The sequence below is a fragment of the Capra hircus genome (assembly GCF_001704415.2).
Source record: "Capra hircus breed San Clemente chromosome X unlocalized genomic scaffold, ASM170441v1, whole genome shotgun sequence".
NCBI lineage: Eukaryota > Metazoa > Chordata > Mammalia > Artiodactyla > Bovidae > Capra > Capra hircus.
In genome coordinates, this window is record NW_017189517.1 from 33,782,865 (window position 1) to 33,927,043 (window position 144,179).

General features: G+C 40.2%; 2 protein-coding genes across 2 annotated transcripts; both read left to right on the forward strand.

Moving 5' to 3' along the window:
- The first annotated feature begins 31,027 nt into the window (after positions 1–31,027).
- Positions 31,028–104,674, forward strand: ACSL4 (acyl-CoA synthetase long-chain family member 4). Its single transcript, XM_018044177.1, has 16 exons — positions 31,028–31,169; positions 59,497–59,549; positions 72,380–72,619; positions 72,867–73,044; positions 73,430–73,539; positions 73,657–73,795; positions 76,447–76,597; positions 76,734–76,857; positions 77,603–77,674; positions 86,101–86,240; positions 87,518–87,690; positions 89,391–89,465; positions 91,903–92,094; positions 93,519–93,633; positions 95,352–95,509; positions 101,676–104,674. Exons 3-16 carry the CDS (start codon positions 72,392–72,394, stop codon positions 101,831–101,833), a joined length of 2,013 nt encoding a protein of 670 aa, XP_017899666.1. The 5' UTR covers positions 31,028–31,169; positions 59,497–59,549; positions 72,380–72,391; the 3' UTR covers positions 101,834–104,674.
- A 19,690-nt stretch (positions 104,675–124,364) lies between these two features.
- On the forward strand, positions 124,365–125,841 carry KCNE5 (potassium voltage-gated channel subfamily E regulatory subunit 5). Its single transcript, XM_018044082.1, has one exon. The coding sequence runs from the start codon at positions 124,536–124,538 to the stop codon at positions 124,971–124,973; it is 438 nt and encodes a 145-aa protein (XP_017899571.1). The 5' UTR covers positions 124,365–124,535; the 3' UTR covers positions 124,974–125,841.
- Positions 125,842–144,179: the final 18,338 nt, after the last annotated feature.

Consider the following 144,179-nt stretch of genomic DNA (forward strand, 5'->3'; position numbering starts at 1 on the left):
AAATGACTGTATCATTTTGCATTCCCACCAGCAATAAATGAAAGTTCCTATTGCTCTGAATCCTCACCAGCATTTGTTGTTGTCAGCATTCTGATTTTTGGCCATTCTAATAGATGGGTACTGGTATCTTATTGTTGTTTTAACTTACAGTCACCTAGGCAATGGCATTCTATTCCAGTACTCTTGCCTGGAAAATCCCATGGGCAGAGGAACCCGGCAGGCTACAGTCCATGGGGTTGCTAAGAGTCGGACAACTGAGTGACTTCGCTTTCACATTTCACTTTCATGTATTGGAGAAGGAAATGGCAACCCACTCCAGTGTTCTTGCCTGGAGAATCCCAGGGATGGAGGAGCCTGGTAGGCTGCCATCTAAGGGATCACACAGAGTCAGACACTACTGAAGCGACTTAGAAGCAGCAATAATACATGATGGGGCTTCTGCAGTGGCTCAGTGGTAAGGAATCCACCTGCAAGGCAAGAGATGTGGGTTCGATCCCTGGCTCGGGAAGATCCCCTGGAGGAGGAAATGGAAACCCACTTCAATATTCTTGCCTGGGAAATCCCATAGACAGAGGAGCCTAGTGGGCCACAGTACATGGTGTCATGAAGAGTCGGACACGACTGAATGACTAAATAACAACAAATAATATACAATTTGGATAATTTTTTTCATATGCTTATTTGACATCTGTATATCTTTTTTTTTTTTTTTTTTTTTGGTGAGGTGTATGTTCAGGTCGGGTGTTAGAAAAGGCAGAGGAACCAGAGATCAGATAGCCAACATCTGCTGGATCATTGAAAGAGAAAGAGAGTTCCAAAAAAACATCTATTTCTGCTTTATTGACTATGCCAAAGCCTTTGACTGTGTGGATCACAATAAACTGTGGAAAGTTCTGAAAGAGATGGGAATACCAGACCACCTGACCTGCTTCTTGAGAAACCTGTATGCAGGTCAGGAAGCAACTGTTAGACATGACATGGAACAACAGACTGATTCCAAATAGGAAAAGGAGTACATCAAGGCTGTATATTGTCACCCTGCTTATTTAACTTATATGCAGAGTACATCATGAGAAACGCTGGGCTGGAAGAAGCACAAGCTGGAATCAAGATTGCCAGGAGAAATATCAATAACCTCAGATATGCAGATGACACCACCCTTATTGGCAGAGTGTGAAGAGGAACTAAAGAGCCTCTTGATGAAAGTGAAAGAGGAGAGTGAAAAAGTTGGCCTAAAGCTCAACATTCAAAAAACTAAGATCATGGCATCCGGTCCTATCACTTCATGGGAAATAGATGGGGAAACAGTGGAAACAGTGGCTGACTTTATTTTGGGGGGTTCCAAAATCACTGCAGATGGTGACTGCAGCCATGAAATTAAAAGACACTTACTCCTTGGAAAGTTATGACCAACCTAATTAGCATACTCAAAAGCAGAGACATTACTTTGCCAACAAAGGTCCATCTAGTCAAGGCTATGGTTTTTCCAGTAATCATGTATGGATGTGAGAGTTAGACTATAAGGAAAGCTGAGTGCTGAAGAGTTGATGCTTTGAACTCCACAAGGAGATCCATCCAGTCCATCCTAAAGGAGATCAGTCCTGGGAGTTCATTGGAAGGACTGATGCTGAAGCTGAAACTCCAGTACTTTGGCCACCTCATGAGAAGAGTTGACTCATTGAAAAACACTCTGATGCTGGGAGGGATTGGGGGCAGGAGGAGAAGGGGACCACAGAGGATGAGATGGTTGGATGGCATCACCAACTTACTGGACATGAGTTTGGGTGGACTCCAGAAATTGGTGATGAGCAGGGAGGCCTGGCATGCTGCAGTTCATGGGGTCACAAAGAGTCAGACATGATTGAGCCACTGTACTGAACTGAACTGATGTTCATGTCTTTTGTCCATTTTAAAAATTAAATTGTTCATTTTCATATTGTTGAATTTTAGACTTTGTACATTTTGAATGATAGTCCTTTATCGGATATGTTTTTTTCAAATATTTTTTCCCAATCTGTGGCTTGTGTTTACATTATCTTAATGTTGGGAGTTGTGGTGTTCTCCAACACCACAGTTCAAAAGCATCAATTCTTCAGTGCTCAGCTTTCCTTATAGTCTAACTCTCAACTCTCAATAATGCTTCAGAAATGAAGCATATATTTTTAATGAAGTCTAGCTTATCAATTATTTGTTTCCTGATTTTTGCTTTGGTGTTGTATCTAAGGGGCTTCCCAGTTGGCACTAGTGGTAAAGAACCCACTTGCCAGTGCAGGAGACATAAGAGACACAGGTTCAATCCTTGGGTTGGGAAGATATACTGGAGTAGGAAATGGCAACCCACTCCTGTATTCTTGCCTGGAGAATCCCATGGACAGAGAAGCCTGATGGGCTGTACTCCATAGGGTCACACAGAGTTGGACACAACTGAAGACACTTAGCATGCACACACACTGTAACTGAAAAATTCATTGCCATACTCAAGGCAATGATATTCTCATATGTTATTTTGTAGGAGGTTTATAGTTTTGCATTTTATATTTAGGTCTGTGATCCATTTTCAGTTAATTTTTGTGGCGAGTATACCTAGATTTTTTTCTTTTTTTACATATAGATGTCCAGTTGTTTGAGCACCATTTGTTGACAGGATTATCTTTGCTCCATTGTATTGCCTTTGCTCCTTTGTCAAAGAACAGTTGACTATATTTTTGTGGGTCTAATTCGAGGCTCTCTATTCTGTTCCTTTGACCTGTCCATTCTTTCACTAATCCCATTTGGTTATGGTATAGAATTCTTTTTATACATTGCTGGATTTGATTTGCTAATATTTTGTTGATGAATTTTGCTTAAATGTTTCTAAGAGATATTCGGTCTGCAGTTTCCTTTTCTTGTCATGTCTTTGTCCAGTTTTGGTATTAAGGTAATGCTGGCCTCATAGAATGAGTTAGAAAACATTCCCTCTCTTTCTATTTTCTGAAAGACATTGCAGAGACTTGACATAATTTCTTTCACAAATGTTTGATTGAACCCACCAGTGAATCTATCTGGCACTAGTGCTTTCTCCTTTAGAAGAGACTCAATCATTGACTCAATTTCTTTAATAGATATTGACATATTCAGATTGCCTATTTCCTTTTGAGTTTTGGCAGAGTGTGTTTTTGAGGAACTCCATTTCATTCAGGAGGACCATTTCATTCAGGTTAAGAAACATGTGGGTGTGGCAATATTCATAGTATTTCTTTATTATCCTTTTAATGTCTACAGGGTCTTCAGTGATGTTACCTATTTCATTTCTAATATTAACAATCTGTGTCATCTCTCTTTTTTCTTAATTGCCCTGGCAAGAGGTTTACTGATTTTATTCATCTTTTTAGAAAACAAATTCTTGGTTTCATTGATTTTCTGTATTGATTTCCTGTTTTCAATTTTATGGAATTCCTCTCAAATTTTTATTGTTTTCTTTCCTGTGATAGCTTTGGGTTTATTTTGCTTTTTAATTTTAGAGGTTTCTACTGACATATCCTCAAGCTCAGAGGTTCTTCTATCCTCAGTTGTGTCCTAGGACGGACTGCATAGAAGCGTGGATGAGAGGAGCTACCCCGCATCCGCAGTCAGCGGCGGCGGCCAGGAGGAGCTACCCCCTCCCGGAGGCCAGGGGCGTTGGCCGGGAGGAGTTACTCCACATTCAAGGTCAGGAGGGGTGGCCCTGAGGAGATACCCCTAGTCCAAGGTAAGGAGCAGTGGCTGCACTTTGCTGGAGCAGCCATGAAGAGATACCCCACGTCCAAGGTAACAGAGATCCAAGTAAGATGGTAGGTGCAGTGAGAGGGCATCAGAGGGCAGACACACTGAAACTACAATCACAGAAAACTAGCCAATCTGATCACATGGACTACAGCTTTGTCTAACTCAATGAAACTAAGCCATGCCCTGTGGGGCCACTCAAGACAAGCGGGTCATGGTGGAGAGGTCTGACAGAATGTGGTCCACTGGAGAAGGGGAAAGGCAAGCCACTTCAGTATTCTTGCCTTGAGAACCCCATAAACAGTATGAAAAGGCAAAATGATAGGATACTGAAAAAGGTATTCCCCAAGTCGGTAGGTGCCCAATATGCTACTGGAGACCAGTGGGAAAATAACTCCAGAAAGAATGAAGGGATGGAGTCAAAGCAAAAACAATACCCAGTTGTGGATGGGACTGGTGATAGAAGCAAGGTCCGATGCTGTAAAGAGCAATATTGCATAAGAACCTGGAATGTTACGTCCATGACTCAAGGCAAATTGGAAGTGGTCAAACAAGAGATGGCAAAAGTGAACATCGACATTCTAGGAATCAGCGAACTAAAATGGACTGGAATGGATGAATTTAACTCAGATGACCATTATATCTACTACTGTGGGCAGGAATCCCTTAGAAGAAATGGAGTAGCCATCATGGTCAATAAAAGAGTCCAAAATGCAGTACTTGGATGCAATCTCAAAAACGACAGAATGATCTCTGTTCGTTTCTAAGGCAAACCATTCAATATCACAGTAATCCAAGCCTATGCCCCAACCAGTAACACTGAAGAAGCTGAAGTTGAACGGTTGTATGAAGACCTACAAGATCTTTTAGAACTATCACCCAAAATAGATGTCCTTTTCATTATAGGGGACTGGAATGCAAAAGTAGGATGTCAAGAAACACCTGGAGTAACAGGCAAATTTGGCCTTGGAATACGGAATGAAGCAGGGCAAAGACCAATAGAGTTTTGCAAAGAGAATGCACTGGTCACAGCAAACACCCTCTTCCAACAACACAAGAGAAGACTCTACACATGGACATCACCAGATGGTCAATACCAAAATCAGACTGATTATATTCTTTGCAACTAAAGATGGAGAAACTCTATACAGTCAACAAAAACAAGACCAGGAGCTGACTGTGGCTTAGATCATGAACTCCTTATTGCCAAATTCAGACTTAAATTGAAGAAAGTAGGGAAAACCGCTAGACCATTCAGGTATGACCTAAATCAAATCCCTTACGATTATACAGTGGAAGTGAGAAATAGATTTAAGGGCCTAGGTCTGATAGATAGAGTGCCTGATGAACTATGGAATGAGGTTCGTGACATTGTACAGGAGACAGGGATCAAGACCATCCCCATGGAAAAGAAATGCAAGAAAGCAAAATGGCTGTCTGGGGAGGCCTTACAAATAGCTGTGAAAAAAAGAGAAGCAAAAAGCAAAGGAGAAAAGGAAAGATATAAACATCTGAATGCAGAGTTCCAAAGAATAGCAATAAGAGATAAGAAAGCCTTCTTCAGCAATCAATGCAAAGAAATAGAGGAAAAGAACAGAATGGGAAAGAGGAGATCTCTTCAAGAAAATCAGAGATACCAAGGGAACATTTCATGCAAACATGGGCTCAATAAAGGACAGAAATGGTATGGACCTAACAGAAGCAGAAGATATTAAGAAGAGGTGGCAAGAACACAGAGAACTGTACAAAAAAGATCTTCATGACCTGGATAATCACGATAGTGTGATCACTCATCTAGAGCCAGATATCCTGGAATGTGAAGTCAAGTGGGCCTTAGAAAGCATCACTACGAACAAAGCTAGTGGAGGTGATGGAATTCCAGTTAAGCTATTTCAAATCCTGAAAGATGATGCTGTGAAAGTGCTGCATTCAATATGTTAGCACATTTGGAAAACTCGGCATTGGCCACAGGGCTGGAAAAGGTCAGTTTTCATTCCAATCCGAAAGAAAGGCAATGCCAAAGAATGCTCAAACTACCACACAATTACACTCATCTCGCATACTAGTAAAGTAATGCTCAAAATTCTCCAAGCCAGGCTTCAGCAATACGTGAACCGTGAACTTCCTGATGTTCAAGCTGGTTTTAGAAAAGGCAGAGGAACCAGAGCTCAAATTGCCAACATCTGCTGGATCATGGAAAAAGCAAGAGAGTTCCAGAAAAACATCTATTTCTGCTTTATTGACTATGCCAAAGACTTTGACTGGGTGGATCACAATAAACTGTGGAAAATTCTGAAAGAGATGGGAATATCAGACCACCTGACCTGCCTCTTGAGAAACCTATATGCAGGTCAGGAAGCAACAGTTAGAACTTGATGAAAGTTCTGAAAGAGATGGTTCAGACTTTATTTTGGGGGGTTCCAAAATCACTGCAGATGGTGACTGCAGCCATGAAATTAAAAGATGCTTGCTCCTTGGAAGAAAATTTATGACCAACCTAGATAGCATATTCAAAAGCAGAGACATTACTTTGCCAACTAAGGTCTGTCTAGTCAAGGCTATGGTTTTTCCTATGGTCATGTATGGATGTGAGAGTTGGACTATAAAGAAAGCTGACCACCAAAGAACTGATGCTTTTGAACTGTGTTGTTGGAAAAGACTCTTGAGAGTCCCTTGGACTGCAAGGAGATCCAACCAGTCCATTCTAAGGGACATCAGTCCTTGGTGTTCATTGGAAGGACTGATGCTGAAGCTGAAACTCCAGTACTTTGGCCACCTCATGTGAAGAGTTGACTCATTGGAAAAGACTGATGCTGGGAGGGATTGGGGGCAGGAGGAGAAGCGGATGACAGAGGATGAGATGGCTACATGGCATCACCCACTCGATTGTCATGAGTTTGAGTAAACTCCAGGAGTTGGTGATATACAGGGAGACCTGGCGTGCTGCAATTCATGGGGTCACAAAGAGTTGGACTCGACTGAGTGACTGAACTGAACTGAGCTGAATGAGCCTACCGAAGGAATTCATTTAATATGAATGATGTTAGTATGTTTGATTTCTAGTGTTGCTGTTGTAATCTTTTCTAGAATTTCTCTCTGCTTATATTATGCATTTGTTCTTGCATATTGCTTGCTTTTTCTTTAGAATCCTTAGCATATCAGTGACAGTTGTTTTAAATTCATGGTCAGAATTCCATATGCCTGACATACCGAGTCTGGTTCTTTTTCTCTTCAAATTGTATTATTTTTACTATTTAGTATAATTAATTTTTTTTTTACTGAAAGAAGACATGATGTACTGAATGAAAAGATCGTCAATAGATAGGCATTTAGTGATATGCTGGTAATGTGTAGGAATAAGGGAAAGTTTTCTGTAGTCCTATGATTAGGTCTCAGTCTTCTATGAAACTGTACTTTTGGGATATAAAATTCACCAGTATTTCTCAGTCCTCCCTCCTCACCTTAAGTCAGACAGGATGGCCAGAGGGACTTGGAGTTGGGTATTTCCCTTCTTCCAAAATCGGGTATTTCTTTTTCATCAGGTGGAAGGGTAGAATATAAGCTGAAACTGAGTATTTCATTTCCTCCAAGTCAGGCTCCAATATAAACCCAAAAGTTTAGGCTCTAGTAAAATAGATTCCCTTGAGGGTAAGTCTTGTTAAGAAGAACAGCATGCTCTGGTCTACTTGAAAGTGGTCACTTTTCCCTTCTTCCTGCCAAAAGCCTGAGGGGATTTTCTTTTTCTCCTCCCTGTAAGAACCTGGTAGGAATTGAGCTGCATGAGTTGCTTGTATATTTTTGAGATTACTTGTTTGTCAGTTGCTTCTTTTGCTATTATTTTCTCCTATTCTGAAGGCTGCCTTTTTACCTTCCTTATAGTTTCCTTTGTTGTGCAGAAGCTTTTAATTTTAATTAGATCCCATTTGTTTCTTTTTGCTTTTATTTCCAGTATTCTGGGAGGTGGTCATAGAAGATCCTGCTGCGATTTGTGTCGGAGAGTGTTTTGCCTATGTTCTCCTCTAGGAGTTTTATAGTTTCTGGTCTTACATTTAGATCGTTAATCCATTTTGAGTTTATTTTTGTGTATGGTGTTAGAAAGTGTTCTAGTTTCATTCTTTTACAGGTGGTTGACCAGTTTTCCCAGCATCATTTGTTAAAGAGATTGTCTTTTCTCCATTGTATATTCTTGCCTCCTTTGTCGAAGATAAGATGTCCATAGGTGTGTGGATTTATCTCTGGGCTTTCTATTTTGTTCCATTGATCTGTATTTCTGTCTTTGTGCCAGTACCATACTGTCTTGATGACTGTGGCTTTGTAGTAGAGCCTGAAATCAGGCAGGTTGATTCCTCCAGTTCCATTCTTCTTTCTCAAGATTGCTTTGGCTATTCGAGGTTTTTTGTATTTCCATATACAAGCAACTCATGCAGCTCAATTCCAGAAAAATAAATGACCCAATCAAAAAATGGGCCAAAGAACTAAACAGACATTTCTCCAAAGAAGACATACAGATAGCTAACAAACACAAGAAAAGATGCTCAACATCACTCATTATGAGAGAAATGCAAATCAAAACCACAATGAGGTACCATTTCACACCAGTCAGAATGGCTGCGATCCAAACAACTACAAGCAATAAATGCTGGAGAGGGTGTGGAGAAAAGGGAAACCTCTTACACTGGTGGTGGGAATGCAAACTAGTACAGCCACTATGGAGAACAGTGTGGAGAGTCCTTCAAAAACTGGAAATAGAACTGCCTTATGACCCAGCAATCCCACTGCTGGGCATACACACCGAGGAAACCAGAATTGAAAGAGACACGTGGACCCCAATGTTCATTGCAGCACTGTTTATAATAGCCAGGACATGGAATCAACCTAGATGTCTATCAGCAGACGAATGGATAAGAAAGCAGTGGTACATATACACAATGGAGTATTACTCAGCCATTAAAAAGAATACATTTGAATCAGTTCTAATGAGGTGGATGAAACTGGAGCCTATTATACAGAGTGAAGTAAGCCAGAAAGAAAAACACCAATACAGTATACTAACTATATATGGAATTTAGAAAGATAGTAATCATGACCCTGTGTGTGAGACAGCAAAAGAGACACAGATGTGTAAAGCGAACTTTTGGACTCTGAGGGAGAGGGCGAGGGTGGGATGATTTGGGAGAATGGCATTGAAACATGTATAATATCGTATAAGAAATGAATCACTGGTCTAGGTTCAATGCAGGATACATGATGCTTGGGGCTGGTGCACTGGGATGACCCAGAGAGATGGTATGGGGAGGGAGGTGGGAGGAGGGTTCAGGATTGGGAACTCATGTGCACCTGTAGTGGATTCATGTGAATGTATGGCAAAACCAATACAGCATTATAAATTAAAATAAAGTAAAATAAAAAAATAATAAAATAAATAAATAAAACATATAAAGCAGTTTGAAAAAAAAAAAAAGAACCTGGTAGGGCTCCAGGAGATAAAACTCACAAGTGTTGGGTCTGCCCTGGAGTTTTTAACTCACGGAATTTTCCACACTAAGCCTCCAGCAGTTCATCATTTACATCTCAGATTTTCCCACCCCAGTACCCAGTACAGGTTCCACTGGAGGTTTCTGCTTTGATAAACTGTGATTCTCTACATCCGCCTGTCTGTTTCTGCAATTTTCAGAGCAACATTTTACCCTATGACCTCACTTCTTTTGTGGATCTAAGAAAAACTGTTGATTTTTCAGTTTGTTCAGCTTTTTACTTTTTGTCAGGATGGAATGCCGACTCCCAAGCTCTTTACATGTTAGACAGGAAACCAGAAGTTCCTGTTATGTTTTTAATGCCACCTATTAGTGTAGATGTTATCTCTGCAACCCTTAGATAAAAACTTTAAAAACAAAAAAGTAATTTGATCTGTGTTAAAGAGTGAATTACTTATTGAAATCTTGGTAGGCTAGAATAATATGCACTTTGTTGTACATTAACTGTACAACTGATCAAACAGCTATCATTGCCCCCAGGCAAGAGTTAAGTTTTTTGTAAGAAAAGGACTTCAACTATAGCCCTATGATTAGGTCTCATTCTTTTATGAACCTGTACCACTGGGATATATAAAATTCACTGATGGTTAACTCTCAGATGACAGGGACTACACCCTAAGCCACTCTTACCTATGATTACTTGACTCCATCTCTGCATTATCATTACCTTCTCTTGTATTATTTAAAGATGCCACTGTTGGCAGAGTCCCCCATGTGTGGAAAAGTAATTGAAGAGGCTCAAAAGTGAGGCAGTTTTCTCTACACTCGTGTGTGTAAGGAGACGGACTGCAAATGAGAATAGACCTTTAGAGCTGTCAAAGGCCACAGAAATAACTATTTTTAGTTGTCTATTTCCATGATAATCTCAGGATGTTATATAATGTTTCCATTGATATATCTAATATATGACCTCAGTAGTATTTCTATTTATTTCCTTGATCATTGGCATATCATCTTGTGAATATTTTCATGGCACACATTCGGACTACAGGAGCACTTGGATCTTGTATGAATTATATGCTTATTGAGAAGAAGAGTGAAAGTTTACCCCAAAGACAAGTTTCTAAACCCCTTGCTGGGTTATGTCTTGGCTTAGCTTCCCTGGTGGCTCAGAGAGTAAAGAATCTCCCTGCAATGCAGGAGACCCAGGTCCAATCCCTGGGTCAGGAACATCTCTTGGAGAAGGGAATGGCTACCCACTCCAGAATTCTTGCCTGGAGAATCCCATAGTCAGAGGAGCCTAGCAGGCTACAGTCCATGGGGTTGCAAAGTGTTGGACATGATTGAGCAAGTAATACTTTCACTTTGAAAGATAAAAATGGATTTATGACACAATCTTTTTTTTATAGCCTTAGTGACTGAGGGGAATGTTCAGGATTGTTGTTCATTGCTCAGTCACCTACTTGTGTCTGACTCTTCACCCCATGGACTGCAGCATGCCAGACCTTCCTGTCCCTCAGCATCTCCCGGAGTTTGCCCAAGTTCATGTTCATTGCATCAGTGATGCTATCTAGCCATCTCATCCTCTGACACTCTCTTCTCCTTCTGCCCTCAATATTTCCCAGCATCAGGGATTTTTCCAATGAGTTGTCTGTTCGCATTAGATGACCAAAATACTGGCGCTTCAGCTTCAGCTTCAGTCCTTCCAGTTAATACTCAGGGTTGATCTCCCTTAAGATTAACTGATTTGATCTCCTTGCTGTCCAAGGGACTTTCAGGAGTCTTCTCCAGCACCACAGTTTGAAGTCATCAATTCTTTGGCATTCTGCCTTCTTTATGGTCCAGCTCTCACAATTGTATGTGACCACTGGGAATACCATAGCCTTGACTATACAGACCTTTGTCGGCAGAGTAATGTCTCTGCTTTTTAACACACTGTCTAGGTTTGTCACTGCTTTCCTGCCAAGAAGCAATCATCTTCTGATTTCATGGCTGCAGTCACTGTCCACAGTGATTTTTGGAGCCCAAGAAGAGAAAATCTATCACTACTTCCACATTTTCCCCTTCTATTTGCCATGAAGTAATGGGGCTGGATGCGATGATCTTAGTTTTTTAATATTTAGTCTTAAGCCGGCTCTTTCACTCTCCTCCTTCACCCTCATCAAGAGGCTCTTTAGTTCCTCTCTGCTTTCTGTGATTAGAGTGGTATCATCTCATATCTGAGGTTGTTGATGCTTCTCCCTCCTATCTTAATTCTGGCTTATAACTCATCCCCTTCATGGATCACTGCCTTGCCATGGCAAAGGAGCCTGCCTAACTCAATGAAGCTATGAGCTATGCCATGCAGGGCCGCCCAAGATGGACAGGTCACAGCAGAGAGTTCTGACAAAATGTGATCCACTGGAAGAGGGAATGGTAAACTATCTCAGTATACTTGCCATGAGAACCTCATGAACCGTGATCATGGTGGTTTAGTTGCTAAGTCGTGTCTGACTCTCTGTGACCCCATGACTGTAGCCTGCCAGGCTCCTCTGCCCAAGGGATTTTCCAGGTAAGAATACTGGAGTGGGTTGGGTAGCCATTTCCTTTTCCAGGGTATCTTCCCCACACAGGGATCAAACCTGGGTCTCCTGCATTGCTGGTGAATTCTTTACCAACTGAGCTACCAGGAAAGCTAAAAAAGACATGTTCAGGATACCAATATCTATAATATAATTGACCATATTATTATGGGATATTAAATGGATATAATCTGAATCTTAGCTGTAAGACAAGGGACTAGGCTTCAAGAAATTTGTGCTAAATCTTTTGTCAGTGGATAATATGGTCTGGAAATCTTAGTGTTCATTGAAGTTTTTTTCTGTATCTGTCGCAATGCAAAGAAAGTGAATGCTTGTTATTCCACAGTAAGTAAACAGTTCAAAGAAAATGAGGAAAGGAACAAAATAATGTTATATTTATCCAAGAGTTGCAAAAGTCTGGGTTTTCAGCAAAGTAATGGTTTGAAGATGTCTGCTTTTGTGAAAAGAAATACTGGTCATTGAGAGAAGCAAGTGGCTCCCTGTGTGAAGTGTTTATAAAAGGATATGTTTAGAGCTTACCACAGGAGATAAAAAGAATCCTTGTTGACTTAAGAGACTATCTGAGGAAGAGTAACTCTTGGGAATTTACAGAGGATAAGAACTATAGCCCATTAATATGACATTAGATAAGATAGCTCAAAGGACTCTCAATGAAAACTGTAGTGGAATTCCTTTAACTGTGGGATGGGAATGATGGCTTAGGCCTGGAGAAGTAGCAGTCTTGTACAATGGAGATAAGCTTAAGAAGCGTGAGTTTTTATTAGAAGTGAGGGCTAGATAGCAAAAATTATGTAACACAAATATGCCAGATTTTTCCATTTGGTGAAATGAGATCACATGAATGCTACTATCCAAATTTCATCAGCTGCAAAGCCCCACCTGCTCTCAGAGGAATTTAATCTCCTTCCAAAGACTCTCCAGTTATTTCTAGCCATCCTCTGCAGAAAGCTTTACCACATGTGCTTGTAACAATATCATTCATATTCTTATAGTCCAGCCTACCAGACAAGGCACCTCATCACTATCTCTGTTGCTGATACCCTTTGGGTAAATAACATTGAGCTTTCAGTCCTTGAGGTATTGAGATTGGGACCCTCACCTAACTTTATATTATATCAATTTGGCCCTAAACAGCAACATTTGAGCTCAGAATCACAGAAGGTCCTTCATGAAAATGGTTTGTTTGTTTGTTTGTTTGTTTTCAGTTTTTGGCTCCATCTTCCATATTGAGCCTTGAATCCAAAGGGCTATCAGGAGCACCAACACTCCACCTTTCCCTCTGTTCATTGAAACTTTCTCTCCTCTTCTGTGTGCCCCAGCAAAAACCCAACAAACAAAAACCCAACTTATCACTCCTTTGGGCAAAACCAGAAAGCCTCAATGTGCACAGAATTATGCTATTAGATAAAGGAAGTAATAGGGGTAGGTGTCATCTGATTTGTTTCAGAAAAAGTTCTATCACTAGCACCAGCCTAGTCAAGATAATATGTAACACATACGATAAAAACACAGGCTATGTTTCTGTTGCATCCTGAGTGGGAATAGGAAGAGCATATCAAGGAAAACAGTGGTATAAAGGAACCACCACTTCAGAAAGAGAATTAAACCTTTAAAGAGTGATTGTCTTTGTCATTCTTTCTTACTGCTCTCTTTCATTTTCTCAGCTTTAATTTCAATATTGAGTCAAACTCTTTTGTTCCTTCGTCTCCTTCATCTTTAGATACAGGAGAGGACAGAGATTAATTAGTATTTATAACTGAACAACCAGGAGTTAAGATGAATTTTCATTATGAAAGCTATGGAAAATGATTGATGACATTAAGTTTGATAGACCTCTTTGCTTTAAGTTAATTCTACTTTATAGCCAAAGCAGAAGGCTTCTGTTCCATAATTCAGTGGAATATCTTTTTAGACAAAGCAGCCTTATAATGAGGACAAGATCACACTTGAACTATGATTATTGAAACAGTAAGGACATGCAAGTACTCCCCCATCCTGTTTTTTGGAGCAGAGGAAGGATTATTGCATGGCCATTCAAGGAGAACCAATGGCTCATATTCAAATGACCCAAACTCCAACAGTAGCCCTGTTAAATTAGTCATATCACTGAAGATTTTCATACCATAAAAAAGAACAAATAGTTGAATAATTATCTCATGTCTTGAAATGGAAGAATTTATAGACTTGATTTGTGAGATATTATTACCTATGAGGGAGATGACGATGAACCTCACTTCAATAGTTATGTTGTGGATTGCCAGACAAAAGTGGAGAGGAAGAAAGTTCTGGAAGCTGTAGGTGAAGACTCAGAAGATTTTAAAGTTTTAAGAAAAATTCTTGAACATCAAGAGTTGCTGACAACATAGAGAAGAATCTCGAACTTGGTAAAATACTATAAGATGCTGTTGTGCTGTTTAGACATTAAGTTGTGTCTGACTCTTTTGCGACCCCACGGGCTATAGCCCGCCAGGCTCCTCTGTCCTTGGGATTTCCCAGGCAAGAATACTGGAGTGAGTTGCCATTTCCTTCTCCAGGGGATCTTCCCTACCCAGGGATCGAACCCACTTTTCCTGCATTGGCAGGCAGATGCTTTACTGCTGAGCCACCAGGGAAGCCCAGTACAGAGGGTAGAAGTGCTATAATGAAAAAGCAAATGATTAGATTGAGTTAGAGCTGTGGTTCTCAACTGGGGAAGGTTTTGCCCGCTAGGGGACATTTGGCCATGTCTGTAGACATATAAAAAATAACCTTTCAAATATTAGTATATCTTTAGAGTTACAAAAAAGTTACAGAGGACAGAGACTTCCTGAATACCTCTAGTTTCTCCTATTAACCACCTGGTGGCTTGGATGGTAAAGAATTCACCTGCAATGCAGGAGACCTGGGTTCCATCCCTGGGTTGGGAAGATCCCCTGGAGAAGGGAATGGCTAGCCAAGTCTAATATTCTTGCCTGGAAAATTCCATGGGTAGAGGAGGCCAGCAGGCTACAGTCTATGAGGCAGCAGAGTCAGACACAACTAAGGGACTGTCACGTACTAGTATGATATATTGGTGCTAGATAGCATATTGAAAAGCAGAGACATTACTTTGCCAACAAAGGTCCGTCTAGTCAAGGCTATGGTTCTTCCAGTGGTCACGTATGGATGTGAGAGTTGGACTATAAAGAAAGCTGAGCATTGAAGAATTGATGCTTTTGAACTGTGGTGTTGGAGAAGACTCAGGGACTGAACTGAACTGATGATATATTATTACAACCAAAGAAACAATATTGTCATTAACTAAAGTGGATTCTTTATTCAGAAGTCCTTAGTTGTTATCTAACACTTCCTTTCTGTTTCAAGAAGCTACATTGTATTGATTGTCATGTCTCCTTAGCTTTCTCTAAGTGAAGGTTTCTCAGATTTTCCTCCCTTTTGATGATCTTGACAGTTTTGAGGGGTACAGGTCAGGTATTTTATAGAATGTTCCTTAACTGTGATTTGTCTGAAATTATTCTCAAGATTAGACTGGGGTTGTGGCTTTCTAAGGGGAAGAACAATAGAGGTGAAGTGCCATTCTTATCACATCATATCTAAGGTTATCAACATGACTTACCAGAAATGGTATAGACCTAACAGAAGCAGAAGATATTAAGAGGAGGTGGCAAAAATACACAGAAGAACTATACAAAAAAGATCTTCATGACCCAGATAACCATGATGGTGTGATCACTCACCTAGAGCCAGACATCCTGGAATGTGAAATCAAGAGGACCTTAGGGTATCACCAGGAACAAAGCTAGTGGAGGTGATGGAATTCCAGTTGAGCTATTTCAAATCCTAAAAGATGATGCTGTGAAAGTGCTGAACTCAATACGTTAGCAAATTTGGAAAACTCAGCAGTGGCCACAGGACTGGAAAAAGTCAGTTTTCATTCCATTCCCAAAGAAAGGCAATGCCAAAGAATGCTCAAACTACCACACAGTTGCATTCATCTCACACACTAGTAAAGTAATGCTCAAAATTCTCCAAGCCAGGCTTCAGCAATACGTGAACCGTGAACTTCCTGATGTTCAAGCTGGATTTAGAAAAGGCAGAGGAATCAGAGATCAAATTGCCAACATCTGCTGGATTATCGAAAAAGCAAGAGAGTTCCAGAAAAACATCTACTTCTGCTTTATTGACTATGCCAAAGCCTTTGACTGTGTGGATCATAACAAACTGTGGAAAATTCTGAAAGAGATGGGAACACCAGACCACCTGACCTGCTTGCTGAGAAACCTGTATGCAGGTCAAGAAGCAACAGTTAGAAGTGGACATGGAACAACAGACTGGTTCCAAATATGGAAAGGAGTAATGTCAAGGCTCTGTACTGTCACCCTGCTTATTTAACTTAAATATGCAGAGTACATCATGAGAAATGCTGGACTGGATGAAGCACAAGCTGAAATCAAGATTGCTTGGAGAAATATCAATGACCTCAGATATGCAGTTGACATCACCCTTATGGCAGAAAGTGAAGAAGAACTTGTGAGCCTCTTGATGAAAGTGAAAGAGGAGAGTTAAAAAGTTGGCTTAAATCTCAACTTTCAGAAAACTTGGATCATGGCATCTGGTCCCATCACTTCATGTCAAATAGATGGGGAAACAATAGAAACGTGACAGACTTAATTTTGGGGGCTCTGAAATCACTGCAGATGGTTACAGCAGCCATGAAATTAAAAGACGCTTACTCCTTGGAAGGAAACTTATGACCAACCTAGACAGCATATTAAAAAGCAGAGACAGTACTTTGCCAACAAAGGTCCGTCTAGTCAAGGCTATGGTTTTCCCATTAGTCATGTATGGATGTGAGAGTTGGACTATAAAGAAAGCTGAGCACCAAAGAACTGATGATTTTCAACTATGGTATTGGAGAAGACTCTTGAGAGTCCCTTGGACTGCAAGGAGATCCAACCAGTCCATCCTAAAGGAAATCAGTCCTGAATATTCATTGGCAGGACTGATGCTGAAGCTGAAACTCCAATACTTTGGCCACGTGATGTGAAGAACTGACTCATTGTAAAAGACTCTGATGCTGGGAAAGATTGAAGGTGGGAGGAGAAGGGGATGACAGAGGATGAGATGGTTGGATGGTATCACTGACTGTATGGACATGAGTTTGAGCAAGCTCTGGGAGTTGGTGATGGACAGGGAGACCTGGCATGCTGCAGTCCATGGGGTCGCAAAGAGTCAGACATGACTGAGCGACTGAACTGAACTGAACTGATCAACATGACTTATCGCTAGTGGTGTTAATCTTGACCACCTGTTCAAGACAGTATTTGTGAGGTTTCTCCACTGTAACATTATCCCCCCTCATCCCACCCATCTCATACTCTATCCTGTGGAAGCAAGACACTCCCTTTTTGTAGCCCTCACTTGCAAGGTGAGTAGTTACACTACATTGAATCAAAGGGGAAGTATCTATGTAAATGAGTTAGAATTTTGCACAGGAGATTTGTCTCTTCTCTCATATTGATTTATTCATTGTTCAGTTACATCAGTATGGACTCCTGTATATTTATTACAAACACTTAGATTTTTATAATAATCTGGGTAGAGTGCTTATGGCATCTAGTGGGCAGAGACCAGGGATGCTGGTCCTGTATTACACAAGACAGACCTCCACAACAAAGAGTTGTCTGACCCCAAATATCTATAGTGCCATGGTTAAGAAACCCCACTTTCGAGTCCTGGATGTTCTATCCTGCTAGAGATTGCATATGGAAATACAGGTTTAAAATCATAATTGAAGTCAATGAATAAAAGTTGTATTTTCAGAGAACTTCATTGGAATACATAAAATGAATGATTCTTTTGGTGTTATAAAGACGTAAATAAAAGGCTTAGTCTCTCTAGGTTGTGCTCAAAATGAGCTGGAAACTTAAAGCAGCTACCCAGACTATTTAAATCCAGAGGTATAGTGACTCAATAGTCCACATAGATAGTGTGCATTGAATGAATTTACCGAATATTTACTTAGCACTGATGTATGAGTTCTGGGAATCAAGAGATGCTTTGGAATGAGCCTGGAGATGGGAAGGTTAAACATGGTATAATGCACAGGAGAAGCTCCTCTGTCCATGGAATTTTCTAGACCAGAATACTGGAGTGGGTAGCCTTTCCCTTCTCCGGGGCTCTTCCCAACCCAGGGATCAAACCCAGGTCTCTCACATTGCAGGTGGATTCTTCACCATCTGAGCCACCAGAGAAGCCCAAATAAAGAATTATCCAGCTTCAAATGCCAATAGTGCCAAGGTTGAGAAACTCTGGACTAGAAGGGAAAACAACAATCTTTCAACTTGATCAAATTGATTTCTCACAGAGGGTGGTGTAATTATCTTGGATATCTCTTTTAAAATTGTGTGTGTATGTTTCACCAGCCTCTTTGTCCAGATGACCGCTGGTGCTGAAAGCCATTTCAGAGCATAGGTGCGTCTGAATAAAATCAAACTTCTTATGCTGGCCTATAAAACTGAAAAAATCAGGCCCTCCCCACCTTTCTGTCTTCTTTCCATGCTCTTATGCCCTTGGTTCTCTTGATCCATCCAACTGTAGAAGGTGCAAGCCCCATCTGACTTTAAAACCTTTGTACTTCATAATGCTTCTGCCTGGACCACTACTGTCTGAGACTTAAGCATGGCTTGCTTTCTTCATCATTCCCATCTCAACTCAAACATCACCTTCTCAGTAAAGTTTTCTTTTTCTTTCTTTCTTTTTTTTAATATGGACCATTTTTAAAGTTTGTATTGAATTTGTTACAATATTGCTTCTGTATTATGTTTTGGTATTTTGGCCATGAGGCATGTAGGATCTTAGTTAGCTCCCTGACCATAGATTGAACCCACACCCTCTGCATTGGAAGGCAAAGTCTTAAACCAGCGGACCACCAGGGAAGTCCTTAGGACTCAACACTTCCACTGCCATGGGCCAGGATTTGATTGCAGGTCAGGGAACTAAGATCCCACAACCCGAACAATGTGGCTGAAAAAAAATGAAATTATACATTATGTGACCTTTTGTGTCTGGCCTCTTTCACGTGGCATGCTATTTTTAAGGTTCCTCCATTATGTATCACATGTCAGTGTTTCACTCATTTTTATGACCAAATAATATTCCATTGTATGGTTATACCATATTTGTTTATCCATTCATAAGATGATGGATCTCTGGGGTGTTTCCACTTTTTGGACTATAATGAATAGTGTTACTTGAACGTAAGTTGTTCCTATATTGTTTGATTACCTGTTTCCAATTATTTGGGGTAAATGCCTAGTGGTGGGATTGCTGGATTACATGGTAATTCTATACTTATCTTTTTGAGGAACTGCTGAATTGTTTTCTACAGCTATACCATTTTGCATTCCCACTAACAGTATGGGAGGGTTTCAATTTCTCCTTTTTTGTTTTCCTTTTTTAAAAATAGCCTCCTTAGTGAATGTGAAGTGGTACCTCAGTGTAGTTTCAATTTACATTCCCTAATGACTAATGTGGCTGAGCATCTTGTCCTGTGTTTATTGCACGTTTTCCATGCAGATTATTTCTGACTGTGGAGTATTTCTGAACTTTTACAGTTTCTTTTATATAGTGTGACGGACTTCCCTGGTGGCTCAGACAGTAAAGCGTCTGTCTACAATGCGGGAGACCCGGGTTCGATCTCTGGGTTGGGAAGATCCCCTGGAGAAGGAAATGGCAATCCACTCCAGGACTATTGCCTGGAAAATCCCATGGACAGAGGAGCCTGGTAGGCTACAGTCCATGGCATTGCAAAGAGTCGGACATGACTGAGGGACTTCACTTATATAGTGTAGAAGACAGAAAGATCAGAAGCAAACAGGAACAAGAGAACTAGTGTTATAAAATTATATTTGGCAAATACCCCAAATGTCTTTCTTGCATCAACTCCCGAGAATTTCACATTTTCCATAACACTGGAAAGTTCCCTTCTGATATCAGGTATTACCAGCCTTGAATATTTGCTGATACAGTTAAATGACATTGCAGGAATGTCATAAAAATGACAGACAGGAAATACGGAAGGCATCTATAGATGGGGCAAGCCATCAACTCCATGCCTCCATTGGGTAAGGAAGAGGTTGCAATCTGAAGTGGACCTTTGTAAAGTATATTGACCACATTCAGATAAGCAGGAGAAGGCAATGGCACCCCACTCCAGTATTCTTGCCTGGAAAATCCCATGGACGGAGGAGCCTGGTGGGCAGCAGTCCATGGAGTCGCTAAGAGTTGGACATGACTGAGCGACTTCACTTTCAGTTTTCACTTTCATGCATTGGAGAAGGAAATAGCAAGCCACTCCAGTGTTCTTGCCTGGAGAATCCCAGGGATGGGGGAGCCTGATGGGCTGCCGTCTATGGGGTCGCACAGAGTCAGACACAACTGAAGCGACTTAACAGCAGCAGCAGATAATCAACAAACACATTGGAAGAGTTTGTTTCTTTCCCTTAACGAATTAGATTAGGGAGCAGAAATGATCTTTTCCCTCAAAATTTCCACTTGCTTTCTCAGACACATTCCACGTAAATTGAATAGACCACATTTTCTTGCTATTTTAAAAAAATGTATTCCTGATTTAAAAAAAGAAAACTGAGCAAATCAGGGCACTTTAATAAATGTGGTTATGGAAACATAACCTTTCCAATTTGCTTCAAATATCAAATGACCACAGAATGGTCAAATATATATATATATATATATATATATATATATATATATATATATAGAGAGAGAGAGAGAGAGAGAGAGAGAGAGAGAGAATGAGAGAGCAAGCGAGTGAGCTTATTGTTAGATCATCAAACCTCTGGCAAATTGATATGAGGTAGGCAATGTAGCAAAACAGGAAGGGCTTTGAGCCCAGTCAGGAGATCCATGTTCTGGTCTCTAGTTCTGAAACAGCTAGTTTTATAACCTTGGATAAGTTAAACTCGTGAAGCCCCAGCTTCCTCATTTGTAAAGAAACAAGTGATTGTACTCTAGATTAGCCTTCAAGTCCATTAGAGCTCTAAAATCCTGCTTGAAAAGTTCATGTGGTATGCTAAATTTCAGAAGCAATACATACTCTTTTTATGTTTGCATGTGTAAAAATTAAAACTGTTGCCTCAGTTCAAACCTGTATCAACAGAAAAAGTTAAAAAGGAAAATAAATAAGGCCTAGGGACACAGGCTTTGAGGTTCCAGAGCCACACTCTTCTTTGTGTACTGGCTAAATGCCTGGATACTTTCTACGTGTGATGATCTGTCCTCTACCCTGAGGTTTCTTAATCTGCGTTTTGCAATGTGTGTCATAGATGTTTGTTTATCAAACATAACTGACTCACACAGGACATAGTACTCTTTCCTAATCAGTGGCTCAAATATTTCTCATCTCCTGAACTTTTCCAGTCTTAAATTCTGGTCTGAAATGAGGATACTATGACTTTCACTTAATCTGATGATGCATTTTATTGTTGCAGGAAGATACTGGGTTTCAAAATGTTTTCCCCCACCCCCTTCATTTGTAGGACACATTACATGAAATGGTAAGGTGATTCTGTTCTGTCACCCATAGAGTCTCTTTCCAGGCACAAAAACTGGGGAGCTCTGGGCCATTTCATTGCCATTGCCCGGAGAGTACAACTAGCAACTTTAGTCCCTGATGAAGAATCCAGAGCTTATGATCTCTCTGGGAAGGGTTGTGTTACATTTAGGTACAGTATAGTATGAAGTTGTTTGTAATCTTGGGATTAACATAAAGCCAGTGGAAGGGAAAGGGTGAAGCTAGTCATCTCAGATGAGAGAAGCTGACGTGGTCTTTGCATTAGCATTTATTTCCAATTCGGAAGATGTTCTCACATGAAAAACTGTCCTAGATAAGATAAAGGCTCTATCAAAATTTATGATCAGAGAACTCTATCAGAAAACTGATCTGTTCTGCACTATCTTAAGACTCATTTTTCATATATTTATTACCTCTTGGCTATTTCTTTTATGTTCATTTACAGGTGTACATTGCATCAGTGCTTTTCTTGGTTTTCTGTATTTGGTCTTTTAGCCCTAGGTCAGCTTGTGTATTTCCCAAAAAGCAGCAGCTTCTGCAAAATGCTGGCAAACAGGGTGGAGTATGGGGTGTGAAGGAGGGAAATGTGATTGAAGCTGAAAGGAACTTTTACAGTTAGTGTGTTCTGTTCAACTAAGCTATCTCTCCCTCGACCTTTTTTCTCCAGTAGAATGTTAAAATATTGTACTCCTGCCAAAAAATTTCCTAAACTCAATTCCTACACAAAAGAAACGATCTCTCTATCCTGAACTAAGCTGTATTTATTTTGTTTGTGTCTTATTTCAAGAATCATTATATCTTATTTAATTTAAAATTACCTTTGCGATTTTACAGCAGAAAAGTACATATATTTGTTTTCCTATTGGGGTCTATTGATAAATGGGACTATCATTACAAATCATTGTTTTCAATTTCTTTTTAAAATCAGAGGAGAATTGTTATGGTGATGTGAGTCAATTACCTTGAAATGCATCATTTGATTCAATAAGTCTATATCTAGGAGTTATTCTAACAAAATAATTAGGAAGACAAATGTATGTCCAAGAATGTTCACAACAACATCATTTATAGTACTGGGAAAATTTAAAAACCAACATAAATGTCTGGCAAAGAATAGGTTATTAGTTAAATAAATTATGACTCTCATATGCTAGAACAGTATGCAATCCTAAACATTATTTTTAAATAATTTTAGCAAATGGGGGAGAGCTCGTGTCATATGTCAAGTGAAAAAAGCACACAGTATCCAATTTTGGAAGAAACATGCATAAGACAAAACTGATAAATATATATCAAAATATTAACAGTGGTTCTCCCAGGGCAGTAGAATTGTGGAATTAAACAGCATTCTTCATACATTTTTGGTGTTTTCCTTTATTTTCTATGATGAATAGTCATTACATTCATAGAAAAATACAAATAGTTACCAAACATTTTAATGAAAGCCAATTAAACAACAATGAGATGGCATTACCTATCAGATTGGCAAGATTTTTAAAGATTGATACTATTCAATGTTTTCAAGAATATAAGAAAAATGTTACTCTTATACACTCTAAATAGGAGTATTAATTCATCTGGCCCTTTTGAAAGACAATTTGACAGTATCTTTTAAAATTTAGAATGCACATACTCTTTGACCCAGAATCATTTCCACTTATAGGGATCTACTGTAGAGATACTTAGACAAATACACACAGCTATATGCATTGGGATATTAATCGGCATATTGTGAAAATTAGAGAAAAATCCTGACTGTACATCAGTAGCCCTTTGGCTAAACCATTATGGTATATCCATACTATGGAATACTGTGTAACAGTGAAAAAAGGATGAGGTGTAATTCTTTAGATATCTATCTACACACAAATATAAAGACATGGGATAATGTTTATGATGTATGATTAAATGCATAAAGGCAATCTGTAGAGCAATATGCATAATCTCATTTTGAAAAAATAAGTATATGAATGTACCTGTGCCCAACAAACATTCGGAATGATATATACCAGATTATTCATAGTTATCTCAGAGATTCTGTTACTTCATACACTTGAACCAAAGAAGTGAACAATCACTTCGTTTGTAAAAATAATAATAATAATAATAAAGAGACAATCAGTGGAAAATGAGGCTTGCTGTGTGAAAATCTGATTTATTAATAGCCTTTCAGGAATGTATTACAGTGGTATACAGCTACTAAGAGTTTGGCCACCTTAATCTAGGGCCTAATCTGTACCATGGCTCAATAAAGAGACAGAATAGTCTTAGGGAAAGAATTGATTCATAAACTGATCTAGACTTCCATACCTGAATTTTTCCCAGTGGCTACAAAGTCAGATTTGTTGAATTCTTTCATAAATACCATTGAAGTGAGCTTGCAGAGAGTTGAGGTTAGCCAGTGATGTTGAAATTTGCCTTCATAGGTGGATTAGATACATATCATAGCTAAAAATGACTCTTCTAACCTATGAGTTAAATATTTAAAAAAAAATTCTATGTGTTCACCTTCAAGGTATTTGCTTTAAATTTCCTTTCATAAGAGGGATTTTCCCTGGGTCTGATATAGAAGTAGGATGTTCCCAAATGAGACTTTGTTTCTCTTCTAGATAGGTTTATGTGATAATGAGATGGACATTGGAAGTTTTACTTATTCAATCATATGTATATTTCCTCTGGAATAAAAATAGTATCCACCTCATAGGCTCATTGGGAAGGTAAAATGAAATAACACATGCAGTGTTTGTGGCAGCACCTGGTACATACTAGGTACATACTAGGTACTCAATAGCTGGTGGCCATCATTATCCAACCACTTTTCTATTTGAATAATAATAACTTGGCCTGAACCAGGTGCTATATATAGTCCGAGTGAAGGAGACAGTTTTCTTATAGTATTTTAGTTTGAAGAAGAATTGCTTTGAATGGAAGTTTGCCAGTTTAAGCAGAGTGAATATCCAGGTATAAAGATGGGGCTTGTCCATTTCATAGAAAGCATTAGCAAAGGCACATTTAAAGGACTGAAAAGAATGGAAGCTGGCTTGTAGGTCAGAGAGTGATTTAGTGAATGAAAGTGAAGATGGTGGTTGTAGATCACCTCAAAAGGGATTTAGCCCTTGGCTTTAAAGAAAGTCACTCAATAAGTAGGATAATCTGGAGAAAGACTGGTGGGGTATAATGGAAGGATATGAGTTTTGGTACTAGCTTTTTTTTCAAATCTGTAAAATGAGGTCTAAGTTGGTAATGAATAGCCCCATTTTCTATATGCTTGTCATCAGTTCAGTTCAGTAGCTCAGTCCTGTCCAACTCTGCAACCCCATGGACTGCAGCACACCAGGTCTCCCTGTCCATCACCAACTCCCGGAGTTTACTCAAACTCCTCTCCATTGAGTTGGTGATGCCATCCAACCATCTCATCCTCTGTCATCCCCTTCTCCTCCTACCTTCAATCTTTTCCAGCATCAGGGTCTTTTACAATGAGTCAGTTCTTCACATCACGTGGCCAAAGTACTGGAGTTTCAGCTTCAGCATCAGTCCTGCCAGTGAATATTCAGGACTGATTTCCTTCAGGATGGACTGGTTGGATCTCCTTGCAGTCCAAGGGGCTCTCAAGAGTCTTCTCCAACACCACAGTTGAAAAGCATCAGTTTTCTGGTACTCAGCTTTCTTTATAGTCCAACTCTCACATCCATACATGACTAATGGGAAAACCATAGCTTTGACTAGATGGACTTTTGTTGGCAAAGTAATGTCTCTGCTTTTTAAACTGCTGTCTAGGTTGGTCATAGCTTTTCTTCCAAGGAGCAAGCATCTTTTAATTTCATGGCTGCAGTCACCATCTGCAGTGATTTTGGAACCCCCCAAAATAAAGTCTGTCACTGTTTCCATTGTTTCCCCATCTATTTGACATGAAGTGATGGGACCAGATGCCATGATCCAAGTTTTCTGAAAGTTGAGTTTTAAACCAACTTTTTCACTCTCCTCTTTCACTTTCATCAAGAGGCTCTTTAGTTCTTCTTCACTTTCTGCCATAAAGGTGGTGTCATCTGCATATCTGAAGCTATTGATATTTCTCCTGGCAATCTTGATTCCAGTTTGTGCTTCATCCAGTCCAGCATTTCTCATGATGTACTCTGCATATAAATTAAATAAGCAGGGTGACAGTGTACAGCCTTGACATACTCCTTTCCCGACTTGGAATCAGTCTGTTGTTCCATGTCCAGTTTTAACTGTTGCTTCTTGACCTGCATACAGATTTCTCAGGAGGCAGGTCAGGTGGCCTGGTATTCCCATCTCTCTCAGAATTTTTCAGTTTGTTGTGATTCACACTGTCAAAGGCTTTGGCATAGTCAATAAAGCAGAAATAGATGTTTTTCTGGAACTCTCTTGCTTTTTCAATGATGCAGCAGATGTTGGCAATTTGATCTCTGGTTCCTCTGCCTTTTCTAAATCCAGCTTGAACATCTAGAAGTTCATGGTTCACATACTGTTGAAGCCTGGCTTGGAGAATTTTGAGCATTGCTTTACTAGCGTGTGAGATGAGTACAGTTGTGCAGTAGTTTGAATATTCTTTAGCATTGCCTTTCTTTGGGAATGGAATGAAAACTGACCTTTTCCAGTTCTGTGGCCACTGCTGAGTTTTCCAAATGTGCTGGCATATTGAGTGCAGCACTTTCACAGCATCATCTTTTAGGATTTGAAATAGCTCAACTGGAATTCCATCACCTGCACTAGCTTTGTTTGTAGTGATGCTTCCTAAGGTCCACTTGACTTCGCATTCCAGGATATCTGGCTCTAGGTGAGTGATCACACCATCATGATTATCTAGGTCATGAAGATCTTTTTTTGTATAGTTCTTCTGTGTATTCTTGTCACCTCTTCTTAATATCTTCTGCTTCTGTTAGGTCCATACCATTTCTGTCCTTTATCGAGCCCATCTTTGCATGAAATTTTCCCTTGGTATCTCTAATTTTCTTGCTTGCCGTGGTTTCTTGCTTCTTGGGTTATGCTTGCCATAAACCAGACATTTTATGATCATCCTTTCATTTAGCCCTCCCTCAGAAAAGCCTGTGGTACCATAATGAATGTGGTATCATTATTATCCTTGACTTACAGATGAGCAGGCTGTTGCTCAGAAGAGGTTATGCAACTTGTCTAGGGGGGGTCTAAGTCCAAAGCCCATAGTTTCTCTCCTGCTCCTCTATGTGACCTCCTGACTCCAGTAGTCAATGATTCCCAGTAAAGGACATTAAAGAAAAAACATTTGTTTAGTTATGTTTGCCCGTGCTGGCCTTCATTGCTGTATGGGTTTTTCTCTAGCTGCAGCGAGTTGGGACGGGGGGTGGCTATTCTTCTTTGTGGTGCACAGGCTTCCCATTGCAGTGGCTTCTCTTGTTGCAGAGCATGGGCTATAGGGCTTCAGTAGTTGTGGCTCCTGGGCTCTAGAGCACAGACTATAGTTGTGGTGCGTGGGGTTTAGCTGCTGTGTGGCATGTGAGATCCTGCAGGACCAGAGATCAAAACGGTGCCTCCTGCATTGGCAGACAGATTATTTACCACTGAGCCACCAGGGAAGCCCCAAGTAAAGGAAAACCTGGACTCGTGTTTTAAGAATGGGTAAAGAAATCAAATCTTCTTGCATGTGCAAAGGGAAGGAAAATAAAGATTTAAAGCGAGTTAAGATATTGATGACCTTTTGTACACACTGCTATATTCAAAATGGATAACCAACAAGGACCTACTGTATAGCACAGAGCTCTACTCAATGTTACGTGGCAACCCAGCTGGGAGGAGGGCTTAGGGGAGAATGGATATATGTATATGTATGGCTGAGTCCCTACACTGTTTACCTGAAATGACCACAATATTCTTAATTGGCTATACCCCAATACAAAATGAAAAGTTTAAACTTTGAAGAAGTAAATAAAATAAAAAGGAAAATTCTAAAAAAAGAAAAAAGATACTGATGACCTTTCCCTCTAACATTACTAGGCTAGAATCACTACTGAAAATGGGCAAACTATAAAAAAGGTACCTTTTTGCAGATTTGAGGACTACCACTGCACATTCAATTTGCCTCTGGACTTATGGATAAACATAAATATTTTGTTCCTTTTTTTCTTTCTTTTTGGGAAGGTTGCAAAAGCAATTTGCTAGGATACTGCAGAGGATTTTATCTAGAGGGGATAGAATTCATTTTTAAGAAGACAGAGTTAATGAGAGACATAGAAGTCAAATTTCATTAAAACCTTGCTGGGATTTGGTTTGGACTGGACGATCTATACAGATGAATTTGGGAAGGATTGGGTCTTTACTGAGTTTTCCCATCCAGATGAGTTCAATATCTTTCCATTTGTTTTGTCTTTTCAATTAGTTTAAAAGCCAGTGGAATGTACTAAAGTAACAAGAAATTGTGGTCTGATAGATAAAAGAGTTGTTTCTCAAAAAATGATATTAAATCTAGCTACGATGGCAATGGTCATTTTTGAAAGGATTAGCTTAGGTTATTATTTATGTTCACAGTTAGATCAGCTTCTGTCTAGGTTTCTGATTTCACCAGTTGTTTCAGACACGCCACTGAAGACAATATTTGGCTTGGTTATTGGGTCTAAAAAAAATAAGGTCTCATGAATGACAAAGCATAACATCACTTGGCTATGCAAATATTATTATAAAGTCCTGCTGCTTGTAGTGAGACCAAAAAGGAAATTATTATTTTACAAACATGTGAAGTATGTTTAACATGCAAAGGCTTGTTACACAGTCAACGAAGAACAGTTGTTTTCTGCCCTTCCATAAATAACTAATGCCAAGAGCAGCCTGGCTATCTGTTTCAGCTTCTTGTTACAGGAGAGTAAAATGGGCAAGGTCTAAATATCAGTACCTGCTAACAGAGCTATCCTGTAAGCTGTTTGCCTTCAGTTTAATTTCCATGCTTTCAGTGCTTTTTTATGTTGTATGTTGAATCTGTCAATTGCACTGTACATTTTCCTAACTTTTCTCCATGTTCTTATGTTTCTCTCTTCTGTTTCTAATTGGATTGGTTGTCCTGGGTAAAACTTATTACCTAGGAAGCCTGATGTAGTGCAAGCACCCTGGTCTAGGAATCGTAATTGTGATGGGAAATCCAGGCTCTGCTACTGGTTAGTTGTATGTCTAGACAAGTCGTTTAACCTGCATCTGTTTCTCTGTCTGTAAAATAGGGATAATAATCCCATGTCTTCCAAACTAGTAAACAGTGATGCAAATGTTCTTTCTAAAATGTCAGACAGGTGGCTTGGGGGATGTTTTGCTTCTGGGTAGTACACTTCTAGAGGGTTTCTGATGACAAGAAATTAAGCAAAGTTTATTTTGACCTTGAAAAAGTGAAAAAAGAGCAGCTAGAAACTGTGTGGATATACTTGGTTTCCTTTTTAGAGATCTTCTATCCTCTTCGTCCTGAGTGTGGTTAACTAGAAAGGAAAAGGTGAGAAAAGGCAGATGATAAAGGTAGCCAGAACTGTTAGCATGGATGACTAGCATGTGATAAAGATCTTGAAAACACAGCTAGTTTCTTGGTCTGATAAATATCTCTATATCTGTATTTACAGACATGCTTATACATAGGTATGTACATGCACAGATTCATACATACAAACAAAAATTGATAGCTTCAGGCTCTTTCCTTTACACCTTCTAAAGCTGGAGGAACATTAGCAACCTGTGCTGACTCAGTGTTCAGAAAAAATTACCCAATTGAAAAATTCTGGGCTAAATGCCTGCTAGAATCCCATGAACGGAGGAGCCTGGTAGGCTGCAGTCCATGGGGTCGGGAAGAGTCGGACACGACTGACCGACTTCACTTTCACTTTTCACTTTCATGCATTGGAGAAGGAAATGGCAACCCACTCTGGTGTTCTTGCCTGGAGAATCCCAGGGACAGGGAAGCCTGGTGGGCTGCCATCTCTGGGATCACACAGAGTTGGACACGACTGAAGCGACTTAGCAGCAGTAGCAGCAAAGGAAACTGACAAAAGTATATACTTTCATTACGAGTTTTGTTTGTTTGTTTGTTTGTTTCATTTTGGTCTGATTTATGTGGTCTACTGCGTCTGTTCTCTGTGTTTTCATTCCATCACTAGACCCTAAGTGTGTTGAAGGCAGGGATGATCATTTGTTTGATTTCGTTTGTGTTTACTATACTTGACAGTCCTCTGTACGCTGTTGGTGCCCAGTGAATTTTATAGATGACAAATGATTACTTATTTCTGGTATTACAACAAGATCTCATAAATAAACATGACAATTAAACTTGTTGTTTGAAGTCCTGAACTTTCTAGGTCAGTCTTGAAAAAAGTTAGATGACTGCCATAGCAATATTCATAGGCATATTATATATAAGTGGGTGGGCCTGTTGAAAATTGGATGAGTAATCCCACTTCAAAGAAGTAACATATACAGGCTGCAGCTCTCAGCTCTCCAATTGCGGGCTTCCAACCACCTAGAGTGTCACCATCTGCTTATTAAAGATTCAAATTTCTCAGTCCCCCTCAGATCCAGGTATCCATACTTTAACAAGCACCCCGGATGATTCAGACGCACACTAAAGTCTAAGGACAACTCTAGCCTGTAATCTGAGTTGGCCACACACACACACACACGCAAACACACATGCGTTGTTACCTTCCATAATTATATGGGAAAATGACAAACAGTGAAATGACATGTCTATGCCTAGCAAGAAAAGGAAGCTAGTTCTCCATTAAAAATCAGGGAACTGGAAGAATACTGGCATTTTCTTTCTTTGGGTGATAAATTCTTGGCAGTTTGTTGTGGCTTATTTACAATTACGGTCTCTTTTGAAGCCCCGAGACAGTTCGCCAGCATTTTATTTTTAACAGCAATTTCTTGAATCTCTTGGGAAGATTATTTGTAGGACTGGCTCAGAAGCAACGATTAGGGCCAGTAAGATGTCACAGTGCTGCGGTGACATTTCCTTATCGGTTGTGAGCTCTTTTTGCCATGACACCATCGTAGAAACACAAGGCATAAAGTGAAAACCCTGTATTCTTGTGATATTTCATAAGTGGGGATGGCTGGCTGTATGGGGTCTTAATGCGGAGAGGCGCGATAGAGGCGTTAGGTGGGGCTTGGAGGGGCAGGATGTCTTAGGCAAAGAACGTTAAGATTCCTCTCTAAAGAGTACAGAAGTCCGAAGATGAGTATCTTGAAAGGGCAGCTGGAATATGACCCGAGGGCAACTTTCATTCTTGGGTGGAGTCCTGGGAAAGCGAGCCGCAGGTACGGGCGTGGGCCCATGGGGTAGCTCGCGGAAATCAGATAAGCTCCGGAACCTCTCCCAAACAAGCTCCATCACCAGGCGGCGGGTGCGGGAGCTGGACCCTAAGGCGAGCCCGCGAGGAGCCGTTAGCCAACTCGGTTCCCCCGCACCTCCCCCCGCCCCCCGCGTTCTAACGGCCCTCGCCGCCCCTCCTTTCGGCTGACGTCGGGGTGAGGGGAGGCGGGAGCGTGGGTGGGCTGAGCGGGCCGTCGCCCGCGATTCGGCCGGCTGTGCCACACCACCGCGCGCCCCCGCTCCGCCCGCCCCTCCGGGCGCGTCTTTTCCGGGCCCGCGCGGCGCTGCGCCTCGCCCCGCCTCCGTTGGCCCTCCGGGTGCGCGCGCGCTGCTGCGGCTTTTTCTCCGGCGTCCGCGGCGCGCCCCTCCTCGTCCCAGCGCTAGCGGGCACGCGGCTCCTTTCCGCCGGCTTCTGGAGTGCCGAGCCCCCGCCGGCTGCGAGCACGCCACAGGCAGCGCCTCGGGTAAGTAGCCGTAACCGGAGAGGCTCCGGCCCCGGCACCCGCACCCCGTTGCTGTGTCCCGGGCCCCCCGCTCTGGCCGCGCCACCATCCCACACCTGAGCCCAGAGGACGTGGGCGGGGGTGGGGGGGCGTTCCTGTTCCCGAAATCCGTTCGCTTTCTTCCAGAGCCTGGGCGATTTACCCGCCCGCCTCCTCCCGGGCTGGCAAGATTTCCCGAGATGCCGGCATCGTCTCCTTTGCTGAGGTGTGGGGTCTTCGAGACCCTGGTCTGCCTCTTCATGCCACTAACCGCCTCCTCGAGGGCCAGAAGCTCTTCCTGATCGGGGTGCTAGGCTTTGCCATGACCTTTCCCCAGTGAGCACACCAGGGACTCGCCAGACCTCCAAACGACCTTTAGGACGCCCCCGGACCTCAACTCCATTTTGTCCGTTTCGAGTCGCTCTGTGTCTGGGAGCTTGGGACTCTTTCTGGCTCTAGAAGCATCCGCCCTTCGAATTTGAAGGATGCCCTAGGTTCCGATATCCTCTTAGTTTCCTATCTTTAGGTGGGTTAGAAAACGACTGGTTTCTAGCAGAAGCGTGCTCTTATTTTTTCCTGTCCTACCTATCTACATCCCTGCCCTCCGTGGGTGCTGTATATTTAGCATCAGCTTTATTCACTTCCTCTTCCTCTCATTCGAGTGCCCTACAGAAAGAACTGTGGTCGATGTCTATAGCACAGAGAAAAATCGAGGAGAATATGATTCACTGCCTAACCCCCATTAAGGGGTTACATATTTTAAATAAGACGTCATTTCTCCTCTTCACTCCAGCATCTCCTCTTTCAAAGGCATTTTTTTCCCACTCTCTTGAAATGACTTTGCTCTAATCGCTCTTTTCACGTTAGAAGAATCAATCATCGCCCTAAGAAACAACGGCGAAATGGCATTTAAATGAGTCCCTCTGAAAAAGTAAGCAGTCTGCTCTATTGGTTAATGGTCTAATCAACGCCTCAGTTAGCTTATTTACAAAATTGAGGGTGTTGAACGAAGGTTCCTTCTAGTATTTTGATTTTAAGACCTGTGAATTCATGCTTAGTATTGTAACGTGTTGCAGCGTAAGGGAGATTTAACCTGATGAAATCCATGTTTCCCAGTAGTTGCTTGTCACATTAGGTTTTCTTTTATATTACTTATAACAAATCCTTTTAATTGCTCTTGATGCATACGTTTGTAGGCAGATATCCAAAGACTGTCAATGAGCCTATCAGTTAAGATTTGCATAGTGTGAGGCCTCTTCCTTGAATTCTAAAATAGCTCATCTTTTAGATTGAAAAGAAGTGTGAAACACCTAAAACTCCTGTAAGAATTAATACCCTCTCTGCCATTTTGGCAGAGGATGAAACACTGAACTGTAACTCTTCTCCCAACGTAGAATAAAATACCTTATTCTGATAGAAGTAATTTGACACCTAAAAATCCACAGAAGGTGTAATGCAACAATAAACATCTTGAATAAATTCAATTTTTTCCCCTAAGCACCGATTTTAAAATTAAGTGATTCAGAAGAACATTTTTGAGTGTTTTGGGTAGGGGCAGGATGGGTGGAGAAAGGAGAGGCTTGCCCAGTTCCGTGGGAAGAGAAATGAATTGGGACTCTGGAGAGGCTGATGTGCAGTTCCAGTGGTAGCTAAATGTATAACCTTGAACAAGTCACTTTACCTCACTTCATTTTTGCATCTGTAAAAGGGTCTTGATGTTGTCAGAATACTCTGCATAAGTCCCCTAATTTGACAATACATATCTATCACAGTTTGCGTTAAGGCTGTGCCGTAAATCATTAGTTAAGTCCTAAGTTATTTAGAACATTCTTCTCAAAGATCTGCTTATGCCAGTTCCAGTCTATATATGCATAATTCTTAATTCATCCATATCAAATGAATTACTCTGTGTGAAAGTCTATATATTGGGAAGCATTCTACAAAAGTCAGGTATTGTTCACTTCTGCTCGCAAGTGATGGGTGTGCATACCGCACTTTATTTTTCTTTAAAGGTTCAAGGCTTTTAAGAAATCTGTATGGGAATGTATACAGACTGCCTTGTAACTGTAATTGGCTAGGCAACTTGAAAAGAATGTGCAAGCACCTCATTCATTCATTTGTTTGTTCCTTCATTCAACTTATCTCATTCCTCCATCTGTCATTTATTCTGTGCCAGGCCTCTAGGGTATGATGGTTGAGAAGACAATCCTCTGCCTCTAAGGTTTACTTTTATAGTGCAGGATGCAGACGATGGTGGTGAGGGTTGTGGAGAGATAGTTTTGTGTGTCAGTTTATTTTTATTAACAACAGTCAAATCAGGGACATAAAATCCTGGGGAAGTTAAGGCTCCACAGGGGAGGAAGAGATAATTGTGTTAACTGTAGCCTGTAGACTCTCTTCTTGGTGTTCCTTTTCTTTTTTTCTTTCCGTTCCTTGACTTTCAATTACTGAGACTTTAGCAAAAATGAAAGATTTGTTTTTTTTTCACTCCTGCTGTTGACTGGTTTTATATATTCCTTTCATTTGTTTCTCTTTTAGCTGTTTAAGATAGTTGTACATTCTTATACAATTGTAAAAAACAATACCCTTTAATTTTCTTAGTGGTAACATCTGGCATAACTGTAGTGTAATATCACAAGGAGATTGAAGCAGGTACAATCCATCCACCTGATTCAGAGAGCTCCAGTTTTACATGCACTCACTTGCGTGTGTATACTTAGTTCTGTGGGCTTCTCTATAGGCAATATATATAAGCAATATATAGTGGTGAAGAATCTGCCTGCCAGTGAAGGAGACATGGGTTTGATCCCTGGGTCAGGAAGATCCTCTGGAGAAGAAGATAGCAACCCACTCCAGTATTCTTGCCTGGAAAATCCCATGGACAGAGGAGCCTGGCCAGCTACAGTCCATGGGGTTGCAAAAGAGTTGGGTACAACTTAGCTACTAAACAACAACAGTTTGTCTCTATGCAGTGTTAGCACATGTAACCACCACCACAGTCAAGATACAGAACAGTTCCATCACCCCAAAGGTCTCTGATGTCCTTTTATAGCCATCTCACTCCCTTCCTGACCCCCTGGCAAACCCTAATGTGTTTCCTTTGTCTGATTGGTGTTTTTTCACCCAGTGTGATTGTGTGGAGATTCTTGCAGGGAATATATCTTGTATCAATAGTTCTTTTCATTCTTGAGTCGTATTCCATGCTGTGGATGTATTATAGTTTAATCATTCACCCATTGAAGGATATCTGGTTCTTCCTTGTACTTTGTAACCCGTTATGAATAAAGCTCCTATGAACAGTTATGTACTGGTTTTTGTATGAACATAAATTTTCATTTCTCTAGGATAATTGCCCAAGAGTGCAATTGATGCTTGTATGGATGTTTGGTCTCATAAGGAACTGCCGAACTGCTTTCCAGAGTGACTGTGCTATTTTATATTCCCTCAGCAATGTATGAATGGTTCTCATCTTTGCTAGCACTTGGAGTTGTTACTATTTTTTATTTTTAGCCGTTCCAATAGATATATATACGGTGATATCTTGTCATAGTTTTAATTTGCATTTCCCTAATGGCTATGATGTTGGACATCTTTTCATGTGCTTATCTGCTATCTCTGTATTTTCATCAGTGAAATGTATGTTCATGTCTTTTCTCCATTCTCTAGTTGGATTTTTTTTTTTTTACTGTTCTGAGAGTTCTTTATATAATTCTCAATACTAGTGCTTTGTTGGCTACGTGGTTTGCAAATATCTTCTCCCAGCCTGCAGTTTGCATTTTTGTCCTCTTCATAGGCAAGTTTCACAGAATAAAAGTCTTTAATTTTGATGAGGTCCAGTTTGCCAATTTTCCCTCTTATGGATAGTGTGAAGGAATCTTATGTACCTTTGTTATTTAATTATATTCCTTGATGTTCTGTATAACATCCAGTATTTCTGTAAGCAGTGTGAACGTGTTTTTTGCTTTGAGCATTCCTGGAGCTCAGATGTATTCTTTAAACAAGTGACCTTGATGGCTTAGAGTGTGAATCCATACTTACACATGTTCTCACTGGATTAAAATGGCTGCCATCCTTTTGTGCCTTAAAAATATAAATTCTGTCTTACCAGGCAGTCACCGTAACATTAAAATTAACATTTTAAAATTAAGTATATGCGTCATATGCCAAGGAGATTTTTGGTTTCACTTTCTAATTTTAAATTATTTTGGCAAAACTGTGTAGTTTCTAATCAACATTTCTGGTAAGTACTCCAAAGAAAAAAATTTGAGTTCTCATTTAAATATACTTTGAAAGTCTGCTTCTGCATTTTGAGTAGTGAAGTTGCGAATATGATAGATTTAGTAGGCTTGTTCTGCTCAGAATAATGAATAGAATGTTGAATTTGTCTGTCTAGACTGTATATTTTTCTTTTATAGTAGCTACTTAATGTTCATTTTAATTATCTTTGAAAATAAGCATTAGTTTTAAGGTAGCTTACAAGTACCTTATTCTGAAGTACCTGTATTCTTACAAGGTAGCTTATTCTGAAAAATAAATGTGCTCATGTTTGAGAACTTACAGGAAAAGCTTAGTGATTGATTTTTAAGAGTATTCATTTCTGTAAGGGGGCACTGAAATTATTAATTGTCCCTTCAGTGTCACAATATTTGCTCAATAAATTTATAGCCAAGATAGTGGATTCCCAGTTGGAAGAGGTCAGTCATTGGTGTGAGACAGTGGTGGGTAAAGTACTACCTGTGACGAAATCCTGCCCACCACCTGTTTTTGTAAATACGTTTCTGTTGGAATACAGGCACATCCATTCATTTATGTGTTGTTTGGCTGCATTCAAAATGCAGTGTCAGAGTTGCAACAGAGAACTTAACGGCTCTGAAAGTCAATTTACTCTCTGGTCCTTTACACAAAAAGTTTGCCCAGAGATAAAGCAACCTTATAATAAATTATTGAGTCTTTATGCTTTAAAGAAAATTTAACAAATGTTACCTTGACTTTTAGTACCTTTTAGGTATATTTCCATGTGGAAATTGTGGTTTGGAAGAGTGTATTCATTTTCTTTATTGTGTCCAAAGGCACTGATCTAGGGGCAGCGTTAAGGAATGGATGGAGAGTTGGAAAAGTTGATTTTTGTCAAGTGTGGGCTATTTCAGTGTGAATGTCAGTTTGCAGGTTTGCTAACTGGTGAGATTCAGAAGGAGGCCTATCTAGTCGCCATATCCTCTGGAGATTCTGTTGTGTGCCAGAGTGGTAATGACAGAGCCAGGTATGGCAGTTCTGTTGCTCCTCCTCCCAAAGTTACTGTGCTTTTTAAATACATAGCAGTTTGAGCCTGGCAAGCTGAACTTAAGACTGTTGGTTTATTATTTTGTGTGCACAGCTTCCTTTTGTAAGTTAGAAGTTCATACTTTAGTTCTTTTAAATGCCCCACCTACAAGTAAGGTTGAAAATGGAAACTGAGTTTGCACTGTTTCACTGTATATTTGGAAAGAGATGGGTCCCTGCCTCACATCATACTCCAAAATAAGTTAAAAATGTATTTTTTTCAATCTATGTATATATTTTAAAAACTTCTGGAAAGCACAACACACCGTAACAAAGTTGAAAAGTCATATGACAGGCTGGAGGGAGGAAAATAATTTCTATATATGCCATGGAAGCTTTTATTGACTTCCACTTAACTGACCCACCATATTAAATGATATTCGTTTGTTTTGTAAAACACAGTATGAACTGAACACTTGCTATTAGTAGATTGGTATCTGGTACGCCAGGCTTGTGAACCCACCAGTACAACAGATGCTTTTGTTACTCAATTATTATGAATTAAAATAATTAAATTAGAAATATGAATTATTATTTTATTATAATTACTGTGCTTGTTCTTGTTTTTGTAAGTATAAAATTTATTTTCATATAACTTGATACAATCTGAGTAGTGAGGAATTGAAGTTCTTACTGAAAATTTACATATGAAATGATATGATGTCTGGGATTTTCTTCAAATTATACAGAAGTTGAGGTTCAGAGTGCATAGAGATGTGAAAGAAATAAAATTCAGCAAATACAGATGATAGTTGAAGTTGGGGGATAGGTTTATTGTAACAAAACAAATGGTGTATTTTGAAATGAGTTGATGAAAGCAAGTTGTAAGTTAGGTGTGTGTAAGACAATGATAAAAGATTTGTATAAAATATATATATAAATCTGAAGGGTGCTCCACTAATAGTTCCTTGCAAGTATCTTTTCAGTTCTTTGAAGTTCTGCATTATCTAAGATTTCAGTTTAAATTTCTTTACAGTCAGTGGGCCTGGAGTTAAAGAAAGGTTTTGGCCTTCTGGCCCTTTATCAAAAACTTGTTGAATGAGTGTACATTTACCACAGATAAAATGAAGATAAAATGAAATGTTTGTCATGAGCATATTTTTTTATGATTGTCCACCTTAGTTGACTTTGTTAATTAGATAAATCTGTTCCAAATAAAATTAGGTTAAAAGGTTTCTACTATGTAATATCTATGCTATGTAAAGAGCTCCTACAGATCAATAAATAAAAGGTACCTGTTAGAAAAAGTGGCAGAGGGTTGTGATTGGCCTTTTACAAAAAAAAGAAAAGAAATTGAAATAATGATTCAAAAAGAAAAGATGCTCAACTTCACTCTAGTAATTAGGGAAATGAAAACCATTTTTTTACCAAATACATTGGCAAAAACTGTAATATCCACTTTTAGAAAGGAATGGGCACTGTCATACACTTTAATGAGAGTGTGAATTGTGTAGCTTTTTGATAGAGTGCCAAAATCCTCTCATTTTTAAATGTGCATATATTTTTGACCCAGTAATTCTGTAGGAAGCTATTCTGGGTAAGTATCTGCACATTTGTATAAAAATAAATACAAGATTTGAAAGCAATGAAGCTTGGTAACAGTGAAAACTTGGCAGCAACCTAAATGTCCACAAGAAGGGGAATGACTTAAATAATAACATGCTGTTCTGTGGAATAATATGAAGCTATGAAAGGAAAGAAATCCCTTAGACCTATATAAATGGACATGGGAGTTCCAAAATATGTGAACAGGTGGAGAGAATTATATAACACTCCATATACCATGATTCCACCTATCTAAAAAGACAAAACCTTGCCATGCATATGGATAATACAGAGGTGTGACTGATTGATAGGCACCGTGCATGGTTATCTCTAGGGCAAAAGGGACTGGTGTTAGAGGAAGGCATTATAGAGATACTTATAGTTTTTACCCTATACAATTCTATAATGCATTTTAATATATGGTTACCCTTTTGATAGTAGTTGTATAGATTCCTCATATGCAACATTACACATTGAAGGATGTTTACAATGCAGTTTCTTCATTGTGCTTTATACAATAACATTGTGCTAGAAATGGGGTGAGTGCCTTGTATTTAGAGAGTACTTAGTACTTTAACCAGAGAAGGCAATGGCACCCCACTCCAGTACTCTTGCCTGGAAAATCCAATGGATGGAGGAGCCTGGTAGGCTGCAGTCCATGGGGTCACTAAGAGTCGGGCACGACTGAGCGACTTCACTTTCAGTTTTCAGTTTCATGCATTGGAGAAGGAAATGGCAACCCACTCCAGTGTTCTTGCCTGGAGAATCCCAGGGACAGAGGAGCCTGGTGGGCTGCCGTCTGTGGGGTCGCACAGAGTCGGACACGACTGAAGCAACTCAGCAGTAGCAGCAGTAGTACTTTAACAAAGGAAGAACATTATTTTTAAAACTATTTGTATTTTCTGAATGTTCTGCACTGAAAATATAAGTATAAAAAAAGAATAAAAACACTATAATCCCATACCCAGGGAGATCTATTGTCAGCTTTTGGGCACACGTGTGCAAACATATGTATCTTCTTTCTACAAAAGAAGGGTTCTTAGTGTACATACTGATTTGTAACTTGCTTCCTTTAACTGGACTCTGTACAGTGAGCATCTTTCATGATCGATAACTGTGAATAAGTGAAAAAGACATACTAGTGGAAAAAAGAACAACCATGTCCCAGGTAAATGCAGTGTTCCATTTAAAATAAGATTTCTGGGACAAACTATAATCTTCAAGCAAAGTCATGGCCACCAAAAGTAAATAACCAAGGAATGAAAAATTTTTCAATGTTAAACCAGTTCAGTTCTGTTTTGAATTTATGCATGTTAGTTAACTTGTAGTTACTAGTAATGATATATAAGTACAGTATATTAAAAGGTCATTAGGCATCTTTTGGGTGGGGTTTGGTTTTAATGAAGGTTTTAAAACTGAGCTTGAACAGTTATTTTGGTTCAAAGAAAAACCAACTGCTCTGACTAATTTTTGGTGAGTGTGTGGGCGTAGTTGTGCTCTTTCACAGCTTGTAAAAGTAAAGAAAATCTGGGTGTCTGTGGCAACATGAAACTTTGTCCATGGTATCTCAGTCTACAGTAAAATTGAACATTAGAAGTGTGTTGCAGGACCAAGTTTGATTGGTATAGTATGTATTCTGCTTATATGTCATCGAGAAGCATTTATTAAGCACATCTGCTATAGGCTCATTATAACCACTTCTGGGTTTATACTGTGGGATTTAGAGGTGAAAATACCTTACTTTATGATGAATTCAATAGAGTATTTAACAAAAGAATATTCTACCTTGTAGACAGTGGTGTTAATGTGACGGCCCAGTGTAGCTGCTTGTATTTTCATTACAGCAATTGAAATAGCATCCCCATTCTCCAAGGCCTTTCTGGAACTGATTTTGCAGCAAGAGGATTTTTTTTTTCATAGGCATTGTGAAGTTAGAAGATTTTATAGGGGAGTAAAAATCCCATGGCCAGAGGAGCCTGGCAGGCAACAGTCCATGAGGTCGCAGAGTCAGACATGACTGAGCCACTAAGCATGCACGCAGAATAGAGTGTTCCCATTTCTCACAGGTGCGTGTGTGAATATAATAGAATAGATGAGACTATTAACAGAGGTATTTGAAACATTTATGGTGGCTTCTAGTGATTGTTAGGAAGTTAAGGCAGTGGAAGGCATGGTGAAATACCTGTTTTCTCTTAGGTATTCTCTTTATTACCTTCAACATGTGCCTGAAGCATTCTAATACTGTTAAAAAAAGAAATGACAGGGTTTTGGAGGACCATTTCCCTGGGGGTACCCAGGTGATGTCATAAAAAAAAGGTCTGCAAAAATGGGCAGAGCTGCTCCCTCTGAAATGGTGATCATTCATTTTTCTCAGAATAGATTAGTCATTTCTGCTTTTCAAATGAACTGCAAGCTGAAAACTTCCCACAGACAGGAAACAGAAACTTGGTTGAATGAGCTTAAAGTTCAGTTATGGCTTTGGAAACAGAAGAGAAGACACAACTAGCTAGCACTAGTACCTCATGGGATGCATCCAAGTGAAAGGTGCTCTGTTCTTCATGACTGAGGAAGATGGTAACTCGAGAAGTAGCTTCAAAGAATAGTTGAAAAACCGTAACTTGACTCAGGGCTGGAACTGAGCAGAACTAGCCATAAATAACTGTCAGATGAATGTGTTTCAGACAAATAGAGTAGAAAAGAGAAAAGCAGGCCGGGATAATGGTTCTTATACTTGGAACCACAGAAACCTTCGAGATTTGGTCAATTGCAGGTTAGTCTAGAATGGTCTAAAGCATTTGATAAAATATGTGGGACTCCATCTGTGCATTTCCTTACAGAAGTAGGTTAGAATATCTGTGAAGAAAGTGATTTCCATACTCTGGAAACTAGAAAAGGCAGGGATCAGGCTCACTGTTTGGTGAATTATAGCGACCTGCAGATGGGAAAGTATGTAGTGTTTATTTCCCTCAGTAGAAAGAAATGTCAGTATTAGCATATTCATTCAAATATAGTTACATGTTATACATTTTTAAGCAAAATGACTGAACTTGGAAGGATATTATACAACTCAGATTTTCCACCAGAAATTTTGGGATCCCTTTCCTTCGATTTTGTTTTTTAGTGTCAAGTGTAAAGGCCAGGATTTTTCTGTAAAAGCAGGTTTTTAATTTATGCCCTTATGTACATTAGTTTTAATATTCTCTTGATCACCAGGAGATCGTTGAGAATTAAACTGTTAATAAGGGAGTAGCTTTCTTTAGGAAGTCTCCCCCCGAATAATTTACTTCTTACAAGTAATTTTAGAAAAGACAGCTGCAAGATGGAAACCTCCCTGGTGAATCTCCATTCTCTGTTTTTTATTCTTGTTTTGAAATGGAGTTCCCCAACCTCACTATTCCAGTCTTTCTTTTAGGACTGAGTAGAATTGAATCAGGGATGATGATTCTCAACCCCGGAAGTACAAATTGTTCACTGCAGTTGTAAAGACACGTGCACTAGTCCTGCTGGCTGACTTGAATCCTAGCTCAGTAGGGTCCTTTTGCAGTCACTGTAAGTATAAGGAGTCTTCAAAGGAAGACTGTTCTACCTGGCTCTTGGGAGAAGAATATTCCAGTGCTCAGATAGTTACCTAATCTCTGTCTTACGTCAGCGGTACCCTGCATTTGGGCCATTGTTCTTTGGTTATATGAAATGTTTGTGTGGAGTGATTGGCCTATAATTGCAATGATATACATGTGGTGAAATGGCGGAGTTGTTCCTAACTCAAACTTTCAGACCACTGATCTTTTTCTCATAAAGCCCCCAACCCTTAACGATTGTGGGGTGTTTTTTTTTTTTTTTTAACTTCTTAGGGAGAACGTGTGTTTCCCTGGTGGCCTAGTGATAAAGAATCTGCCTGCCAGCGCAAGAGACTCCGGTTCGATCGCTGGGTTGGGAAGATCCCCTCGAGGAGGGCATGGCAACTGACTCCAGTATTCTTGCCTGGGAAATCCCATGGATAGAGGAGCCTGGCAGGCTACAGTCCATGGGGTCACAAAAGTCGGACATGACTTAGCGGCTAAAAAACACAAGGAGGAAGTGCTTCCTATTAGTCTTGCTTCTAATTGTCCTCAACTGATGAAGACTGTTGTCCACCTCCCTCTCTGCCTTTGATTGAAGGGCCATGTTGCTTAGGGCATTGCCCACAGGAAAGAGGAGGTGGATGCTATACTAGGGCATGACCAAAGGAGTGGGAGGTGGCTGTGAGCATAGTCTCTAGCCAGAACGTCCCTTGAGTTTTGAAAACTAGGAATCGCAACTCCAGTTTAAAAGACATATTTTAGAAACCAGCTGTAGCCTATCGAATTCCTGAACTAAGAGAATATTGAGAAGACTTGCAGTGTTTAATCTGATGATATCACAGTCCTCAGTGGAAATCTGCAAAATTGAGTCAAAATTCTTTTTGTCTTCTTCAAATCTGGAATTGTTATGATACACTTATATGTTACTTTAATGACTTTGATGAGATGCACGCAACTCATTTTGATGCAGCTAATTCTGGTTGAAAGAATTATTTTTCAACCCAGACTAGATTTCTTCACTCTTGCATTGTTTCTAGCTGTTGTAACACTAAGGTCATTTTATTTGTCTGATCTCTTCTAGATGTCATAACATTTTGTCATGAGATCATGAGAAATGTTTCTTCTGCTTTGAGAGGAGTGATTAGGAATCTGTTTAGGATGGAAAATCTATTCTTCGATTTGTTGCCTCTACTGCTTACCTCTACCTGCTGCATGAAAGAAAATCAATAATGTCTCAAAGCCTCACAGTTACGTATTTGAGTTACATAAAATTGTTCTGTGGAAGAATTTGTTTTGAGTTTGGTACTTGGCTGGCTCTGAAGCCATGTTTTGCTATTGCTTGACCTTAAACATTTTTTTTTCTTTTTTTTACTGGCACTGCCCCATTGCTGATGAAAGATCAGGATGTTGTCTAGGTGGGCTTGGCACCAGGTGCCAAACCTCAGTACCTTTCTCTTCTATTTTCAGGCATAGCAGCCCTGGAAACCATCAAATTGAGGTGCTGGAAGCATTTTGATAATATCTTTTCTTATTCTTTAAAAATCTGGCCCGTCGCTGTCACACAACCATCAGACCTCAACATGTGTGCTTAACGGAGAACGTTTGTTTTCAGAACCACCTCTGTGTTGACCTTAGTTTTGCTTTTGAAGAAGAGTAAGCATTGTATTGCCCCATGCAGTACATGAGAAAGCGAACTGCTTTTACTGCTCCTCATATTGTTTGCAGATGTTTGTAGGAGGATTGACTTATAACTTAATTTAAAGATGATATACTTTCGCTTAACAATTCAAAAAATAACTGCAAAAGGATGTCTTAAAGGTGGATTACATTGCAGATACAGCAGAAATGAATTGCTTTAGAGATAAATGGGTGATTTCTACTAGTAGAAAGTATCAACACTGTTGAAACTGCAGCAAGTTTCTTGGCTGACCTTTTTATGGGGGCACATAATAGCCCTTCCTTAAGCACTGTTCCATTGAGATGGGAAAGACTTCTGCTCTGCTTGGGAGTTCTTAGTGCACTGGTGCTTCTTTTTAAATCTTTTTTTTGACATTCTTGTTTTGGGTCTCATCTGAAGAAATACCTTATTGATGCATTTTCAATACACAACTAATGAAACTTCCAGGTAATAAAACCTCAGTTGGGTGTGTTTTGCAATGGCACTAACCTACTCCAAATTTTACACTTGCCAGAGTAGTATTATAACCAGAAAGCTGTAACCTGTTTGTAAGAGCTGGGTAGCAGTCTGCAGATGAAATTGATCCAAACCTTTTAGTTTTCTGTTTGTGTACTTCAGCTCTGCATTTTCTTTTCCTTTATTTCTTTCAGAACCTCACTTTCATCCTTTGGCTTTGCATAATTCTTCTTGCTCCAATATTTAAAGATTTAAAAAAAATACATTTTGAGCAAGCCAGCTGGTCCCTAAGCAGTAACAGGTACAACTGGATAATTCTAGAGGGAAGCTATTAGTATTAGCTTTTTATTAATAAAAGGTAAGATGATCATCTGATTGGGCACATAGGGTTGAGGGTTGACTCCTGGGTGATCCTCCTTTCCTGTTACAGGTGTATGTCTGCTCTCTGTGTTAGTCTCATGGCCTCTTTTTAAAAAAAGTTTTTAAAGATTTCTCTGATGTGGATATTTTAAAAGTCTTTATTGGATTTATTACAATATTGCTTCTGTTTTATGTTGTGGTTTTTTGGCCACGAAACATGCAGCTCTTAGCTCCTGGATCAGAGATTGAACCTGCACCCCTTGCATTGAAAGGCAGATTCTTAATCACTGGACCACCAGGAAGTGCCTAGTCTTAGGTCCTCTTAAAATGTTATCTATTGAACACTAAGCTCCAGAAGGAGAGGAGGGCATAGTAAATGTTCACTGGATTTTTCATGAATGAATGCATGTTCATGTACCTGTAGCTGCCTGGAATTTGACAAGTAGAAATACTACAACTAAAAATATTACAAAAGAAAAGGGTTAGGACTTCCCTGGTGATCCAGTGATTGAGAATCTGCGTGCCAATGCAGGAGACATGGGTTTGATCTCTGGTCTGAGAAGATCCCACATGCCACGGGGTAACTAAGCTGGTGCGCAACAACTGCAGAGCCTGCGATCTAGAGCCTTTGAGCCACAACTACTGAAGCCTATGGGCCTAGAGGCTGTAGTCCATGCTCCGCAACAAGAGAAGCCACAGCAGTAAGTCTGTGCACCACAACTAAAGAGCAGTCCCCACTCACTGTAACTAGAGAAAGCCCGAGGGCAGCAATGAAGATCCAGTGCAGACAAAAAGTAAATACATTTTTTTTTTAATTAAAGGTTGTTACTGGCTGTACTTACTTGTAATTCCTTCCCTCAAATGTGCTTATGGTGATTGGTCTTCAGCAATGATGATTACAAAATCAAAGAAAATAGAGACTCAGCCATTTATTTCCAGCTTCAGTGAGTCTTTGCCTAATAGGGTAACTTCACTTTCATATTATGAAAGGCAATGCATATGTTGTTAAGTCTTTATAGCTTTTGGTTGTCATGCTAGAAGGCATACCTTCTTCAAAGCTTCTATCTATGAAAGAAGTTTGATTCCACAATATTATTCTTTAAATGTAGGAATCTTTTTAACCAAATGGATTTTTTCTTCTAGGTTTAAAAGGCGTGATCTTAATACATGGTTTATTTTTTAAAATAAGTATTTCATGTTGGAATAATGTTAGATTTACAATGAATTTGTGAAGCTAGTTCTGATGTTCTGGATATCTTTCCCCCAACTTCCCCTAAGGTTAACATTTTATATAACAGACAGTGGCACAGTACTTTACAGCACAGAATTTGTTTGGATTTCCCTAGTTTTTCTACCAAAGTCTTGATTTTTCTTCCTGTTCCAGGATCCAAAATTGTTATACATGTTTCTAAGAAACGTGTATGGATAAAAAGACAAAACAAAGTAAGAGTAACCCCCTACCCAGAGACATCTATTGAGATTTTTAGTATATATCCTTCCATATGCCCCCAAACTTTTTGAATGCCCCTAAAACACTGGGTCTTAGAAAAGACCCTGATGCTGGAAAAGATTGAGGGCAGGAGGAGAAGGGGATGGCAGAGGATGAGATGGTTGGATGGCTTCCCCGACTCCATGGCCATGAGTTTGAGCAAGCTTCAGGAGATAGTGAAGAACATGGAAGCCTGGCATGCTGCAGTCCATGGGGTCGCCAAGTCAGGCACGACTGAGTGACTGAGCAACGACAGAACACAGAATGTGCCTTATATACTGCTTTGTAATTGCTTTTTACACTTAGTGTAGCATTTACTTTTTTGGTGAACATGTTCCCATGTCTGCTATTTTTTAATATAGTTTAATCTATTCCCTATCCTGAGGGTTTTTTTTTTTTCATTCTATGTGGCTTGCAGAATCTTAATTCCCCAACCAGGGATTGAACACATATCCTCAGCAGTGAAAGCACCGAGTCCTAACCACTGGACTGCCAGCAAATTCCCTATCTTTAGTTATTTTGTTTCTATTTATTTGTTCCATTAGCTCTTCATGATTAAAGAGAAACCGTATGTATTCTCAACCTTTTTCCCCCAACAAACCTGAGAGATAGGACACTCTTATCAGTAACAGTGGCTCACTAAATCAGTGATTCTAAATAGGTGTGTATTTGGTTGAACTGTTTGAAATTGCTATTTGGGGGTTATGCAACAGTTTTTTGACTATCAGCAATTCTATATGGCTCAACTTAATAGTTTTTTTTTTAGTTAAAAAGAAAATCTTTATTTGTATTTTGAAAAATTTCCGATAAAAATTATGTTCATTTACTACGACAAAATATATTCTTTATTTCTACTAAAAGTGGTTTAAGAGGGACTAAAGAAAAACTGCCAAAATCAGTTCATGAAAGTTTATTTTAAAATGTGGGATAATACTACCTAATAGTTTTTTAAATAGCTTTCTAAGTCATTCTGATCCCTTTCCTTCCTTATCACTCCACTCAGAATCCCTGGCATCTAACTCTGAGATTCTCTGCATTTAGAATGATAAGCTGACCCTGAAAAATTTCACCAGGTAAAAATGTTGACAAACCACCTTCTAGGTGTCTCTGATAAAAAAAAAAAAATCCTTAAAACCTATGCCTGTGTTAATAATATATGCAGAGAACTTGAAATCTGGTGAATTGCATCTGTCCATCAGTATGCTGAAAATAAACTTCTGAGCATTTAACCTAGGCTCTGCAAGATGCAGGCTAATTGGTGGCTCTGCCTCCTGGTTCCATATCTGTATTGGAGAAAGCCAGGGGCACTGGCGCCACCCAGTGGTTCCTTGTAGACTAGCAGCTGATGTTGCTCTTAATGCTGCTGCTGCTGCTGCTGCTTAGTCGCTTCAGTCGTGTCCGACTCTGTGCGACCCCATAGACGGCAGCCCACCAGGCTCCTGTGGTCCCTGGGATTCTCCAGGCAAGAGTACTGGAGTGGCTTGCCATTGCCTTCTCCGCTCTTAATACTACTTTCAGTTTTTTTTCCTTTCCTGTTTTCCGTGTTCATGGTCTCACCTTCCTTTGCTTCTCTCCATCTGTGCCAGTTGCACTAACGGATTTCATTTAGCCCAGCTGATGAGAATCGGAGCAGTACCATAACCATATAATTTTGCTGCAATATCCTTATATCAGTAAAGGCTTTCGAATATGAGACATGAAATCATAGATGTAAACATCCTGAACAGACTGTTACTTGCTCTGCTTGTGAAATCATTATTCCTACCCAGAATGGCCATAAGCTTTGTATTCTACCAGAATGTGGCATGTCTCATGTTTAATTTCAGACTTCTCAATAGATAAGAGGAAGTATTCCTGTACATCTCAGATACGAAGAGGCGTACATTTCTGCCTAGAGTGAAAGATTTAAGTGGGAATTCATTCTTTAGTCTCCTTCCTCTTTAGCATGACTTGTTGTTTCAGTACAGAACTGTTTTGTAAGCACCTACTGTGTACCTGTACTGTGCTGGGTTCTCGGGATTATAGCAGTGATGGAGACAGACGTGACTTTTGTCTTTAAAGAGCTTATAGCCCAGCTGGGGAACAGAAACTTGAACATGTTTAGGTGTTGTGCGATATGAGCACTGGGAAGACAAACAGCAGAGGCACCTGACATAAAGTGGGGAGGTCAAGGAAGGCTTTTTAGAAGTGTCATTTAAACTAAGACCTAAAGGAAGCCAAGAAAAGGGAGAAGAGAATGTTCTTGGCAAAGAGAAAAGCATGTGCTAGATGCAGAGGTGAGAGATTAAGCTTGGTGCTTTTGAGAACCTAAAAGAAGTTCGTGATGGCTGGAGCTGTGAGATCAGCTCATTTCAGCTTCACAGCAGTCCCAGGAGGTAGGAGCATTATTCCCTCCATTTCAGGGTTGTGGCAAATGAGGCGCAGAGGGTACATAACTTGCCCGAGGTCACTCAACTCTAGTAAGTGGCACCACCAGTAACTGGACCCAGGCCGGCTGGCTCCAGCACTTTGGTTCACAATTGCCCTCATCAGGGCGGTGTGTTGTGTGTACTGGAGCTTCACTGTCGAAGCATAGCACCTTAGCCTTTTCATCTGTGGTCTTTTTTTTTTTTTTTCTGATGGGGCCAAATTAAATAAAATCTTTCTTAGTAAGCTGAATATTAGGCTGTCCTGGATACAGCCTCTTCCAAGAACTGAAGCTTATAAACAGGTGAAAAATTCCTTAAGCTTACAGCATCTGGGTTAGCCTGGAATGTCTCCTGTTGGCTTTAGTCTTTTATCACTGGGAATCAAATACCTCATTCGATATGCAGCTCTATGGTTGCTAACCTGTATTTTCCAGAAAATCTTCAATGGCAAGTTATAGTCGGTTGTATTTTTCAGAAATGAGTATCAGATTTGTATTGCCTGCAAAGTTAGAATTTTTGTTTGCTCAGTCCGTGGGGTCGCAAAGAGTTGGACATGACTGAGTGCCTAAGCACAAAGTTGGTTTGGCAATAGGTTAATTGCCAAATTAACCTATTTGATTTAGGTTAGTGAAAGGGTAAACACAACTTCTTAAATAGGATTATAGTCTTTAAAAGTCATAAGTTAAAAACCTATTTGTGGAGGTATTTTCTTACAATGGATCTGATTTATCCTTTATCTACTTAATATACAAGTGTATGCTTTGTAAGATGAGGAATTGACTTCAGTTAGAAATTACCAATTAAAATCTAAGTAGATTTTAGAAGTTGGATTATAAATATTTGGTTGTAGATAAAATATTTAAAGTTATCATAATTTGATATTGTTGAAACACTTGGAATAAAAAGTCATGTGTGTGTTTAATGGCACAAAGCTGGTTATTTCATTTACTTGCCCATTTGTATATGACTGTGGGTTCAGTCAGGACTTAGTACATGAGGTGTCTTTCCAGTTGTGAAGGTTGGCTTCTGCTGATGTAGCCATACATTCTTACCTTGTTCTCTGTGGGACCAGAGTTAGGGTTATTACTGGGTTATCACTAGGGTTGTCTCTCCAAAAAAGGAAAAAGGTTGGGGCGGGGGGGGAACGACTCTGATAAGAATTCTGGTAAGAATCTGGGACAACACATGACAAGCAGGGAACATACATGAGCAAGCTGAGAAATGTGATTGCCTTTTTTCACCAGTTCATGGGCATGTGAGCTTGGTCACTCAGTTGTGTCCAGCTCTTTGCAATCCCATGGAGCCCACCAGGTTCCAATGTCCATGGAATTTTCCAGGCAAGAATCCTGGAGTGGGTTGCCATTTCCTTCTCCAGGGGATCTCCTGACCCAGGGTTCACACCCTCATCTCTTGTATTGAAGGCAGATTCTTCACCAATTCACACAGGGCTCAAATTTGTGAGCTTAGCTTCAGAAGCACTGGCTCAGCTCAGTTGAGTTAACCAGCAGCCACAGATAGCTTTCCCTTTACTTTGGAGTAAAAACATTAATTTTCAAGTAAATTAAAAACATTAATTTTCAGGTAAATTGTATATTGCAGCGGGATGTTATGCATAGCCGCTGTGTGCCTTTTATCATTTTGAGCATTGTGAACTCAGTGCCACTAGGCCCTGTCGAGGTTATTGTAGGACACAGTTGGAGCTGTGTGGGCCTTTACAGGAAATGAGATTACTTAATGATACTTTCCTGTTGCCTGAAACATTTTGAAATGAAAACTTTGAGGGAAAGAAATGATTCAACCCTTTCTGCCTTCTACGGCTTTTTGAAGTCAGCTAGTACATATTAGTAATCTGATATCACAGTTGATTGGAATGTCTGAAGCAAGACAGTCTTAGGTAAGATGAGATCCTCTAATATTCTGAGCCACTGGTCCCAGAGTTCAGGTTGTAAACAAGTGGGTACTGATGGAGAGTTTACTTCTAAAATCCCCTGCCTGTATCATCCCTCCCATCACCGTGTGGAAAGCAAAGAAAGGATACTCATTTGCTGCCTTTTGCCTGTGATGCTTTCACCTGGGGGCAGGCAGGCCTCAATTCCTGTTAGGGGGCTGATTGATGTTAATATTATATTAATTAATAATATATTAGTATTAATATACTTGGGCTAGCTGAAAAATATTGTCTTTGTGGGGCAGAAGAATGCCAGTATGACTTTCTCATACCTCTTAAATCTTTTGCCAGTGTCACCTGGCATTGGAGTTCCTGTTTGTTTTAATAGGATAAGTGGGTAGAACTGTGGGCATTAAGGAAATTATTGATATTTCCATCTGTGCAGAACCCCTTGTGATTATCTGGCTTTTTGATATTGCCTATTCACTTGCCAATGGGCTTCCCTGGTGGCTCAGATGATAAAAATCTGTCTGTAGTGGGGGAGACCTGGGTTCAATCCCTGGGTCAGGAAGGTCGCCTGGAGGAGGGAATGGCTACCCCAACTCCAGTATTCTTGCCTGGGAAATCCTGTGGACAGAGGAGCCTGGTAGGCTACAGTGTAGTTACAGCAAGAAAAAAAACCCACTTATTTTGCTTCATAGATCATATTACATGAGCAAAAGAAGTTTCTTTTACTTAGAGTCTAGTTTAAAAACTGAAGTATCTAATCTTCTCTCTACAGTGCAGTTATGTCAGCAAAATAGCATCACTTCACCATGTCAATAGGGCCAAATGCCTTATGGGCCATGTTCATTGTCACTTATCAATAACCACATATAAACAGACACACACTAGAATTAATTGACACTGGTGCTCTATTTTTTACTTACGTATTGAATGATAAAAGTAATATGTTCACTGTAGCAGTTTTAGAAAATGTAGGAAAAAGTAGGACAAAACTAAAAATCACCTGTAATTCTACAATCCAGAGATGAATATTTCAGCTGGTAGTGTGCATATATTTGGTTAAGTTTTGTCTTAAACCAATTTCACTTATTAATATCTTGACTGTTTTTTCATATCCTTAAAAATCTTTGACAGTACTGTGTTTGATGACTGTAGTGTTAAATCATGAGGATACATCATTATTTTACCAGTCTCCTTTTGGATATGTGCTGTTATTTCTAGTTTTCTGTTATTTTTATCACAGCAGTGACTATTGTCTATGTTTTTTTGTGTGTGTGCATTTCTATTTCCTTAGGCTAGTCCTGGAGAAGGCAATGGCACCCCACTCCAGTACTCTTGCCTGGCAAATCCCATGGATGGAGGAGCCTGGAAGGCTGCAGTCCATGGGGTCACTAAGAGTCGGACATGACTGAGCGACTTCCCTTTCACTTTTCACTTTCATGCATTGGAGAGGGAAATGGCAACCCTCTCCAGTGTTCTTGCCTGGAGAATCCTAGGGATGGGTGAGCCTGGTGGGCTGCCGTCTATGGGGTCGCACAGAGTCAGACACGACTGAAGGGGCTTAGCAGCAGCCGCAGCAGCAGGCTAGTCCTAGAAGTAGAGAGTGAAATTACCCGGTCATGAGGTATGTATGACTTAAAGCTTCTGAATGCCTATTGCCGAATTACTTTCTATAAAACTTGTACCAATTTACATTTCTGTCAATGGGATATAAAGTGCCTTTCTGTATACATTTGGCAACACTGAACAATTTTTTTATTCTTAATTGGCACTACTTTCGACAGAACTCCAGTGCATTTTTTTTTAGCAAATAAAAATTATTTCTGGCAGAAACAAAAGTGGCGCTTGCAATATTATGAACAGTAGTACCGCCAGGAACTGGTGGCCCCAGATATTTTGAGAGTCATCAAAACAGGCCATATTTTAGCTCTGAGTCTGTATTTCTAAAAATAAATTTTCTTTTCTCAAGTGGTTTATCAATCTCATCTTTAATGTAGAAGAAAATGCTAATGTTTTTCTCCTAAAATGATTGCTTCATGAGTACTTATTGTTCATTACCTTAGTGCTCTGTGTGTGTTTATTTATTGAGTCATGTCTTTAAAAACAAAATGTAACCTCTGGCAAAAATTACCCAAGCTTTTGGAAAGTTTTGATTGTTACACAGCAGTACTTTCTGGTCAAGATCTCTTAAAGTAACAAATACTTCTTTCAAGTATTGTTCAGTTCTTCAGTATTTTAATAAAGGCCTTGTAAATTCAGAATTACCCATGTATCAACACCCTGCTTGAGTAAACTTGAAAGAAAGATGTGGTAAGTCCAATGTTTGATATTATGCAATTAATTTGTTCAAAACACTTTTAAATCAGTATTGGAAGATGGTTGTTCCTGAGTCGAGAAGGTAATGGCATCCCACTCCAGTACTCTTGCCTGGAAAATCCCATGGACGGAGGAGCCTGGTAGGCTGCAGTCCCTGGGATTGCTGCGAGTCGGACACCACTGAGTGACTTCACTTTCACTTTTCACTTTCATGCGTTGGAGAAGGAAATGGCAACCCACTCCAGTGTTCTTGCCTGGAGAATTCCAGGGACGGGGGAGCCTGGTGGGCTGCCGTCTATGGGGTCACACAGAGACGGACACGACTGAAGTGACTTAGCAGCAGCAATTTTCAGCTATTAAAACAGTTCTTCCCCAGTGATTGCCTCCTAATAGTCAAGCTATATCTTAGGTGGATCTTACAAATAGGATTCTTGATATTTGTGACTTTAAAATTTTCTTATTTAAATGCAGTTGTTCTATTGAGAGCATTTAAAGAGAATGTGCCTTTCTGTCTTGATACTGTTAATTTCATCCTAGGTAACCAAAAGGTTAGAAATAGTGTAATTTTTTGCTTTCTGATATTCTCACATTTCATCTTAAGAGTAAAACTAATCAACACTGAATAGAAAAATTCTTACATTAGCCATATAGGGAAGCATATAAGAGGCTTTCCTTATGTTCTAGAAAATAGATCCTCTCTTAGCTGCTGTGATCATTTGGAAGGGGAGGGAAGAGAGTTTCTTTTTAGAGACTAATTACTCTCATTTTAAGGAGAAGGAAATGGCAACCCACTCCAGTATTCTTGCCTGGAGAATCCTGTGGACAGAGGAGCCGAGAGAGCTGCTGTCCATAGGGTCGCACAGAGTCGGACATGACTGAAGCGACTTAGCATGAATGTATGCATTGGAGAAGGAAATGGCAACCCACTCCAGTGTTCTTGCCTGGAGCCCAGGGACAGAGGAGCCTGGTGGACTGCCGGCTATGGGTCGCACAGAGTCGGACACGACTGAAGCGACTTAGCAGCAGCAGACTCTCATTTTAAAGCCTATTTCAGCTTTGGAAGTCTGTAACTTTGTAGGTAAGGAATGGTATTTATATGCATATAGTTTATCTTCCTGTTCCAGGTGAGGTCTGGTACTTATGCTGTAGGTAGATACTTGTCATTTTTATACATACACATAATTTGCATATGTGTGTGATATGCAAATTGTATGTGCATGTATATATATATATATAAAGCCATGCTAATGATGAAAATGTCTGTGTATATAATTCATATAATTTACCATACTAATTATAAGGGGGAAAGTTATGTAAGAGAATGGGTGATAACAGATTCTTCACTAGAGTTGAAGTATTTCTCTTAATGTTCAAACTGGACTCTGTCTTTGAGCTTGGGTAAAGACAATGAGTAGAGTATAAATAAACATTGCTTCAAAACTGAGAAAACGAAACAAAGAATTTATTCCAGAATACTGCAGATCTAACTACGTAAAGAAATATTCATTGTTGTCATGGATATGCAATTTATATATTGTTCTAGCACTGAAAATAATAATTTCTGACTAACGAGTAAAACAAAGGATTTTCTCTTTGGTTAAAATTGATTATCATTGTATCGTTGTTCTAAAATATAATGGTAGTTTTTTGTTATAAGTACTTTTCCAAAATAGCTGCTGAAGTTGATAATGTAAAAAAAAAATCCTATCTTAAAAATAGTTACTAATGAAGTGAAAGCTGATATTAAATGTGAAGAAAAAAATGACTTAAACCAGCTGTATTCTCTGACAGCTGTTAGTTTCCTTTATCCATTCCAACAGATTTTTAATGCTCTTTCAAGCCAAAATAGATGCAGAGATAATAAGACACAATCCTTGCCCTATATGACCTTCTATTTATGTTTACTTAAGTGATTAAGATAAATTCATAAATGGTATAAGGTGCAGTTAACCTAGCAGTTTGACTTAATAATTCTTCTAGAAATGTATCCTATAGAAGGGCTGGCATAAATATATTGTTAAGGGTGTTTATTGCTATGTTTCTAATGATGAGAAATTAGAAAATCCCAAATTCCCATCAATAGGGAAGATTGGTGGAGAAGGCAATGGCACCCCACTCCAGTACTCTTGCCTGGAGAATCCCATGGATGGAGGAGCCTGGTAGGCTACAGTCCGTGGGGTCGCTAAGAGTCGGACACGACTGAGCAACTTCACTTTCACTTTTCACTTTCATGCATTGGAGAAAGAAATGGCAACCCACTTCAATATTCTTGCCTGGAAAATCCCAGGGATGGGGGAGCCTCTTGGGCTGCCGTCTATGGGGTCGCACAGAGTCAGACACGACTGACGTGACTTAGCAGCAGCAGCAGGGAAGATTGGTAAGACTTAATTTTGACATGGCCATACAGTGGAATACCATATAACTGTTAAAAATTTAAAAAGCAATAACAAAGTAGTATTATATTATATCTATGTACTCTGACATGGAAAGGCATGTAAGAGCCATTTTTTAAAAAGAAAGTTGCAAGCTTGTATAGATAGTATAATTCAGTTTTTAAAAATTGTGTGTGTGTATTAGAATATGCTTAGAAAAAAGTCCCCAAGGGTATTCACCAAACTGTTAAAGCTCTTGTTTCTAGAGGATCGAATGAAAAAGAGTTTCAGTTGTATTTGATAATTTGTAATATTTGTTTTTCAAGTAGATTTTTGAGATCATGAATATTTTATAAACACTTTTTGGTTTTAACTTTTCCATGAAGCAACATTATAGTCTATGACTAGTCTGTGACTAGTCTAGAGTCTGGAATTACATCCATACTCTTTTCATGATAGATTCTGGGTAGTTTTACTTAGATTATAACATTTCTTTAATAGTTTTAATGTTTACAAATCAAGTGACCCACAATCTTAGGAGCATTTAAAGCTCCTGGACCACTCATATTCAAGTATATTTTTAAAGGGAAAAGAAAAGATTCTATTCTAGCTTAGACTCTGAGCAGTACCTCTGGTGATTTGACTACCTTATGACTGTCATGTAGGCCTTTTAAATGAGTCATTTTCTTGTTCCTTTAGGATTTTGAAAAATTAAATTTTAAGTAAGCAACTTTTATTTCTGGAAACTTTGGAAGATACTAAATCAAAGAATACACAACATAAAGTTAGTAAAGCATGTAAAATTCCCTTTTAATTGTACTATGCAATTATAGCAGTAATATTTGGTGCATGTCTTGCTAATTTTTCTACAAGTATGTGCCTTCTCAAATATGTATGTATATATATAATGATAGACTCATACATACTGTTTGTACCTGTGTTATTTTTTATTTCAACATCTCTGACCTTTAAAATATATGCTAGCATGGCAGCTTTCATCCATTAGTATTTGCCGGTATATAAATTTTGTACACATAGATTTATAAAACACTGTTGCTTAGGGAATTGTTTTGTGAGGGACTTTCCAGGATTTACTTTTAGATTTGGACACAATGTGCGTAGGACTTTGTTAATGTTTCCCACTCTTTCCCGAAACATTCTCTTTTAAACTAAGATTGGTCCTTGAGTCATTAAGGAAAGAATGATTGATCATGCCTGAAACATTTCCATCTGATGCTATCACATTTTTAGTATATGGACTTTACTTTAGAAAAATGTTTCCAAAATATTCATTAGCAGACTAATTTATTTACAGAAAGGGCAAAAACTAAACACATTAACGGTTTGTTATGAAGTCTGTCTCAAAACATGAGGTTGAAAACACTGCTTTCTATTTGTATTACTTTTTCCCTTAGTCACTCTCTTGTTAGCTGCAAGGACACTGTTATGCTCCCTGATATTTAGTGGGTAAGGCTTTCTCAGAGCTGCCTCATTCCCTAATTGAAAGATGATCAACTCTAGATGCTGTACTACTCCTTTTGTTCATGCCACCAAGTGACTATAAAGTGGAAAGAAACCATGTTATATGCTTCAGTCTGTTTAAAAATTTGCTATGCTAAGGATTTCCAACTTCCTTATGTTGCAAAAGCTTGCATATCCGTGAAAGTGAAAAGTATGACTCAAATTTGCATTGTAATTTTAGCCAGATCATCCATATTTCTGATCATCTGTAAAGAGAACCTGCGTGTTGATAATCCGTTTAGTTCTTTTATATCAGATTATTTCTTCAGTTTTACAGGATGACTTAAAGAGGAGGATTCTGTTTTGTAGGGAGGAGGCTAGAGAGAGAGAGAGAGGCGAGTGCCAGTTTTTCTGTTGTGTAGAGAAACTTAATTAGGCTCGGTTAGGAAATGTGATTCGGAGAAGGCAATGGCACCCCACTCCAGGACTCTTGCCTGGAAAATCCCGTGGACGGAGGAGCCTGGTGGGCTGCAGTCCATGGGGTCGCTAAGAGTCGAACACGACTGAGCGACTTCTCTTTCACTTTTCACTTTCATGCATTAGAGAAGGAAATGGCAACCCACTCCAGTGTTCTTGCCTGGAGAATTCCAGGGACAGGGGAGCCTGGTGGGCTGCCGTCCATGGGGTCGCACAGAATTGGACACGACTAAAGCGACTTAGCAGCAGCAGCAGCAGCAGCAGGAAATGTGATTTGATTCCCTTTTATCATACTGGGCAGCTGTTGCTTACTTGCTTTTTGTGTGTGTGTGATGAAAGAAATGTCCTTTACTGAGAAAAATTATGTCTGTCTTTTGTATTAAAGAACATCTGAGAGTTACTTTGTCCTGCCCAATTGATTGAGGGCTCTCAGACTGGAAATTAGCCAGAGGTTGGTATGGGCCTCTCATCCAACTGAAAGAGTTCTCTTATACTTTTGAGTATCCTCTCCAGCCTCTCTCTCTGTAGGACCAATGACCAAGTGTCAAGTCTCCTTTGGAAACTTTCACTATGGAAATTATTTTTCAAATTACACAAACTATTGGATAGTTTTGTATCCCGTCCCCACTCTGCACCACCTATAGATGTTCACGTGGTTTTATGAAAGGTTGGTTTTTTGTTGTTTGTTAGTTATCTGAATTAAGCTCTGTGTGGGGGAGGAAATACATGCATTTGTGTAAGAAATATGGAGTTTTTCTTCCTCAATGTTCTCTTTTTGAGCTCTTGGGACTTTGTTTTAACAGGAACATGCAGAGATTTCTCCTCTTGGTGTTAATATCAAGTCCCTCAGGGAGGAAAGGAAGAAAATATTAAATAGTGTGTCTTTTGTTTATAAGTAATCTTAACCACTTGTATTCGCACAGGTACTGATACTATTGTCAGAGCCCCGTTTCCTAGAGTAGACTGTGGATATTAACTTGAAGTTGAAAAGTATTCTATTAAGCCAAACGAGAGACATACTCAGTTAGGATTGATCTGGGTATAAACCTTTGTTTTCTTCACCCTCCTGATGGTAGCAAAAGAGAAAACCAACTGTTTTGAGTTAATACCAGCTAGTTAGTATGTTGATTAGTTATATGGATGTTTGATTTGCAACTTCCATTGTGGTGTCTAGAGTAAAAATTTTGTTTGAATGTTATTCTTATAATCATATGGAAGTAGTACCGAGTACTACTGGATGGAAAGAAAACTGAAGCATAATATGATGCCCAGTTGTGTTGAAATGTAAGTAAACAGTATCAGTTACTGGAGAGCTTTATTTTACTGTTCCTAGTATTCAGATGGTAAGAAGTTTTCTCCTGCATTTTCCAAAATAGACTAACCCTCAATTATAAATGGATCCTAAACCTTCACAGTGTATATATCTTGAAGGATGTCATAAGACTATCTCTTGATTCATTGAAGGAAGATAAAAATTGTCTCTTATTTCTACTTAGACCAGTGCTGTATTTGAATTTGGAAAGAACCATGTATTGTTTAAAGAAAATAGTTTGTTTTTAATGAGAAAATAGCTGGGTGCCTGTGGGCATTGACGTTGGGGTTAACCAGTCAGATTGACCTACTAGTTTCCTATAGTCAGACTTTGTCTCTGAACTTGGCTTCTATCCTGACTATGGGAGAAGAGGTAGAAATAAAACCATTAACATCATGACTCCTGCTCCCTGTCATTAAAAAAAATTAATTGTGTATATATATATTATTGAGATATAATTAACATATAACATTGTATAAGTTTAAGATGTACAATGGGTTGATTTGATATATTTATATATTATACTGATTACTACCTTAGTATTGGCTAACAACTATCACATCATGTTAACTATCATTTCTTTTTTGTAACAAGAACATTTGAAATCTAATCTCTTAGAAATTTTGATGTATGTAATACACTATTATTGATCATAATTACTGTGCTGTGCATTATAGATCTCTAGAACTTATTCAACATTCTAGTTGCAAGTTTGTATCTTTTAACAGCATCTCCCCAATTCCTCCACCACCCAACTCAGCCCCTGATAACCAGCCTTCTAGTCTGTTTCTTTGAGTTTGACCTTTTCGGATTCCATATAAGTGATATAATACACTATTTGTCTTTCTTTGACTTAATCTAACTATAATGTCTCAGGGTCCATCCATGTTGTTGAAAATGGCAGAATTTCCTTCTTTTTCATGACTGAATAATACCTCCATTGTGTGTGTGTGTCTGTGTGTGTGTGTACGCATATCACATGTTCTTTATCCATTCATCCCTTAGCAGACACTTAGGTTTTTTCCATATCTTGGCTAGTGTGAATAATGCTTCACTAAACATGGGAAGGCATTGAAGAGATCTTCAGTATCCTGTTTTCATTTCCTTTGCGTATATAAGCAGAGATGGGAATGCTGGACCATGTGATAGTTGTAGTTTAAATTTTTGAGAAACCTCCATACTGTTTTCCGTAGTGCCTGCATCAGTTTGCATTCCCACCAACAGTGCGCAAGAGGTCCCTTTTTCTCTACACCCTCACCGACACTCATTATCTCTTGTCTTTTTGGTGACAGCCATTCTAACAGATGTGAGATGATAACTCAGTGTGGTTTTGATTTGCATTTCCCTGATGATTAGTGATATTGAGTACCTTTTTATGTACCTTATTGACCATTTTCTTTGCGAAAATGTCTATTCAGTCCTCTGCTTGTTTCTTAATCTGCCCTTTTCCCATAGGGTTTTGACTACTATTTCTTAGAGCCAGGCTCAGTTACTTTTGTAAGACCCCAATAGTACTAGTTCTAGTCATTTCTTGTTTTTCCTTTGGTACCTGGCTTATCATGAACTAAGGTGCACAGGTAATGTGAAAAAGCAGATGGGTTTCTGTTTAAAAAGGATCTTTTCTTATGTCACCACACACATAAATATTGTCTCTTATTGCAGATTCAAATCCAGAAAGATATACGGGTTCTTCTTAAGAAAAAAAGAAAAAATCTGTAAGTATTTGTCCTTTAAAAATTCTAAATTTGCAATCTTGTCAGCTTTTGGAGAAAGTTCAGTGACCAAACTAATAAACATTTTTCCTCTCTTTATAATGGAAAAGCCCTGCCAATATTTATGTATTAAAAAGGCATTATTTAGAAAAGTAAAATATGAGAACTTTTTACTCTGGAAAGCTTCTAAGATTTAAAACATCTGTCACTCATTTATGAATGGGGAAGTGATAATTAAAGTCTAAATATAATCTTTTTTTTTTTAACCAAAAAGTGGAGTCACGATTGGAGTTCCAGTTCTGACTCCTGAGGCAATGTGTCTCTGAAAAAGTTATTTAGTTTCCCTTTGCCTCAATTTCTTCATCTGTAAAATGAGCTTAATAGTAAGTGTCCAGTGAATGGTTCATTAATATTGATGAAGTTGAATCTGTAGTAGTGTATACTTTATCCAATAAATTGAAGCTTAATTTTAGTTATCATTTCTTAAAATGATTTAAATATATTTCTAATCTTCAAAAATCTAAGCATCAGTGCTATCCTTCATGTTACACCTACTCTAGACTATAATATAGAATGAAAGAAATAAAACAGAGCACCTAAAATTATAATTTTAGTGTTTGAGCCTTGGACCTTGAAAATTACCTAGTTCAGGAGTTCCCAAACATTTACTTTTAGACAGTACCCTGAACAGTGAAGACTTTTTACTGGTCCATGGTGAAGTGAGGGAAATAAGCCCCACAGGCCATGAGATTTTTAAAGCTGAACTTTTTCCATTTGAAAAATTGCTGCTTATTATAAGTTATATCCTTCTAATTTTGAGGAGTTAGACCCGTTCTGTATTTTATGAAATGATGGTGATAGTACATGATAGGTTTTTGTTTTTTATGATCATGCTTGGCCAAAAAAAAAAAATTGACAGTTGTGTCATTGCCCTCACCATCATTCTTTGTTTATAAAACTTTTACTTGTCTATGATATCTTAAAATCTGAATCCAACTTTCTCATGTAGATGAGGAAATAGACAAGAGGTAATTTAATTTGTTCCAGGTTGTGCAGCTCGTCAAGCTGCTGAGCCAGGAACAAAGCCCCGTATACAATGCTGTCTCTCTTGTATTTCTGGTCTTCTAAGAATTGCTCTCATTATAATAGATTATGAAACTGAAACAAAAGAAATAGTAGTTTTTATGTGCTCATAATTATTTTTGAATCCAAGTATAAAGAAATTCAAAAGACTTAATGTGCTTGTATAGCGAAGATTGCTACAGTTGACTGATTAGGCTGCATTAGAAAAATCTTGAACATGAACAAAGATTTTCATCAACAGACCAAAATTAGTTGTCTCCGAATTCAGCTACACAGGCAGCGTGCTATCCCATGATTGACAAAGGAGATAAGGTAACAGGTTTAGTGTTTCTTTTGGGAAATAGACCATAGTGCAATTGTATGGGCTGTAGGATTCAGGCTCCTATAGTTATTTATACACAGAGAATCTATTTCCTGTTTCTTTTTCCCTCTCCACCCCCACCTCACATGTCCCACACACATAAAAATTCATTGTAATTGGCCTGCAGCCCACTTAGATGTGTAAGAGAAAGAACTACCAAGGTGAAGAGCAGGAGTTTCCAGAAGCTTTAGCAAGAGTATCTGGCCAGTTCAGGAGTCAACAGACACTTTGGAGAGAGTTCTTCAATTGGCATAGTGCCTTGCCTCTCCCAAAGTACACTTCAAAATAGAAATAGCTAATTCCCTTATCTCACTCACGTTCGTGAAGCTTGCATGGGTCAGGTGAACAAATGAACGTGAAGAGAGAACAGAATGGAAAATATTCCTCATCCCTAACATGGAGACATTACCTCTCGGAGTACTTTTCCATGGCTTCTTGTATTTGACTTCGTGTGGCATCCTTCTTTAGTTAAGAATTCTTTAATTTCTCAAATGTCAGGTACACCCATAATTCAGTGTAAATAATTTAACTATCTATTGCATTAATAATAATGTTAATAATAAAATACATATTGAATTTTTTCATTGTCTTTGGAATATCCATGCCCTTTTCTTTACTAGTGCTAATATTTGAGTTAACTGAATGGCTATAAGATTTCAGTCTTCAACAGATTTATCAGTCACTGAACTCTTTTATTAATCTCAGTTATAAGATATATTTGCTACTGAAGAGCAAAGCGAGCTTTTGTTGTTTTATTTTGTTTGTTATTTGCCACAGTACAGTTTCACATTATGGTGGCCTGGTAGCTGAATCATAGTGACTTATTTAGCCATTTTGTAAGAAGTGGTTTAAGACTACCTTGCTGCGTAACTTTTTAACAGTGTGAGTACTGGGAAACAACATTATAGAGAACCAGTCTATTAAACTGGTCCTTCCTCTAGCAAAGGCCAGAGGATAGGGCATGTAGCCAAAAAAGATGTAAGTTGCAAAATTCTTCCTGTAACACAAAGGCTGTGGGAAATAGCACCACAGGTTAACAGATTTTTTTTTAACCTGTGCTCAGGGTTGGCAGCTCACAGCTGTATTGATTTATTATAATTAGTAGATAAGATGATAGGAGACAGATGTGTAACAAATAGCAAAGCTAATAGTCTGTATATTTCTCATTCAGATAACACATTTATAACTGTGAGTTAATTTGTCAGATATGTAATCCGATTGTTTTTAATTAACTTATGTTAAGCTCATAAAGAAAAAAATACCCAGTACACGGAAGACTTTACAGACAAAAAGTCTACACAATGCATGATGGACCGTTTAATGTAGTAGCAGGGTTTTGTCTAGAGGGACCTGTAGCAGATCCTCTTTAGCAGCAGCTGTAGGGATTGGGGTTGTCATTGTCGTTGTCTGCTTCCTTTCTACAGCACTGAACCCTTTATATTTCTCTCTGAACACATAACTCCTAGAACTTAGTTTCTCTCCCATTTTTCATGATGTCTGATAAAGTTGAAGCTGATGTCTGATAACATCATGTCTTGTTGGCAGGTGCCACTTCTAGCATGATATATCCTCAAAATTCCTTATATGTAAGCTTTGGATTAAATTATATCCAACCCACTGTCAACTTTGGAAAGCTTTAAAAAATCAAGTGTGTTTTTAAAAATAAAAATCAAGTGTGTTTCGATCACTTAAAATGAGGAAGATAAATGTACTTGTACTCAGTGTGAAGTGTGTAGGCACAGCATTGTATGAGGCTCCCACATTTCAACACACGACATCTCCTTATTTCAACATATGTAGATAGGATCCCAATTATATATCCTGTGACCTAGAAAAAACATTATCTGATGCATGCTGGGCATGTTCTTAACGCATTATGGGAGGGAGTGCATGCTCGAGCAAGAAAGGGCATTTTCAACATGGCAGCTGAGGTGCTTTCTTTGCTGGGGAAAGCTGGGAAGAGACTAGCAGGATGGCGACTTCAGAAGTTAATATCCATCCAGGTGATGAAACAAACAGGTTTGGTTCATCTTGTTAGAGATGTTACCAAAGATCAGTCATAGCTGTGAGACTCTTCTAGTCAAACTAGCTAGGCAGGCGTACAGTGTATAGAGCGTCTGTCTAGTCATCCTAGGTGTTTGCTTTTCTTTTGCTTTTTTTTTTCAGCTTTCAAATGTATTATAATTACTGTATACTTCAGAAGTTTGACGGTATAAGCTATTTCATATTGATTAGATTGACTTACCAACTTTGAGTCACATGAGACTTACATAGAGCAGACAGATTATATTTCACATGATTATTCAGTCCTACAAACTGTCTGAAAGCAAAAGATCGTACTAGCTACTCTTACTGCCTTTTATTTTCTTAAAATATTAACATTTAAAAAGTTTTAATATTGAAATATAAGGTTAATTATGTTGTAATGTAGTACCTATGAAGTTTGATTTCATTAACCAAAGCAACTGTTTTCTTCAGTGTGTATATAACCTTTCTCCTATATGTTTTAAAATCACTTGAAACTTTTTAATAGTGTGTGAAAGAAAATAGGAATTTTTAAAAAAGCACTCCACCCCTTTACAAAAGTCTCGTTGATGCAATATCTATGTCGAAGTATGATCTTTTAAAGTGCAACAGGTATGCATATCTGTTTTAATCTCTTGGAATTTTTATAATTGTTTTCTGATTTAATGTTTAGTGGATATAGGCTTATCCTTTTCAGAAGGCAAATTATCTCTTTATTTGGTATTTAAATTACTCTTAAATAATTGTGTGATTTGAGAATGTGATTTCTTAAAGTAGCACTGACAGTTAATCATTGATTATCACATTGCTGTCTCTTACATTTTCGTAAGGAAATATATCAAGGACAGATGAAGTATATTTGTCTCTACCACATGTCTCAACTTGGTAGATGCATGGATCCTTGCTTGGTTTAGACTGTTTTCTAAAACTTTCGGAAAAAAAATATCTTGGCATTGACTTTAGTTTATTATATTTTCTCTTTCTTAATGGGTGTTGTGTCACATGCTACTGGGAAAGATGATGATTTCTTTTAAATTCAGCCTTTAATCAGTATGTCGCATTTGTTTACGTTGTGTGCTGGAGCTTCATGTATTACTAATGCTTTTTGTGTTTAACCTAACTGTCTCAGAGTGTTTGAAGTAACTGGAATGAAATACTTCATTAAACTTGGCCTCAAAACAAGAAGCAAATTAAAATTACACCTGATTTTCACTTATACTTCTAGGACATACTGAGCAGCTTAAGGGCTCCCTGCCCCGCCCCCACTGCTATAAAAATGCCTTAGACTGTAGGACAGATCAGTGCTCAAAGTTGTCATCAGGATTTTTTCATACACAAAGTTTGTCACTCTTACCTATTTAAATTATACCAGTATGACCCAGGTCGCAGACAGTACAGCTAAAAGCATGGACTTTAAAATCCAGTAGACCTGGATCAGAATCCCTAGTTAGCTGTGTTATCTTGATCAAATGATCTGTCTGAGACTGTTAGATCATCAGTTATAAGTTATATCCCTAGGGTAATTAGTTCAAAGAGTGTTTCTGAAGGATTAAAGGAAATAGTGTATCTAAAGGACTGAGCACAGTCTTAGACCATAGTACAAGCTCAATAAGTGGTTATTAATCTGATTCTCGGGCTGCCCAGGTGGCTCATTGGTAAAGAATCCCCCTGCCAATGCAGGAGATGCAAGAGATGCAAGTTCGATCCCTGCGTCAGGAAGATCCCCTGGAGGAGGGCATGGCAACCCACTCCAGTATTCTTGCCTGGAGCATCCCATGGACAGAGAAGCCTAGCAGGCTGCAGTCCATGGGGTCACTGAAGAGCTGTACACAACTGAATGAGCATGCAATCCGATTCCCAAATGTAATGCTGAGTATCAACAGGAATGATTGGCTATCCCCTGACTGAAGCTGACACCCTGCCCTTTCCAGCTGCAATACAAGTGCATCATTTGATTTTAAGGAAGTGCAACTCAGAGTTCATGTCCTCCTGGTGAGACAGCAGTATCCCTCTTCATACATGGCAGGACAGCATTTGTGAAAGGCATCCATGAAAAGGCACATGATACAAATTCTATAATCCTCTTGCTTTTGTAACAACTTGTCTTTTTCCTCTGTGGAAAAGGCAGTTTGTCCAGTTTCATGTTTTCTATCAAGCAACTAAACACATGTTCAAGTTAATTACCAGGGATTTTTAAGAGTATACCATTTCCTGGAGTGTTGGCCTAGACAAGTGATTTTTTTAAAAGATGACTAAGATTGGTTGTCTTCTGGCTATTGCCCTTAACATCCATTTTTACTTTATAGTTTCAGAGCAATCCCATCTCCATTCTTATTTCAGTCAACAAGTTTATTGAACACTTCGTACACAGAGGTACAAGTGTAGGAAGATTCAGCAGCGAACAATAACCTCTGCCTCACAGAACCTTTATGTTCTAATGGAGGCCTTGAAAATGAACATGAAAGATAAAGCATATGAAGTAGTAGTATTAAGTACTAAGAGAAATCAAAATGGGCTGTGATTTTGGAGTGACTGGAGAAGGCCTTGGGCTTCCCAGGTGGCTCTGTGGTAAAGAATCTACCTGCAATGTAGGAGACACAAGAGACCTGAGTTTGATCCCTGGGTCAGGAAGATCCCCTGGAAGAGGGTATGGCAACCCATTCCAGTATTCTTGCCTGGGAAATCCCATGACTGGAGCCTGGCGAGCTATAGTCTATAGCATCACAGAGTCGGACATGGCTTAGCATCTGAGCATGGAGAAGGCCTTACTGAGGGGGTGATACTTGAATAAAGGCAAAAAGGAGATGAGAAAATAAGCTGGACAGGTATCTTGGAAGAACATTCCAGGCAGAGAGACTAGCGTGTACAAGAGCCCTGAGGCAGGGTCATGCTTCTTGTGTCCCAAAAACATCAAGAAACAAGTGGCATAGTAGCAGAAGGAAACGGACAGTGTCGCAGATGAAGGCAGAAACTTGAGGTGGGGGACAGGTCCCTTCTCATAGATCAGAGTAAGGACTACGTTTTTTTCTGAATGAGTCACATGGGGATTCTTTGAAAGGTTTTGAGCAGAGGAATGACATGATCTAGCTCACAGTTGAACTAGAGCACTCTGGCTGCTGAGTTTAGAATTTGTTATAAAGGTGGAAGCAGGAAGCTTACATGGGCTATTGCAGTTCTCCAGGTGAGAGGAGATAGTGGCTTGAGCCAGGTTGGTATGTGTGGAGATGGTGAGAAGTAGTCAAATTTGGTATCTGTTTTGTGAGTAGAGCTGGTAGGATTTGCTGATGAATTGGCTGTGAAATTGTGAGAAAGAGAGGGGAATGAAAGTGAACCTGATTGAAGGCTTTTGGTTAAAGCAACTGGAGCTACAGAGACGGGCAAGACTGAGTGGGCAATTTGTGGAAGGATGATCAGCAGCTCAATTTCCTATTAATACATATGTATTAAATGAATATGTAACTGATATCTAAATGGATCTGTTGAGGAAGCAGTTGGATATACAAACCTAGTGCCTAAGGGAGACTTCCAGGCTTAGCGGAGAAACTTTGGGATCATCACCATATATATGCTATTTAAAGCTATGAGCCTAAATGAGATCACCTTGGGAGTGAGCTTAGATAAAGAAGAGGTTCAAGGACTGAACACTATAGCATTGAGAAGTCTGGGAGATGAGGAAGAAGCAGCAATGAAGATGGAGAAGGAATGGTCAGGGAAGTTGGAAGAAAACCTGAAGAATGGGTTCTCCTGGAAGCCAAGTGAAGAAGTTTCCAGCAAGAAAAGAGGGGTCAACTGGGCTAAAGGCTGGTGGTGAGTCAAGGGCGGGTTGAGGCCTGAGCTTTAACTGACCTTGGGATCTGACAACATGGAAGTCATTGGTGACCTTGAGCAAAGCAATTTTGTGGAACAGTGGGGTCAAAAGAAAATGGGAGATAACTGGGTGACAGGGCACAGGGACAACTCTTTAAAGGAGTCTTACAGAGGAGGAGAGGGTTTCCTAGGTGGCGCTAGTGGTAAAGAACCCACCTGCCAATGCAGGAGACTTAGAGACACAGGTTCGATCCCTGGGTTGGGAAGATTCCCTGGAGAAGGGCCTGGCAACCCACTCCGGTATTCTTGCCTGGAGAATCCCATGGACAGAGGAGCCTGGTGGACTATAGTCCAAACAGTTAGACATGACTGAAGTGACTTAGCACACACACACACAGAAGGAGAAGGAATGGAACCATAGGCAGAGAATAAGGTACGAGAGAGGGAATGGTTTTTAAGATGAAAGAAATCATAGCCTGTTAGGATGTGGGTGGGACTAGTTCAGCAGAGCAGGAGAAATTAATGAGGCAGGAAAAGGAAGAATCAGTAGAGCAGCGGGATGCGGGAGCCTGGTAGGCTGCTGTCTATGGGGTCGCACAGAGTCGGACACGACTGAAGCGACTTAGCAGCAGCAGCAGTAAGGTCTTTCTAGTCTAGACAGGGGCTTCATGCATGAGTGAAGGGGTTGGCCTTGGCTGGGTGCATCACCAGCCCATCTCTAGTCACAGGAGAGAGGAGAGATGTGGCCACAGATGCGAGTAGTTGCAGACACACTGGTGGGAGTCTGTGGACGTTCTCTTCAGACGGTTTCAGTTTTCTCAGCCAAATGGTAAGCCGGGTCAGCAGCTGAGGTTGAGGACAGTGAAGGAGACTCAGTGGTCTGAAGAGAGAAAACAAAGCATGAACTCCAGGAGAGCGAGCCTGTGGATGGCCTAGGGCAGGGCAGCATGGCTTCTCTGCAGCTTCAAGGGTCCATTTGAGGGAGCAGCCATGGATCTAAAGGGGGATATTCGGCTCTGTTGGGTGTTTCTCTAGCCAAATTCAGCTGCATGGGGAAGGGTGCAGATGAGGTGGTGAAATGGATTTAACCAGGTCGTGGTTTAGCCGAGTGAGTACACCGAAGTGGGAGAGGGGCAAGAGGGTTGAGAGTGTATTCCAGGGACCAGTACCACACACCCATGGAAGGTGAAGCTGGATCAGACAGAGGACTTTCCCAACAGTGCCATGAAGTAGATAACAAACACAAGCAGTATTCCCGATTACACATGATGCTGCTGGTACAGAGCTTTTACGTGAGAGGTCATATGTCTTGTCCAGAGTCACATTTAAGAGCAGATACTGAGTTGAGAAGCCAGATCTCCTTTGATTAGGGTGTTTACCACCCAACCTATCATTAAGCTTTCTTCTAATATAATAGCAGGGTGTTTAATCTTGAGTTACCAAATCATTATACACATGTATCTCTTGTAGTGACATTCTAGTAGCATTGACTCTGAAATAATATGACTTAGATCACAAAAGGGAACCAGCGTCTGCTCTGCTGCTTGCTGTTTTCTGATACATCCTGCAGTTCTGCCGCCAGCCATTCCCTAGTCCATGAGGACCATCCTCATTTCCCAGTCTTTGTCCTCTCCTTTTGAAAACATCCCCATCCTTTACACCAACCCAAAATACTGTGCTTTTTTTGTGAAACCTTCCTAGACGGTTCTCCTTCCTCCTTCATCTCTCCCCTGCCCCTGCTCCCCAGACTGGGTGTAATCTGATCCCTTTTTTGACTACCTTTTGTTCTTGCTTCTCTGATGGGATCTATCATAGTCTACTGTATATGTTTGTGAACTCATCTCCCTGCCCCCTACCATACATATGGACATGCAGGTGTGCATGCAAAGGATTGAGAGCATGTTTTACTCATCTTTGTATTATGTGCTCAAAACATACATAGTAGGTGTTCAAATTTTTTAAAAAAATTAATTTATCAGCAGACTATGTGTAATGCTGGAAAATTTTTGATAAAGAAGGATTTTTAAATGATAGGCCAAAGTGGGCAGAGGCTGGCTGGGAGTGGGGGGTGCTTGAAAGAGCACCAAACTTGGGGACAGACCTTGGATACAATTTGCACTGTCACTCATTCACTTCCCTTGGAGATGAAAGATCAGACAGCATCAGTGGCTCAAATACTCAGCTGAAATGGAGGTTCCATGGAGTCCCCTCAGGTGCTTACACAGCTTCCCCAACTGAAGCAACTCTGCTTTTTTCTTTTATCTATACTTGTGTTTCCATGTCCATATAAGATTTTATTCAAATGAGTGACCCATACCCACATCATGCCCCCAGCCTCAGCACCACCAGAAAAAATTAGAAAACTTCTAGACTAAATGATCTCTCTTTACCTCAGTGTTCTTTGAGCCTTGTGGGGTGTGTGTGTTTGTGTATACTATGAGGATTAAGTAGATGTTTCCCTACCTCTAAGACTTAAGGGAAATCTGTGTAAAAAATTAAGTGTATATAACAATACAGTTGACGAAAAGCATACAGCGCAGTTTAAATCCAGCTAGTTTGTAATATTGTCAAAAGCTGTCTTCTGCTTCTTCAGCCCCATTTTTCAAATGAGAATGAAGTGATACTCCCCACTTAGGGGGATTCTATCAGTCCAAAGACTTTTGTCTGTCTTCTGGTATTGTCCTGAGAATTTATGTATTGAAATAAGTATTTATTTTGAATTACTTTCCTTTCAGTACTTCTTTATATTATCAGTAAGGAATTATTTTTAAAACTGTGTGTGTAAGTAGACTATCATCTCTGAGTACCCTTTAAGGTTTATAAAGGAGTATTATAAAATATTTGTTATAATAAAGAGGTGCTGGGTTTGATAGGGTTGAGAACTACTAGTCTGTGCTGCATACTTAGATGCTTAGATGTTTAAAAATGATGGCATAATCAAGGATCAGAAGAGTGGTAGACATTTCTAGTGATGTGGGAAATTAGGAAAAGGAGAGATTATCATGGATTTGGGTAGTCATGGGATGTTTGAGGAGGAGAGGATTGTTAGAGGGGATCTTGCATACTGAGGATCAGGCACTATGATAGACCCTTGGTGTGTTCTATCTTAAAAAAAAAAAAGGATGCCGAGACTTGTCAGAGAGATGGAGAAGGCAATTTCTAGGTATATTGTTGTTTAGTAACTCAATTGTGTCTGGCTCTTTGTGACCCCATGGACTGTAGCTCTCTAGGCTCCTCTGTCCATGGGATTTCCCAGGCAAGAATACTGGAGCAGGTAGTTGTTCCCTTCTCCAGGGGATCTTCCCAACCCAGGGATCAAACCCACATCTGCTGCATTGGCAGGCAGATTCTTTCCACTGAGCCACCAGGGAAGCCCTTTTCTAGGTAGAGTAAAGCATAAAGTTAAAGTTGCAAGGGCCCCAGGAAATTGTAAGGGTGGTGTCAACCTTTGGTGTTCATGGATGGATTCCAGGGAATTCAGGAATTCCCTGAATTTGAGTATACCATTTTGCATATCTCTCTGAGGAGAACTGGGTTTATAGTTCTCATTGAATTCTGAAAGTAGTCCATCACCCCTAGGAAATTAAGGCCTGCTGATCTAGCCAAATCTTATGCTCAGAGGCTTTGCCCAAGGTTACACAGCTAGTCAGTGACAGAGATGGGGCCTGAATCGTGGGTCGTTTCATCTGTAGTTTCTTGCTCATTTCACCACGCTCAGTTGAACAACATGAACAAAAGCAGAACAGGTTTAAGGATTATGTTACCATTTTATAGTAATTGGCGTAAAAAGGCACAACTGGCTTGGGGTCAGTAGTCGATTTTCATAGGAGTTGCAGAAGGATGCACTTTACTTTGGCTCCTCAAAGTGAGCTAATACTTACTTTACTTTTTTCTAGTTGAAATATACTGCTACTCACCAAAATAGCTTTCTCAACTGAAGGCAAGCTCCTGGAGAAAGATTATTCTCCACGAGGCTGTTTCTGCAGTTCCTTTCCAATTGGCACTGGTTTTCTGACCTGCAGTGGCCTCCAGTTTCCTGCCAAATCAAATGAAAACTACTTCGCCTGATCTGTCAGATCGTGTACTACTGTGGCCTGTACTGCTGTGGCGAGTGCGCTGTGCCCCAGTCAGGCGAGTGTCCTTACTGTTCGCACTCCTTCCTCTCCTAGAGTCTTTTCATCCCTCTCTTCATGCGGTTCCCCAGCCCAGAATGACCTCTGTCCTTTTCCTTTGTTTCCAGATCCCCAACATAAGGTCCAGCTTAAGTCTAATCTCCACAAAGCTTCCCTTTGTAACTGTGGACCATTTTGCACTTGCTCCGAACTGCTATCACATTAATTGCTTGCACTGCGCACCACAGGACTTAGGCATTTCTACAGACTCTTCATTGGAAAGAAGGTCGAGTGGTCACTTTGGGAATGGGGTTCTAGGAAGTCCAAGGTGGGACTCGGGGCACCCCCAATCCCTGCTTCAGCCAGAGCAATTCCACTTTAGTGTTTACTCCACTTTAGTGTTTACAGATGGGAAGTTTTCACTCGTGTTTATTTGATGAAATGGGTTAGCTGCCCCTTTCTCCTGCAAACAAAGTTTGAAAAACACTGGATCTATCTTGTGTGCTGATAACTGTTAACTCATAATGAGCAGGAGCCCGGAGACTTACACTACCTTGGACTTAATACTGCCACTCCCAGGCAACTGGTGCAATTTGAGCACAAAACAGACATGTAGGAAATGATTTTATGATTATATTAGTCCAATTTGGGGGATAGGCAATAATGAATAGCATTACTAAAAAATTATCTTAATAAAGAACTCTGGGTTGATCATTGAGAAATAAACCAAAATTGGTGGATTTATTTCCCCTCTTTTGAAAAAGTCAAATACTATTTAAAGCTGTTCAGTTTACATATGCATATTGAAGAGAAACCTCAGTATTGGCATTCTCTACTCTCCTAAAATTTAGCCAAACTTAAATATCACATGCATGTGCTTTAGTTGCTATAGTGTTATACAACTGACTTGTAGAGTCACGCACAGTATACCAGATAACCTACAAAAATTACATCTAAAATTTATGGCCATAATGATTAAAACTGGAAAATACCAGTCTTTCAGACCAGTTATTTCCACTTTCTCGTATCAAATCAATGATAGAAACTAATAAAAACCTGGGTATTTAAATCAATGGTGCTATCAACTTGTTAATACTCTCTTGTTTTTGTTTTGTTTTCCCTGCTCTCTGCCTGGTTCATTGTCTTCACCTGCAGGTGTACTTTGTTGTCGGCTTCCAAAGATTACTAACTCTTTCTGTATCATTAAAATTGAACTGCCTTGACTATTCTGCTACTCTTACTGCTGCTCCCATTATTGCCTTCTTCAGCAAAATCAGGCTTTCCGAAGCCAAAGAATAACAAGAAATAAACACCATTTTAGAAGCCTTGCCACCATGAAACTTAAGCAAAGTGTGCTCACCATTATTTTGCTGCCTATCCACCTGTTAATAACAATATACAGTGCCCTTATATTTATTCCATGGTATTTTCTTACCAATGCTAAGAAGAAAAACGCTATGGCAAAGAGAATAAAAGCTAAGCCCACCTCAGACAAACCTGGAAGTCCATATCGTTCTGTCACGCACTTCGACTCGCTAGCTGTCATAGACATCCCTGGAGCAGACACCCTGGATAAATTATTCGATCATGCTGTCTCCAAGTTTGGGAAGAAGGAGAGCCTGGGAACCAGGGAAGTCCTAAGTGAAGAAAATGAAATGCAGCCAAATGGAAAGGTTTTTAAGAAGGTAAAGCATTTTGGGGCTTTCTGTTTTTTTTTTTTTTTTTTTTAAGGGGAAGGTACACTTGACTATAAATCAAGTACATTTAAAACACGCCAACATTTCATTACAGTGCCTGTAACTAATTCTCCAAAGGTGTTGCTAGTGTCTGTATATTCACTTAAGGGCAATTTTGAGTTCTCCTCATTGAACAGTATTTTAATTACTTGTTTGAGTACATGTGCTAATATTACACCATCTCTCACTCTGACAGTTAATTCTTGGGAATTATAAATGGTTGAACTATCTCGAAGTGAACCGCAGAGTGAATAACTTCGGCAGTGGACTCACTGCACTGGGACTGAAGCCAAAGAGCACCATTGCTATTTTCTGCGAGACCAGGGCTGAATGGATGATTGCGGCACAGACCTGCTTTAAGTACAACTTTCCTCGTAAGTGCCTGGTGGTTTTGGAGGGAGAGTGGGCTGTGCTTACACATGAAACTGTCCTCAGATGCTCTTGTCTTCCAAGCAAGTGTTAAGCTAGAACCTGTTGACCTTGAGAATCTTAACTGATGAATTTGTGCCCAGTTTGTGGCACTTGCAGTATTTTCTGGTTTCTTTAGGTTTAGAGAGTTAGAATCCTGAGAATTTGTAAGACACATTTGTGACTGCCAGGAAGTTTGAGGCAGGTGGAAGGGTAAGAGCAGAGACTATGAAATCAAATTAGATTATAAAATATATTCATGTCTGTGAGTCTGCCATTAAAAGTTGGCTGAAATAATATAGCTAAGAAATGTTTATCATTTAATGTTTGTGTTTATTTTTTATTATGTAGTTGTGACTTTATATGCCACCCTTGGCAGAGAAGCTGTAGTTCATGGGTTAAATGAATCTGAGGCTACCTATCTGATTACTAGTGTTGAACTTCTGGAGAGTAAACTTAAGGTAAATATGACATTTTCTTTTAATTTATGGTAGCATTTGACAGCATAGGAAAATATTAAGTAATGAAGTTGATTGCGGGCCCATATTTAATAGCTGGATTTTCTTTCTGTTCAACAGACTGCATTGATAGATATCAACTGTGTTAAACATATCATTTATGTGGACAATAAGGCTATCAATAAAGCAGAATACCCTGAAGGATTTGAGATTCACAGCATGCAATCAGTAGAAGAGTTGGGATCCAAGCCAGAAAACTGTAAGTAAAGCAAGCAAATTTATTAATCGATTCAAGGCTTATTATTCCAGTAGATTAAAGAAATAATACAAGTGAAAACTGGTAAGTCCTCTGATTTAAAAAAAAGGTTTGTATAACTCAATAAAAAATAACTTTAAAAATGTTTAAAAACTATCAAGACCATATAATATTAAGATTTTCTCTCTCTCCTCAAAAAGGTAACCACTGTTTGAAAATTTACTAAAGTACTGAAAAGTATTCAATGGTTCAGGGCTTCCCTGGTGGCTCAGATGGTAAAGAATCCGGCTGCAATGCAGGAGACCTGGGTTCCATCCTTGGGTTCGGAAGATCCCTGGAGAAGGGAGTGGCTACCCATTCTAGTATTCTGGCCTGGAGAATTCCATGGACAGAGGAGCCTGGCAAACTGCAGTCCATGGGGTTGAAGAGAGTTGGACACAACTAAGCATGCTTGCATTCAGTGATTCAGATTTATGGCAGCTGCTGCCTAACTTTCTTTCCTTTTTTTTTTTTTGTTTTGTTTTGTTTTGTTAAAAACCTACTGTAACCTTCTAATCTGAACCTCATGTAAGGGACAGATCTCAGGCCTTCCATTCAGTAAAATTTTCCTTTATTTTTTTAGTGTTAATGCTACTGATTTTAATCATATCTCTGAGGATACAAACCATAAATAAAACCATACTTGGATTTATTCTGCCACTGATATAGTAGTTAGTATTCCATTTGAAATAAGTTAAGTGTGTCATATCAAAATGTCAGTTGGTCAACAGGTCAGAGAGGGTTGAACAGTTGAAATACTTCATTTAAATTATTTTCTTTCACATGTTTAATGAGAAGATCACAGTACTCTGCTAGATGACAAAGCCGAATCTTTTATACCAGGCAGTCAGCATGCCTGCCCTTTGCTCTGAGGAAAAGTATTTTCTTTATTGCACTGGACAGTCAGCATGCCTGTTCCTTGCTCAGCGGGAGATACTTTTTGTATCTTCCAAGGCTGTTCAAAAGATAGTCCAGAATAAAGTCTCACAAGATGTGCAGAAACTCAACAGACCCATGGAGAGTTGTGTCTCAACACCAGGTTGACACTGCAAGACTGGGATAAAGTTGACTGAGAAGTCCTGATTGGTTGGGATTTGTTGGCATAAAACTATGGGAGGTAGGGGTCCTCATAATTTTGTGTGAGCCATAACATGATATGCCACATATCCCACCTAGTCTACTCATCTCTACCTTCTTTTATTGTATTTTACAAATGCATGCATCCATAAATTATTAGGGGGAAAAAAAGTCCTCATAGCAGATAGTTTGAGAAGCACGACTCTAGCAGACAGCTTAGCAAGCTTCAACTTTTAAATGAAGTTGGATTGGAACACAGTCACATCCATTTGTTTAACAACTGCCTATGGTTTCCTTCACTCTCCAGTGACGAACCTGGGTAGCTTTGGCAGAGAGACCATACACCCCTCCAAGTTTAAAATATTTACTCTATGGTCCTTCGCAATGAAAGTTGGCCGATCCCTGCTCAAGACAGCTGACTGTAATCTGTTGGGAAGACCTCTCTATTTCTTTCCCCCAATCATTCAACAAGCAGAGATAGCACTGGGGCTCAGGACACAAGATGATTAAACGTTCCTACCTACAGGCAGATGGCAAGAAGAAACAAAGTTTAAAAACTGTTTAGATATTACCTTTGGTGGGAAATGAAGGGCATCTAAGCCCCTCTAAATTGTCTCTTTTTCTTGGTTTCCTAAAATTCCTGTCTGATTTTGATTAAAAAAAAAATTGAAGTATGATCTGACCCTGATAGGGAAAGAAGCATTAATTCTGGAAGACCCAAAAGAATCCCTAATCCAGACACATGCCAAATATTCTAACTACAGGCATGAGTGAGTGAGTGTGTGTGTGTGTAGCAGAGAGAGAAACAATTTCCTGTTACAGTTTTTATGTCACTGTACTTTCAATAGTTTCAAGAAATGATTTCCTATAGAGATTTCAAGAAGCAACCATCAAAACACAGACATCATTTTGGTTTGATGTCCTTTGGATTTTATTTGCTACTTGGAATCTAATTAAAAATATGTTAAATGTATAATGGTTATCTTATTGTTATCTTATGCAACATCCATGGTTCAATTATTTTTTAAAATAAAATTATTTTTCTAAAAACTTGAAAAAAATCAAGTCCAGTTGGTTTTCCAGTGTGTATGAGTGTCATCTATGAAGCCTGTGATCCATTCCAGACGTACAAAACCAGAATTTACTTAAGTTTCACAGGTGATTCTTATGCCCGCCACTGGTTAAGAACCAAAATTTAGTCCAACCATTTCATTTTAGACATGAGAAAACTGAGTCTTGAGGACCTCACACATAGTACTCTATCGTCCTAATTCTTCAGATCTTAGATATCTTTCCACAACAAAACCCTGTAAACAGCACTGTGGAGAGGGATTAGGCTAAACATTCAGAAAATGGGCCAAATTAAGTTTGAAGTTCTCATTGCAGGTAACCAGAATTGGATAACCATTTTCTTGTTGATGATCAATAGGGAGTATTTGTTTTAAATAGTTTATCATTACACCAGAATCTAAAAATCTTATCTTTGTTTAACAATTTAACTTTTAAACTAAAGGAAATGTGCTTTTTCATTCATTTAGTGAGCGTTTCTCCAAATAGACCAACTCCTTCAGACTTGGCTATTGTCATGTATACCAGTGGATCTACTGGCCGCCCTAAGGGAGTGATGATGCATCATAGCAATTTGATAGCTGGAATGACTGGCCAGTGTGAGAGAATTCCTGGGCTGGGGTAAGAGAAAATTATTAAGTGTTCTTAGAACTCATGTTTGACATTCTCTAAACTCAGGCTATAAACAATAATTGATGTTTCTAATTTACAGTGTCTTTTTCAGAATGGCTAAAATCTTTCTCTTACTTTGTTTTAGACCAAAGGATACGTATATTGGCTACCTGCCTTTGGCTCATGTGCTTGAGTTGACAGCAGAGATCTCTTGCTTTACCTATGGCTGTAGGATTGGATATTCTTCTCCACTTACACTCTCTGACCAGGTGACAAGCTTTTCAGTCTATTGACATGATCATATTAAGTTAGTGTTCAGCTGAGAACAGTTTACTAAAACATGAAATATTTTAATTCAGCTAAAACTTTTTCCTTGGCTTCAAAAATAGCTCCCATGAGCAGTATGTTGCTACAGAAAATAACCTTGAACATTTGTTAGCATTGCTTTATCTATATATTTTAAAATTATTTTGAGACTGATAGTTCCTTTCATTGTCTTCAGTGTTTTATCAACCAGAATGTTACCAAAATGTTATTTCTATATGATGCTAGTTGATGTTCATAGAGATGACTTTGAGATGTGGCTTTGCATTTTGGCTGATCAAAGAAAGTTAAAATTTTTTTCAGTTTTGTTTTAGTGTTTGATCTACCTTAGTTTAGGTTTTTCACCTTTTTTTGTTTTTGTTTGAAAGTGATAGTCTGTGCTATGTGTGATATGTTATTAGTAAAAATGCTCAGTTTACAAAAATACCCCATTTTCTTTTATCCTGGATCAGAGTTTCTCCTGTAAGAAAGACTGAAATGTGCTAGAAGAAATCATCTACAGGACAAAACACTAATGTCCTCATACCTCAGACTTGTAGGTTATGATAGTTGGAACAGATAACTCATAGAGCAGTAGAGAGAAAATTCCATGTGTAAATGTTTGTCTTTGCTCTTCCTAATACTTAAATTATAACCGTTTTTCTGCTAAGGTTTCTTTCCTTGATCCTATTTACTTTTTGTTTACTCTAGTCCAGCAAAATTAAAAAGGGAAGCAAAGGAGACTGTACTGTACTGAAGCCTACACTCATGGCTGCTGTCCCGGTGAGTATAGCATGTCAGTGTCATCCATGGCCTGCACTTGGACTTTAAAAAAAGTAACCCTCTTAAATATTTGTCAACATTTTAAAACAATTTTACTTTGTGGAAATTACAGTAAAATGTGTCCCTTAAAATCTTAGATAAGCATTGGGAAAAGATGAAATGGCAAACTTCTAAAGTAGATGCCTGTAAGGGTTTGCTGATTCTTGAAAATTAAGTGATGAAACTGACCTAGCTCAAATTACCTAGTCTGAGAATTGGTCATAATATTTTAAAGATAGACGACACTCCAAAGATCATTTAGTTTAGTCACTTCATTTAAAAATGAGGCAACCGAGGCCATCCTAGAGAGCTGGGGCAGTGTATCCAAGGTTACAGAGCTGGTTCATGGCAGAGCTGAATCTAGAATCCAAGCCTGCTGACCCTTATGGTGGCTAAAGATTAGGGAAACTGTCACATGAGAGAACTCCCAGAGAAAAAAAAGTTGAATTCTCAGTTCAGTTCAGTTACTCAGTCGTGTCTGAGACTTTGTGACCCCATTGACGGCAGCACGCCAGGCTTCCCTATCCCATCACCAACTCCCAGAGCTTGCTCAAACTCCTGTCCATAGAGTAGGTGCTGCCATCCAACCATCTTGTCCTCTGTCGTCCCCTTCTCTTCCTGCCTTCAGTCTTTCTCAGCATCAGGGTCTTTTCCAATGAGTCAGCTCATCACATCAGATTGAATTCTAGATATTCAAAATCTTTCTGTGAAATACTGCCTTTAATAAAAATAAGATGTTATATTTTATTGCCTTGTAATAATAAATTATTAAATATTTAACAGTGTTTCTAACTTGTATAGTCAAATATATTCTAGCACTTCAGGCTTTAGAAACTCCAGTGGGAGTATCACTACTGCTTGTATTATGATCAGACTTTACATCTTATCCTATTATCTTTCTAAGAATTATTTTTGCATACGGAAAGCCTGTGATTAGATAATATGTCCAGTCCAAGTTTTTCTAAGAATTACAGATGGAAGATAATTTTTTTTCCCTTCAAATTACCAAAATAACCAAAGTATTAGATCAGAGTAGCATTTGCTTTTTTATTTAGAGGTGCTGTAGAATTCAGCAAGTTTACAAACTGAAAGGAGAGTCTTCTGATTAAAAGCATAATAAAATGCTGATAATAGGCTTCACAGTACTTAACTATGTTCCAGACACTGTGCTAAGTGGTTTAGATGGATCATCTCGCTTAATCCTCCCTAAGACTCTGCTGTTGCTGCTGCTGCTAAGTCACTTCAGTCGTGTCCGACTCTGCTAGGTGGGTCCTTTTATAAAGAAAAAAAAAATACTTGCCAAAGGTCACAGAGCCCATAGGTGGTAATTAAAAATTGAACTGTGATGGCAGAGACTTCTTAACCACTGTGGCTGTCTATTTAGGATTGTCTTTGGGAAACAGTATGTTGGGTTTATTACACAAGATTGGGTTCTTAGGAAACAGTATCAGAGGACATAATTAGGGAGGGGGAAGGACTGAGGAGTCTAGGAAATAATGTCTGAATTTAGGCCTGAAAGATAAACAAGAGTTAGCTGATATGCTGTGTATCTTTTAATTACCTGTTTTTTATTCTTTATTTTATGTGTTGGGAGGCTAACTCCAGGAGAATTTGCATGTGTTCTGATTGTTGCTGGGGCTTAGCCACTTGTTGGTGCTCATGAGAGATCAGAGGACGGAGAAAGAGGTCTGCCTGTTTACTGACTTTGACTCTTCCCTGCTAAGCTGCCATTTTTGGTAGTTGTTGCCAGTGCTCATTGGACAGTCTCTTTCCTATTGGCTCTAACCAGGTCTTTCCCATGGCAATGGTCCTCCACCAGATTCCAGTAATACTTCTATCCTCTCACTTCTTCAGACCTAGAGATAGTAAACCATCTCCTATGTTACTAGTTCACTGCTGTTTCACCATACCTTATTGGTTCCCTTACCTCCTTCCACTCCTCTTTAAATAAGCCTTTAAAAAACCTTTTTATTGAGAATTGTTTCTGATAGACTCTATTTTCTCAGTTTCTTTCCTGAGTCAGAATAAAAGATACATTTAGTATTGTAATATTCACATACATGATGAGAATTCACAGTAAATCACTACTTATAAGTAATGACTATGGAATGTCATGTAATATTATTAGGTTGAGTTAAAGGACTGAATGTGCTAACAATAAACCCTACCAGTATGTTGCAACTCTGTTGAGTTCTTTACTCATTAAGGCCTTTCTGTATCTGTGATTGGTATCTAGTGTTGGAAGGAGTGGTGAAAGTAGTTCTCACACATCTGTCTTGCTCCTGTATGCTCTTTTCCACCCAACATATTTTTTTTTTTAATGACTTATGCATGATTTCACTGTTAGCCATCTGGTGATGGCCATGTGTAGAGTCTTCTCTTGTGTTATTGGAAGAGGGTGTTTACTGTGACCAGTGCGTTCTCTTGGCAAACTCTATTAGCCTTTGCCCTGCTTCATTCCATATTCCAAGGCCAAATTTGCCTGTTACCCCAGGTGTTTCTTGACTTCCTACTTTTGCATTCCAGTCCCCTATAATGAAAAGGACATCTTTTTGGGGTGTTAGTTCTAAAAGGTCTTGTAGGTCTTCATAGAACCATTCAACTTGAGCTTCTTGAGCATTGGGGCATAGGCTTCAGATTGGGGCATAGGCTTGGATTACTGTGATATTGAATGGTTTGCCTTGGAATCGAACAAAGATCATTCTGTCATTATTGAGATTGCATCCAAGTACTGCATTTCGGACTCTTTTGTTGACCATGATGGCTACTCCATTTCTTCTAAGGGATTCCTGCCCACAGTCCAGTTCAGTTCAGTCGCTTAGTCGTGTCCGACTCTTTGCGACCCCATGAATTGCAGCACGCCAGGCCTCCCTGTCCATCATCAACTCCTGGAGTTCACTCAGACTCATGTCCATTGAGTCAGTGATGCCATCCAACCATCTCATCCTCTGTTGTCCCCTTCTCAAGAGGCAGGTCAGGTGGTCTGGTATTCCCATCTTTCTCAGAATTTTCCACAGTTTATTGTGATCCACACAGTCAAAGGCTTTGGCATAGTCAATAAAGCAGAAATAGATGTTTTTCTGGAACTCTCTTGCTTTTTATAATGGTCATCTGAGTTAAATTCACCCATTTCAGTCCATTTTAGTTTGCTGATTCGTAGAATGTCGATGTTCACTCTTGCCATCTCTTGTTTGACCACTTCCAATTTGCCTTGTCTCATGGACCTGACATTCCAGGTTCCTATGCAATATTGCTCTTTACAGCATCAGACCTTGTTTCTATCACCAGTCACATCCACAACTGGGTATTGTTTTTGCTTTGGCTCCATCCCTTCATTCTTTCTGGACTTATTTCTCCACTGATCTCCAGTAGCATATTGGGCACCTTACCGACCTGGGGAGTTCCTCTTTCAGTATCCTATCATTTTGCCTTTTCATACTGTTCATGGGGTTCTCAAGGCAAGAATACTGAAGTCGTTTGCCATTTCTTTCTCCAGTGGACCACATTCAATCAGACCTCTCCACCATGACCCGTCTGTCTTGGTTGGCCCCACAGGGCATGGCTTAGTTTCATTGAGTTAGACAGGGCTGTGGTCCCTGTGATCAGATTGACTAGTTTTCTGTGATTATGGTTTCAGTGTGTTTGCCCTCTGATGCCCTCTCGCAGCATCTACCATCTTACTTGGGTTTCTCTTACCTTGGACGTGGGGTATCTCTTCACGGCTGCTCCAGCAAAGTGCAGCTGCTGCTCCTTACCTTGAACTATGGGTATCTCCTCATGGCCGCCCCTCCTGACCTTGAACGTCAAGTAGCTCCTCTTAGCCTTCCTGTGCCCGCTCAGCCGCTGCTCCTTGGACGTGGGGTAGCTCCTCCTTGCCACCGCCCCCGACCTCCGACACGGGGCAGCTCCGCTGGGCATGGGGTAGTTCCTCTCCACTGCCGCCCTGACCTCAGGCATGAGGTAGCTCCTCTTGGCCACTGCCCTGACCTTGGGTGTGCGGTAGCTCCTCCCAGCTGCTGCCCCTGACCTTGGACATGGGGTAGCTCCTCTCGGCTGCCACTCAGATTATGAACTCCTTATTGCCAAATTCAGACTTAAATTGAAGAAAGTAGGGAAAACCACTAGACCATTCAGGTATGACCTAAATCAAGTCCCTTATGGTTATACAGTGGAAGTGAGAAATAGATTTAAGGGACTAGATCTGATAGATAGAGTGCCTGATGAACTATGGAATGAGGTTCGTGACATTGTACAGGAGACAGGGATCAAGACCATCCCCATGGAAAAGAAATGCAAAAAAGCAAAATGGCTATCTGAGGAGGCCTTACAAATAGCTGTGAAAAGAAGAGAAGCGAAAAGCCAAGGAGAAAAGGAAAGATATAAGCATCTGAATGCAGAGTTCCAAAGAATAACAAGGAGCAATAAGAAAGCCTTCCTCAGCGATCAATGCAAAGAGATAGAGGAAAATAAACTAGGAAAGACTAGAGATCTCTTCAAGAATATTAGAGATACCAAGGGAACATCTCCTGCAAAGATGGGCTCGATAAAGGACAGAAATGGTCTGGACCTAACAGAAGCAGAAGATATTAAGAAGAGGTGGCAAGAATACAAGAAGAACTGTACAAAAAAGACCTTCACGACCCAGATAATCACGATGGTGTGATCACTCACCTAGAGCCAGACATCCTGGAATGTGAAGTCAAGTGGGCCTTAGAAACCATCACTGTGAACAAAGCTAGTGGAGGTGATGGAATTCCAGTTGAGCTGTTTCAAATCCTGAAAGATGATGCTGTGAAAGTGCTGCACTCAATATGCCAGCAAATTTGGAAAACTCAGCAATGGCCACAGGACTGGAAAAGGTCAGTTTTCATTCCAATCCCAAAGAAAGGCAATGCCAAAGAATGCTCAAACTACCGCACAATTGCACTCATTTCACATGCTAGTAAAGTAATGCTCAAAATTCTCCAAGCCAGGCTACAACAATACATGAACTGTGAACTTCCAGATGTTCAAGCTGGTTTTAGAAAAGGCAGAGGAACCAGAGATCAAATTGCCGACATCTGCTGGATTATCGAAAAAGCAAGAGAGTTCCAGAAAAACGTGTATGTCTGCTTTATTGACTATGCCAAAGCCTTTGACTGTGTGGATCACAATAAACTGTGGAAAATTCTGAAAGAGATGGGAATACAAGACCACCTGACCTGCCTCTTGAGAAACCAATATGCAGGTCAGGAAGCAACAGTTAGAACTGGACATGGAACAACAGACTGGTTCCAAATAGGAAAAGGAGTAGGTCAAGGCTGTATATTGTCACCCTGCTTATTTAACTTATATGCAGAGTACATCATGAGAAATGCAGGGCTGGAGGAAGCACAAGCTGGAACCAACATTGCTGGGAGAAATATCAATAACCTCAGATATGCAGATGATACCACCCTTATGGCAGAAAGTGAAGAGGAACTAAAAAGCCTCTTGATGAAAGTGAAAGAGGAGAGTGAAAAAGTTGGCTTAAAGCTCAACATTCAGAAAACGAAGATGATGGCATCTGGTTCCATCACTTCATGGGAAATAGATGGAGAAACAGTGGAAACAGTGTCAGACTTTATTTTTTTTTTGGCTCCAAAATCACTGCAGATGGTGATTGCAGCCATGAAATTAAAAGACACTTACTCCTTGGAAGGAAAGTTATGAGCAACCTAGATAGCATATTAAAAAGCAGAGGCATTACTTTGCCAACAAAGGTCCATCTAGTCAAGGCTATGGTTTTTCCAGTGGTCATGTATGGATGTGAGAGTTGGACTGTGAAGAAAGCTGAGCACTGAAGAATTGATGCTTTTGAACTGTGGTGTTGGAGAAGACTCTTGAGAGTCCCTTGGACTGAAAGGAGATCCAACCAGTACATTCTAAAGGAGCTCAGTTCTGGGTGTTCATTGGAAGGACTGACGCTAAAGCTGAAACTCCAATACTTTGGCCACCTCATGCGAAGAGTTGACTCATTGGAAAAGACTCTGATGCTGGGAGGGATTGGGGGCAGGAAGAGAAGGGGACAACCGAGGATGAGATGGCTGGATGGCATCACGACTCGATGGACCTGAGTCTCAGTGAACTCCGGGAGATGGTGATGAACAGGGAGGCCTGGCATGCTGCGATTCATGGGGTCGCAAAAAGTCGGACACGACTGAACGACTGAACTGAACTGATACATGATTTATTGGTAGGATACACATGATACAATTTATTTCCCTTGATGGGAGTTTAGATTGAAATATAGCTAAGGTATAATATTATATTAGTTTTAGGTGTACTTGTAGTACATGGCTTGTCATTTGCATACCATACACTTTCTTAAAATTAATAGTTATAGGTTGTTAAAACCCTTTTAGAGAGTCTTTGGGATTTCTCAATCACGGATATAAAGAAGGATTCTAGTTTATCCAGTAGTGATTCTTTTTGAAGAAATGGAGAGAAACAACATTGTACCATACTTGAGTTGCCATGCTACCATCCCTCTCCAGCTTTATTGAGATATAATTGACATATAGCATTGTGTCAGTTTTTGAGAAGGTAATGGCACCCCACTCCTGAACTCTTGCCTGGAAACTCCCATGAATGGAAGAGCCTGGTAGACTGCAGTCCATGGGGTCGCTAGGAGTCAGACACGACTGAAGAGACTTAGCAGCATTGTGTCAGTTTAAGGTCTACAATGTGATGATTGGATGTACATATGTTTTGCAAAATGATTACCACAATGTTAATTAAAACATTTATCACCTCACATAGTTACTATTTGTGTGTTTATGAAGAGAACATTTAAGTTTTTATTTTACCAACTTTCAAGTATACAATACAGTCTTATTGATCATAGTCACCATGGTGTACATTAGATCTCTAGACTTATTCATCTGGAAGTTTATACCCTTTGACCAACATTTTCCCATTTCCCTCACCCCCTAGACAGAGGCAACCACCAATTCTCTGTTGCTATGAGTTCATCTTTCTTATGTTTCACATATAAACGAGATCATGCGGTAGTTGGCTTTTTCTGTCTGACTCATTTCACTGAATATAGTGTAAGGGCTGATTCTGCTCTCATTTGAGAATGACTCTGTTCTAATACTGAAAGAGTCATCCATAGAGTTATTCATTGTAGCGCAGCTGAATTTATATTACTTGCTATTTTGAATATTTAAATTATGTATAAATATGTATGCTTTATGTAATAATTCTTATTGATTTGGTCTAAGGAATGCCAAAACAACATCACCTAGTGATATAGTGATAGTTGGGGCTTTTACTGGTTGGTTGGTTGGTTTGTTTTCTGTTTTCTACTTATTAGCTTGGGAGTTAGTATATCCCAAACCTTGAACTACTTCTAATTCTCCACAGAGCTGTGAGCAAGAATCCTTTTTGTTGTTGTTGTTGTTGTTAACTTAGCTTCTATTAAGATGGAATAGGAATGCCTCATGTATAGGGAAATAATTTTAAGAAACTGTAAAACTCTCTGCCAGGCTATAAGAGTTACAAGGTGGCAGTAACAACATTAGGATTGTTGGATGTTTTAGTGCTATTAGAGAACACGTCAATATATTTTAAAGAAAAGAAATATTTTAAAGTTATTTTTATGTGACATGTGGACGAATTATTTATACTTTCAGTTCAAGTCAGTTCAGTCACTCAGTCATGTCTGACTGTGACCCCATGGACTGCAGCACACCAGGCCTCCCTGTCCATCACCAACTCCTGGAGCTTGCTCAAACTCATGTCCGTTGAGTTGGTGATGCCATCCAACCATCTCATCCTCTGTCGTCCCCATCTCCTCCTGCTTTCAGTCTTTCCCAGCATCAGGGTTTTTTCCAGTGAGTCAGTTCTTCACATCATGTGGCCAAAGTATTGGAGCTTCAGTTTCAGCATCAGTCCCTCCAATGAATATTCAGGACTGATTCCCTTTAGGATGGACTGGTTTGATCTCCTTGCAGTCCAGGGGACTCTCAAGAGTCTTTTCCAACACCACAGTTCAAAAACATCAATTGAGTCAATAGATTTATTAATTGGCCACACCACATGGCTTCCAGGATCTTAGTTTCCCAACCAGGGATTGAACTCAGGGCCATGGCAGTGAAAGCACTGAGTCCTAACCCTTGGACCTCCAGGGAATTCTTGTAAGAAATTTTAGATAAAGTTAGTGTATAGAAGTGAAGAAACCCCTATACTTGCTCTTAGTGTTTTTGAAATGGTAAACAAGTTAGTGAAATTAATTCTTTAATAAAGTAAATATTTCCATTATGCTAAAGACTTAAGATTTTGTAAATAGAGTATTTTCAACTAAAGGCTATCTCAGTGTTCGTGTAGTTCTTTTCATATTATTTAATATGTTGCTTACCTTTCAGGAAATCATGGATAGAATTTATAAGAATGTTATGAGCAAAGTCCAAGAGATGAATTATATTCAGAAAACTCTGTTCAAGATAGGGTATGATTACAAATTGGAACAGATTAAAAAGGGATATGATGCACCACTTTGCAATCTGTAAGTATATTTCATAGACTCTGTAGTTTGAGCCTTTAAATCTTTTTGTGTTTTAATATCTGGAAGATGAATAAGTAAATGACAAGTTAATTTAGTTTGAGCATTGCCACCATGATCATAACATTGAATTTCTCTCTTACTTCTAAGCTTTGTTGCTTATATAGCAAGCAGAGGACCTTGAACTCTAATCTTGGCAGTTTAACAAATTTTAATAATTGGTGTACATATTTAAGATTTAATTATAAAATTTGGTCTCATGAACAAAAACTAGAGTAGACTTTTTCTCAAGATAGTTGAGGAAAAAGTGATCTAACTAAAAAAGTGATTTTCAATGTTTATTTTGTGTGAAGGTTTCTGATTTATTGTATTCATAAACTAGCATATTAAGCATAAGAATATAATGGTTACTGTAAATGTAGTACTGAGGAGTCAAGATGGGGAGGCATTTTTCATTGGAAGGGAAATAAGATAGATGACAAAATGTTCCAAAGATAACTTCACGTTTTTTCCTTTGACATCATCCTTTTCTTTCATTTGCTATGCTAAGTCACTTCAGTCGTGTCCAACTTTGTGCGACCCCATAGACGGCAGCCCAACAGGCTCCCCCCTCCCTGGGATTCTCCAGGCAAGAACACTGGAGTGGGTTGCCATTTCCTTCTCCAATGCATGAAAGTGAAAAGTGAAAGTGAAGTCGCTCAGTCGTATCCGTCTCTTAGTGACCCCATGGACTGCAGCCTACCAGGCTCCTCCGTCCATAGGATTTTCCAGGCAAGAGTCCTGGAGTAGGGTGCCATTGCCTTCTTTGTTTCTTTCATTTACTATGTGTCAAAGCAGTTTCCCAACACTGTACAGTTTTCTTTTTGCATTTTTCAGTTTTTCTAGCATTTTTTAAGGTGTTACTAGTTGTTGCTTTGATCACCTCTCATTATCGCAATGGTCCCAAAATTTAGATGTTCAACCAAAGTTGAGACATCTTTTCCAGAGGCTTTGAATTATGCTGCTTGTTGCATCACCAAGAATAATCTCTGCATACGTTAAAATATAGATAGCCAGTGGGAATTTGCTATGTGACATGGAGAGCTCAACCCAGTGCTCTGTGACAACCCAGAGGGGTAGGATGGGATGGGAGATGGGAGTGAGGCTCAAAAAGGGAGGGAACATATATATACCTGTGGCTGATTCCTGTTGATGTATGGCAGAAACCAGCACAATATTGTAAAGCAATTATCTTCCAATAAAAGATTTTTAAAAATTATTTTTCGCCCCCTTTTATCAAGGATACTGTTTAAAAAAGTGAAGGCTCTGCTGGGAGGGAATGTCCGTATGATGCTGTCTGGTGGAGCACCCCTGTCTCCGCAGACACAGCGATTCATGAATGTCTGCTTCTGCTGCCCAGTTGGTCAGGGTTATGGATTAACAGAAACGTGTGGTGCTGGGACAGTTACTGAAGGTAAGTATTTTTTTTTAATTAAAATTTATTGAAGTATAGTTGCTTTACAATGTTGTGTTTGAATGTAAGCATTTTTAACATGGCAAATAATTATATAATTATAATTGCTGTTGGGAACCGTGGTGACTTTATACCTCTTAAGTAATATTGGATTTAGTGCAAATCTACATATTTTAGTTTTAGAAACTTTTGGTTGAGTCATGTGTACCCTTTATTTGTAAGCCTCATAAATATTTATGACACATTGTCATTCCTCAAAGTTCTGTTACCCTGGTCTCGTAATCTGTCTCTAAAGTGATCACTTCCCTCAGAGCACTGCGCTCTTGGATTAGGTATCGGTATTTTTTTCCTCCCAGCTTTCTTTTTTTATTAATTGTTATTGGAGTAGAGTTGCTTTATGATGTTGTATTAGTTTCTGCTTTTCCACTTTTGTGCTCCTTCTTGAACCTGTGTTCCTATCCTGACTTCTTGTTTGCTTTCTTTTCTATGTTTTCAACAGCCTACAGCAGGGTTTCTCAACTTCAGCACTGTTGAGATTTTGAACCAGATAATTCTTTATTGTTGGGACTGCTCCTGCATGTTGTAGGATGTTTAGCTGCTACATAGCCGCCAGATGATGTGACAATGAATTATATCTTTAGTTGTTGCCAAGTATCCCTGGGTTGTGAAACAATGGAGTAGAGCAATTCTTTTTTGTTATCTCGCTTTCACTTTAAACTCCTGTCCAAAGTCTATGCCATTGTCCAAAACCATCTGTCCATTGCAAGATTGTGTATGACAGTGTTATTCAGTTCAGTTCAGTTGCTCAGTCATGTCCGATTCTTTGCGACCCCATGGACTGCAGCACACCAGGCTTCCCTGTCCATCACCAACTCCCGGAGCTTGCCCAAACTCATGTCTGTCGAGTCAGTGATAAAACCATTCAGGGCATTAGCTTGGAAGTCATTGGATTGTTAATTTTTAATATCTTTAAATTTCACTCGATCTCCCCATTTTTTTCATTGGATTGCTCCCTCCCCTGGCTGCCACCTTTGGCATCTCACCTTTTGTTACTTCACCATGTCCTGAAGTAACAGTCAACTGCTGTGTCTGCCTCTATTATGTCACTTCTGATTGATCCTGTATTCTTCTGTTAGGCATGTCCACCTCAAACACTGCTTCATATCTGGTGAACCTAGATTTCAAGCATCTCTAACCTGGCACCATTGTACCTATTCATCATTATTTCCCACCTGTGTATACACCTGGGTTCTTTTCTGCAGACAAGCCAATCTTCTTACTCTGTCTTGTGTTTTCTGTTCCCTTCTCTTGGAATGCCCCTTTTGCTGTCTGGTCCCAGCCTTCTTCTCACATGCAACTCTTCAATTAAATCTTTCCCAGCCATTTCATTGTATGTTGATCTTTCTAGCCTCCAAGGTGCTAGTATGCTCACCTTCAGAACCATGCAGTTTACTATTTAAATGTGCTCCAAATTATTTAATGTGCTTTTCTCTCCAGGTAGTTTGTTTGTAAGCTTGGTGAATGCAGGGTCTCCTTACCTTTAATGTGTTTTTCTCACAATGTTTAATGTAATGCTAAGGTACATAATAAGTTGTCCATAAATACTTGATTAATGCACGCAATAATCACATACTACAAAAGGACAATATCAGTGAAATGTCATGCACTAATTAATATCCTTGTTACTCTTTCCCTTATAGTTACTGACTATACCACTGGCAGAGTTGGGGCCCCTCTTATTTGCTGTGAAATTAAGCTAAAAGACTGGCAGGAAGGTAAGCATTTTATGACAAACTCTAGTGTTTCTAGATATGCTGAAAATCACCATGAGCCTCTAGACTTCCATTTTTCTTAAAGTGTTAGGTTGTCAGTGGTAGCAAGTGAGTCTTTGCTCTTGCTTGTTTTTTGTGCTTTTTCTTCAGTAACATCATTAGGTTCCCAATAGAAAAAGAAAATCTCTAGAATCTAGGCATGAAGATTCTGAACTTGGGAATACTTGATGGATGGTAAAGAGGAAAATGTTCTTAATGGGGCATTCCCTGGGTTCAGAGAAGGATATATTATCCTATCCTTTGAATCTAGAGATTGCTAGTGAGTAGATTTGGGCTGAGAAATGAAACCCCAGATTTTCAGGGGAGATAGTGACTAATCACACACACACTCCCCCAACTCTTAGCTCTTGACCCCAGCAAACATTTTTATAGTTGAGAATCCACTGTCTAGCTTTGTCTGGTTTAATTTTTATAAGTAACTATAGAAGGTGAACCACTTAGAGGAGACCTGTGCTTTACAGACATTAGTGATAATCCTTTTCTATAAATCAGCTGAAGGCAAAAGTAAGGCAGTCTTCCTGTGATGAAATTGTGAAAAAACATTAAGCATATTCATTAACTGCAAAATAATTAACAACCTAGCCGTGCCAGATGAAGAGTAATTAAAAAGTTTAAGATTTCCTTCTATTTTTAATTTACTGTATTTGGTATATAATATGCAAATTGAAGACATACAACATGTTATTTTGGTACCTTTATATATTGTAATATGATTGTTGCTGTACTGACATTCAGCATCTCTATTACATTACATAATTGCCTTTTCTTTTTAGTGGATGGGATAGTTAAGTTTTAGTCTCTAAGCAAGTTTGATGGATATAGTACAATATTATTGTCTGTTTAAAAAAAATCAAAGCTTAACATTTAAAAAGGGAGTATTCACCTTAGGATGGAGCCATAGACTGAAATTTTAAAGGACCAGTTATTTTGTTGTACATATCCCTTAGGTTGTTCAAACCCAAGAAAATGAATGTGCTTTGTCTGATGTAAATTTGAAGTTTCTAAAAGTGTTCCTTCTATGTGACTTTTTAATTATGTGCATTATTGTTGGTGCTCTATGAGCAAACAACCATTTCCTTTTAAATACCATGTTGAAAAGCCAGTTTCATTCCCAGGTGTTTTACATCTTGGAAATAAGACTTCATTCTCCCATGGTAGTGCCTTTCCAGCTTTAAAATGAAAATTTGAAAAAATAATAGGAGCTATGTGTTTATGTATATTGGGCATCAGCATCAAAATTGCTGTATTCAGTGGGTTATTTATTAAGCAGTGGAATCAGAGAAACAAGGTATATTATAAAACTTGGTAAGAATAATTTTGCCTTTAATTTTTATTTTCTGATTTTTCTGGTACTGGGCTTTAATGTCAGTTTTGTGGGGAGTGGGTCCATGTTTGGAGTTTTCCTTGCTATGAAAGAATCTGCTTTATATAATATGAATGATGTTCATGTTTTACATACAGTGAGTTTTGTCGTATTAAAATATTGAATTGTTTTAAATTAATAAGAGTAGCTAACAGTTGGAACTGCTTTTAATTCTTTTATGACCTAAAATCTAACCAGCATCTCAGTTGATCAATTCGAATTTTTGTGTATTTTCCTTACAGTAAGCTTTCTTCAGTAATAAACAAGTAATGAGTGTGATAAAATGTTTCATTACTCATTGTCAGTGATTTTGGTGTTTTCACTTTTAAAGCCATGACTGGCCAGAGGCAAAGTGAAGAAAATAACGTTTCCCTCTCACTTCATAGCTTCTCTGGTGGCTCAGGTGATAAAGAGGCTGCCTGCACTGCAGGAGACCCAGGTTCGATCCCTGGGTCAAGAAGATCCCCTGGAGAAGGGAATGGCTACCCACTCCAGTATTCTTGCCTGGAGAACTCCATGGACAGAGGAGTCTGGCGGGCTACAGTCCCTGGGGTTGCAAAGAGTTGGGCATGACTGAGCGACTAACACTTTCTTACTTCATGGTGTTGCCTTTGAGAGCACTTACTCTCAAACTGCTCTCTTTGATTAAAACAATATATTTGAAACACATTTGATATCAACATATTAATAATTTATTTATAACAGCTTCAAATACTATCCTACTTGGGGGTGATTTTATTTTTGTATATGTCTGTGAACCCTAATGCTGTCTGTGAGGCTTTAATGATGTTCTGAGTGTGAAATTTTATGGTCCTGGGAAGGTTTCAAATGGATTGGTACTTCTGCAGTCACAGTCACCCTCTATCCTCACACAAATCTCAGTAAATATTAACTACTGTGCTCCTGTAGAGTGAAGTAAAATTTGACCAGCAAAAAATATTAGCAAAGGCTCTTTAAGAATTAATGCAAGTAAATTTTGTTTTGGAACAGTAACTAAATAGCTTTTATAACCTCCAGGCGGTTATACAATTCATGACAAGCCAAACCCCAGAGGTGAAATCGTAATTGGTGGAAAGAATATCTCCATGGGATATTTTAAAAATGAGGAGAAAACAGCTGAGGATTATTCTGTGGATGAAAATGGCCAAAGGTGGTTTTGCACTGGTGATATTGGAGAATTCCATCCTGATGGGTGTTTACAGATTATCGGTCAGTGTGTTCTCTTTTTGTGCTTTTCTGTAGTTTTTGCAGCTTCAACAACTATGAAAGGTAATATTGGTCAAGTCATTAATAACATTGATGATGGTTGCATTGGTTTAAACTTCAGACACGTTATTTAATTAATGTCTGTGCTTCCCCATCTGTGAAATAGGGACAGCAACACTGACCTGGCAGGGGTTTTGTTAGGATGAAATGAGTTTGTATAAAATGCTTAGAGCAGGGCAGTGCCTTCACCTTAGTAAGTGGTAGTAGAAGCAACATTAGAGTGGGCAGACATAAATTTGAAGTTTCTAAAAGTGTTCCTCCTATGTGACTTTTTAATTATGTGCATTATTGTAGGTGCTCTATGAGCAAACCACCATTTCTTTTTAAATACCATGTTGAAAAGCAGGAAAATAGCAGTTGGTGATGAGAAAACAAAAATTGCTCAGAAGAGGGATTTTTGGTTGTTTCTTTGTGGGTTTTTTTCCTTTTTTTGGTCAACTACATTTGGTTACATATAACCATGTACTGCAATATACCCTATTCTAGGGCTTCCTCACCATTTACCTCCCCACCCAAGAGGCATTGTGGATACATTATTTTCCCTAGTGCCCACTTATATGACTCTAACTAGCCTAGACGCTTAGAACAAACTTTTTGGCCAACACATCTCAGTTCTCAGTGTTAATCTATTCTGAGATTGTCAGTTGGCTTGGCACTGCCTTTATTGAGCCTACTAGAATAGACTTTGAAGTTCAAAACTACTCCAAAATAGCCCTTACACTACTCACTTTAATCAGGCAAAAGTTAAAAATTTATCTAGCTAATACCGATCACAGTGTTGGGTCTCATTCAGGCCCTTTTCAAGCCATAAAATTTCCTCAGTCATATCTTCAATGGTCCATTTAAATCTGTCTCTGGACCCATATGTGACCTGAATAGAATTAGAGATTTCCTGAGAAAAGCTGGTTCTTCACCTAGAAGTTTGATCTGCCAGGGAAATTTCCTGGAAGCATGCCTTGATTTAGAACCAGTAACAACCTCATTGCCTTTTCCCCCTTGATCCTTAATTGTGCTAGAATCAAAGGTTGGCTCTGTTGGCATGTAGAGTGGGTTCCAAGCCTATGGGTAGGGATATGAGACAACCTGATGATTAGCCACGCTGTGCCATCCTGTGCCAGCATGTTATTAGAGCACAGTCATTTTAACAATAAAAAATTGAAAAACTTTTGGTATGGGATGTAACATTTTAGCCAGTACTTCTTTAAATAGGCATTTTCTTTTTTAACTGATGTGTGTGAGCGGGCATTCTATATAACAAGATTTTAGAAGTAGCTTTATAACTAAAGGTTAAGGCAATGGGATGGAAAGGAAATCAAAATTGTACATACCTGTACTGTGGGTAAGCTAACATGCTTCATGACTTACAGACCGTAAGAAAGATCTGGTGAAGTTACAAGCAGGAGAATATGTGTCTCTCGGGAAAGTAGAAGCTGCACTGAAGAACTGTCCACTTATTGATAACATCTGTGCTTTTGCCAAAAGGTAATTTTAAAGTCGCATTTGTTTCATATACTTACAGTTACAGGATAATTGGGAAAATATTGATACAATCATAAGGGAAACAAACTTTCAGAGTTGGGGAATGTTATACAGTTTATGAAAGTTCTTGAATTCAACAGCTTAAAGGTCATTTGAGATAATGCAGACATTTTAACCATTTATGGACCACCTACAATGTCTTGCTATGCCACAACAGTTATTTGGTTTAACATCCATAACAACTGAAACTTAGCATAAGTAATTTTCCTAAGAAGGTAACACAGCTAGTATAAGTTTTCTAAATAAAAAGCCTGAGAGACTGAACCGTTTTCTTTCTTTATATGTTAAGATGGTTTATTTTTCTGGACTTTATTACTCCCTTTAAAAAAATTTAATTGTAAAAAACAAAACCTAAATTTACCATCTTAACCATTCTTAATATAGTTCACTAGGGTTAAGTATACTTACATTGTTGTACAACCAATCTCCAGAACTTTTCATCGTGCAAAAGTGAAACTCAATGTCCATTAAACAACTCCACGTTTCCTCCTTACCCCTATCTTCCCCACCCCTGTCCACCAACATTCTCCTTTCTGTTTCTGTGAATTTGACTACTCTAGATGCCTTAAATAAATAGAATCATACAGTGCTTGTCTTTTTGTGACTGGCTAGAATATTATTCAGCCTTAATAAGGAAGGAAATTCTGATACATACTACAGTATAGATGAACCCTGAGGGAAATTCTAAGTGAAATAATCCAGTTACAAAAAGATAAGCACCATATGATTCTGTTTATTCGAGGTATCTAGAGCAGTCAAATGGCAGAATCTCTTTCTTTCTCATGTCTCAGTAATATTCCATTGTACATATACACCACATCTTTATCCGTTCATCCACTGATAGACACTTGTTTCTGTATCTTGGCTATTAGGGACTAATGCACGCAGTCCATTACAGATTTTTTTGCCTTTGCTTTTGGTGTCTAATTTAAAAAGTCATTACCACACCTATGTCAAAGAGCTTCCACCTTTGTTTTCCTCTAGGAGTTTTATGGTTTCAGGTCTTTGCCCATTTTTTAATAGAATTATTTTTTTGTTGTTATTGAGTTGTATGAATTCTTTATACATGCTAAATATTAACCCCTTATCAGATATATCATTTGCAAATAGTTTGTCCAGTTCCATAGATTGCCTTTTTATACTCTGTTGTAACCTTTGATGCACAAAAAGTTTTTTATTTTTCTTGTACTCTTCATCTATTTTTTCTTTTGTTGCCTGTGCTTTTGGTATCATATCTAAAAAAGCATTGCCAAATCCAGTGTCATAAATCTTTCCCCTTGTTTTCTTCTAGGTGTTTTATTATTTTAGCTCCTACATGTTTAGGTCTTTGATCTATTTTGAGTTAATTTTCCTATGTGCTATAAGATACAGATCCAGCTTCATTCCTTTATAGGTAGATATCCAATTCTTTCAACACTATTCCCCATTGAGTGGTCATGGTGCTCTTGTTGAAAATCATTTAACCGTATATGCAAGGATTTATTCTGGACTGTATTCTATTCTATTGGTCTATCTATATGTCTGTGTTTATGGCAGTACTATGGGTTTTATTACTTCTTAATGAACTTGTAACAAGAGAAATATATATTTGGACTTATGTGTATTATTTTCATTGAATCTATGTTTTAATTTATTATCTGCTTTATTATCTAAATTTTTAGTGACCAGTCCTATGTGATAAGTTTTGTGGTTCCTAATCAGCAAAAGTTGACACTTTTGGCACAACAGAAAGGGGTAGAAGGAACTTGGGTTGATATCTGCAATAACCCTGCCATGGAAGCTGAAATACTGAAAGAGATTAGAGAAGCTGCAAATACCAGTAAGTAAGAAATTGTTTGTCTGCTGAAGTCCTCAAAAGTTATTTAATGAAGTCCTATGCATTAGGCTTTTCAAGATGTCTATTTGTTTTGATAATAAAATACAAGTTAAAAAAAAAAACTCCAATATATAATGAATTTTCTTGTTGAAAGGATCTTTAAATGTTATATGGTGAAGTAACCTATCTAGTTCTTTATTGCATGTCACAGCATCCCTGCTAAGTGGTCATCTAGCCTGTGTTTGGAATGGTCTGTCTTTGTTCTCATTGGGCGTCCCTGATAGCTCAGTTGGTAAAGAATCTGCCTGCAATGCAGGAGACCCAGTTCGATTCCTGGGTTGGGAAGATCCCTTGAAGAAGAGAAAGGCTACCCACTCCAGTATTCTGGCCTGGAGAATTCCATGGACTATATAGTCCGTGGGGTCGCAAAGAGTCGGACATGACTGAGCAACTTTCACATGTGCCCTGGTGTGAATCTTTTATCATTTACTCTTATGTATACTTACTTGGTGTGGGCCCTTTTAATCTAGAGATCTCTGCTCTTTGTTTCTGGGAAATATCCATTTACCTTTTGTTGTGTGTTTGCTTTTCTTTCATTGTCTTTCCCCCCTTTAAGTTTCAGATTCATGTTTTTATCTGGGACTTTTATATGACTGTTGACCTTCTGCATTCATCCTCTTATTTTCTTATCTATTTTTTCTTTTGTATTCTGTCTGGTCCATTGTGTTTTATATTCTGGCAGATCGCTCAACTTTATCATTGCGTCAGTGTGTTGAATTTCCAGCTTCTAATATCAGGATTGAGATTTTCAAGAGCTCTTTCCTGCTTTCTCAGTGTCCTTTCAGTAGCATCCAGTTGCTCTTTCCTGGGTGCAGTCATCCTCTGAGGATAACTTCTGTGACGTTTTCTTCTTCTGTTAGTGTTCCTGTTTCCTCCAAGTTCCACTTTCTGCTTGCTTTGGTTAGCCTCACATACATCTGCTGACCTTTGTCCATTCATATTTGAGAACGAGGTACTAAAAAGCTGTTTGGAAAACTTACTGGGCTTCACTGAAAGGTTACTTAAATGTTAATGTCTTGGGTAATACTGTTGCTGCAAAGAAGACTTCTCCACTGTCTTCCCTGGAGTGATATTAACCCGAGTGTCAGTATTCTGGCAGCCACAAAAGGGACTTGGGGCTGGGGCTGGGGTACGTAGATCTTCTCCTCACTGAATTCTTAGGTTTTCAGCTTTATTCCCTCCCTCTACTGTACCTGGTTTCCTTGAGTCCAGAGTCTCTAGTTCAGTTGGGGCTTCCCAGGTGACACTAGTGATAAACAACCCATTTGCCAATGCAGGAGACTTAAGAAATGCAGGTTTGATCCATGGGTTGGGAAGATCCGATGGAGGAAGGCATGGCAACCCCCTCCTATATTCTTGCCTGGAGAATCCCATGGACAGAGGAGCCTGGCGGGCTACAATCCATAGGGTCACAAAGAATTGGACATGACTGAAGCAACTTAGCACAGATGCACACCTATCTCCAGCCTGGTTGGGGACGAGCAGAGTAAGAGAGAACTGTCCTCTGAGGAGGCGGGGGTCAGCCCTCCTGTTTTCAGTGTGCCTCTCATCTCTTTCTTTGGCCCCTGTAGCTTCTGTCTATGGGCTCGGGAAGTCGGTTTGCCTCTGTCAGTGTCCTTCAATGTCAGCAGTTAGCTTTTTAGCCCATTTGCTTTTGGTCTTCTAAGATTTTCTTGAGTCCTCTCACCCACTGTCCTCTTTCTCGTGATTCTGTTTTTTTTCCTGTGAGGTTAATACCTTTTTAATATAAAAATTATTTTCAAACTGTTTATCTTCCAGGGGAACCTGTATAAACTGTGTACTCTGCATGCTTAATTGGAAGCTGTTAACCTAGTTTAACCTGTTACCTTCCCTCCAAAAAATGAAAATATCATTTTTCTGAGGACAAGTTTCCTATATTCATTCTAAACTACTGGACAATACAGAAAATTTAAAGGAGGAAGCAAAAATCGCTTGATAGTAGTTACCTTTGGATGGTGACATTACATTCTGGTATATATACTTAATGTATCAATGTCATCTACTTTCTTCTAAGTCAGTAGATATAGAATTGCATTACCATTTTTTTTTAGCTAAATAGTATTCCAGGGTAGGAGTGTCTACTTGTTAGATTTTTTCCCTCTACTGTTAAACAAATAGACCCCCACCTGTTCTCGCCTCACAGTCAATTTATTTTCTTATGTAATTATTTTATTAGTATGAATCCTTAGCCATTGAATTTCTTTTTTAAAAATACTTTTATTTATTTCGTTTTGCCTGCGCTGGGTCTTTATTGCTGTGTGTGGGCTTTGTCTAGTTACAGCAAGTGGGGTCTTCTCCCTGCAGTGGCTTCTCTCGTTGCAGTGCACAGGCTCTCGGCAATGGGCTTCAGTAGCTGCAGTCCATGGTCTCTAGAGCACAGGCTCAATAGTTGTGGTGCGTGGGCTTAGTTGCTCTGAGGCATGTGGGATCTTTCCAGACCAGGGAGTGCACTTGTGTCTCCTGCATTGCCAGGTGGATTCTTTACCACTGAGCCACCAGGGAAGCCCCAGAAATGAAATTTCTGAGTTAGGGAAAATTATATTTTAAAGGCTTATGGTTTACCTTAGACTTCCCAGGTGCCGTTAGTGGTAAAGAGTCTGCCTGTCAGTGCAGGAGACATGAGACAAAGGTTCTGTGTCAGGAAGGTTCCCTGGAGCAGGGCATGACAATCCACTCCAGTATTCTTGCCTGGAGAATCCCATGGACAGAGGAGCCTGGCAGGCTGTACTCCATAGGATCGCACAGAGTCAGAAGCAACTTAGCACACATGCCTGGTTTACCTTATGTTGCGAAATAACTCCCTCTTCCCCCAGAAAAATTGGACTAGTTTATACTCCTGTTAGAGATACATGAGCACACCTATTTCCCTAGCTAGGGTACTCTTATTTTTTTAGATTACCTACTTGAGTTCCACTTTGGTTTAAATAAAGAGTTTGCAACATTTGTTAGCAAGTTGAAGTTAAAAAACTATTTCCCCCAAGAAGAACATTCTTCTAGTTAACTCTGGTCACTGTAAAGTTTTGGATAACAGTTACTAACATAATCTAAAAAGTATGTTACTTTATAAGCATAAAGACAGTGGCTTAATTTTTTCTTGAAGTTGGTTTTGTTGTAGTATTATTGACATATCACACTTTTTATGTTAATATCACCAGGCTTCCAGAATTTTCTTTGACACAAATCCTCATTTTTTTCTTTAAATGTGGTATTTTAAAAACAATTTCGGTCAATAGGAGAGGCTGTTAGTCACTCTCAAAGTACTAATGGACTAGAATGTGACTTGAATAATTCATCATTGAATATTTAACTGTGTGAAAGCAATAATGGGGGAAGTTTTTCAGGCTGAAAAATGGAATAAAATTCTAGGACCGAATACATCTACATAACTTTCCTATGTTTGGAATAGACATGAAACTGAACAGTTCATGATTTGGTTAATGAACAGTAATCATGAGTTAAGTCTGTATAATTCATGAGCTTGTCTGTGCCACAAAAGATTTATTTTACTAATCTTTTGCTTCAGATTATAATTTCAGGAAGTGAAAGTGTTACTCTCTCAATTGTGTCTGATTCTTTGTGGCCCCATGGACTGTAGCCCACCAGGCTCCTCTGTCCATGGGATTCTCCAGGCAAGAATACTGGAGTGGGTAACCATTCCCTTCTCCAGGGGATCTTTCCAACCCAGGGATAGAACCTGGGTCTCCCATTCTTTAACTTTTGAGTCACCAAAGAAGCCCTAATTTCAGAGACTAAAGCAAAAAAGTATGAAATAGTTTTGATTGGTCTCAGCTAAATCTGCCTGAAATCATGCATTGTTCATAGCAGGCCTCTTCATGTTTTAAATATAAGTGCAAGGTATTGATAAGAATGCAAAATAATTGTTTTGGGGTGATTTGACAATTAATCACTGGCTAAAAAACCTGACATTTGCTGCCACCTGCAGGTCACATTTCATAATGTCCTAGGTAATTCTAATAAAATGCCATGATTAAAATTGTTTTTTTCTCTTCCCCTAATCTTTTTCACTTGTTGGCAACTTTTCCTTTTTATAGGAAACTGTGTGATTGCCTATTGTTCTCTATAACTTGTGGTACTAGATAATATTTAGGCATTTCCAAAACTTGGAAACCTCTGATGCAGCATTTAAAATATATATATGCTTTATTTGCTTGTGTGCAATTGACATAATATGCCTGTTTTGTCTCATTGTTGTCAGTGTTTCTGGAATAGGACCTAGGTAAGTAGGGAAAGTAATACAAAAAAAAAAAGGTTCTGGTGCCTGATCAATACTTGAGTTATTCCCTTGAAATTCAAATTTGGCCTTATTTCAGGGACCTCTGTGTAACTGAGCTGTAATGTATCATCAGAGTAAATACAGTTAATTTGAACAAGTTTTGGTAGTGTTAGTTGCTCAGTCATGTCCGACTCTTTGTGACCCCATAGCCTGTAGCCTGCCAGGCTCCTCTGTCCATGGAATTCTCAAGGCAAGAATACTGGAGAGTGTTGCCATGCCCTCCTCCAGGGGATCTTCCTGACCCAGGGATCAAATCTGGATCTCCTGCATTGCAGGTGGATTCTTTACCATCTTAGCAACCAGGGAAGCCACCAGGGAAACAAGTTTCATATCCTTTTATTTACCTTTTTAGGCATCACTTTTAGGAAGTTGGTTTTAAGTAGTTCAAAAGATTACTTTTCATACTCAGCTTTATATTTTTCTCTTTTTTTAATGAGAAACTCACTAATTCAACCAAGCTTTCATAAAACTTAGACTAGCCTTATAACAAAAGCTTCATTGAATTTGAGTTCCTTGTGCCTATCACTAAAACCAAGTTATCCCTAAAGTCACCTAAGGCTGTTTAGTAGTAATTTTAAAGCATGTGGATGTTTGTGTCTTCAAAACTGCTGTTTTAAATAATAGCATATAAAATAAAGCTCATCTGTAGATTAACATTACTGTTAGTAGTGAGCCTTCAGAATCTTAAAGAAGACGTTGTATTAATAACAAGTAACTTGACTGACTATAACTTATTGAGATTTAAAATCATTGAGTACTATATTGATTGCTTCTCTTTATTTTCACCATTTTCTTATATTTCTTTCAACAAGTGTTGTCTAACTCAAACCCATTATGTGCTACATCAGTTCTTGTATCGTTTAAAAGTATGAAATTCACAACCCCCTTTTGATTATTTGAATTATAATAAAGTTTCTGAAGAACAGTTACCTAGAGGCTAATTTTCTGTGGAATGAGTGAATAAATATGTATGTGCTTCTTGAGGGCTCAATGTAGCCTGTGAATGGCAGTGAATAGAGCAAAGCCCCTGCTTTCATGAAGCTTACATTTTAATAAGTGAGACACCTATACAATGTATGGGGTGGTGATAAGTATTTTGAAGAAAAGATAGCATAAGAGGATACAGAGAGACAAAGGGACTTCTGTTTTGTTAGGAGTGGTCAGGGAAGTCCTCTCTGAGGAGGTGACATTTGAACAGACACTTGGATGAAGTAAGGAAGCGAGCTGTGCAGCTACAATAGGGAAGGCCATTCCAGGCAGAGGGGGCAGCAGATAGACTCTAAATAGGAGGGTGTCTATACCCTACGTGTGTGTGTGTGTGTGTGTGTGTGTGTGTGTACTCAGTCATGTCCGACTCTCTGCAACCCCGTGGACTGTAGCCCGCCAGGCTCCTCTGTCCATGCGATTCTCCAGGCAAGAATACTGGAGTGGGTCACCATGCCCTTGTCTGGGGAATCTTCCTGAGCCAGGGATAGAACCTGCATCGCCTGCATTGGCAGACAGATTCTTTACCAGTACATCGCCTGGGGACATATATATTAGGGAAAAAAACTGCATAGACCAAAGCCATACAACTGAAACAATTGATGTATACTTTGAGAAGTATAAAATGAAATTATAAGGTGGTGGTATTATTAATTAACTAACTATAACATACCATTAAGTAAGTTTATCTCATCACCTGCATCATCTAAATCCTGCAAAATTCATGTTTTATTAATTGTTTCTCTCTCGCACTCTTCCCCCTCTCCTTTCCTCCCTTTCCTTTCCCTGCCCCTACACTTCTCATTTCAGTGAAACTGGAGCGATTTGAAATTCCAATCAAGGTTCGCTTAAGCCCAGAGCCCTGGACCCCTGAAACTGGTTTGGTCACTGATGCTTTCAAACTGAAAAGGAAGGAACTGAAGAACCATTACCTCAAAGACATTGAGCGAATGTATGGGGGCAAATAAAATGCTGATCTTGTATTTACAGTTGTGCAGAAGGTGGCTTGGTGGTTTTTTTGGTTCTAGAGTTTTAAGCCTCGTATCATTGAACTGTCTGTTAGAATGTAAAGTGTATCGTTCTAAAGACATAGTAACAAAAGATCAAAACCAAAAGAGATTAAGTCCACTTTAATTAGTTTCCGTAGTTCTAGTGAAGCTGAAATTGAAAAGTTATTTCCCTGTAATTGTGTTATTAATTTTAGAACAAAACTTCTGTTTTTAAAAATTAGCCTAAGATTATACTCATGGGGTCGCAAAGAGTCGGACACGACTGAGCGACTGAACTGAACTGATACTTGTTTCATTAAAGAAAAAAATTTAATGTTGAACAAAATAAATTAGAGCTGGAGTAGAATGTAGTTTGAGGAAATTTGCAACTGCCAACGTCTACTGTCTTCCTAGTTCAGAAGATGCTTAAATATTAAGCATGACCAAAAAAATGTATTAACACTACTCAAAGCAGAAGTGCTGCAGGGCTTTAAAATTCTCTTCCAACCATTTGTCTTGATTTGTAATGTAATATACGGAATCAAATAAAAACATTGGAAACCATTTTAGGATTCATAATTGTTGTGTAGGTTTAGACGTAGAATCATTATAATATTGTGAATAATTACAGTGCCTGAAGTTAGAATAAAAACATATAAATGCACCAAAAAATATCTAGTAATACATTTAAAGGGAAATTGAACTGTTGTTTGAAACTTGGAGATTGAAAATCAGTAACTGTAATTATTTGAATGGCTTAAGTATAAAAGTACATCTTCAAAATGCTGAAAATTGCCTTTCTCTGTTCAAAATAAGACTGAAACCAAGAGTTAAAATGATAGACATTTAATCAAATTTTAGTGGGAGCATTTTCTCTGTTGTATTTTCCTGAGTATTTCTTATCCTGACCCTTGCATAGCATTGAACCTGGGAAAGGATTTAGACTCTGAATTTATCTTTAATAACAGGGATTGATTTTAAAGTATATTAAATCACACTCATAATTTAAGGTCTGTTTGCTGTTGCTGATTTGATTCTTGATCAGTTGGTATTTCTAAAAGCATTGCATTTTGCTTTAATTTTAGCAAAGCAGATTATGATAAATGAATTCTCTGCTGTCTTGTTTAAATCTATGAATGATTAATTAACTTGGATGAATTTGGGGAAGTTAAAGGGAAGAACACACTGTTACTACTTTTTTTCCTATTTGTAAGAAGAGTTTAGAAACTGGAAATGCTGGATTTGGGAGAAGGGAAGTTACTTAATAAGGGACTGATATTTGTGCAGTAACTTTGTGTGTGGGCTTCTTGTTGAATCTTTAATTGAAATCTGGGATTATATATCCCTGAAATATAGTCACACTTGAACCATAGTTACTGTAAAAAAAAAAAAAAACAAACCACAAAACTTCTTAATACTGTTATTCTTTGCACTTTTTTCTTAATCATTTTATATATATACATATATATATATGCCTATATATATATGTTGCTTATATTGCTTTGTACAGTTGTGGGCCACCACTGCAACAAAACACATTCTTTTTGCTCTAGAATATTTATAAAGAAAATATTTAAATGTTATGTATATGGTGGTAAAGAGGAAAAATCATCTGGTGTTATTATAAGCAAGAATGAAGGTTTTTGTAAAGAATGTTCAGTGTCTGCAATGTAAAATTTGAAGCAAGGCCCCCTGAAGTTATGTGTATGTGAGTATTCTCATTCTTCCCAAATTGCCTTTGAAGTGTGAAAAACCATTCTTACCAAGTAGACTACTATTCAGCTTCTGCTGTTCCTGGCCCACTGTTGACCCTCTAAGGATGATGTACTTAGACTTTTTCAGTATGTGACCCCCCCTTTTGGAATGGTGATTTTAAATGTGTGAGTGCATGCATACATACTCAGATATTTGCACCCCAACCCACTCCCATCTCCCAAAAGCTAGAACACTGCCAACTAATCTGTTGTATGGGTCCTTTAGAAACACGTAATTAACACTTAAGGATGGGTGCTGCTAATTCTTTGTGAAAATCCAAATATTGTTAAGGGACCAGGGAGATGCCACTACCCCCCGATTTTTCATCAAAAAATACACTTGTTTATGTAAACAGATCTTTCCATATTCATAGTGACTTTTCAAGTATTTGAGCCTAAAGATTTTGATCCTACATTTTTATACTGGTTTAAATCGTTCACTGTTATTATTACATGTCAGCCATCAAATAAAGTTGTACTTTAAAAATTTCCTACAAGTATGTACATTTCTAAGATGAACACCTGTGATTTTTGCTTTAATTACATGAAAGGATCTTGCCTCCAAAATTTCCTACAAGTATGTACATTTCTAAGTCAAACACCTGTGACTTTTGCTTTAATTATGTGAAAGTATCTTGCCTCCTTGATATATTTGTATTGATTCTTTTTTTTTCTGGAGTGGAGGTATAATTGTATCACTTTTTGGAACTGAGATACAGATGAGTGATTCAAAAAGTCAGAAGTTGAGAATGATGTTTCTGTGGTCACAAAGATTGATTAATAACCTTTGCCTATATTTTCCTGATGGCATGATACAGATGTTTCTGGAATAGCAAGATGAAAACAGATTAAAGATTGTGGGGTATTTGGGATTTGGAGAGAAATATTTTAATTTTCAAATATAGTTGCAAATTAGAATGTATTCATATTTGTATTTTCTGTTAAAATGCACGATTGCAGGATTGTTACTTAGATTTTCGTGTTTTCCTTGATGAAAAGCTTTGTTCTGGTTTTTAAGTTTGCACTCGAATCTTAAGAAATAAATCCACCCATGTTATCAAGCCAATTCGTGCTTAATTATGTGCCAGGATAAAATCTGCAAATTTGAGGAATGTTAACCAAACTTTTAAACACATATTTCAAAAGTATTCATCTCTAGGTTTATCGAATTGCATTAGCAGATAACCTGGTTTGTACACATCCATTAGTTTGGAGGATTGAACCCAAAGCTGTTACTTTCATACAGTTAATAGAGTAAAATTCCTTTGTAGCACTGATACTGTGGGACAAAACATAGTCATGTTGTGTGGATTGTTAGCATGTGCTAATAAATAATTGTTACCTTCAGGCTAATTAAAATTTAGGGAGAAATTAAGTTACCTGAGTTATACGAGGGTGTATATAAAATGGTATTAGAGACCGGGAACCATTGCCTGAGTCCATTTCCTGGCTTTGCCACTCACTAGGTGTGTGACTGGGCAAGTTCATTAACATCTCTCCACTGCATTTCTCCTTCCTGAAAAATGAGGTTGATTGATAATAGGATGGTTGTGAGGGTAAAATGAGTTAAATTGTTTAAAACATAGTAAGCATATGTTACCAGCACCAACAAAAACATATGTTAGCTGTTATCATCATTGTTGTATCCAGGTGACATTCATCAGTCAAGTTATTTAACATATTGGCTGGCACACTCAGGGACTCAAAGGACTGCTAGCCCCTGAAGACTTGGTAGAGAGAGTTCTGGATTTAGAGGTGAGGAGACCTGGGCTCACTCTGTCACTAGTTTTGTAGCCATGGACAAATCTCATAACACTCCCTTAGCTTTAGTTTCTTTTTCCTATATCAAAGAAAGAAAGGGGGAAGACTGGACTTAAAAAAAAAAGCCCTTTGTAAATAGAGAAAAATGAATGACAGAAGAAATAAGGAGTGTAATTGACCCTAAGTCCCATCACATCTAGCTTTCTTATTGTGATTTGGTATCCCAAGGTAATTTTTTGTTTTTTAAAGATGCCCTCAGTCCCAAGTTTCCTATATGGATATGAGGCTGTAGATGATGCCATGCTATTAGGTACCAAGAGTTTCTGTCACTCCTATGTTCTCTCCTTAAAAAGCAGTGCTGTGCACACACAATTCAACTGTGCTTTCAATTTTTTTAAACATGATCCACGATGCTGTGACCATACACTTCTGTGTATCCTGCTCGTGCTCAGTCCCTTGGTTGTGTCTGACTCTGTGATCCCATGGACTGTAGCCCACCAGGCTTCTCTATCCATAGGACTATTCAGGCAGGAATACTGGAGTGGGTTGCCATTTCCTTCTCCAGGGGATCTTCCCAACCCAGCGATCAAACTTGCATCTCCTGCCTTGGCAGACCGTTTCTTTATACTGAGCCACCTGGGAAGCCCCTGCTTCTGTGTATATGAAACAATATTTTATGACAATGTTTATGTGGAAAAAACAATGAGATGACGAGTGATGCTATTTCGTTTATTTAAATGCTGGTTGTCACCCTCTACACTGATTTCATGATCCCACAAGATAGTGCTGTCCGATCGGACTCTCGAGTTTGGAAATGTTTTGTATCTCTGCTATCCATTATAGTGTGGCCATCAAGCATTGGAGATGTGGTTAGTATGACTGAGGAACTGAGTTTTCCATTTCATCTCCATGCTGGGTAGCACAGCTCTAGAGAGTCTGCAAGCCACTCTTTGGAAAGCACAGGTTCAAAGTCAGCTATCATATGAAGTCCATGAAAGAAAGCTATCCCTTACCCTCATCCTCCCACCTCCTCTACCTCAGAGACAACCACACTGTTAGACCTCCCAGTCAGTGCTAGTATTTTCTTAGATGAGAAGGCAAGGATTACCTTTGAAAACTAGAGAAAAGAGCAAATTGGAGTAAATTGGTTCTGTAAGATAAAAAAATTTTCACAAAAAAACTTGAAAACTCCCATTAAAAAGAGCAGAGAGCTGCGGAAAAAGTAATGTATAGAAAACAAAGCCCAGCTCTTACTATAAATATGATGGCTAAAATGGAAAATTGAAAGAACTGGTAGAGGAACTTTCTCAGAAAGTAGAATTTTTGGAGGGGCCAAAATATTGTGGTAAAATAATATATAATGAAATGTTGCTTTAACCATTTTTGAGTATGCAATTAGGTGGTATTATATTCACAACAATGTTGTGCCACTATCACTACTACCTAATTCCAAACAGTTTTTTAAAGATGAAAAATAGGAACAAAAAGGTAAGGGTATTAAAGAGTCAGTCCAGGTGATTCATCATTTGAACAACAGAACTTCAAGAGAGAGAGAACCAAAAAAAGGGGGGATTTCAAGTATTCAAGAAAATTACCCAGAACAACATGGGCAGAGTTTGTTAAAAAAGCTTTGCTGTAAGGTGATGTTGGCTGAACCATTTGGGAAACCCCATGTCAGTACTATTCATGACCCACAAATTGGAAACAACTATAATGGCTATCAACAGGAGAATAGATAAATTGTGGTATATTCATACAAGGAAATGCTACATAGCAAGTAAAAAGAATAAACTGCTACATGCAAAGATACGGATGAATTATATTCGCAGATAATTATGCTATACGAAAGAAGCTATTCACAGTACATGATGATTCTATTTATATGAAGTTTATATGAAGAATGGCCACAACAGTGATAGAACCCAGAATAATGGTTTTCTCTGAAGAAAGTGGTGGTGTTGCCTAGAAAGGGGCATGAGGGAATCTTCTGGCATCCTGAAAATGCCCTATATCTTGTTTACACGAGCATCCTGAGTAGGATCAGACATGTCTGGCCTGAGGAGGCAAGATTGATAGGAGAAGTTGAAGGTTGGGTGTGTTGGAGAAGAGGATGAACCAATTAGGCTCATAATTCTGTCCAGCATATACTGGACAGAATATCAGACTGATCTCAAGCTGATCAATTTTGGGAACAAATGTGTTTAATTAAGGGTGTGGGAGAACCTGAAAGGCTCATCTGATGAGTAACATCTTTGTGAGCTTGAATAGGAGAAAGCAGACCTAGGCAGCTGTGAAATAGGGCACAGACAACTTGGGTGAACTTAAAATACCTGGAGTATGTCAGTATATTTCACTGTTTGCATCTGCTTTCAGTCTCAGTTGGGCTTAGTTTTGGGGAGACTTGACCTCATGTACCTGAAGTTCGTTTCCTACGCTCTTCCCACAATTATTACCATAGATCAGACCTTCACTACTTCTCACCTCGATCAGCTGTGCATGCCTGGGCACTTAGTCACCAAGTCTTCTCTGACTGTGTGGTACCCTCTGGACTGTAGCCCGCCAGGCTCCTCTGTCCATGGGATTCTCCGAGCAAGAATAACAGAGTGGGTAGTTATTCCCTTCTCCAGGGGATCTTCCCAACCCAGGGACTGAGCCTGATATTCCTACATTACAGGCAGATTCTTTACCGTCTGCGTCACCAAAACAGCTATACTAACCTCCCAACTAGTTTCTTCAGTTCAGTCGCTCAGTCGTGTCTGACTCTTTGCGACCCCATGAATCGCAGCACGCCAGGCCTCACTGTCCATCACCAACTCCTGGAGTTCACTCAGACACGTATCCATCGAGTCAGTGATGCCATCCAGCCATCTCATCCTCTGTCGTCCCATTCTTCTCCTGCCCCCAACCCCTCCCAGCATCAAAGTCTTTTCCAATGAGTCAACTCTTCGCATGAGGTGGCCAAAGTACTGGAGTTTCAGCTTTACCATCATTCCTTCCAAAGAAATCCCAGGGTTAATCTCCTTCAGAATGGACTGGTTGGATCTCCTTGCAGTCCAAAGGATTCTCAAGAGTCTTCTCCAACACCACAGTTCAAAAGCATCAATTCTTCAGCGCTCAGCTTTCTTCACAGTCCAGCTCTCACATCCATACATGACCACAGGAAAAACCATAGCCTTGACTAGACGGACCTTAGTCGGCAAAGTAATGTCTCTGCTTTTGAATATGCTATCTAGGTTGATCATAACTTCTCTTCCAAGGAGTAAGCGTCTTTTAATTTCATGGCTGCAATCACCATCTGCAGTGATTTTGGAGCCAAAAAAGAAAAAAAGTCTGACACTGTTTCCACTGTTTCTCCATCTATTTCCCATGAAGTGATGGGACCAGATGCCATGATCTTTGTTTTCTGAATGTTGAGCTTTCAGCCAACTTTTTCACTCTCCTCTTTTACTTTCATCAAGAGGCTTTTTAGTTCCTCTTCACTTTCGGCCATAAGGGTGGTACCATCTGCATATCTGAGGTTATTGATATTTCTCCCAGCAATCTTGATTCCAGCTTGTGTTTCTTCCAGTCCAGCCTTTCTCATGATGTACTCTGCATATAAGTTAAATAAGCAGGGTGACAATATACAGCCTTGATATACTCCTTTTCCTATTTGGAACCAGTCTGTTGATCCATGTCCAGTTCTAACTTGCTTCCTGGCCTGCATACAGATTTCTCAAGAGGCAGGTCAGGTGGTCTGGTATTCCCATCTCTTTCAGAATTTTCCACAGTTTATTGTGATCCACACAGTCAAAGGCTTTGGCATAGTCAATAAAGCAGACATACATGTTTTTCTGGAACTCTCTTGGTTTTTCCATGATCCAGGGGATGTTGGCAATTTAATCTCTGGTTCCTCTGCCTTTTCTAAAACCAGCTTGAACGTCAGGGAGTTCATGGTTCACGTATTGCTGAAGCCTGGCTTGGAGAATTTTGAGCATTACTTTACTAGCATGTGAGATGAGTGCAATTGTGTGGTACTTTGAGCATTCTTTGGCATTGCCTTTCTTTGGGATTGGAATAAGAACTGACCTTTTCCAGTCCTGTGGCCACTGCTGAGTTTTCCAAATTTGCTGGCATATTGAGTGCAGCACTTTCACAGCATCATGTTTCAGAATTTGAAATAGCTCAACTGGAATTCCATCACCTCCACTAGCTTTGTTCATATTGATGCTTTCTAAGGCCCACTTGACTTCACATTCCAAGATGTCTGGTTCTAGATGAGTGATCACACCATCGTGATTATCCAGGTCATGAAGATCCTTTTTGTACAGTTCTTCTATGTATTCTTGCCATCTCTTCTTAATATCTTCTGCTTCTGTTAGGTCAAGACCATTTCTGTCCTTTATCGAGCCCATCTTTGCATGAAATGTTCCCTTGGTATCTCTAATTTTCTTGAAGAGATCTCTAGTCTTTCCCATTCTGTTCTTTTCCTCTATTTCTTTGCATTGATCACTGAGGAAGGCTTTTCTCCTTTGCTTTTCGCTTATCTTCTTTTCACAGCTATTTGTAAGGCTTTCCCAGACAGCCATTTTGCTTTTTTGCATTTCTTTTCCATGGGGATGGTCTTGATCCCTGTCTCCTGTACAATGTCACGAACTTCATTCCATAGTTCATCAGGCACTCTATCTATCAGATCTAGGCCCTTAAATCTATTTCTCACTTCCACTGTATAATTGTAAGGGATTTGATTTAGGTCATACCTGAATGGTCTAGTGGTTTTCCCTACTTTCTTCAATTTGAGTCTGAATTTGGCAATAAGGAGTTCATGATCTGAGCCACAGTCAGCTCCTGGTCTTGTTTTTGTTGACTGTATAGAGCTTCTCCATCTTTGGCTGCAGAGAATATAATCAATCTGATTTCGGTGTTGACCATCTGGTGATGTCCATGTGTAGAGTCTTCTCTTGTGTTGTTGGAAGAGGGTGTTTGCTATGACCAGTGCATTCTCTTTGCAAAACTCTATTAGTCTTTGCCCTGCTTCATTCCGTATTCCAAGGCCAAATTTGCCTGTTACTCCAGGTGTTTCTTGACTTCCTACTTTTGCATTACAGTCCCCTATAATGAAAAGGACATCTTTTTTGGGTGTTAGTTCTAAAAGGTATAGGTCTTCATAGAACCATTCAACTTCAGCTTCTTCAGCGTTACTGGTTGGGGCATAGACTTGGATTACTGTGATATTGAATGGTTTGCCTTGGAAACGAACAGAGATCATTCTGCCATTTTTGAGACTGCATCCAAGTACTGCATTTCAGACTCTTTTGTTGACCATGATGGCTACTCCATTTCTTCTGAGGGATTCCTGCCCACAGTAGTAGATATAATGGTCATCTGAGTTAAATTCACCCATTCCAGTCCATTTTAGTTCCCTGATTCCTAGAATGTCGACGTTCACTCTTGCCATCTCTTGTTTGACCACTTCCAATTTGCCTTGATTCATGGACCTGACATTCCAGGTTCCTATGCAATATTGCTCTTTATAGCATTGGCCCTTGCTTCTATCACCAGTCACATCCACAGCTGGGTATTGTTTTTGCTTTGGCTCCATCCCTTCATTCTTTCTGGAGTTATTTCTCCACTGATCTCCAGTAGCATATTGGGCACCTACTGACCTGGGGAGTACCTCTTTCAGTATCCTATCATTTTGCCTTTTCAATATATCTTGGCAAGTCTTTTCTTTCCATCACAGCCAGTATACTCAGTATACTCCATCTTTTGCAGAGATCTGCCAGACTAACCTTCTTAAAATATTACCTTGTTGATGCTGTTTTTATTCAAATCACAATGTCTTGGTATTCAAGTCCCTGAATTAGACTCTCTCTTTACTTGTCTTACCATATCTCCACAACAGAAACCTTCCATTCTCTTTCATTTCTGTGTTTTCCAATCTGCCAAGCTCATCCCTCCAAGTTGTTCTTCATCCTGCCTTCACTTAGGAATCACATGGGAAGTTTAACAGCAATAACAACAACCAAAACCCAAACAAACAAAAAACAGTATCCGTGCCTCATCCTCTCTCATTGGTCAATAGTGACCTTTTCCCTAGATCTGTAAATTCCTTTAACACCTGTCCTTAGATGAAACTATTATACAAAACAATTCATAGAAGAGAGGGCAGTCTTCACAGCTTACCAAGATAGGAGGCTCCCGGTTAACTGTTGGCTCCCCTAACCCTCTACTGTTGATATGGGATTGATTTTTCTTTTGTATGACAGATTATCTATTTCTTTTGACACCTGAAAACGTGAGAGATTCTGAGAGAGTGAAATCTTGAATCAGTTTGTTTCTTGGAAGACACTCTAAGGGTATCAAGAATCAGAAATGGGTTTTAGTGGTGGGACCACTTGGAAGTGCTAACCATCAACTTTATCTAATTCATATTTTTGCCTTGGGGCTGTGAGAAATCAACAGCAACAACAATAATAATAAGAGTCAAGAGACTCCTAGGGACAAGGAAAACGAGAAAAGAAGAGATAATATGTTGACCTATCTGTGTGTCTCTCCAGAGAGACTTTTTGAAGCAGAATTATGAAAATGATTCTTTTGAAGTCAGGTATTTCTTCTTGTGGCCAGCTTTTTGCTAGCTCATGGAGTTATAAGAAGCTTAGAATCAGATATATGTATATGTATACATACATATCTATTACAGACACGTCCACACATATTTTCTTTATGGCCAACAGCTCTACCTTAGCCGTATCTTTGACATTCCTTAGGATGGGGCACTCCAATGCCCAATTTCAATTTGGGATGATGAACTGTACTCATCAACATAGGAAAATAGCAATGTAGCTCCCCGAGAATGGGGGGAGGACCTTCCCTAGTGCTCTAGTGGCTAAGTCTCTGTGCTACCAGTGTAGAGGGCCCAGGTTTGACCCCTGGTCAGAGAACTAGATCCCATATACCACAACTAACAGTTCCTGTGCTGCAACTAAAGATCCTGTGTGTGGCAACTAAGACCTGGCACAGTCAAATAAATAAAATAAATATTCTTTAAAAAATTGTTTAAAAGAATGGGGGAGAGATGGGGCCAGAAAGGGAAATCAGGAAGCCTCCTTGTCTAGTGACTGAATCATGAACTATTTGAGCAGGCAATGCAGAGATGAGTTAAAATGTGTCACATTTGAACCCCAGCCTTCCTCAAGATCACATCATTTCTCACCCAAATCTTCATTTCATTGGCCATTAGGATTCATGATGGTGAGAGAATTAACTTTTCTCAGGGAGTCCAAGAGAAGGAAAGGATGCAGACTCTTCTGTTTCATTTCAGCAGGAGTCTTTGTTTTCTCAGCAAGACACCCCTTGGGCTCTCTTTGCTTGTGAATTCTTCCCTTTTGCTTCTGATATAAACAATAGCTCCCTCGACCCTATCTCCTGGGGTTGTGGGATATCTTGGTTGACCTTTGATTGTGTTCTGAGAAGAAAAACTCCAAACTGGCCTGGAGCTGTGGGGCTTCAGCATCCTGTTTCCAGGAAGAAGGCCAATTACTTCATTCTCTTATAGCTTTGGGACTCTCTCAAGTTTTAAAAGATGGCTTCAGCACTGAATGTTTCTTAGATAACAAAGCTATTTGTATTTTAAGACCCTCTTAAGTTCCAATAAGATTTCTTTGGTCTTGAAACATGGTGCTGAGGAAGTATTTCAGAGCCCTCTCTTGTATAGCACTGCTTGATGCTATAGGGGAGACGATGTTCTTGTGCCGTCAGCACGCAATAGCAGACTATGCGGGTGAATTAGAAGTTGAACTGTGAACTGAAGACAGTATGGAGGAATTTGGAAGAAGCAGAGAATCCTTTTAGGCTTCAGTTGTCCAGGAAGCCTTCCTTGGAGGCTCCAGTCTAAAACCTAATGCTGAAGAGGCAAAAGTGACTCTTACCAACTTCTAGTTAATAACAAAGACTGCATATTCACCTGCAGCAGCATCCCTTCTGTGCCCATCAGCCTACAAGGACGAGGTGAGATGAGAGCAACAACAATGCCATGGGTTGTAACTTGAGATTCTCAACCAGAGATGCTAGGTATGCCTGAGATATTGGTGCCCTCTGCCCCTGGAGTGGCCAGAGCTCCCTGGCAGGCTACTTTCTTACCCATTTATCCTAGGGGTCATATATGTTATCTATGTGTGCTATGTGAAGAAAACAATTGGAAAGCACTGTTTTAGACAGATCCCTCCTCTGAGAAAACTCTGGTGACTCATGGTCACAATGCTTTGTTTTCATGTCATAGTTCCAGGCAGACTGTCGGCTCTGGGAAGGTAGACAGACTGTGTCTGTCTTGTTCACTGCTATATCTCTAGTGTCTGCCGCTGTGCCTGGCACATAGTACATTCTCAGAAAATATTTCAGGCAAGTCAAAATCGCAGTGAGCTACAACCTCACACCTGTTAGGATGGCTATTACCAGGAAGACAAGAAATAACAAGTGTTGGTGAGGATGTGGAGAAAAGGGAACCCTCATGGCACTGTTGGTAGGAATGTAAATTGGTGCAGCCACTATGGAAAATAGTATGGAGGTTCCTCAAACAATTAAAAATAGTATCGAGGTTCCTATCATATGATTGAGCAATTCCACTTCTGGGTGTTTATCTGGAGAAAATGAAAATACTAACTTGAAAAGATATATGCATCCCCATGTTCACTGCAGCATTATTTACACCCAAGATATGGAAACAAACTAAGTGTCCTCTGATGATGGATGAATGAAAAAAGAAAATGTGGTGTATATGTACAATGGAATAAATCAAGTAAGTCAGAGAAAAAGAAATACTGCATGATCTCATTTATGTGTGAAATCTAAAAAAAAAGAAAAACAAGTTCATAGATACAAAAAACATTGGTGGTTGTTGGGAGGTATGTGGGAGAAAGGGGTGAAGAGGGTCAAAGTTACAAATTTCCAGGTATAAAATAAATATGTCCTGGGGATGTAATGTACAGCCTGGTGACTATAGTTAATAATACTGTACTGCATATTCATAAGTTGCTAAGGAAGTAGATATTACTCTCATCACAAGAAAAAAATTTGTAACTGTGTGTGGTGACGGATGTTCATTCACCTTATTGTGGTGATCATGTTACGGTATATTCAAATATCGAAGCATTATGTTGTACACTTATAACTAATAAATTTTATATGTCAATTATACCTCAGTATAAAAAAGAAAATATTTCATGAACAAATGAGAAAGTCTAGACCATGAAGGATGAGTAAAATTGGGACAACATAGAAGGCTTAAGAGTTTGCAGGGAAAAGAATATGAATAGAATCAGATGTGGTCATGATGTGGGCCAGGCACAATTTGGAGAGCAACAGAGGGGCCCAGAAATGTTCATGTTTTGAGGCAGTGGGAACTTACCAGGCTCCAGCCTGCCTATGTTGGGTGAATAAAGAAGCAGTGAAGCACTATTTCCCCCAAAGTCAGAATTACAACAAACACCAGTTGACACAACTGGTCTTGATTTTTCTTTTAGTATCTAATTTCAAGTCAAGCTTTGCTTATCCATTGTGGGAACCAATTTCTCACTTGGTCTGGGTCCCAAACCCAATAATTCTTAAATGTTCCCACAGCATCTTCCAGCTCAGAGGCCCTCACTGAAGCCCCTGGCACTCCCGAGACAAGGATGCTGTGCCAGCCCTTCATGATGCAGGGGTGAGGGGAGGTGAATGCTGTTGTTTTCCTTACCCACATGTTGCAGACATTGTTTTCCATGTGGAGGAAGGGTCTGAATGACTTCCTATTCAAGACATCCCAAATGTCACATCCGCAGGGACGGCTGCTACGAGCTCTCTGAGGATGAGCTAAATGCCCCTCCTCTGGGCCCCACAGCACCATATGCTTATCTTTAATGATGAAGTAACCATGTCTGAGGGCTTCCCAGGTGGATCAGTGGTAAGGAATCTGCCTGTCAGTGCAGGAGACATGGGTTTGATCCCTGATCCGGGAAGATCCCCCCTGGAGGAGGACATGGCAACCAACTCCAGTATTCCTGCCTGGAGAATCCCATGGACAGAGGAGCTTGGCGGTCTACAGTCCATGGGGTTGCAAAGAGTCAGACACAACTGAGCATGCCTATAACCACGGCTGACATTCTTAAACATTTAATATGCTCAAAGCACTATTCTCAGTGCTTTCTCAGCATTATCTTATTCAATCCTGCCACAAAACCCTACAGTGAACACTTCTATTATTATCTCCATTTTACAAAAGACGAAACTGGGACACAGAGAAGTTAAGTGACTTTGCTCAAGGTAACAGAGCTGGTAGGTGGCCAACCCAGAACGAAAATGCAAGTTTGCCTTAGTTGTCTCTAATAGGACTTTTACCACACAGTGTTGTAAGGGTTTGGGTAACCCCCACACCGTAGAACGTTAGCTTCATTACGGGAGGAAGCGAGGCTCATCTGGATCCTCCACTCCTAACCCAGGAGCTGGCACAGAAACCGGCAATAAACCTTGAACAGAAAAACGAAGAAAAACAAAAACCCAAGCCTTCCACCAGATGGCGCTGTGGCAGTCCAAGAGAAAAGTGCCCTTGGCTTCTTCCTTTCCAACTCCTTTCCCACAGAATACCTCGTCTGCACATTTGTTTTCTTTCCTTTTCCAGAGAAGACTGAGTGGGCGGGAGAAACATTTTTCAAGATAATGTTTAGGCATGAATGACACAAATTTGACAATTTAATTTGTGACCTTATGTTTTGGCCCTAAAGGGAAAGTCGACCCTACTCCATTCTCTTATATTCACACACTTCTTTCAGAGATCTCAAAATGGTTTTCAGATTCTTGTCATCATTAAAAAGGTAGAAATAAAATCCGAATTGCCCCAAACATTGAAGGAGGCTGTGTACTGGAGTGTAAAGATTTCCTGACTAGGAGGTAGGATTCTGATGGCTCTGTGTGTGTGTGTGTGTGTGTGTGCGCGCTCCATCATGTCTGATTTTTTGTGACCCCACAGACTGTAGCCCACTAGGCTCCTCTGTCTATGGAATTCTCCAGGCAAGAATACTGGAGCAGGTTGCCATTTCCTTCTCCAGGGGATATTCCCAACCCAGAGCTCGAACCCTGGTCTCTTGTGTCTCCTGCACTAGCAGGTGGGTTCTTAACCACTGAGGCACCTGGGGACTTCAGTCAAGTCTTTCTCCTCTCTGGACTTCCATATTCTCAACTGAAAAATAAAAGGGTTGGGAGTGAACAGAGAAGTTCTTTTTTTTTCCTGTTAGCCTCTGGACAAAAGACATTAGACAGCAGCATTGTAGCACAGTGGTAGTACATTACGGGCGCCTTCCCCTGTGGCTCAGTGGTAAAAAGTTTGCCTGCAATACAGGAGCCTCAGGAGATGTAGTTTCAATCCCTGGGTTGGGGAGATCCCCCGGAGGAGGAAATGGCAACCCACTCCAGTATTCTTGCCTGGAGAATCCTATGGGCAGAGGAGTCTGACAGGCTACAGTCCATGAGGTGGAAAAGAGTTGGACACAACTGAAGTGACATGGCATGCATGCAGCACATTACAGACTGAGGTTCAAGTCGTGGCCACCTACAAGCTTGTGACTCTGAGCAAGTTAACCTGTCTGGGCCTCAGTTTCCTCAACTGTATAATGGGAATGATATTGTACCTACCTCACAGGGTTCCTGTAAGGATTAAGTCAGATAATGCATATAAAGTGTTTAACACAGTGCTGGGCACATGTAAACTTTCAGTAAAAGCTATTATCGCACAGAGTTGACTCACATTCTAGCAACTCCATCTAGAGACTGGATATACATTTAGTAGTCAGCAAAATGGGTGACGGGGGGGAGACTTTAAGTAATAAACCACAAACAGGCCTGGCCCTATTCTAAGAGTAAATGCATGTCATGGGTACAAGACAAAGCTAAGTATGGGATTGAAGCAAAGAGATGGAAAAGTAACCACAAACAATTGGAATCCTCATACATTATTGGTGGGAGTGTAAAAAAATACAACCACCTTGGGAAAAGGTCTGGCCGTTTCTTATAAAACTAAATCACATCTTCCCTGTGACCCAGCATTTTTCTCCCTCTGTACTTACCCAAGAAAAAGGAAAATATATGTTTACAAAAAGACTTGTATGAGAATATTCATAGCCACCTTACTCTTAATAGACAGAAACTGAAAACAATTCAAGTGTCCATCAGTAGGAGAAAGGATAAATGGATAACTGATACACAAACTGTGGTATTGTCACACAATGGGGTGCTATTCAGCAATAAAAAGGAACAAATGACAGGTACATGGTTGGATGATTCTCAGAAACCTCAAGCTGAGTCAAAGAAGTCTTTTCTTAGCATGTATCTTTTCAAAGAAGTCTTACACAAAAGAGTTCATGCTATATGATTCCATTCATATGAAGTTCTGTAATAGGTAAAACTAATCAATGATGGGAAAAAAATCAAAGCAGTGGTTACCTCTAAGAGTGAAGGGAGAGGACTGCTAGGGAAGGGGCAAGAGGAAGCTTAATCTTGAGTGAAAATAATCTTCTACATCTTAGTAGGGAGCTAAGTTACACAGTTACATTTGTCAAAACTCAGCAAATGTACAATTAATGTAGATATATTTTACCTCAAAAGTAAAACAAAAGAATAACAAGCAAATATTGAACCCTATCCCCTGGAGTAGGAAATGGCTACCCACTCCATTGCATGGGAAATCTGATGGACAAAGGAGCCTGGCAGGCTACAGTCCAGGGTGTCTCAAAGAGTCAGACATGACTGAGCACATGCGTGCACGCGCGCACACACACACACACACACATCTGGAAAGTGTTTAGGAGTAAAATGTACTGATACCTGCAACTTAAGAAAGAAAGGGCACTGGATAGACAGACAGATGGATAGATAAGGGATGGATAAAGCCAGTATCAGAAAACTTTATGGTAGGATCTGGTTAATAAGTTACAAGATGCTGCTGGCAAATTCTTTCAACTTGGCTGTATGTTTGAAATTTGCATAATATTCTCATTTTTGGGGGAAAAAATGCATCCACAAAGTTCCATATCCTGAATGGAGCCAATTTCTTTCAAACTTATAAGGCTTCACTGGAAGAAGGCAGACCTCAGACCCAGGTAAATATTTCCTGATCACCTACTGTATGCCAGACACTGTTCCAGGCTAGACGAAGAATACGAAGAGAAAGAACACAGCCCTTGCCCTCAAAAGGATTGTTGGGAGCATCTGACAAGCACACATATTACTGGTATCCTATGCTGTGGAATCGCTAAGGACGGAGAGATGTTATCTAGTTGAAAACATGTCTTAAAAGCTCTCCCCACCGAAAAGAAATGATCATTATGTCAGGTGATAGAGGAAGATTTAGCTCATGTTACAGTAGTAATCATTTTGCAATACAAATGTACCAGATAAACATATTTGACACCTCAGACTTACACAGTGTTATATACTAATTACATCTCAATAAAAATAAGTTATTAAAAAAGAGAAGAGATTTCTGGTATTGGAGACATGTTGGGTAGTTATTCCTACAAATATGACTGGAAGGCATCTTCAAGCCAGAGCACAGAGAGTTTTGATGGCCACACTAAGGTGATAATTTGTCAAGCCAATGCGGCCCATTGAAGAATTTTGAGCCAACAAGTGGCATCCTTAGAAAACTGCTGGGAGAGAGGGGCAGCTGCAGTAGATATCATTGCTTTAGAGGAGTCAGTAGGCGAGGGATATTTCACGTACTTGCTGTGAACACAGGGAGCAGTGGAGGCACCAGCAGGGAGGAAAGAGATTCAAAATGACTCAGGACAGCTGTGAACTCCAAGGAGATGAGATCTTCGTTTCGTCTTCTGGGAACTAGGAAGCTCTGTAGTCTGTGCCTCTCTTCTACTTCTTTGCCCCATGATGTGGCTCTGTGAGGCTATGTTGGTTGTTTATAGTCAGCATCTAAAACCTACTCCAGTATTCTTGCCTGGAGAATCCCAAGGACAGAGGAGCCTGGCAGGCTATAGTCCATGGGGTCACAAGAGTCAGACACAACTTAGCGATGAAACCATTCTGATTGTTTACTTATCCATCAGTACCCAAGACATAGTGCTGTTAAATATTTTTAATAACAACCCTACCCTCCTCATAGGGTTGTTGTGAGGTTAATTAATAGCACATGCTAGGCATTTGAGGCTTGAGAGTCCCTTGGACTGCAAGGAGATCAAACCAGTCAATCCTAAAATAAGTCAACCCTGAATATTCATTGGCAGGATTGACGCTGAAGTTGAAGCTCCAATACTTTGGCCTCCTGATGCAAAGAGCCGACTCATTGAAAAAGACCCTGATGCTTGGAAAGATTGAGGGCAGGAGAAGGGGGCGACAGAGGATGAGATGGTTAAATGGCATCACTGACTTAATGGACATGAATTTGAGCAAACTCTGGAAGATGGTGAAGGACAGGGAAGCATGGCGTGCTGTAGTCCATGGGGTCTCAAAGAGTCAAACACAACTGAGTGACTGAACAACATCAACAGGCATTTGATAAATGAGATCAGGGGCTCCCTGATCATGCTCCCATATGTGGCCTGGATATAGGGTGACCTCAGCACAAGCCCATCTCCAAGAAATGTCCAAAGTAGGCACATGAAGCCCCTGGGGTTCATTTGATCCCATAAATATTGATTTTATCAAACCACAATCCCTCTACCCCCAATACTGCACACAATCCCATGAAGCAACTGAGAAGTCCCAGTGGGATCTAGGAACTGTCTCATTTATTCTCCTCCCTCTTTTGAATTAAGGGGAATCTTCCTTTTTTTAAACAAGTCTTTGGACTCTAATGCTTAGGTCCAGACTCAAAATTCTCTCCCAATCAGAATTCTGGCTATCCTTCATGCCCACCTCTCATCCCATTCCAGATCCTGGCACTCCCTGATTTGGCCCAGTTCACAAAGAAGTGTCTGTGAACCGTCAAAGCCACAGCCAGCTCACGGGTGTGACTTGTTTGCTGAGGTGTCTCTAGGATCCAGCACAGTGCCTTGCACAGTGTAACATGCAACAAGTATTCATTGAAGAAATGAATGAATGAATGATTCTTTCTCGGTCTGTAGTTGGTGCTTCATGAAGCCTTCTTTCCTCCCCTCCCTTGGAGCCCATTGTAGCTTTGCCAGCCTCCTGGACTCCAACAGTGCTTACCATCTGTGCCCGTCCTTTGGCAACTAGCCAAACTCAACTCAGTTCAATTCAACCAACTTCCATGGAGCTGCGCTATTGGCAGGAAACATTCACAGTTTCAAGGAATGGTGAAAGCGTTTCCTAGCCCATGGCGCCTCAATTGTACTTTTAAAACAACCCTGGCATGGAACAGAACCTTTTCCAAGACATTTTTGAAAGTCTAAACACATGATTATAAATTCCTTCCCTTTGTCAACACACTTGATTACCAGTCAGGAAATAAGTGAATTCTGGACAATGGATAAACAGATGATTATGTGACAGGTATGGGACAGGTGTAGAGGGGATGGAAAGCTGGGGAGGAATGAGATTCAATCCTTGTCTGCTGGATTCACAATTTCATTAAATGTAGGGGGTTGGAGGGGGTTGGCATCTCAGCCATTCAGGGCTGGGGTTGTAGGGCTGTCCAGCAGCCAGCCCCTTGAGTGAAAAGAAAGCCAGAGTCTCCCCCACACACACCTGTTGTTTTTTTCGGAGGGTTGGGCCTTTTTAAATTTTATGACTAGTCTCCATTCCTGTTTCCACCCCCTTCTATACATCTCTCGCTCCCTATGCCAGTCTTCTGTAAATGTGTAACTTGCTTTCTCTCTGGTAATTATTTCCTTTAAAGGAATTCGAATTAGCCTTGTATGTATTCATGAAAACATTATCTTTAATAGCAAGAACCTGGAAATTAACCAGAAATCTTACAATAAGAGCTCATTTAAATACATCATAGAAGGTCCATAGTCCAGAATACTGTGTAGATAATAATATGTTATGAAAATTAGTTATTGACATGAGGAAAAATCCCCAGTATCTTGTTAAGTGAAAAAGGCTACAAAATAATGATGTATGTATGGTGTGTGCCTGTATGTGTGTATGTTCATGTGCAACATTTGTGTGCTCTTGGGGATTCTTTTTCTTGGTGTTTTTCTGTGTTTTCCAAAATTGTGCATTGAATACTGTAGTCTGAGTTGGGGCACTTTCAGGCAGGGTGTGTTGTAAGGACTCTGAGAGCACAAATAGGGGTATCAAGCAAGACTTCCTTTTGTCAGTGTATTTTGAGGAAGATGAAAGACCCAGAGTATTGGAGAGGAACACCAGGAATATGCTATTTTGCAAGTGCAAAGGTGGTGTCTATTGGTGATGAGGACTTCAGACCCATCAAAGAAGATTGGACTCCATTAAAGAAGCAGTGGGGAACAATTTTGGGTTTCTGAACACAGGGGTGAATGGATGGAAGTGGTGTTGGCGGAGAATTATTTCAGTCATAGCAAGGTGGACTGGGTTGTAGGCAGGGTGATCTGACATAAGACTCTCAGTTTGCATATTTGACCTGAGGTAATGAGAGCTTGGATTAAGCTTGTGGTGATAAAACCAGAAAGGAAGGAGCGGATGGATCTAAAAAATGTTACCAAGAAAGAATCAGAGCTAGAGATTCAGATTTGGCTAAATAAACACCATGTGGTCGGTGAGACCATGTAAGGAGACACTTTCCAAGGAAATAGACGTTAAGAGAATGGCTGAGGGCTGAGTCTTTGGGAATTCCAACAGCTAATGGGAGGAGGAAAGAACAGGAGCCAGCAAAAGAAACAGAGAATGATGCATCAGAGAGATAAGAAGAGAAACTTGAGAACACAATACCACCAGAGCCAAGGGTAGGACAGGAAGAAGTGGGCGGTTGATGGTATCAAATTCACCCTTGAGGTCAAAGATGCAAACTGAGCAGAGACCCTTAAATTCGGCCCTGAGGGTGTTGGTGAACTTACTTACAGAGAGTAGTTTTGGCCAAAAGTGCTGGACTCTAGAAGGTTCCAGGAATGGAAAGGAAAGGGAGGGGTGAGAAAATGGAGGCAGCTCATGGATACCGCCCATGTGACAAGAGGCGTGTGTTATGACATAGAACAAGGTCAAACTTTATTATTCTAGTCCTGCTGCTGAACCATTTGAATCTACTGGCTTATAAGGCTGTTGAAAGTAAAAGTTTCAATGATCATATACATGCTACAGTGAAGAGGCTTCTTCCTCCCACTCCCCCCCCCAAAAAAAAAACCCTAGATATTATGGTCATGTTTTAACAGATCAGAGAGGTTTTTTAGCTTAACAGTTCTGCCATTAGGTTGGTAGTGCTTGAGAATTTCCTAGCTGTGTCCTCTAGCATTAGTCATACCAATTCACTTGAACAGTTCTTCCCTGAGTCCCTCTGGAGTGAGGACATTGAGGCAAGGTGATTAGGAGGGATGCAGTGGTCAGGGTCACGTGGAATGTCTCTAAGAGGTATGTAGAGGCTGCCAAGCAAGGTTCTGTTTGAGACCCTGGATATGGTTTGGTACCACCTTGACTCCAACATACAGAAGGCTACAACCTTGCAGTGGCTGGCCCACTAGTTGAAGGGTGGCTGAAGCAGAGACATCAGAAAAGCATCTCTTTTTAAACCCATGGTCCTTGAAGATCAAATGGCCCCTGGACTGAATGGTCTTAAACAGGCAGCTTGATTTTCATGGGGTGCATACAGGCATATAGCTTTTTAAAAAATTCCTTTTACTCTTACCTAGCAATCATATACAAGATCTGACCAACAATACTTCATTTTTTTTCCTGCTTGCTGTTTAGAAATCAATCCTTTGAGCAGTTCCTCTTTGTGAATCCCAGTCTGTTTCCAGTTGGACATACTATGAACTTATCTCTGTCTTAGTGCCTTGATTCCCCCTAAAAGAAGACTGTTGTTGTTGTTTAGTTGCTAAGTCACGTCCAACTCTTTGTGACCCCATAGACTGTAGCCTGCCAGGCTTCTCTGTCCATGGGATTTTCCAGGCAAGAATACTGGAGTGAGTTGCCATTTCCTTCTCTAGGGGAACTTCCAGACTCAGGGATTGAACCCACATTGGGAGGCAGATTCTTTACCACTGAGCCACCAGGGAATACTCTATGAGGGAAAAAAAAAAAAAAAAGACTGCTGCATGACCCAGCAGGGCCAAGACTTGTTACCAAGCCCCACAGAGGCACAGAGCTGGATATCAGGCTAATTGGGTGTGGAGGTCAGCATATTCTCTAGAATTGGCACTTTTCAGATCCTGAGATGTCTAGAGTGTAGCCTTTTAAATGTCCCTGCTCCTTTTAATGGAAGAACTTGGTTGCATTTCTGGAAAGATGACTTGCTGCCCAGGGGAAAACAGGGTCACATAATCGATGCTACACTCACATGCTAAGATGTGGAGGCCCCTCTAAAAATGTGATAGCAGATCAGAGCAGGGGTACTTCCCAGGAGGCTAGTATATTATCAGAAGCCTGGGGCATCCTACTCCACTTCAGTCACCTAATTTGTCCTGAGCATCTTCTGAATAAGATGCTCACCTCCTCCGTCCAGGGGAAGCAATGATGGCTGGGAAGCTAGGCCAGGGTCCTTGGCTACATCAGTAATCACCAGCTCTGAGAGGCGGACCAGCGGTCTCTGCTGCCACGTTCTGTGAGAGCTGATGGAACCCCCGCACAGGGCCGGCCTTGCAGGGGGTGGGCAGATGCTGTAACTGGGCCAAAACTCAGGGCAGGTGGCCAGAACTTAGAAGGAATTCTCTTCCGCCGCAGCCTGGGGTCCAGGCTTGACCCCAGTGAGCCGCCCGGCCAGCCTTGGCCACCCGGGGGCCCCGCGCATTCCACGCCCCCGCCCCCTCCGCCCCTCTCTTGGCCTCGTCCCCTCCCTCGTCCCCTTCTCCTCCCCACACCAGCTGTCCCCTGTCCCCCGGGCGGCGAGACAGCCTAGGAAGAGGCGGCCTCGGGCCGAGGGGGCGTGGTGGGGAAGGGGAGGAGGTGCGGGGCTGAGGGAATAAGGAGGCCCGGGCGGCGGGGCCCCCCAGCCACTCCGCCGCCCGCCCGGAGGAGCCGGGTACCGCCGCCGCTCGCCCACCCGCATCCCCTCGGCCTGGCCCGGGGGCAAGGTCAACAGCGATCTGGAGCCGCCGTGTCACTCCCCGACAGCCATGAACTGCAGCGAGAGTCAGCGTCTGCGGACCCTGCTGAGCCGCCTGCTGCTGGAGCTGCGTCACCGGGGCAACGCCAGTGGCTTGGGCGCCGGCCCCGGCCCGAGCATGGGCATGGGGGTCGTGCCCGACCCCTTCGTGGGCCGCGAGGTGACCAGCGCCAAGGGCGACGATGCCTATCTCTACATCCTGCTCATCATGGTCTTCTACGCCTGCCTGGCCGGCGGCCTCATCTTGGCCTACACCCGCTCCCGCAAGCTCGTCGAGGCCAAGGACGAGCAGTCCCAGGCCTGTGCTCAGCACGAGTGGCTCCCGGGAGGGGCCCCCGCCACCGCCGACGCCGAGACAGTGGCCGGCTCGCCCGCCGAGGGCCGCCGCCAGCTCGCCCCCTGCGGGCTGTCCGCTCCGGCCCTGGCCCGGGGCACCGAGGGGGTCTAGAACCGCCAACCAGCTCGCTGGCTCGCCCGGTCCCTCCTCAGCTCGCTCGTCTCGCCGTGTCCTCTCCTCCCCTTTCAGGACTTGCCTCACCTGAGGCTCAGAAGACGTTGAGGCCAGGAGACCTCGTCTGGAAGGCCGGGAAAGAAGCATTACCCTCCAGGCCGGCCTCTCGCTCCTCTCCCACCACCCCAGACCCCCACCCCCACCCCGCACATCCCACCACCCTAAACTGCCTCTGCTCGCGTGTCTTCAGACAGCCCCGACACCAAGCTCCAGCCCCCTGGGAACTGAATCCAACACGTCCAACACTTGGCATTGAACTGAAGCAGTGAAGTCTACCTGAACTCTGGGCCGTCTAACTGGCAGCTGCTCCAGGGGCTCAGACTCTGCAGAGCCAATGCGCTTGCCACCACTGCCAGGCCGGCCACTGCGGCTCCAGCTTCCTGTTGCCTTAGGGACAGAGACAAAGGAAATGAAGAGACCTCAAGATGTCTTTTCCCTCCCTCCTCCTTCAGCAGGGAGCTAAGCAAGACACTAGGACCAGTCTGTGGTGTAGAACGGACTTGATGGGGACTGGTAGCGGAGGGGGCTTAGGGGTGGGGAAGACGTCCGAGTCCCAACTGTATGGTTTTCTTGCTTCCACTTGTCATCCCGAAGGTAACTTGTCTACTTTTGAGCAGCTTTGCCATCTTCTGCTGTGGATAAACATTGCTAGGTGTATTACTCCAGTACTTCCCCATGCCTCTCTTATCTTGATTCAGTTATTAGGGGAGCTATCTGCTTCCTCCATGGAACACGGGCTCAGTCGCCTCCTGTTCTGTAACCTGGGGAATGTCAGAGGCAGGTAATAAAGGTCGTTTAAAAATGGCTTAAGACTCTTTTCTCAAAGATCCCAGCGTTGAGACGCAGCACTATATACAGAATGAATTATTTTTGCTTTTTGGAAATAATGTTTAGATTTGGGAGTTGGGTTGTTGTGATATCCAGTTCCAATGCCATAGATGTCACTGTGGGTGAAGAAAAAGCTTATATATGGCTAAATGGGTTGTGGTTTTTTTTTTTTTTAATGTTTCCAAGTTATAATGGCTTTATTCTCCTTTTCCCTTAATTCTGAAACACTTTCAAATATCACAGTGCTAAATAAGGATTTTTCACTTGCCTTTTGCAGTTTTTTGGCATAGACTTTTTTTTTTGCATAGACTTTAAATGAAAGCAACATCTCATACCCATCTCTATTAGCTATTATCAAAGTTAATTTTTAGAAGCCACATTTGTAACTCTCTCAAAGAAGTGGCTTATTTAAAAGAGAAAAAGCCACCAAAGAGTGTAAATCTTAAGTCAGAGAGGAGATGCTTAAACTATCTTAACCAATGATGGGTAAAGTTAGAGGTGTATGTTTATTGATTTATTCTCCTCTGAAGGTCATCAGAAACTTGCTTGCTTAGGGCTTAAATGCTTATACCTGATGATGACTGTTTGAGCCTCATCAAACAAACATGAAGTCACCTGAGCATTAAGTCAACTTGCTTCAGACAGCTGGTTTCTCAGTAGTAGCAGGACAAAGATATTATGGATTACTTAAATGCACTGAAAATACACAAGCCTCATTCAAGGCATTGGTTTTGACCTTGTAGCCCATATGGTATTTTACTGGAGCTATTAATAAGTTAGATGAACTTACTTTCATTCCCAGGATACACTCCTTGAAGATATACTGGCCTTGCCCCACTGGCTCCTCTCCAGTCCTAGTTCCAGCCCTAGAAACTTGCAGGTGGGGGCCAGGGATTGGGCAGTGATCCAAGACAATGAGAGGAGAAGAGATGATGCTGTGAGAGTCATCTCAGGGCCAGGCAGGGGGGCCTGAATGGGATATGGAGGGAGGACACAGATATCCATCCATGCCAGGGGCATGGCAGGGGAGGGGGAGCAGTGGCAGCCCTCAGCCTTGTATTAGTTGGCCAGAAAGTTCCTTCAGATTTTTCTGTAACATCTTATGGAAAAATCAGAATGAACTTTTTGGCCAACCCAGTATTTGGGGTACAAAAACGTCCCTCACTAATCTGGCATAACTGGGGACATGAGGTTGTTTGATAATGAAGCATCAACACTGCTCTAAGTGTTGAAATTTTGTAAACATCTGTACTATTTTTTCAAAGACATTAAAAATATAAGGGAGCAGTTAGGATAATGCCCATAAAAAGCATGAATGTGCCAGCTGTGGGAAACAAACCCCATTGCCAAACTATTCTTGCTTTTAAACACATTTTAACCTTTTGTTTTTCAATTTCATTTTCTTATAATTTTTTAAAAATTAATTTATTTTTATTGAAGGATAATTGCTTTACAGTATTGTGTTGGTTTCTGCCAAATAGCAACATGAATCAGCCTTAGGTATACCTATGTTCCCTCCCTCTTGAACCTCCCTGCCGTCTCCCTCCCCATCCCACCCTCCTAGATTGTTACAGAGCCCCTGTTTGAGCTCCCTGAGTCATACAGCAAATTCCCATTGACTATCTGTTTTACATATGGTAAAATATGTTTCCATGTTACTCTCTCCATACCTTCCACCCTCTCCTCACCACCCCCAAGTCCATAAGTCTTCTGTTCTCTGTCTGTGTCTCCATTGCTGCCCTGCAATTAACATTTTAACCTTTTCAGGATGATGAGGGTCCTCATTAAGTTCATGTGAGATTAGCCAAAGAGCTTTCCCAGTGAGAAAAATGAGCTGGATGGGGGAGAGTGATCTGCTTGACTGGCCAGCCACTTTTCCCAAGCACTTTCAGGAGTGCAACTGTGTCCCAGATAATGAAGTTTCCCACATGTCTGGACACTCGACTCTCTACCACTTGTGGGGGTGTTAACAGCATAGAAGTGCTCACACTGTGGTCAACAAGAGCTAGAAGAAAGAAGGCCTTAAGGGACCTGGCCAACCTGTAGTTCTAATAATGTATTCCTGAATAGCACTAGCTGACTGTATAAACTGGGAAATTTTTTCACCTTCTCCTTAATGTGATTCTAATCAATTAGAGTGATTTTTTTTTCAATCTACCCCCCAACAGCAGGCTCTTTCTTCTGTGTGAGTAGGTCCCATTTCAGTTCAGGTTCAGATCTTTGCTCTATAATAATAATGAAGAATGCTTCCTTACTTGTAACTTGAGGCTTTCAACCAAGTGGGGCTAGGAGATGTTTTGAGTTCCAGTGTCTGGAAGTGCTCATTGACAGTGCAAAAATAAACAGAAGCTTTCCTCCCGTTACAGACATAATCCTGTGTTGTCAGTTCACTTTTCTAGAGAGATATAAACGGGCTCTTTCATTTGTCTGCAGTCACCATCTTCTTTACAATTTGCCATCTCCTTTAGAAACCAAAGATCCGCACACAATTTGTATCAATAAGAGGAAAGGGACTGGGCTGCTTTCCAAACAATCTTGCCTGACAGCTAAAGCAAGGACAAGAATCTGGGAGAACTGGGGTCCAGCCCCAGATTTGCCACTTAACAGGCTTTGTTTCTCAGGGTTAGCTACTTAACCTCTCTGGGCCTGTCTCCCGCAGCTGCAGGGAAACTGAGGATCAAGTGAAATAGCATACGGGAAAGAAGTACAGCAACTAGAGAATAAGATGTTACGTTAGTATTTTCCTTTTCCTTCTTCGGGGGCGTGCTCTTGGGAAGGTGTGTGGGGAAAGTGAGGAAGAGAAAATTCTCTGCTGCGTTATTGTTTAGTCACTCAGTCGTGTCCGACTCTTCTGTGACCCCATGGACTGTAGCCCGCCAGGCTCCTCTGTCCATGGGATTTCCCAGGCAAGAACGCTGGAGTGGAGTGCCATTTCCTTCTCCAGGGATCTTCCTGACCCAGAGATTGAACCAGAGATTGAGCCTGAGTCTCCTGATTTGGCAGATGGATTCTCTACCACTGAGCCGCCAGGGAAGCTCCCTCTACTGTGTGGTTCACTTTTATTGTTCAAAGAAGAGAATTGCAGTTACTTGGCCACTAGCTCCCAGATTTTTCAGCCTTTCCCCCCAATCTTGGGATCTTGGATAACTAGGAATCTGTGCAAAACGGTCTCACATTCCTGCTCCTATTTATCAGTAGGCCTACAAGTGCCCTTAAAAAAAAATAATAAAGACTGTATTTTCAGGGATTCACCAGGACTGATGTCTAGACTTTGAAGACACAGGTCAGGGATTAAGAGAGGACATAAGAGAAGAGAATGAAGGGACATAATCACAGGCTGTGGGCTTCATGAGGGACTTAGGAGGAAGAGCAATCTAGAATGTTGTGTGAAGGCAAGGGAGCATGAATGAAGACCACCAAGCATGCATAGATTAGACTGGTTAATAGCCAAGCCTTGTTGAAGAACCATCAGAATGGCTTTGGGAGAAGAAGTTGGATGGAAAGTCACTTTTTAGCTCTTTTTGTCACTTAACCTACCCTGCAGCCTATCTAGGAAGACAAATAATGTGATTAAGGCAAGTCTTCTTTGCTAGATCTCAGCATGGGACCAGGTGACCAGTCCCTCATCAGCTGTTTTTTTTTTTAATTGAGTAAAAGATTCTTTATATTCTATAGTGCTTCATAGTTTTCAAAAGTTGCAAACATAATTTCATATAATCCCACAAATACCCGCATTTCCCCCTATCTTGCCCCCTCCCCCTTCCCTCTCCCCTCTGATAACCGCTAGTTTTTTCTCTATGAGTCTCATCAGCTGTGTTTTGAGGCCGGGAGGGTCTTGGTACAGCTGTGGCCTGGGCCTCTTCCTCTGAAGAGAGTGTAGTCAGAGCAATGGGGGAATAGTTCAGATACATTTTTTTAGGAAAATTGTGGTAAGTTACCTACAGCATAAAATTCAACATCTTAGCCACTTTCAAAAGTATATAGTTCTGTAGTGTTAAGTACATTCATATTGTTTCCATCACAGTACCCTTGAAGTCAGAGAAGAAGGCAAGCAGATAAATTATGTAGAAGAAGCAGGGCTTAATCATTGCTTCATATGATTCACCCTTTAGGGTATTCACACTTTATAATAGACCGCTCAGGGTGATGTAAAGGTGAAATCTGAGGAAAGAATCTCGAGTTGTGAATTTCAGTGGACTCTGAAAGGAGAGCTATCCAGAAATGTCCACGCAGGATGGGGAAGGTGTTTGGGGGAGAGGTAAACAAAGGAGAAGCCCCAGTAAGATGGTAGGAGGGGCAAAATCACATTTAGAATCGAACCCCATATCGGCCATCAATGCTCAGAGGGCTCAAACAAACCTTGGACCGGGACCCAGAGACCCCACACAGACTGAGACAGGACTGTGTTAACTGTCTCCTGTGGAGGTGCAGGTCAGCAGTGGACTGCCACAGGGGCAGGGGCCCTGGGTGCAGCAGACCTGGGTATGGTGTAAGGCCTCTTGGAAGAGGTCGCCCAGACTTGCTCATAAGTGTCCAGGAGTCTCCAGCAGAGGCGCAGGTCAGTGGTGGCCTGCTGCAGGGCTGGGGGCACCGAGTGTAGCAGTACCTGCATGGGACCTTTAGAAGGAAGTCGCCATTATCTTCATAACCTCCACCACAGTCTGGCCCCAGGCAAATAAGAAGGAGGAAACATAGCCCCAGCCATCAAGTGAAAACTGGATTAAAGATTTACTGAACATGGCTCCGCCCATCAGAACAAGACCCAGTTTCCCCCTCAGCCAGTCTCTCCCATCAGGAAGCTTACATAAGTCTCTTAAGCTTTTCTATCAGAGGTCAGGCAGACTGAAAACCACAATCACAGAAAACTAACCAATCTGATCACATGGACCAAAGCCTTGTCTAACTCAATAAAACTATGAGCCATGCCGTGTAGGGCCACCCAAGACAGATGGGACATGGTGGAGAGTTCTGACAAAATGTGGTCCACTGTAGAAGGGAATGGCAAACCACTTCAGTATTTCTGCCTTGAGAACCCCATGAACAGCATGAAAAGGCAAAAAGATAGGACAATGAAAGGTGAACTCCCCAGGTCGGTAGGTGCCCAATATGCTACTGCAGATCAGTGGAGAAATAACTCCAGAAAGAATGAAGAGACGGAGCCAAAGCAAAAGCAACACCTAGTTATGGATGAGACTGGTGATGGAAGTCAAGTCTGAAGTAAAGAGCAATATTGCCTAGGAACCTGGAATGTTAGGTCCATGAATCAAGGCAAATTGGAAGTGGTCAAACAGGAGATGGCAAGAGTGAACATAGACATTTTAGGAATCAGTGAACTAAAATGGACTGAAATAGGTGAATTTAACTCAGATGACCATTATATCTACTACTGTGGGCAAGAATCCCTTAGAAGAAATGAAGTAGCCATCATAGTAAAAAAAAAAAAAAAGGCCAATATGCAGTACTTGGATGCAATTGCAAAAATGACAGAATGATCTCTGTTCGTTTCCAAGGCAAATCATTCAGTATCACAGTAATCCAAGTCTATGCCCTGATCAGTAATGCCAAAGAAGCTGAAGTTCAACGGTTCCATAAAGACCTATGAGACCTTCTAGAACTAACACCCAAAAAAGATGTCCTTTTCATTATAGGGGACTGGAATGCAAAAGTAGGGAGTCAAGAAATATCTACAGTAACAGGCAAATTTGGCCTTGGAGTACAGAATAAAGCAGGGCAAAGGCTGATAGGGTTTTGCAAAGAGAATGCACTGGTCACAGCAAACACCCTCTTCCAACAACACAAGAGAAGACTCTACACATGGACATCACCAGATGGTCAACACTGAAATCAGACTTATTATATTCTTTGCAGCCAAAGATGGAGAAGCTCTATACAGTCAGCAAAAATAAGACTGGGAGCTGACTGTGGCTCAGATCATGAACTCCTTATTGCCAAATTCAGACTTATATTGAATAAAGTAGGGAAAACCACTAAACCATTCAGGTATAACCTAAATCAAATCCCTTATGAACCTAAATCAAATCCCTTATGATTATACAGTGGAGATGACAAATAGATTCAAGGTATTAGATCTGACAGAGTGCTTGAAGAACTATGGACAGAGGTTCAGGGCATTGTACAGGAGGCAGGGATCAAGACCATCCCCAAGAAAAAGAAATGCAAACAGGCAAAATGGTTGTCTGAGGAGGCCTTACAAATAGCTGTGCATAGAAGGGAAGTGAAAGGCAAAGGAGAAAAGGAACGATATACCCATCTGAATGCAGAGTTCCAAAGAATAACAAGGAAAGGTAAGAAAGCCTTCCTCAGTGATCAATGCAAAGAAATAGAGGAAAACAATAGAATGGGAAAGACTAGAGACTTCTTCAAGAAAATTAGAGATACCAAGGGAATATTTCATGCAAAGATGGGCACAATAAAGGACAGAAATGGTATGGACCTAACAGAAGCAGAAGATATTAAGAAAAGGTGTCAAGAATACACAGAAGAACTATGCAAAAAAGATCTTCACAACTCAGATAATCACGATGGTGTGATTACCAACCTAGAGCCAGACATCCTGGAATGCTAAGTCAAGAGGGCCTTAGGAACTATCGCTATGAACAAAGCTACTGGAGGTGATGAAATTCCAGTTGAGCTATTTCAAATCCTAAAAGATGATGCTGTGAAAGTGCTGCACTCAATATGCCAGCAAATTTGGAAAACTCAGCAGTGGCCACAGGACTGGAAAAGGTCAACTTTCATTCCAATCCCCAAGAAAGGCAATGCCAAAGAATGCTCAAACTACTGCACAATTGCACTCATCTCACACACTAGAAAAGTAATGCTCAAAATTCTCCAAGCCAGGCTTCAGCAATATGTAAACCATGAACTTCCAGATGTTCAAGCTGGATTTAGAAAAGGCGGAAAGGAACAGGATATCAAATTGCCAACATCCGTTGGATCATCGTAAAAGGAAAAGATTTCCAGAAAAATATCTACTTCTGCTTTATTGACTATGCCAAAGCCTTTGACTCTGTGGATCACAATAAACTGTGGAAAATTCTTCAAGACATGGAAATACTAGACCACCTGACCTGCCTCTTAAGAAATCTGTGTGCAGGTCAGGAAACAACAGTTAGAACTGGACATGGAACAACAGACTGGTTCCAAATAGGGAAAGGAGTATATCAAGGCTATATATTGTCACCCTGCTTATTTAGCTTATATGCAGAGTACATCATGAGAAATGCTGGGCTGGAAGAAGCACAAGCTGGAATCAAGATTGCTGGGGGAAATAATCAGTAACTTCACATAGGCACATGACACCACCCTTATGGCAGAAAGCAAAGAAGAATGAAAGAGCCTCTTGATGAAAGTGAAAGAGGAGAGTGAAAAAGTTGGCTTAAAACTCAACACTCAGAAAACTAAGATCATGGCATCTGGTCCCATCACTTCATGGCAGATAGATAGGGAAACAGTGGAAACAGTGACAGACTTTATTTTTAGGGTCTCCAAAATCACAGAAGATGGTGACTACAGCCGTGAAATTAAAAGTTGCTTGCTCCTTGGAAGAAAAGTTAGGACAAACCTACACAACATATTAAGAAACAGAGACATTGCCGACAAAGGTTCATCTAGTCAAAACTATGGTTTTTCCAGTAGTCATGTGTGGATGTGAGAGGCGGACTATAAAGAAAGCTGAGTGCCAAAGAATTGATGCTTTTGAACTGTGGTGCTGGAGAAGACTGCTGGGGGCCAGCGTGAGGAACTCCGCCCATGGCAAAGGTCATGAGGAAGGAGGCTTGGCATACGCAAAGGCGTGATCAAGCCTCAGGAAACCCCCTGTTCCCAAGCATCAACCCTAAAACCAGAGTCTGTTTTATGCTCTCACCTACACCTCTGACTTTACGGGGGGCTCTCCCCCATAACCGTTTCTCTCGGAGTAGGAGTAAACGTGCAGCTCCAAGGCAATAAAAATTCCTGGGTGTGACAAGAGTGTTTCAGCTTACGGACTCCTCTGAAGGTTATCTAGCCCACCTGTATAGGTTCATCCGGCCACATGTGATTGTTTACAGCCTCCCAACCTGAGAGGCATGAGATGTTTTAGACTTACTAAAGGCATATTCTTTTGGGGAGTTGGAAATTATTAGTATATTGGGTTGGTTAGGAATTATATTGGTGAAGGGTTTTTCATTTGTTGTGTCAATAATTGCTGCTAATTCCCTGCTCTGGGTGGGACAAGGATGTCTCAGGTCAAACCTCTCTGCTGACAGACTAGCTTGTGTGACAGGATTATCCATACTCCTGCCACGTGATTGTTTACTACCTCTTAACCATAAACAGCACAGAGAGTTTTGGAGTATTTTGAGAGTCTTAATTAGCACAGGGCTTTTTCTTCTTGTTGAGTCAATAATTGCCTCCAGGCCTCCATATCCTTAGGCACCTGGGAATATATTAATCAATGTATTTGGAATATAGAAAAGGAAATATAGTAGTTTTTAAGGTTAGCAATACTAGACTTTTTGAGTTAATGAATTTTCTCTTTTGTAATAGATCACTGTACTTTGTTATAAATCACTGTGTCCTTGCTATGTGAAAATGTAACTTTATCACTATCTTAAGACTAAATAGATCTTAAGGGGAACATTGTTGAAAGGATTTTCATTTGTTGGGCTGATGTTTCCTGCTAAATCTCCATATTCTCTGCCCTTATAATGAATATAACTAACATATAGGAGAAATAAGTATTAACCTTTAAGCATATAGGAGAAATAAGTATTAACCTTTAAGATTAATCATGTTAACCTTGGGTTAAATAAATTCCTTTCTTGATTGTAACTCACTACACCCTCACCCTATAGGAATGTAACTTTATTTGGAGGGTGGTGCCTGGTTTAAGAAAAAACACCCTTGGAAGAAATAAGTTTTTTGGTTATCAGAAAGAAAGGATCATAAAATGTCAGCAGGTCTCACTCATGGCCAGAAGATGATGTAATATCCCTAAGACCTTTTTTTATACATTTATGTGAAGCACCTGATTTTGATAAAGGTCAAGACTGCTGACCCCCGTGTGACTCTGTATTCATCCCTATGTGTAACAAAAGGTATATAAGCAAACCCAAAAATAAAGAAATCAGATCAGTTTCCGGAAAGACTGATACCCCCATGTTGTTCTTTCTTGCTCCCTGTTTTTCTGGCTGAATTCCCATCTGGAGCATGGATGCTATTCCACGTAGACCAAGTTATTCAGCCTCTTTTTCTCCACTAATCTTCCTGCTACACTATCCGTTTCTATTCTCTCTATATATCTGTAATTAAATATGTCTTTTTCCAAGGACGCCAACTCCGTCCCCACCTTCGAATCACCCTGGATCCACCGGGGCTGGACCCCGGCAAAAGACTCTTGAGAGTCCCTTGGACTGCAAGGAGATCCAACCAGTCCATCCTAAAGGAAATCAGTCCTGAATATTCATTGGAAGGACTGATGCTGAAGCTGAAACTCTTAATATTTGGCCACCTGATGCAAAGAACTGACTCATTTGAAAACCCTGATGCTGGGGAAGATTGAAGGCGGGAGGAGAAGGGGATGCTAGAGGATAAGATGGTTGGATGGCATCACCAACTTGATGGACATGAGTTTGAGTAAGCTCCAGGAGCTGGCAATGGACAGGGAGGCCTGATGTCCTGCAGTCCATGGGGTCGCAAAGAGTCAGACACGACTGAGCGACTGAACTGAACTGTACTGAACCTTCCACAGCTTCTCAAGTCACATCCTTGTCTGCCTGCCAGATGCTGTTAGGACCCTGTGGAGGACCATGGTGGCCATGAATGACAGGATTTAGCATGAATGTGCTGAATTTCTGCATACCTGACTCAGGGACATCCACTCATGAAAATATTTCAGGTCCCTAGAAGGACAAGGGGCCTTCCCTTGGCTCTTTCAACTATCTAGATATGCTCTAGCAGGGGTTGCATCTTGAGTGGGCCTGGAAGAGAACGAATGGAGAGAAGAGGGCACATTAATTTTGCTCCTCTTCTTGTGGGGCCACTCCTCTGGGGATACTTGTGGTCGGGACCAGTTCTTAGTAAAACTATGGGATTGATATTTATCTCATTTCCCCTTGTCCTGTTCCAGTCTTCCCTTGGCCATTCCTAGTCTTCCAAAACTGTTTCTTCCCTATTGCCAGAGTCTGCTAAAGCTGAAACTCCAGTACTTTGGCCACCTCATGCGAAGAGTTGACTCATTGGAAAAGACTCTGATGCTGGGAGGGATTGGGGGCAGGAGGAAAAGGGAACGACAGAGGATGAGATGGCTGGATGGCATCTCCAACTCGATGCACGTGAGTTTGAGTGAACTCTGGGAGATGGTGATGGACAGGGAGGCCTGGTGTGCTGCGATTCATGCGGGTTGCAAAGAGTCGGACATGACTGAGCCACTGAACTGAACTGAACTGAACTGAATGATCTTATTCATTTACATCTAATCTGCTGCTCATCCCAGTGATGATCCTAAGAGTGTATCTTTTCAAAAAATTTATTTTTAATTGGAGGATAATTGCTTTACAATAGTGTGTTGATTTCAGCCATACATCAACATGAATCAGTCATAGGTCAAGGAGTGTATCTTTAACGGTGGCTTTTAGACACTGGATCAAGGAGAAAGATGTCAAGGGGGACTTGTCCTAGGACACCCAAATCTGATTTGAGTAAGAGCGCTCCGACAGTCACATCGTTTTGGTAAGCTCGAGAACAGAAGTTTGGCTCTTTCTTTATCCTCATTCCTTCTAGGGGGTGTTCAGAAGACTTGAAAGTGAAGTCGCTCAGTCGTGTCTGACTCTTTGTGACCCCATGGACTGTAGCCTACCGGGCTCCCCTGTCCACGGGATTTTCCAGGCAAGAGTGCTGGAGTAGGGTGCCATTGCCTTCTTCAGAGGATCTTCCTGACACAGGGATCTAACCCAGGTCTACCTGCATTGCAGGCAGATGCTTTATCCTCTGAGCCACCAGGGAAGCTTAACTTTAGCCATGTAGGAGGGCACCTGCATTTCCAGGTGAGTCTCTTGGGGTTGAGGGGAAGGGTGGGATGGGTGTGGGGATAGGAGTAACTGGAACAAGCAGAAAGATGAGAAACCCTTTGCCTACTTTTCAGTTAGGTCTCTATGCATTGGGAGGCTAATTTAACAAATAGGACACCAGAGAGGAATGGCTAAGGTGAGTGAGAAAAGAAATATTAGGATAGATACCTTCAGAACTGTAAGGATGGAATTCCTATTGTTTGTCTGTCACTGCCCTATACATCTGTGCCAAACCAAGGCCGTGACCAGCTAACAAGCCCTGCTAAGAGGAGGCTGCTCTGCCATCAGCTGGGTTAGTCTCCATCCCAGCTCGAAGTAACTGGTACCATCTCTCAGAGACTAGGATTTCCCTCTAGCAAGTCCAGGGTGCTGGTCAGTTCAAAAGCCCCCACCTTTTGACTTTCTCTGTCATCCAGGAAAAGTAGGATGGTGTAGTGCATAGGGCATGGACTCTAGAGCCAGGCTGCCTAGGGCCACATTGATGGTCTGCCTTTCATCAGCTAGGTAATGTCAGGAACAGGACTTCACTCTCTCTAAGCTTTGTTTCTCCATCTGTAAAATGGATGGAAGAATAATGCCTACCTCCCTGAGCTGCTGTGAAGATTGAATGCTTAACATAGTACCTGGTTCTGGGTAAAGGTTCAGTAATCGTAGCTTCCAATCTTGCCCGGATTACATGCAGGGTTTTCAATGAAACAACTTTGTCATTGGTCACTGATGACCTGCATATTGCTGAATCAAGTACTCAATACTCAGTCCTCATTTTCTATGATACTGGGCAGCATTTAATGCAATCGATCACTCCTTCCTTGAATCTTTTTTCCTTAACTTCCAAAACACCTTAGTCTCCTGTTTTGCCTCCTTCTTCACCAGCCGCTTTCCTTCTTAGTCTTTCTTTTCCTGGTTTCTCAACCTCTCCTCAACTCAACGTTGAGTTGCCCAGGGCTCCATTCTGGGACTTCTTTCCTTTTTCATCTATTCTGTCCCCCTTGGTGATGTCTACTAGTCCCAACATGCAAAATATCATCTTCATATATGAATACCATCTTTATAATGACGATTCCTATATATATACATATTTATCCCTGAAATCCCCTACTTTGAACTCCAGGGTTTAATATCTGACTGCCTATTTAACATCTCTATTTAGGTATCTATACCTGTCTCAAAGTTTACATGCCCAAATCAGAGGTTTTGAGTCCCTTCCCCTAAAATTTACTCCTCCACCTGAGAATGAAAGTTTCCTGCCATCTGGGAATGGGTCTGACATTTCCGTTTAGGTGTCACTGTTGGTTAGAAGCTGTCCACAGATAGGCCATGTTATTCTCCTGTCAGACAGATATAATCTCACAGAACACCATATTAGACAGGACATGTTTCTGTGACCATGATGGAATGAGACAAAATAAGAATGTTTAATAATGTTATTTAAGTACTGACAAAAATAAGGTTACTGTGAAACTCACAAAGCACCAGACAGCATCCTTTCCCAGCCAATCTGAGTGACTGCTGCTTCTCTATCCATCACTGCTTTAGTCTTGCTCTAGCTTTCATTATTTTTGGATAAGATTTACTCAATTATAGACTCACCCTCACTGCCTAATAGCATCCAACTCAGAGTGAACACTTGCTTCCTTGGACCTTCCCTAAAAAAACCTAACATTAGCTCCAACCCAATAATAAGTCCTTTCTAACACTTCTTAGTTAGATACTCATGGTTTGCCATGCTATGAATTCTTCATTTCTGCCATGAGTAATAAAGTCAGCCTGTTCAAATGAAGGTTTGTTCCTGGTGATTGTCAGTTGGAGGGCATTACCACATTAATCTCTGCCCCTATTTTTTGTAAATGGTTCAGCAAAAACAAGAATCACATTGATTCTACTCTTTCCCTCACCCTTCCACAGTTAATTTAGAAGCCAAGACCTTTGAACTCTACTTCCAAAAGGGATTGTACATAGGACCTCTTCTCAAGATCTGCTCTTCTACTACCCTAGTCTACACCCCATCATTTCTTCCCTGAACTAATATTACGTTTTCTAACTGGTCCTCTTGTTTTTACCCTTAGTTCTCTACACAATAGCCAGAACAATATTAAAGCATAGAGAAGAGTATGTTCTGTCTCTACTTAAGGCCCTCCATTGGTTGACCCATCCAATTAAAATACAATGTTAATGCCTTACCATGGTCTATAAGACCACATGCAAACCAACCCTTGCCAACCTCATCTTATGATACTCTTGACTTCCTCATTAAACTCAGGTTACACTAGTCTTCTTGTTGTTCTTTAAATACCTCAAGCTCATTCCTGCTTCAGAGCTTTTGCATGCTCTGTTTCCTGGAATATTCTTCCTCCATGTCTTCTCAAAAAAGCAAGAGAGTTCTAGAAAAACAGCTACTTTTGCTTTATTGAACATGCCAAAGCCTTTGACTGTGTGCATCACAACAAACTCTTGAAAATTCTTCAAGACATGGGAATACCAGACCACCTGACCTGCCTCTTAAGAAATCTGTATGCAAGTCAGGAAGAAACAGTTAGAACCGGACATGGAACAACAGACTGGTTCCAAATAGGGAAAGGAGTACGTCAAGGCTGTATATTGTCACCCTGCTTATTTAGCTTATATGCAGAGTACATCACGAGAAATGCTGGGCTGGAAGAAGCACAAGCTGGAATCAAGATTGCTGGGGGAAATAATCAGTAACTTCACATAGGCAGATGACACCACCCTTATGGCAGAAAGCAAAGAAGAATGAAAGAGCCTCTTGATGAAAGTGAAAGAGGAGAGTGAAAAAGTTGGCTTAAAACTCAACACTCAGAAAACTAAGATCATGGCATCTGGTCCCATCACTTCATGGCAGATAGATAGGGAAACAGTGGAAACAGTGATAGACTTTATTTTTTTGGATCTCCAAAATCACAGAAGATGGTGACTACAGCCATGAAATTAAAAGTTGCTTGCTCCTTGGAAGAAAAGTTAGGACCAACCTAGTCAGCATATTAAAAAGCAGAGACATTACTTTGCCAACAAACGTCCACATAGTCAAAGCTATGGTTTTTCCAGCAATCATGTATGGATTGAGAGGTGGACTATAAAGAAAGCTGAGTGCCAAAGAATTGATGCTTTTGAACTGTGGTGTTGGAGAAGACTCTTGAGAGTCTCTTGGACTGCGAGGAGATCCAACCAGTCCTTCCTAAAGGAAATCAGTCCTGAATATTCATTGGAAAGACTGATGCTGAAACTGAAACTCTTAATACTTTGGCCATCTAATGCGAAGAACTGACTCATTTGAAAAGATCTTGATGCTGGGAAAGACTGAAGGCAGGAGGAGAAGGGGACGACAGAGGATGAGATGGTTGGATGGCATCACCGACTCAATGGACATGAGTTTGAGTAAACTCCGGGAGTTGGTGATAGACAGGGAGGCCTGGCGTGCTACGGTCCATGGGGTCACAAAGAGTTGGACATGACTGATCAACTGAACTGACTGACTGACTGACTGACATCTTCTCAAGGCTGTTTTCTTCTTATCATTCAATCTCAGCTCAAACCTCACTTCCGCAGAGGCCTTCCTTGATCATCCTGTCTGTAGTTGCTCTTTTTATCTGCTCCACTCTATTCTCTATTCCATTATCCTTTTCATTTTAAATTCACACAACAAAGCACTGTCTAAAAATACTATAGTTTACTGTCAATCTCTCCCATGTAGACTGCAAGTCCCATGAAAGCAGGGATATTTTAGGTCAATTAAAATTCCTTCAATTTATTTTTGTTATGTCATTGAGGTATAATTAACATGAAAAAGTGCACAAATTTAAAATACATAACATGGTTGATTTTGACATATGTATACATCTATGAAATCATCATCAGAGTCACATTAAAAACATACCCTTCACCACCAAAAGTTTCCTTGTGATCCTTTGTGTCCTCTTCCTTCTGGTCCAGATAATCAGTCAACGATCTGCTTTTCATTGCTATTGATCAATTTGCATTTTCTAGAATTCTATATACATGTAGTCCTACAGTATGCACTTTTTTTCCTCAGCAAGCTGATTTTGAGATTCACCCATGTTGTTCCATATTTCACGAGTTTGTTTCTCCCTATTACTGAGTAATTATAGAAATGTACCACAGTTGGCTTATCCATTCACCTGTTGAAGGACATCTGGTTGTTTCCAGTTTTTCACAATGATGAACAAAAACTTCTATTAACATGGGTTTGCAAGTCTTTATGTGGATCTATGTTGAAGGCAGGGATTTTGTGCATCTGGTTCTTTGCAAGTCTCCCATGCCCAGGCACCTGTATATTATTTATACAGCATGTGTTTGTTAAATGCCTGTTCAATGAATAAGTGAGCCCTCCTTTTTAGCCCAGGTTTGAGGATGTTTCCACTGTTTCTGTGCCTACCCTAGAGTCCTTTACCACCATAACTTTTGTTCTCCTCTTGCCTTTCCAATCTGCAGCCCTGGGTGACCCCTTGAGTGGAAGGTGAGTGTTTCCACTCTTGGCCTGTGGGAGAAACCCTGCTCATCGTGTTTGCTGCCAATGCATGCTCTCTACCCTAAGCTGGCCCCTCTGGCTGTTCAACAATCCATTCATTCCTCGCTTGCTGACTCCCTATCACATTCCCCACAGCAGCTGCTCCAAACTTCCTGTGCTTTCCTCAAGCCCCCAGCCCCAGCCCTCCCCCTCATTCTCAGGAGATGACTTCACCTCCTTCATTAGTGAGAAGATTGAGGCCAACTGACAGGAGCTTCTTTGGCTTCCATCAGAGCCATCTTTACATCGCCATCTCAAACGCTTCCAGCTCTCAGGAAGATGTGTCCCTTCACCTTGCCAAGGCTAAGCTCTCTGCCAGTGAGCTTGATCTGAGTTCCAGCTTTAATGATATTAATAATAACAGCAGCAAAACAAAAGTATTTAGCTCTGGATATGGACCATGCACTTGGATAAGTACTGATAAAACGACTGATGTTCACTGAAAAACTGTGTTTTTAACATGTATCCCTCCCTTTTTCTAAGTTGAAAAGTGCATTTTGAAAACAAAAGCATTGTACTTGCTGTGTTATCTAACTTAATCTTCACAAACAGCTTGTAGCATAGTACCATTTTAAAAAAATTAATAAGACTGGTGATCAGAAGGGTTATGTGACTCACTTTGGGTCTTAGAGCTAGTAAGTGGTGAAATTAAGATTTAAGCTAAGATCTAAATCTTGTTCTTCTTTCCTCTCCCTGTCACTTTCCTTCTTGCTGTCTCTCTTTTTCCTTGAAGTTCAGAGAGTTCTTCTCATCCTACTCCTCAGGTCATGGCCAATTATCAACCTTTGGCAAAATATAAAGTAACTATAGGAAAAGTAAAATATAGGGCAAAAGAGACACACTAAAGGAAGGCATGAAGGATCTTGCCAGACTAAGGAGTTTGAACTTCATCCTGTAGGCAGTGATTCCCCAACTTCAGGCAGCCCTCTGTGGGGTGCTTGTTAATAGCACAGATTTCCAGGCTCTACCTTCAGACCTACTAGATCAGTACCTCTGAAGGTAGGCTAAAGTGGGAGCATAAAAGACCAGTGGGCAGGCTATGAGAGTATTCCAGAGGAAATGACAGTGGCCTGGACTATGGTGGTGGCTATGGAGGTGGACCCTTTGAATCATTTTAAAGTGCACAATTCAGTGATATTTAGTACGTTCATTCACATGGTGTGCAATGGCCAGCACTATCACTTTCAAAACATTTTCATCACCCAGATTGGAGAATTTGAAAAGGTCCAATTGGCAAGGCTGTGTAATGGATGGAATAAAGATGGTGAATGAGATGGATGGGTCAAGTTCATTAGGCTTGGTTGGCATGCTGATCAGGATAATGATGATCTGTAACAGAAGTGAGTGAATAGAAAGTGAGACTGTGCACAAGTAGAAATGAAGGAAATATGAAGGCAATTATAGACATGTTGAATTTCTTAGAGACCTTCGGGGCAGATATGAAGCAACTAGTTGGAATGGATCTGGAGCACACAAGTGAAAGTTCAGGCCTGGGGGTTCAGACTGTACAACAGCAAACATATGAGGCTCACTACTTGTTAGAGACTGGTCCAAATCCTCTTATATACATGATCTCAATGGATCCTCAAAGAAATAGAGGAAAACAACAGATTGGGAAAGACTAGAGATCTCTTCAAGAAAATTAGAGATACCAAGGGAACATTTCATGCAAAGATGGGCTCGATAAAGGACAGAAATGGTCTTGACCTAACAGAAGCAGAAGATGTTAAGAAGAGGTGGCAAGAATACATGGAAGAACTGTACAAAAAAGATCTTCATGATGCAGATAGTCATGATGATGTGATCACTAATCTAGAACCAGACATCTTGGAATGTGAAGTCAAGTGGGCCTTAGAAAGCATCACTATGAACAAAACTAGTGGAGGTGATGGAATTCCAGTTGAGCTGTTTCAAATCCTGAAAGATGATGCTGTGAAAGTGCTGCACTCAATATGCCAGCAAATTTGGAAAACTCAGCAGTGGCCACAGGACTGGAAAAGGTCAGTTTTCATTCCAGTCCCAAGGAAAGGCAATGCCAAAGAATGCTCAAAGTACCACACAATTGCACTCATCTCACATGCTAGTAAAGTAATGCTCAAAATTCTCCAAGCCAGGCTTCAGCAATACGTGAACCATGAACTCCCTGACGTTCAAGCTGGTTTTAGAAAAGGCAGAGGAACCAGAGATTAAATTGCCAACATCCGCTGGATCATGGAAAAACCAAGAGAGTTCCAGAAAAACATGTATGTCTGCTTTATTGACTATGCCAAAGCCTTTGACTGTGTGGATCACAATAAACTGTGGAAAATTCTGAGAGAGATGGGAATACCAGACCACCTGACCTGCCTCTTGAGAAATCTGTATGCAGGTCAGGAAGCAACAGTTAGAACTGGACATGGAACAACAGACTGGTTCCAAATGGGAAAAGGAGTACATCAAGGCTGTATATTGTCACCCTGCTTATTTAACTTATATGCAGAGTACATCATGAGAAAGGCTGGACTGGAAGAAACACAAGCTGGAATCAAGATTGCTGGGAGAAATATCAATAACCTCAGATATGCAGATGACACTACCCTTATGGCAGAAAGTGAAGAGGAGCTAAAAAGCCTCTTGACGAAAGTGAAAAAGGAGAGCGAAAAAGTTGGCCTAACAACATTCAGAAAACGAAGATCACGGCATCCGGTCCCATCACTTCAT

Coding starts and splice junctions, on each gene's coding strand:
- ACSL4 (XM_018044177.1), top strand. CDS start 72,392: ATGGCAAAGAGAATAAAAGCTAAGCCCACCTCAGACAAACCTGGAAGT. Junction 76,858..77,602: donor CACTTACACTCTCTGACCAG/GTGACAAGCTTT, acceptor TGTTTACTCTAG/TCCAGCAAAATTAAAAAGGG. Junction 86,241..87,517: donor GATGCACCACTTTGCAATCT/GTAAGTATATTT, acceptor CCTTTTATCAAG/GATACTGTTTAAAAAAGTGA.
- KCNE5 (XM_018044082.1), top strand. CDS start 124,536: ATGAACTGCAGCGAGAGTCAGCGTCTGCGGACCCTGCTGAGCCGCCTG.